This window comes from Pristiophorus japonicus, chromosome 15 (assembly GCF_044704955.1).
Source record: "Pristiophorus japonicus isolate sPriJap1 chromosome 15, sPriJap1.hap1, whole genome shotgun sequence".
Lineage (NCBI taxonomy): Eukaryota > Metazoa > Chordata > Chondrichthyes > Pristiophoridae > Pristiophorus > Pristiophorus japonicus.
In genome coordinates, this window is record NC_091991.1 from 130,433,810 (window position 1) to 130,577,988 (window position 144,179).

Below are 144,179 nucleotides of genomic sequence, written 5' to 3' on the forward strand. Positions count from 1 at the left end.
GAAGCGTGTTTCACAGATGAGCCCTATACTGGGATGTGTTTCACAAACCGGATGAAACCTTTATAGCCTCAGATGGCGGGAAGCTTGTTGAAGCACTTTTTGACATACATTAACACATTCCACATCCAAGAAAATTAGATTGGCAGCTTAACTGTTGGCTCAAGGTCCCCAAAAAAAGTCAGTAGTAAAATATCTAGGGGAAGCTGCAAGGACGGTCTTTTATTTGAAGGAAAATTATGATCTTTCATAGGTACAGCAAGTAATCAGGAAGGCAAATGGAATATTGGCCTTTATTGCAAGGGGGATAGAGTATAAAAGCAGAGAAGTCCTGCTACAACTGTACAGGGTATTGGTGAGGCCACACCTGGAGTACTGCATACGGTTCTTGTGTCTGTATTTAAGGAAGGATACATTTGCATTGAAGGCAGTTCTGAGAAGCTTCACTAGATTGATTCCGGAGATGAGGGGGTTGACTTATAAAGGTAGGTTGGGCCTATACTCATTGGAGTTCAGAAGAATGAGAGGTGATAACGAAACAGAAGATAATGAGGGGGCTCGACAAGGTGGATGCAGAGGATATTTCCACTCATAGGGGAAACTCAAACTAGGGGACATAGTCTCAGAATAAAGGACTGCCCATTTAAAACTGAGATGAGGAATTTCTTCTCTGAGGGTTGTAAATCTGTGGAACACTCTGCCCTAGAGAGCTGTGGAGGCTGGGACATTGAATATATTTAAGGTGGAGATAGACGGACTTTTGAGCGATAAGGGAATAAAGGGTTATGGGGAGCGGGTAGGGAAGTGGAACTGAGTCCATGATCAGATCAGCCATGATCTTATTAAATGGCAGAGCAGGCTCGAGAGGCCAAATGGCCTACTCCTGCTCCTATGTCTTATGTTCTTATGAAGCAAAGAGGTTAGAAATATTGGGGATTAGATAGAAAACCAAGTAAGGTGACCTATAGTTATACCAATGTAACTAAACCAATCTCATCATAACTACAAGTTATATAGTGGGATAAAGTACCAATGATTTGAAGCAAGTTTTGCCACCTCTAGTATTGGCTCAGTCTGTGTTCAAAGAGATTAAAGAAGTACATGCAAATGACCAATCTGGTTCGCATCATCAGGGGGTTTCAATGCTACACTGTCTCTTCTGACTACTTGTAGTGCTACTGTACAAGTAGTCAAAAAGCAGCAGAGCTCTACAGGCGCAGATGGTGCCACTGAACCCCAGGAGGTATCTAAGGCAGACCCAATTCATAATTGCTTATTACTACGTCAGCAATCGAGTGTGCGACCATTCCTATATTCGCTCGGGCCTGCTGCTTAGTTGGTTGGGGAATCCAGAATAAGAGAGCGTAATCTTATAATTAGAGCTAGACCATTTAGAATTGGGAAGCAATTTTTCCTCGCAGGCTAATGGAAATTTGGAATTCTCTCTCCCAAAAGCCTGTGGATGCTGGGTCAACTGAAATTTTCAAGACTGATTGATGGATTTTCATTAGGTAAAGGTATCAAGTGGCATAGAACAATGGCAAGTAAATGGAGTTGAGGTACAAATCAGCCATGATCTAACTGAATAGCAGAACCAGGCTCGATGGGCTAACTAGCCTACCCCCTGTTCCTATGTTTTGATGTAAAACCTGTCCACAGTCAAATCTGGCCCATTAAGTGAAAAGAGCAAATAGAATCTGGTGGAACACCTGGCCATTCATGTTACGGATTCAAAGGAAATTCAAAGAAAACAAGTGATATTCGGAATCCAAAGATCAACAGATGTGGACATACAGATAAACTGACAATACATCAGATTTTTCTACTTAAAATCTGGGTTAGGGAGCACTGGTAAAGTACAGAAAATATAAGAAATTGTGCAGCATAGGAGTGTTGTATTGTCAGAGGTGGCATCTTTCTGCTGGGATGTTAAATTGTGGCCTTGTCTGCCTACTCGGGGACTTATAGCCTTAGAGTACTATTCAAAGAACATGAGTTGTCCTTCAATCTCGGCCAATATTTCTCTCTACCAGCACTGCCAGAAAACTTATTTATCATCTGTTTGTGATGCAGTGCTCTACAAATTGACTGCCACATTTTCCTACATAAGTGACTATTTCAAAACGTCCATTGGTTGTAAAGCACTTTGACACAATAAGATGCTATATAAATGCCAAGTTCTTTCTTTAGATTGATCTTAATGAGAAAAGTAGCTGATGGTTGAGGTAAGACTTGGAAGAATGGAATGTCTTGCAGAATTAAAAAGACAACTAGAAGCTATGATGCAGCCAGTAGCTCTCTATGGACACAAAGCATAAAATATTGAAAGAGCAATTAAGAAATGTTGGAAGCCTTTGAGAAGTGGGGAGAGTTCCGTGGAGCACAAAAAAGAACTGTTGTTTAAAAGACTAAAAGAAAGAATGACACTTATAAAGAACAGTTAGAAAGATTTATAATGAACTTTTTTACCAACATCAGAAACTATGCTGCTGCATACAAGTCCTGTTCTGGACTGGTGGGAAAAGTCCAACCCTACTTTAACCTGTTGATAACAGAACTTGCTTCTTTTTCATTCTACAATTAGTGCAATCAACATTGACCACTGTCAGCAAATCACCTCTCGTTACCAACTGGGATCAGTGTTTTAACAAGTTCTTGAGTTGAGGTGGAAAAAGAAAACCATTCATCATTCTGTGGCTTCATCAATGACTTTCCATCATAAGATCAGGAATGGGCTGTTCGGCATTCAGCAGGACTTGGATTAACATCCAAGTTTGGGCTGACAAATGGCAGAAAATGACCATCTCAAACAAAAGATAGGTCAGCGAGCTCCCTGACTTTCAACAGCACCACAACTGACTAGAAGCTTAACTGGACCAGCCGTGTCAACACTGGATACAGCAGCAGAGCATCACCCTCTAATAAGATTATGCTCCTTTGTTCTGGGCTCCCCACCAGAGGAAATAGTTTCTATCTACCTTGTCAAATCCTTTAAATATCTCAATTAGATCAGCCCTTAATCTGCTATACTCAAGGGAATGCAATTGTCTGTTTATCCCTTTTCGCCCCAGTATTATTCTGGTGAATCTTTGCTGCACCCCCTCCACGGCCAATATATCCTTCCTGAGGTGTGGTGCCCAGAACTGAGCACAGTGCTCCAATGAGTCAAATATTGTCAATCTTCAGTGTTTCTGGATCTATAATCCTGGAATTCCTGATCTAGTACCACCAGATTTCAGCAGTTCAAGAAGGCGCTGCCTCAGGACAACTAGAGATGGCCAATAAATGTGGCCTTGCCAACTTCCCCCACATGTTGAGACCAAATAAAAATACTAAATGCTGGAAGCACACAAATAAGTGAATAGAGATGGGTGATGTTTGGAGTGTTCTGCCTTTATTTTAGAATCAAGGTTTGGAACTAAATTCTCCAGGATGCTTAACTTTTAGAAGAGATAGGCAAAATGGAAAAGGAGAAGGGGTAGCCCTGATAAAGGATGGGTGAAAGACAGTAGAGAGAAAAGGGTCTTGGCTCCAAAATTCAAGTAGTAGAATCAATTTGGGTGGAGCTAAGAAACAGCAAGGGCAGAAAACATTGGTGGGAGTTGTTTATAGGCCCCCAAACAGTAGTTGTAATGTAGGGCAGAGCATAAATCAGGAAATTAAAAATGCATGCAATAAGGGTAATACAGTATCTGTAATCTACATATAGTCTGGGCAAACCAAATTTGTAGTAATAGTGCAGAGGACGAATTCATGGAATGTATACAAGATAGTTTGCTAGATCAGTATGTTGAGGAACCAACTAGGGAACAGGCCATTTTTGATCTAGTATTGTGCAATGAGAAAAGGTTAATTAATAAGCTTTAATAAAGGGGCATTTAGGGAAGAGTGACCATAATATGAAAGAATTTTATATTGAGTTTGAAAGTAATTTAGTTAAATCTGAAATTAGGGTCTTAAATCTAAACAAGACAAACTATGTAGGTATGAGGGGCGAGTTGGCTAAGGTAGATTGGGAAACTACATTAAAAGATATGATAGGCGATGGCAAGCATTTAAAGAATTAATAAATAAGTTACAACAAATATACATTCATTTAAGGCACAAAACCCCCACAGGAAAAGTGGTCTAGCTGTGTCAAAAGAGAAGTTAAAATATTATTAGATCAAAGTAAGAGGCTTATAATGTTGCCAAAAAGAGTAGTAAGCCTCAGGATCGGGAGGATTTTAGAATTCAGCAAAGGAGGACCAAGAAATTGATAAAGAAAAGGAGAATAGAATATGAGAGTAAACTAGCGAGAGACATAATAACAGACTGTAAAGGCTTCAATAGGTATGTAAAATGGAAAAGATTCACAAAAGTAAATGTGGGTCCCTTACAGGCTGAGACATGAGAAATTATAATGGGGAATAAGGAAATGGCAGAGGAATTAAACAAATATTGTGTGTGTCTTCATGGCACAAGAAACAAAAAACTTGCCGGAAATAGTGGAGAACCAAGGGTCGAGCAAGAATGAGGAACGGAAAGAAATTAGTATTAGTAAAAAATATGGTACTGGCGAAATTAATGGGACTGAAAGCCGATAAATCCCCTGGACCTGATGGCCAATATCCTAAGGTTTTGAAAGAGGTGTCTATAGTGGATGCATTGGTTGTCATCTTTCAAAATTCCATAAATTCTAGAATGTAACCCCACTGTTTAAGAAAGGAGGGAGAGAGAAAACAGTGAACTACAGACCAGTTAGCCTGCCATCAGTAGTAGGGAAAATGCTAGAATCTATTATTAAGGATGTGGTAACAGGGCACTTAGAAAATAATAGGATTGGGTAGAATCAACACGGATTTATGAAAGGGAAATCATGTTTAACAAATTCAAACACGATTCAAATTCCTGGGGCATTGGAACAGGTTCTGGGGGAGGTGGGACCAGTACAAACCGGACGGTCTGCACTTGGGCAGGACCGGAACCAATGTCCTAGGGGGAGTGTTTGCTAGTGCTGTTGGGGAGGAGTTAAACTAATATGGCAGGGGGTTGGGAACCAATGCAGGGAGACAGAGGGAAACAAAAAGGAGACAAAAGCAAAAGACAGAAAGGAGATGAGTAAAAGTGGAGGGCAGAGAAACCCAAGGCAAAAAACAAAAAAGGCCACTGAATATAAAGGGGCTGCAGGAGGGGTAAAAGCTAAAAATCATGGTTTAAAAACTAGGATTAAAACACTCTACCTAAACGCACGCAGCATTCGAAATAAAGTAAATGAGTTGACGGCACAAATCATTACAAATGGGTATGATTTGGTGGCCATTACAGAAACATGGTTGCAGGGTGGCCAAGACTGGGAATTAAACATACAGGGGTATCTGACGATTCGGAGAGATAGACAAGAAGGGAAAGGAGGTGGGGTAGCTCTGTTGTTAAAGGATATCAGGGCAGTTGTGAGAGACGATATTGGCTCTAATGAACAAAATGTTGAATCATTGTGGGTGGAGATTAGAGATAGTAAGGGGAAAAAGTCACTGGTGGGCATAGTTTATAGGCCCCCAAATAATAACTTCACAGTGGGACGGGCAATAATCAAGGGAATAATGGAGGCATGTGAAAAAGGAACGGCAGTAGTCATGGGGGATTTTAACCTACATATCGATTGGTCAACTCAAATCGCACGGGGTAGCCTGGAGGAGGAATTCATAGAATGCATATGGGATTGTTTCTTAGAACAGTATGTTACAGAACCTACAAGGGAGCAAGCTATCTTAGATCTGGTCCTGTGTAATAAGACAGGAAAAATAAATGATCTCCTAGTAAAAGATCCTCTTGGAATGAGTGATCACAGTATGGTTGAATTTGTAATACAGATTGAGGGTGAGGAAGTTGTGTCAGAAACGAGCGTAATATGCTTAAACAAAGGGGACTACAGTGGGTTGGCTAAAGTAGACTGGAAACACAGACTAAACGGTGGCACAATTGAGGAACAGTGGAGGACTTTTAAGGAGCTCTTTCATAGTGCGCAACAAAAATATATTCCAGTAAAAAAGAAGGGTGGTAAGAGAAGGGATAACTAGCTGTGGATAACCAAGGAAATAAAGGAGAGTATTAAATCAAAGACCAATGTGTATAAGGTGGCCAAGTTTAGTGGGAAACTAGAAGATTGGGAAAATTTTAAACAACAGCAAAGAATGACTAAAAAAGCAATAAAGAAAGGAAAAATAGATTACGAAGGTAAACTTGCGCAAAACATAAAAACAGATAGTAAAAGCTTTTACAGATATATAAAACGGAAAAGAGTGACTAAAGTAAATGTTGGTCCCCTAGAAGATTGGAAGGGGGATTTAATAATGGGAAATGTGAAAATGACTGAGACTTTAAACAATTATTTTGCTTCGGTCTTCACAGTGGAAGACACAAAAACCATGCCAAAAATTGCTGGTCACAGGAATGTGGGAAGGGAGGACCTTGAGACAATCACTATCACTAGGGGGGTAGTGCTGGACAGGCTAATGGGACTCAAGGTAGACAAGTCCCCTAGTCCTGATGAAATGCATCCCAGGGTATTAAAAGAGATGGCGGAAGTTATAGCAGATGCATTCATTATAATCTACCAAAATTCTCTGGACTCTGGGGAGGTACCAGCGGATTGGAAAGCAGCTAATGTAACGCCTCTGTTTAAAAAAGGGGGCAGACAAAAGGCAGGTAACTATAGGCCGGTTAGTTTAACATATGTAGTGGGGAAAATGCTTGAAACTATCATTAAGGAAGAAATAGCGGGACATCAAGATAGGAATAGTGCAATCAAGCAGACGCAGCATGGATTCATGAAGGGGAAATCATGTTTAACTAATTTACTGGAATTCTTTGAGGATATAATGAGCATGGTGGATAGAGGTGTACCGATGGATGTGGTGTATTTAGATTTCCAAAAGGCATTCGATAAGGTGCCACACAAAAGGTTACTGCAGAAGATAGAGGTACGCGGAGTCAGAGGAAATATATTAGCATGGATAGAGAATTGGCTGGCGAACAGAAAGCAGAGAGTCAGGATAAATGGGTTCTTTTCGGGTTGGAAATTGGTGGTTAGTGGTGTGCCACAGGGATCGGTGCTGGGACCACAACTGTTTACAATATACATAGATGACCTGGAAGAGGGGACAGAGTGTAGTGTAACAAAATTTGAAGATGACACAAAGATTAGTGGGAAAACGGGTTGTGTAGAGGACACAGAGAGGGTGCAAAGAGATTTAGATAGGTTAAGCAAATGGGCTAAGGTTTGGCAGATGGAATTCAATGTCGGAAAGTGTGAGGTCATCCACCTTGGGGGAAAAAAACAGTAAAAGGGAATATTATTTGAATGGGGAGAAATTACAACATGCTGAGGTGCAGAGGGACCTGGGGGTCCTTGTGCATGAATCCCAAAAAGTTAGTTTGCAGGTGCAGCAGGTAATCAGGAAGGCGAATGGAATGTTGGCCTTCATTGCGAGAGGGATGGAGTACAAAAGCAGGGAGGTCCTGCTGCAACTGTATAGGGTATTGGTAAGGCCGCACCTGGAGTACTGCGTGCAGTTTTGGTCACCTTACTTAAGGAAGGATATACTGGCTTTGGAGGGGGTACAGAGACGATTCACTAGGCTGATTCCAGAGATGAGGGGGTTACCTTATGATGATAGATTGAGTAGACTGGGTCTTTACTCGTTGGAGTTCAGAAGGATGAGGGGTGATCTTATAGAAACATTTAAAATAATGAAAGGGATAGACAAGATAGAGGCAGAGAGGTTGTTTCCACTGGTCGGGGAGACTAGAACTAGGGGGCACAGCCTCAAAATACGGGGGAGCCAATTTAAAACTGAGTTGAGAAGGAATTTCTTCTCCCAGAGGGTTGTGAATCTGTGGAATTCTCTGCCCAAGGAAGCAGTTGAGGCTAGCTCATTGAATGTATTCAAGTTACAGATAGATAGATTTTTAACCAATAAGGGAATTAAGGGTTACGGGGAGCGGGCGGGTAAGTGGAGCTGAGTCCACGGCCAGATCAGCCATGATCTTATTGAATGGCGGAGCAGGCTCGAGGGGCTAGATGGCCTACTCCTGTTCCTAATTCTTATTATTAATTAAATCTGTTCGAGTTTTTTGAGGTTGTACCTAGCAGAATCGATAAGGGGGGAACCATTGGATGTGGTATATTTGTATTTTCAGAAGGCATTGGATAAGATGCCACACAAGAGGATATTAAACAAAATTAGGGCTCATGGGATTGGGGGTAATATACTGGCATGCATTGGTTAATGGACAGAAAATAGAGTAGAAATAAACGGGTCATTTTCAGGTTGGCAGGCTGTAAGTAGTGGGGTGCTGCAAAGATCGGTGCTTAGGCCTCAGCTATACACAATATATATCAATGATTTGGATGAGGGGACCAAATATAATATATCCAAGTTTGCTGAAGATACAAAGCTAGGTGAGAATGTAAGTTGTGAGGAGGATTCAAAGAGGCTTCAAGGGAATATAGACAGGCTAAGTGATTGGGCAAGAACGTGGCAAATGAATATAACATGGAGAAATGTGGAGTTATCCACTTTGGTAGGTAAAATAGAAAAGCAGAATATTTTTTAAACGGTGAGAGACTGGGAAATGTTGGTGTTTAGAGGGACGTGGATGTCCTTGTACACACATCACTGAAAGTTAACATGCAGGTACAGCAAGCAATTAAGAGAGCAAATGATACGTTGGCCTTTATTACAAGAGAATTTGAGTATAAGAGTAAAGATGTCTTATTGCAATTATATAGGGCCCTGGTGAGACCACACCTGAAATATGGTCTCCTTACCCAAGGAAGGATATACTTGCCATTGAGGGAGTGCAACAAAGGTTCACCAGACTGATTCCTAGGATGGGGAGTTTGTCCAATGAGAAGAGAGTGAGTAGACTAGACCTATATTCTCTGGAGTTTAGAAAAATGAGAGGTGATCTCACTGAAACATACAAAATTCTTACAGGGCTTGTCAGGGTAGATGCAGGGAGATGTTTCTCCTGGCTGGGGAGTCTCGAACCAGGGGTCACACTCTCAGAATAAGGGATTAGCCATTTAGGACTGAGATGAGGAGAAATTTCATCATTCAGAGGGTGTTGGATCTTTGGAATTCTCTATCCCAGAGGGTTGCAGATGCTCAGTCTTTGAGTATATTCAAGACAGAAATCGATAGATTTTTAGATATTAAGGGAATCAACGGAGGTGGAAAGAGCAAAAGGGAAGGTGTGTGATCGGATAGGCAGAAGAGATTTGAGAGACAAAGGGGATGATGGTCCAAATTGAGATGGTAATAGCACAAGTTAGAAAACAAGATGAGTCAAATGGGGTATGAATGGCAGAATAATTACCAGCTGCCATGGGAAACAGAGAGAAACATTTTTTTAAGAGACGGTGGGGTGAGTTTTTATTTTTTTTAAGCGAGGAAAGGGAACTAAACGTGGACAGAGGTTATGGTTTGAAATTGTTGAACTTGATGTTGAGTCCAGAAGGCTATAAAGTTCCTAAACGAAAGATGAGATGCTGTTCCTCGAGCTTGTGTTGCGCTTCACTGGAACAGTGTAGGAGGCTGTCAGAGTGGGAATGGAGCGGAGAATTAAAGTTACAGACAACCAGTAGCTCGGAGTCACCCTTACGGACTGAACGGAGATGTTCCTCAAAGTGGTCACCCAATCTGCGTTTGGTCTCCCCAATGTAGAAGAGACCACATCGTGAGCAGCAAATACTAAATTGAAAGAAGTACAAGTAAATCGCTGTTTCACCTGGAAGGAGTGTTTGGGACCCTGGACAATGTGAAGGGAGAAGGTAAAAAGGGCAGGTGTTGCATCTCCTGCGCTTTCACGGGACTGCGGAATGGACCAGGGTGTCGCAGAGAGAGTGGTCCCTTTGGAATGCTGAGAGGGGAGGGGAGGGGAAGATGTGACTGGTGGTGGGATCACGTTGGAGGTGGCGGAAATGGCAGAGGATAATCCGTTGAACGTGGAAGCTGGTGGGGGTGAAAGGTGAGGACAAAGGCAACCCTGTTGTTCTGAGAGGGAGGGGGAAGGGGTGAAAGCAGAAGTGCGGGAAATAGAACGGTCACGGTTGAGGGCCATGTTAACCACAGCGGAGGGGAATCCTCGGTTGAGGAAAAAGCCTTGTCGGAGGCATTAGTGTGAAAGGTGGTGTCGTCAGAGCAGGTGCGACGGAGACGGAGGAACGAGGAGAATGGAATGGAGACCTTACAGGATATGCGGCGGAGGAAGTGTAGTCCAGGTAGCTGTGGGAGTCAGTGGGCTTATAGTGGATCTGATGTTCTTATTATGAGCGGCTGGCACTCTACCAACTTGATAGTATTTATAATATGAATTGAGGACAGGTTTACAACTAGTGTTGTAAGTACAGAGAACACCAACACACACGAAGGTGTCACACAGCACACCCCACCCTGCACCTACCGAAAACAACATAACAGCCAATCAGAAGCGGCCTGAGTGAACACAGAAAGGAGCCAATCACAAGCCAGAGTTGAGTAAATCGGCCAATGAGCAATGGGGAACGGCAGTGCGCATGGGATAGAGCCAATCTGAGAGCGGCAGAGCGAGGCGCGGAGCTGAGCCAATCAGCAGCAGCGAGCGGCGGAGCGAGGCGCGGAGCTGAGCCAATCAGCAGCAGCGAACGGCAGAGCGCGGCGCAGAGCTGAGCCAATGAGAGGCGGCAAAGCCGCGCAGCCGCAGTGAGAGGGTGGCGAGCCCAGCGATATAACGGCCGGCGGGAGGGCAGGCGGAGTGACCGGGATTCAGGCCGCGACACACTCGCTCATTCGGACAGCACCATGGCGAGCGGGGAAGGAGACAACAAAAGCACCAACCCGTTGGTGAGTCGGTGATTGTACAGCAGTTTCGCGGCGGCGATGATGACGATCGCCGGTTAAAGGTCGGGCCTGTGGGCGGCCACGCTCTCCCGGCCCCGGCCCCATTGGAACCGGCTCCTGCGTGCTGGGCTCGGCGGCCCTCCAGGCCCGGCCTGACTGCGGCCATTACTCCCTCCCTTCCCCCCGGCTCCAGCCCACAGGGCGTTCGATGGGGTCTCGGTGTGACTGCGTTAATCTCCGGGGGTTGTAAATCACCCCCCGCATAGTCTGCTCTAAGATTAGCTGCGGGTTAGACATGAAACAATGCGCGCTCTGTCTCAGGAAACGGCTTCCGCTTGCCTGTGTGCTCGGGGTGTTTAATCTGGGCTGGCCACTGCAGTAGGATGTTTCACACAAGGGCGCTGCTCAGAAGGGAAACGGGGGGGGGGGGGGGAGAAAGAGAGTGGATCTGTGAGTGAGGAGCCTCTCTTGCTGAATCATGCTGTGGGAGGCTAGCCAGAGAGTGACGACAGGCTGGGTTGGGGGCAACATTCAAAGCTGGGCTCATGCTGTTCACAACTGCCATTCGTGCCATACTTTCTGGTAGGGTGGAGTGACCAGCGATGACAATATTAGCTTTCTCCTTTTTTGTGTCTTTTTTCTCGTTCCTAACTTGGGATGGGGGGCTGAAAACACTTGTGGAACCCTCTCCCCAGCACCAAAGTGTAATCGGCACAGACTTGTAATGGTGCCTGGATGTCTTTAAAGCTCTTCCCAGCCAGTGAAGTTCGCTTGAAGCCGAGCCAGTTATGAAGACAAATGTGGTACACTCATTTGGGAACGACAAGGTCCCACAAACAGCAAATGAAATAAATGTCCAGTTGGAGGAACAGACTTTAAACTGGGATGGCCGATAGAAGAGTGTTTTTAAAAGGCCAATGAGATTGAATATTAAACATAGTTCATTGAATATAAAAGCAGCAGCATTGCGTTTGTACAAAACATTGGTTGGAATATTCTATGCAGTTCTTGGCACCCCTTTTTATAGTGAAGGTATTGGAACCATGGCTAGGATACAGTAAAAATCTTTAGTCCAGAAGATTTTTTAAATTTTGATGATCACATGACCTCCATTACTTCAGTCAGCTGATTTCTAACACTAACCAAAAACTGCTGACCCAGCATATTCTGTTCTGTGGGTGATTTCATTTTTTTTTTTAAATTAGTATTTCAGTAACTTAGAATGAGTAATAGATGATGCACAGTCTAGTGTTGCAAGATTGAATACACAAAGGGGATCTGATGATGTCATAAACAGCAAGAGTAAATCTCAGGCAATGTGTTGGTCATCTCAAGCCCATGTTTATATATTACTCAATATATAAACATGTCAAACTTTTCTAAATTAGCAGGAACAATATGGTGGGCAACAGATTGCTTCTGATTTTGTATCATGATTTAGGGCTAAAATGAAATGGAATACCTTATGCAAAATTAGTACATTTGAAAGAATCATAGGGGATTACAAACAGGTAAAGTCCAATTATATATTAATGTGTCATGGGCTTGCTTAAAAGCCAAAATTATAAATTTATCTTCAGTAGTTAGTTTTAATTAATCATGAAGGGTTCCATAGACTGTGCCATATCCTGGATATATGCCCAGGTGATGCAAATGTGTTGTAATGGTGGTAGCAGTGCTGTTCTCTCCAGACATTTTTTCCCAAAAGTGATGTTTCCAAACTGTCACTTAAAGGTTTTTTTTGCCATTTTTTAACAAAGCTTCTAATAACTTAATATTTGAGACCTATTTTTTTCTAAAGGTATAAACATTTTTTAAATATCTATAACTAACTAAATATGTTGGCATTAGATTTAGACTTAAAAAAAAAATTATAATGGCATGTTTACCAGCAGTTATGTGGATGGCTGCCTAACGTTTGATATGTGTCCAAACTGAGATCTGGTGTGTTCTATCCAGACCTAAATAGCTGGCTGTTCCAATCTGCTATCTTTGTGATTGTGTCCTGTTTTAAGTTTAACTTCCAGCCTGCTATCATGAATCTTTTAGTTATTCCATCCTGGGAGAGAAAAGCACTTTATTGGTTTGCCTTGATTTGGATAGACTTTTTCTTCTTTCTCTCCTGCCCTGTCTTTCCAGAAGGTGTTAACCCTTGATGGGTGCAATTCCACAGGCAGGAGGCATCCTTCAGTACTTCGCCCAGAGGGTCTTTATTAATGTTGGAGCCTTGATGATGATTAGTGGCAGTCTGTCTGGGTTAGTTATAGCCAAACATGATCCTGTCTTCGCCCAATTTCTTGCACACTTACAGTTTGAACTGGGTTGTTGGACAGTAATCAGGAGCAGGAACCCTGGTAATCAACCCATCAAAAACTTGGGATGCTGAGGCCAACTGTGATCAGCTGATTAAGCACAGCCTGTGTAGTACAGTTCAGATTTTCATTATGGCTCAGTTACTCACAGGATAAACTCTCAAGCCTTCAGATAGATGGATTTTCTTTTCAATACTCAAATTTACCAAGAGGTGTGTTGTGATCCAAATGTCACCTAGCAGCAAAACTACAATCACTTAAGGTTGTGTAAAGACTGCTATAAGCTTATTTTCCACCCCATTCCCTTGTAAAGGTTTGCATTCTTATTTTTACCACCCATAATTAACATTCTTGTGAGCTTAGAATGCACTTGGAGAATTGAGGGTGATGGGAAGCTGCTTCATGTACAAAGGAATCTATTCTCTGGGTTTAGATGTTGTAAATTAAGTGATAGGTGACGTTGCAGCCTTGAAAGCTAGCTAAGATATTTGGCCAGTATGCTTCAGTATTGTCTGATTGTACAGTACAATCAACAATTATGATGATTACACATCAAATATTCAGTTTTTTTTCCCCCACTTTGCAGCATAGTTTTGAGGGGATGAGCAAATGTTTTTAGATGAGTTATGCATGTTGTTTTAATACTGACTAGGAACATTACTATATCCCAAACTGTTGCTTGTTTCATCTACCTCTTGTTACAAATAATATAAATCACAATGACGTTTGATTTTTGCAGGCTGCAGAAACTGCTCATCTTGAAGAGCATTTGGAGGGTTGGGGAGAAGTGATGCTCGCTGCAGATCGTGTCTTGCATTGGGAGAAGCCCTGGTTTCCTGCTATAATGATGCTTGATGTGTCAGTGGTGTTTTTGTGAGTATTAAAGAACAAGTTGTATTTATATAGTGCCTTTTAATGTGGAAAAATGCCCCAAAGTGCTTTACATGGGTGTAATCAGACAAAAATGGTCACAGAGCCAAAGAAAGAGATATTGGGAGGGATGACCAAAAGCTTGGTCAAAAAGGTGGGCTTTAGGAAAGCTCTTTTTTTTTTTAAAAAAGGAGACACAGATGGGGAGAGCCAAAGGACATTTGAGTGTGGAGTCTGAAGCACCTCTGAAGGCACGCCTGCCACAATAACAGTTAGAAGAATGCAGAGTTCTGTAGGGCTTGAGGTTCAAGATATCTCAAAACTTGTATGTTATATAATGGAGTTGCTGAAGTCAGTGTTGTGAAGGTGTATTATATGGTTGCAATTCAATTCTCTGGTTAGCAACCAGTAACTAGTGGGGTGCAGCAGGGCTCCTTGCTGGGACCCCAACTATTTACAATCTATATTAATGACTTGGAAGAAGGGACTGAGTGTATCGTCAGCAAACTTGGCTACGTTACAAAGATGGGAGGAAAAGCAATGTGTGAGGAGGATACAAAAAATCTGCAAAAGGGCATAGACAGGCTAAGTGGGCAAAAATTTGGCAGATGGAGTATAATGTCAAAGTGTGAGGTCATGCACTTGGGCAGAAGAAAAAAAATCAAAGAGCAAGTTATTATTTAAATGGAGAAAGATTGCAAAGTGCTGCAGTAGAGTGAGACCTGGAGATGCTTGTGCATGAAACACAAAAGGATAGTATGCAGGTACAGCAAGTGATCAGGAAGGTCAATGGTATCTTGGCCTTTATTGCAAAGAGGATGGAGTATAAAAGCAGGGAAGTCTTGTTACAGCTATATAAGGTATTGGTGAGGCCACACTTGGAATACTGCGTGCAGTTTTGGTTTCCAGATTTACGAAAGGATATACTTGCTTTGGAGGCAGTTCAGAGAAGGTTCACTAGGTTGATTCTGGAGATGAGAGGGTTGACTTATGAGGAAAGGTTGAGTAGGTTGGACCTCTACTCATTGGAATTCAGAAGAATGAGATGATCTTATCGAAATGTATAAGATTATGAGGGGGCTTGACAAGGTGGATGCAGAGAGGATGTTCCCACTGATGGGGGAGACTAGAACTAGAGGGCATGATCTTAAAATAAGGGGCCGCCCATTTAAAGCAGAGATGAGGAGAAATTTCTTCTCCGAGGGTTGTAAATCTGTGAAATTCGCTGCCTTAGAGAGCTGTGGAAGCTGAGACATTGAATAAATTTAAGACAGAAATAGACAGTTTCTTAAACGATAGGGAGTGGGCGGGGAAGTGGAGTTGAGGCCAAGATCAGATCCGCCATGATCTTATTGAATGGCGGAGCAGGCTTGAGGGACTGTATGGCCTACTCCTGTTCCTATTTCTTATGTTCTTATGTTATGTTCACTTGTGATGCCTTGCTGTGACCAAAACCAATGACACCATAGTGTGGCAAAGTACTACTGTTTTGTAGTTTGTTAGAATAATGATTGGTGGTCTATTTTTTAAATTGACCCTGTATCGGGGTTTGCTAAGTTTCCTCCTTGTCCCTACCCCCTTGGATCAACATCCAGAACATTAAATTGTAATGTGGAAGTACCTTTTTTTTGTGCCACTTGTCGGCAGATGTCCTGCATCTGACTAGCATTTTCTTTTTCTGTGTCCGCAGTGGATCTGTGGAGCCACATCTGTTTTTATGCCCAAACTACTCAAAGCTTCTGCTGATGTCCTGACATCTTTACGGTGCTGTGTACTTCCAATTTAAAAAGAAATAGCTTGGATCAGTTTGTGGTTGTTTCCAGTTTTCTTCCCTCACCATTTGTGTCCTGAAAAAAGACAATTAATGCTTGGGTACTTGTACTACATGGTGGTTGTGACCTTTCAATACCTTGAAGTGCCTCGTTGATGTGACTTGAGCCAGAATAGTGAATTTTTGCAGGCAAAGCCGTTCAGTGATGCAGCTTGTCAAATCTTTTCACGTGTGTATATTTTAGCACTGGTCGTGAGGTAGGATCAAGATCAGAAACCTGTGTTGCTATTTTCCTTTTCTTTTGAGGGAAAATGAAGCCCCCTGCCCCAATGCATCCTTGGCTGAGATTGACAAACTAGATACAGACCATGGTATTTTCCTAATCTATATGGCGTGCATTGTGAGTGTCTGCAGATAGATACACAATGCCAATAGTTGATTTGAGCACAAATACAGAAAGTTATACAGCTGCATTACTTGTCTCAATAATTTCATCATATTTATTTTTAACAAACCAGCTAAGAAAACCATTACAGCAGTAGTGATTGTGATCAAAATAGGCTATGACCTCTAGTTGAGAAGCCATTAGTTTGCAGAATGTTCTGCCATCCTGTGGAAATAAAACGTTGCCTGTTGGATTGTCCTTCTGTGAGTTAATGTACTGCACAGTTATGGATTTCCTACTCATTAGCTGTTGGAACTCGTCCTAGCATAACCCTTACAGCAACACTCGACTGTACCTACCAATTGGTTTAATTTTGGCCCAGAAAAAGCAGAAAACCTAAGCCCAGAGTTCTTAAAAGCTGATGTTGTGTGAAGTATTGTGCCACAAGGTGCTAGAATTTTGGTTTAAATCAGCAGTTCGCCACAGTTCTAATTCCCAAGTTTAGCTGTAGTTTTGACAGTTAGACTTTTTTACATGAAGGATTTACTTTTTGGCCAATTTTAGTAATAAAGACTTGGTTAGTGGTGGGGAGTTCATTTTAAAATGAGTAGCATCTACATTGTAAGAAGGATCCCTCTTGAAGATATCTTTAATCAGTAAATGGGTCATGTGCCAACCAACTGCTGTACTTTTTTTTTTATACTGCTCAAGCATGATCAGTGAACCACCAAATGATCTGTCTTTTGATTCTGTAGATAGTTATCTCTTCACATGACTACTGCAGGGTAACACTAGATGGTGTGAATGTTGTTTTTGTTTTGTGGTAACCAAGTTCGCTGCTAGTTTCTCAGCTGTGTTCATGTGTGTTGACAGCACCAGATGTCTGCAGTCAGTAACCAGCTTTACAATGAAATATCTGGACCCGTTGTTCAAATTTAGCAGTTTAAGGATGGGGCAAATCTCCAGAAACCAGACCGAACAGCTATTTTATCCCAAACGTTTGCATTTATAACAGCAAAGTCAAATACAACAAGAGTACTGTACAGGTCAAACAATGCTGGAAAATAACCGTGTTAATGACACATGCTGTTGTTAATGCGCAAATCGGCCAAGTTCAGGGGATTGAGATACGGTGCGTGGTGAATCTCCAGAACTTGCTAGTTAATTTATGCCGCTCCGACATTTGCTTTGCACAAACTGCATCTTGCCCTGAGCCTCCCTGTTTGTTTTTAAGAACTTGCTGGATTTGCACATTAATTACCCATTAAGCTCTCCACAGAAGGTTATGGTTGAAGAGTGCAAGCCACCCTTTTAACAATGACGATTGTTAATGTGACGCCAATCAACCATTCTAGCAATTAAGAATTCTGAATGCAAGAAGTACTGAATTACTTGAGCTTTGTGGGACAGATTTTTTTGGGGGGGGGGGGGGTGGGAGGGATGGGAGGGAGAGAGATGTGCATGGCCCATAGTTCCAACATCCCAGATGTAATCCTGAATATAATTGCAGTGCAAAAACTTGAGCTTTAAAATCTAGTTTTTACATTAATCTTTCCATTTTATGTAGCATCTCAACATCCTGCATAATGTCTTAAGAACATGGGACTAGAATTTCCACTTCATTTTTTTGGCAGTTTTCTCGGCGGTACTGCTTGTTTTCAGCCGAAAATTTCCACTCCCTTTTTTTTGAGTTCCGCTGGTGTTTTCAAAATATCGCTGGGGTGTGGACTGTTGCTGTGCACCAACAAAAAACCCACTACCATCCAAGTTTGGGCTCGGTGACCCATAGGTAAAATTGCTGGAGGGAGGGGAGGGAGAGAAATGTCCACGAAAAGCAGCCGGATCAGGGCGGCAGGTAAGTACCCCTGCAAAGAAAGGTAAGTTATAGGGTTTTTTAATTAATAAATTATTTTACAGCAATGACGTTAAAAAGGGTCTTAATGTTTTCTGATTTTTTTTTTTGTGGGGGGGGGGGAATATATATATTTTTTTCCCCTCCCTATGCCCAACTGCAGCCTTGGTCTAAATTTGAGTAATTACTACCCATTTTGGTTAAGAACTGCCCGATTTGCCCAGGATCATGTTTAATCGCTGAGAATCTACGTGCAAGATTCATTTTCTTGACTGGCAGTATTTTTTCTTTTTTTTAATGCAATTTTTCACAGGCATTAATTGAAAGATTTTCACAATCTTTTTGGGCTGCAATCCGGTGATGGTGGCTTTTAGGGAAAGTCTAACCCATAAGAATTGGCGGGAGTAGGCCATTTGACCCCTCGAGCCTGCTCCGCCACTTAATAATATCATGGCTGATCTGATCATGGACTCTGCTCCACTTCCCTGCCCGCTCCCCATACCCTTTCTTCCCTTATCGCTCAAAGGTCTGTCTGTCTCTGCCTTTGAATATATTCAATGACCCAGCCTCCAGAGCTCTGGGGTAAAGAATTCCACAGATTTACAACCCTCTGAGAAGAAATTCCTCCTCATCTCAGTTTTAAATGGATGGTCCCTTATTGTGAGACTATGCCCCCTAGTTTTAGTTTCCCCTGAGTGGAAATATTCTCTCTGCATCCACCTTGTCGAGCCCCCTCATTATCTTGTATGTTTCGATGACATCACCTCTTTTTTTTATAAGTACTGTGACTTATGTAGGCAAACATGGACAGCCATTCTGTGTTCACATCTGAAATGACTGGTCAGAAAAGACCTGTGGCCAATTCTGGGAAATTCCTCCAACTTCCTATGGCAATCAAACAAGACTCCAGGCGATCACAGTAGCCCATAACTCCTAATTGCAACAGTCAAAGGGTCCTTTTCTCAGGAACTTGTCAAAGGGCTGTAGCAGATCTGTGTTTTTGTATTCTGTAACTTGTTGGCATCTAACAACATACTTTGTCAAAACCAGTTTCTTTCTCCGATTCACTTTAAACACCTGAAACCTACCATTGTAAATGAATATTGATTATTCTAACGTACTTGGGTACTGAAACTTAAAAAAACATCTTTTATATGTAAATTCTGCAATCTTCCCCTCTCCCTCCTCCATCCACAAGATTGAATTAGATTGTATGAAATAAACATACACACTTAATAATGTGGTTTGCCTTCACAGACTAATCTACTGGCTGGATCCTTCAGTGCTGACTGGTGTTTCGTGTGCTATTATGATGATCTGTTTGGCAGATTACCTTGTTCCAACTATTGCTTCCAGAATGTTTGGCTCCAATAAATGGTGAGCAGTTTTTTTTTTGGTTCATGGGATGTGGGCTTCACCTGGCAAGGCCAGCAATTATTGCCCATTCCTAATTGCCCTTGAGTCACTTTCTTGAACCTCTGCAGTCTGTGGTGAAGGTACTCACAGTACTGTTGGGTAGGGAGTTCCAGGATTTTGACCCACCGACGATTAAGGAATGGCAATATATTTCCAAGTTAGGATGGTGTGTGTCTTGTAGGAGAACTTGGAAGTGATGGTGTTCCCATGCACCTGCTGCCCTTGTGCTTCTAGGTGGTAGAGGTCGTGGCTTTGGGAGGTGCTGTCGAAGAAGCCTTGGCAGTGCATCTTGTAGCTCGTACACTGCAGCCAGAGTGTGCCACTGGTGAAGGGAGTAAATGTTTAAGGTAATAGATGGGGTGCCAATCAAATGGGCTGCTTTGTCCTGGATGGTGTTGAGTTTCTTGAATGTTGTTGGAGCTGCACTCGTCCAGGCAAATGGAGCGTATTCCATCACATTCCTGGTTTGTGCCTTGTAGATGGTGGAAAGGCTTTGAGGAATCAGTAGGTGAGTCACTTGCCACAGAATATCCAGCCTCTGACTGGCTGTTGTACCCACAGTATTTATGACTGGCCTAGTTAAATTTATTGTCAATGGTGACCCCCAGGATGTTGATGGTGGGGGATTCGGTGCTTTAAAACTTTCAGTAAATTGGATTGCTCTCATTAGTTTGAATTCCATCATCAACCCCCTCAACTAAATTTGCAAGACGTTCTATTTATTTGCACAATTAAGCACTGGTACTCGGTTATAGATCTCTTCCTCACCAGTAGGGCCAAATTTGAATTCAGTTCAGAGTGATGGAAACTCTGTCTTGAGACGATTTTTCCTTTCCTCCCCAGCTCCCAGTCCTCTGCTCCTGCAGATACTCCCTTTTGCTGGGGGAGGGCAGTTCCACAGGTGGCAGCCTAAGTAGCCCATCTTTAGCAGTATCACTCCAGCCTGATTTGTCCTTGCTAAATGTTCATGTTTCAGCAGTCTTGAGTGGGAATTGTGGCTGACTTTTAATTTAAAAAAAAAATCATTTATAGGAAAGCTAGCAAATCTAACAATAAATGGTCCTGATATAAACTTTTTTTTAATTTAAAATGTTCTAAACCTTTCTGAGAAAAATTGTGCATTGTTTATTTTACAAACCATCTTCCTTGTCCAGGGATGTTGAACATGAACTACCACTACCAACATCCCACCCGGGATTAGTTACCTCAGCATGGACTAGGAATTGAATTTGTGGCTTGCTAATCTGTATGAATCATTATAAGAAATAGGAGCAGGAGTAGGCCATACGCCCCTCAAGCCTGCTCTGCCATTTAATACGATCATGGCTGATCTGATCATGGACTTGGGTCCACTTACCTGCCTGCTCCCCATAACCCCTTATTCCCTTATCGGTTAAGAAACTGTGTGTGTCTCAAATTTATTCAATGACCCAGCTGAGACAGCAATTTACAACCCTCAGAAGAAATTTCTTCTCATCTCTGTTTTAAATGGGTGGCCCCTTAGTCTAAGATCATGCCCTCTAGTTCTAGTCTCCCCCCCGCAGTGGAAACATCCTCTCTGCATCCACCTTGTCAAGCCCCCTCAATCTTTTGTTTTGATAAGATCACCTCTCATTCTTTTGAATTCCAATGAGTAGCGGCTCCACCTACTCAACCTTTCCTCATAAGTCAACCCCCTCATCCCTGGAATCAACCTAATGAACCTTCTCTGAACTGCCTCCAAAGCAAGTATATCCTTTCTTAAATATGGAAACCAAAACTGTATGCAGTATTCCAGGTGTGGCCTCACCAATACCCTGTATAACTAGCAAGACTTCCCTGCTTTTATACTCCATCCCCTTTGCAGTAAAGGCCAAGATTCCATTGGCCTTCCTGATCACTTGCTGTACCTGCATACAATCAGTTTGTGTTTTATGCACCAGGACCCCCAGGTCCCGCTGTACTGCAGCACTTTGCAATTTTTCTCCATTTAAAATAATAACTTGCTTCGATTTGATTGATCAGAGATTCTAAAGCTGTAATTTTGCTAATCCAGCAGGTGTATCACCCAATATCTGGGTGTTTGAGAAGCCTGAAATTTGAAAGTACAGATAAAAGGAGGGGGGGGGGATATCCATTAATGATGGGCCATTAAGATAACACAACATGCAGACTTTTACCAAACCATTTTTCGAAGTGTGTTTTGGAAGCAAACTACTTTTAAATGTGAACTGGAGCATGCTATAAAACTGAAGTTGCACATCTACCTGCCTTTTGTTTTTGTAACCACCTAAATTTGGAGGTGTTTTTTTTAATGTGTTAATATGGTAGTTGCCACGTGAATATTTGCACAGTGCTGAAATGCTTAGTTATCGTACTTCTATCAACAGGACTACAGAGCAGCAGCAACGATTCCATGAAATCTGCAGTAACCTCGTAAAGACCCAGCGTAGGATTGTGGGGTGGTGGCGGCGTCTTTTTGCCCTGAAGGAAGAAAAACCCAAAATGGTATGTATTGTTCCTCCATCGACTAATGAACAAATTGTACTTTGTCTACAATATATTCCTGTTGGAAAAGCTGGTTTAATTCCCCATTGCTTTGTATGCATGTGATCATCTTCCCTTTTTTTTTAAAGGCGAATAGGATGGTCTGCATCATAAATCATGGTTGTGATTCATATTAATAACTGGTATACCCATTAAAGGGTTCACTTTACTAATGCTGGAAAAGCCCCATTCCCACATGTGTATATATAAAATTCCATTGTTTGTATAGGAAATCTGAATGCAATGATCAAATATAAGGATTTAAACTGGGTACAAACTATACTGCGATAGCTACTGGAAGCAACCTTTTTATTTAATAAAAAAAAAAATCTTTAATTACAAGCCTTTTGTCCCTCTTTTACTTGCATATAATAAGAATCTTTTTGCATTTGTTTCTGTGGGAGTCATTTGGCCTTTACTTTGTCTTCCTACATCAGGAGTTGACAGAATCTGAATACAACCTGGCTTGATTTGCTGTACTGATGCAGTGTCCAATGCTTCTCCTTTTGCCAAATAACCTGCTTTTCCTACTAGCCTCTGCAGTCGTCCAGGGTCACTGATCAACTTGCCTTGGGTTTTTTTTAAATTCTGTCTACGTTTGAAATCTTGAGATACATTACTTGTTTCTAGGAGCTATATTGGAGGAAATTGTACCAGTGTAATGTAATTTCTACATTCTTTACTCTAGTATTTCATGACTGTGATTAGTGTTCTCTCTGCGGTGGCTTGGATTGGACAACAGGTTCACAACCTCTTCCTCACCTACTTGATTGGTAAGTTGTCCTATGAGTTTACACTGGGTAATTTATTTTGGAATCCAAGGGATCAGCGCTGAGATAATAATTATGGACCAAGAGGTAACCATTGGCATACCTTGTTGCACATTTTCCGTGTCCAAAACTGGCGCCAGTGTTGTATTCTGCAGCGTGTAGTTCCACTTCTGAAGTGGTGGTGGTGACCTATTGGAATGGGAGCTCGATGGGTGTTTCTGGTAAGCCACCTGACACAAGCATGGGTATTATTGAAATGTTACTAAGGATCCTGCGCCTTTTGTAAAATTCACCTCCGTGTGTGCTTAACCAGCCCAGCAAATCGTGCACAATCTATTAGCAGCTTTCACAAGTGATATTTAAAGGAATTTCTCCTCCATTAAGTCTCTGGTTGGTAATTTTTGGCTTATTGCGAGGCTAAGTAGCGAGTAATGATTGATATGAATTAGGAGGCTATCCTCGTGAGGTCATTGCAGCCATGACCTGGGGGTTGATACTTTTGGCACTGACCTGCTCTGCCCACTTGTGCCTTGCAGTCTGCCATGATATCTTCCTGCCACCTGCTGAACAGAAGATGTTCCTCCTGCTGACCTCCACCATAAAAATGGGGAACCCTTGGTGCTTCTCCTGTGCCTGCCATTGTTCATAATCCTCAGGTTATGGTTGCCTGCAGCCAAAGTGTACCCATCTAAGAGATTTAGGCAGCCTCGAAGTGGTATCAGTAATGTGCAGTATTGACCAGCCCTCTTTCCTTTTTCCCCCCCACCCCACTCTTCAAACATTAGATGAACTGCCAGTGAACAGTGATTCTGTCAGCCCACCTATTTTATTTTAATCAGGACAGGCAATTTGAGGCCTTAGTTGCATCCCTGTGCTGGCTAGCACACTGAGCCTGGCACCCAGTCTGCCTGTAAAACTTACGTGGACCAATTTCTGCCTGCAGGTTCATTGTGCTGGAAAAAGTTTTTTCTTTGGCTATGGGAGGGTCTCAGAGTTTCGCCAGTTGCATTAATCTACTGGAAAGTTGACTACTTTGGTACATAGGTTCCATAATTAATGAAAACTATTTTTGCTTTCAGTGGCAGTCAATCGTAAAACTTGTTTTTGTTTATTTGGGGTTTCATCTTTGAGGTGTGAATTGTAGCTCAAAGCAACATAATGTTATAAAACCTGAATTTGGTAAGGGGGGGAAAATAAGTCTACTGACATTAAGTGTATTTGTGAAAATCTAGCTAGAATTTGTGTTTATTTGGATTTTTGAGGGGGGTGGGGTGCACTTGTGTTTCTGTCCATGTATCTGTCATAACCTGATTGCTTTTTTTTGCTCACTTTTTTTCTCCTCCAACCCCATTAATGTAACTTGTCAATGAAGGAAGTTCTTATCTTCCAGATTCATGCATTTATTTGGTTCCTTCCCTTTTTTATGATGTAAAATAATCTCTTGTTTTCAGTGAGTTTCATACTGTTGCTGCCTGGTCTGAATCGGCATCGACTGATCACAAAATATGTGGGAATGGCCAAGCGGGAAATTAACAAGCTACTGAAGCAAAAGGAGAAGAAAAATGAGTAATGGAAACTGGAATTGTCACAGTTAAAAATGATTTAATTACTGGTGACTTTTAGGAGCTGGCAGTCTTCTTCTTGGATCAAAAAAAAATGTAAAGCTCTCCGTATGTGCTCTGCTATAATGTCTGGATGTGGAGGGGGAAGCAAAGGCAATTTGTGTATATAGTAAATGGGCATGATGTTACAAAATATTAACTAAGTTTTGCTTCTTGTTACTTCAAGGATGGTAATCTTTTCAGATCAGGAATTGCTATTTAGTTTTAGAAATCTGTTCTCAACTGATGATTTTCACCCTTTTTTGTGTATTTGTGATTTTTTGTTGAAGTTTTTTTTTAAAAAAGCCATGACTGCACTGGAAGTTTAATTTAGAAACTATTCTTTGTTACATGGAATTATTGAATTGCTTGATATCTGTGCAATGACCTGCATTGCTGATTTTTGCTAGAGCACTCGCATGTAAATGGAAACCTGTTATCAGCACCACAAATTGTATCTGATCTGACTACTGTGTATTGTATGTTTTACTTCACATGTAAATAGGACTATCTTTCACTCTGTATAAATGTTTTTGTGTATATTTGTAGTGAAAGTACATTTAGTTGTGTTTTAAAACTGTGTATCCTCTTGAAGCTCCTCACTAAATAAAACCCCAAATAGGTGATTTGAAGTAAACATAAATTGGACTTCTTTCATCCATCTAGTGTGAATCAAAAGCCACCCTAGCCCATATGAAATATTCAGCCTGTCTAGCCTCTTTTGTACATACTGTTACCCTATTCCTATGCAGTCATGTCATTAACTGGTTCTTTTGTGTGGCATCCAAGTAATTTGCATTGCAATTAAATAAGAGCAAGCCATGTGTTCAAGAATTTTGCCTTGTAAAAATGTGTAAGAAAAGCCTTTTTTTTTTATGCCTGTTACTCAGCTGGAATATTCACTAGTCTCTCCTAGTCCCCTTTTTTTTGTTACTTTTACTGATGCACCATCACGGACTCTAGGAAGGTGAGTTGCAACAGGAAGTCTAGGCGGGAACTCTGTTTTGAGAGTGTAGTGACCTCTTTCAATCTATATTCTTTAGGCCTACTGATATTGCACAGATGACAGTGCAGCACCTTAATTTTCCTACACTTACCTCACCAATAAGAGATTTGTCCAATACTGCTCTTTTCTATTTATTAAAAAAAAATGGTTAGTTCACAGCTTTATTATCTTTGCCCTCTTCCTTCCTGGGAAGGATAACTAACCAGGTTTTTAGTAATTCAATATGAAGTGCTATTTGAGAAATTAATATGCTACATGAAAGTTTTTATTTAGTAGATAGATGTACCTTGGGTCAAGAGACTAGTTGACCTAGACCTGGAAGATCCCAAGTTTGATGCCTGCTCTCCTGAAATTAGCCACTTTTAATAAGTGGTGTTATAAATTCTGATTGGCTCTTTCCTGTTTTTGAAGGAATTTGGTAGTTTGACAGTGAGATTACTTTTGAGTCTTTGAAATGAAGCCACTTACCTACTTCTGTTAAGATTTTTTTTTTAAACTCCATATTAAAATTTAAGGGTAGAAGTTACAAATTATATATGCTATTATGAAGAGGCAGCTAAAATTAATGATTAAAGTGTTGCATTACTCTTGTACTGTTTGGGAGTTAAAGCCTAAAACAAGATCTAATAGTGTTCTACCATCTTTATGAACTGAGATAAGTTCACAAGCCATGAAAACACCAAGTAATTAATAACTCTAATGTGTTACTGTATTTAAGCACGCTTGAGACTGCTTATGTGTTTTTTTTTAAACCAGGGAGGTGTCTTGTCTGGATGGCTTTTATACTAAAACTATATAATGAACAAATAATAATGCTGCCTACACCTGAATAATCTCCAGCATTTTCTGCTTTTATTTCAGATTGTCAGCATCTGCAGTATTTTGCTTTTGTAGTGAACAAATATCATACAGTTTGAATAGGGGTATTGTGATTTATTAATTGCATGATTTAAGGGAATATATTTTGCACATGAGGTTTCACACCATAAAGATGTCATTGAAATACATTCACATTTTCACTGAAACATCAATGTTCTTATCAGAGCATATAAAATATAATTGGGTTCTGAAATGGTAGTTGTATAAATATCCATTATAGACACAGGTTGTGTATAATTACCAGCAGCAGATAGTTTCAAAAGTGTGTGAATTCAAAATACAAACCGCTTCTGATGTATGTGATGGCTTCAGCAGTACATGTTTGGGCTGCACTATATGGTATAGGATGGTTTGTTATAAGTCACTGCTTCAAAGAAAAGTGCTGAAAATGGGCTGGAATTCTGCTGACATAGGTGCATCACATCTCTGTTGCTTCTATTTGTCCTGTACAAGGCAAATGCTGTCCAAGGTGGCAGCTTGTGCTCCGTTAGTTCAGTGGAGGCCAGTATGGGTGAGGAGCACAGACCTCCCCTTTGCCTGGACCTCGCTGGTGGGACTCATGCTAATTGGGTGCCCTCTCACTGACCCTGCAAACTCTGATGGGGTCAGCACTAGATAGCACCAGTGGGATCATGCCCAGAGGATATCTGGCCCGAAACAAACCATCGTATACCATATAGTGCAGCCCAAACATGTACTGCTGAAGCCATCACATACATCAGAAGCTGCTTGTATTTTGAATACTGAGGGCAGGGGATAAAACTGATTGAGAATGACAGTGGTAATGAGGAATATGGATCCATTAAAGACAGATGGAGGTGAGACTAATGGACAATAAGAAATGAACTTTTAAATGAATACTTTTACCAGTTTTACAGTAGAAGAAGAGAACACAATACGAGCTGTACATGGGAACCTAAGAAGTCAAGGAGAGGAACTTAGTTTTAATATAACATTTTAAAATGTTAATGGGACTAAAGATACAGTGGGAGTAGCATCGATGAGGCGAGCGTGGGGAGGCCCAACGTCGGCGGCAGTGCGAGCAGCGTCGGTGAGGCGAGCGTGGGGAGACCTATAAAGGCCCAACGTCGGTGGGAGGCGGCAGTGCGAGCAGCGTCGGTGAGGCGAGCGTGGGGAGACCTATAAAGGCCCAACGTTGGCGGGAGGCGACAGTGCGAGCAGCGTCGGTGAGGCGAGCGTGGGGAGACCTATAAAGGCCCAGCTTGTGCAGCTGCAGCAGGGAGGCTAAAAAGAAATTGAAAGGTGACATCACAGCCAAGGGTAAATGATTGGTAAGTAGCTTTTTTTTCACTTTCTATATCGGTAAGTAACCTTCAGCATTGTTGCCAATTTAAGTTTATCTAGGGGTTAAGTCATGGCAGGACAGCTCAGGCACGTGTTATGTTCCTCCTGTACCATGGGGACGACTCCAGTGTTCCTGCCGACTACGTGGGCGGGAAGTGTATCCGCCTCCAGCTCCTGACGGTCCGCATTGCGGAACTGGAGCTGGGGGTGGATTCACTCTGGAGCATGCATGATGCTGAGAATGATGTGAATAGCACATTTAGTGAGTTAGTCTTACCGCAGGTAAAGGGTACACAGCCAGATAGGGAATGAAAGACCAACAGGAAGAGCAGTGCAAGGAAGGTAGTGCAGGGATCCCCTGCGGTCATCCTGCAAAACAGATACACCGCTTTGGGTACTGTTGAGGGGGATGACAGCTGCAGCCAAGTTCATGGCACCGTGGCGGGCTCTGCTACACAGGAGGGCAGGAAAAAGTGGGAGAGCAATAGTGATAGGGGATTCAATTGTAAGGGGAATAGATAGGCGTTTCTGTGGCCGCAACCGAGACTCCAGGATGGTATGTTGCCTCCCTGGTGCAAGGGTCAAGGATGTCTCGGAGCGGGTGCAGGACATTCTGAAAAGGGAGGGTGAACAGCCAGATGTCGTGCATATAGGTACCAACAATATCGGTAAAAAACGGGATGAGGTCCTACGAGACGAATTTAGGGAGCTAGCAGTTAAATAAAAATTAGGACCTCAAAAGTAGTAATCTCAAGATTGCTACCAGTGCCACGTGCTAGTCAGAGTAGGAATTGCAGGATAGCTCAGATGAATACGTGGCTTGAGCAGTGGTGCAAAAGGGAGGGATTCAAATTCCTGGGGTATTGGAACCGGTTCTGGGGGAGATGGGGCCAGTAGAAACCGGACAGTCTGCACCTGGGCAGGACCGGAACCAATGTCCTAGGGCGAGTGCTTGCTAGTGCTGTTGGGGAGGAGTTAAACTAATATGGCAGGGGGATGGGAACCTATGCAGGGAGTCAGAGGGAAATAAAATGGAGTCAGAAGCAAAAGATAGAAAGGAGAATAGTAAAAGTGGAGGGCAGAGAAACCCAAGGCAAAAAACAAAAAGGGCCACATTACAGCAAAATTCTAAAGGGGCAAAGTGTGTTAAAAAGACAAGCCTGAAGGCTCTGTGCCTCAATGCGAGGAGTATTCAGAATAAGGTGGACGAATTAACTGCGCAGATAGCAGTTAATGGGTAAGATGTAATTGGCATTACGGAGACATGGCTCCAGGGTGACCAAGGCTGGGAACTCAACATCCAAGGGTATTCAGCATTTAGGAAGGATAGACAGAAAGGAAAAGGAGGCAGGGTGGCGTTGCTGGTTAAAGAGGAAATTAATGGAATAGTAAGGAGGGACACTAGCCTGGATGATGTGGAATCGGTATGGGTGGAGCTGCGGAATTCCAAAGGGCAGAAAACGCTAGTGGGAGTTGTGTACAGACCACCAAACAGCAGTAGTGAGGTTGGGGACAGCATCAAACAAGAAATAAGGGATGTGTGCGATAAAGGTATAACAGTTATCATAGGCAACTTTAATCGACATATTGATTGGGCTAACCAAACTGTAGCAATGCGGTGGAGAATTTCCTGGAGTGTATTAGGGATGGTTTTCTAGACCAGTATGTCGAGGAACCAAGTAGAGGGCTGGCCATCCTAGACTGGGTGATGAGAAGGGACTAATTAGCAATCTTCTTGTGCGAGGCCCCTTGGGGAAGAGTGACCATAATATGGTAGAATTCTTTATTAAGATGGAGTGTGACACAGTTAACTCAGAAACTAGAGTCCTGAACTTAAGGAAAGGTAACTTCGACGGTATGAGGCGTGAATTGGCTCAAATAGACTGGCAAAGGATGCTTAAAGGTTTGACGGTGGATAAGCAATGGCAAACATTTAAAGTTCACATGGATGAACTTCAGCAATTGTACATCCCTGTCTGGAGTAAAAATAAAACGGGGAAGGTGGCTCAACCATGGCTAACAAGGGAAATTAAGGATAGTGTTAAAGCCAAGGAAGAGGCATATAATTTGGCTAGAAAAAGCAACAAACCTGAGGACTGGGAGAAATTTAGAATTCAACAGAGGAAGACTAAGGGTTTAATTAAGAGGGGGAAAATAGAGTACGAGAGGAAGCTTGCAGGGAATATAAAAGCTGACTGCAAAAGCTTCTTTTAATAGGTGAAGAGAAAAAGATTAGTAAAGACAAACGTAGGTCCCTTGCAGTCGGATTCGGGTGAATTTATAATGGGGAATAAAGAAATGGCAGACCTATTGAATAAACACTTTGGTTCTGTCTTCACGAAGGAAGACACAAATAACCTTCCGATTGTACTAGGGGACAGTAGGTCTAGTGAGAAGGAGGAACTGAAGGATATCCTTATTAGGCGGGAAATTGTGTTAGGGAAACTGAGGGGATTGAAGGCCGATAAATCCCCGGGGCCTGATAGTCTGCATCCCAGAGTGCTTAAGGAAGTGGCCCTAGAAATAGTGGATGCATTGGTGATCATTTTCCAACAGTCTATCGACTCTGGATCAGTTCCCATGGACTGGAGGGTAGCTAATGTAACACCACTTTTTAAAAAGGGAGGGAGAAAGCGGGTAATTATAGACCGGTTAGCCTGACATCAGTAATGGGGAAAAGGTTGGAATCAATCATTAAGGATGAAATAGCAGCTCATTTGGATAGCAGTGACAGGATCGGTCCAAGTCAGCATGGATTTACGAAAGGGAAATCATGCTTGACGAATCTTCTGGAATTTTTTGAGGATGTAACTAGCAGAGTGGACAAGGGAAAACCAGTGGATAAGGTGTATTTAGACTTTCAAAAGGCTTTTGACAAGGTCCCGCACAAGAGATTGGTGTGCAAAATCAAAGCGCATGGTATTGGGGGTAATGTACTGACGTGGATAGAGAACTGGTTGGCAGACAGGAAGCAGAGAATCGGGATAAACGGGTCCTTTTCAGAATGGTAGGCAGTGACTAGTGGAGTGCCACAGGGCTCAGTGCTGGGACCCCAGCTCTTTACAATATACATTAACGATTTAGATGAAGGAATTGAGTGTAATATCTCCAAGTTTGCGGATGACACTAAACTGGATGGCGGTGTGAGCAGTGAGGAGGACGCTTAAGAGGCTGCAGGGTGACTTGGACAGGTTAGGTGAGTAGGCAAATGCATGGCAAATGCAGTATAATGTGGATAAATGTGAGGTTATCCATTTTGGGGGCAAAAACAGGAAGGCAGAATATTATCTGGATGGCGGCAGATTAGGAAAAGGGGAGGTGCAACGAGACCTGGGTGTCATGGTTCATCAGTCACTGAAAGTGGGCATGCAGGTACAGCAGGCGGTGAAGAAGGCAAATGGTATGTTGGCCTTCATAGCTCGGGGATTTGTGTTTTGGAGCAGGGAGGTCTTGCTGCAGTTGTTCAGGGCCTTAGTGAGGCCTCACCTGGAATATTGTGTACAGTTTTGGTCTCCTAATCTGAGGAAGGACGTTCTTGCTATTGAGGGAGTGCAGCGAAGATTCACCAGACTGATTCCAGGGATGGCGGGACTATCCTATGGGGAGAGACTGGATCAACTGGGCCTTTATTCACTGGGGTTTAGAAGGATGAGAGGGGATCTCATAGAAACGTTTAAGATTCTGACGGGACTGGACAGGTTAGATGTGTGAAGAATGTTCCCGATGTTGGGGAAGTCCAGAACCAGGGGACATAGTCTTAGGATAAGGGGTAGGCCATTTACGACTAAGATGAAGAGAAACTTCTTCACTCAGAGAGAGTTGTTAACCTATGGAATTTCCTGCCGCAGAAAGTTGTTGATGCCAGTTCGTTGGATATATTCAAGAGAGAATTGGATATGGCCCTTACGGCTAAGGGGATCAAGGGATATGGGGAGAAAGCAGGAAAGGGGTACTGAGGAAATGATCAGCCATGATCTTATTGAATGGTGGTGCAGGTTCGAAGGGCCGAATGGCCAACTCCTGCACCTATTTTCTATGTTTCTATAAATCTCCAGAACGTGATGATTTTTACTACAGGTTAGAAAAATAATAAAGGACGAAACTGCAGATGCATTAGTCGTAATTTTACAAATCTCTAGATTTGGGAGTTTGCCTTTGGATTGGAAAATTGCAGTTGTTACTCCGTCATTTAAGAGAGGGTAAAACCAGGTAATTGCAGACCTGTCAGTTGTGGAGAGGTTGCTGGTGGGGAACAGTGACTGAGCACTTGGACAAGTATGAGGCAATCGGAGAGTCAGCTTAAATTTGTCATGTATGACTAATTTAATGGATTTTTTTTGAAGAAGTCACTACCATAGTATCCATTAATGTTGTCTGTATGGACTTCCAGAGGCATTTGATAAGATTCTACACACAGGATTATAGTAAAAATGAAAATGCACAGAAGTTGAGGTAACCTTATGACATGCTTTGGTATTTGGTTGGGAGATAGGAGACAAAAGAAATCTCTGATTGGAGGCATGTGCCAAGTGGTGCTCCCTGGGGATTTATACTGGGTTCTCAGCTTTTCACTATATATATTAATGACTTGAATGAAGGAATAGAGAGTTTTATGTGTCCCATGTTTGCAGATGGGCGCAGGAAGTTACAAGGGACATAGACAGACTAAGAGAATGGGCAAAATGGAGTTTAATTTGGGGAAGTGTAAAGCATCCACTTTGTTTCTGAGAAAGACAAATCAGGATATTAGCTTTAATGGAAAAAAAACAGCTACCAATTTGCTATTCCATGTTTTGCGCTACCTCATTATTTCCTCTGGTGGGGGAAGCCAGAACAAGGACGCATCATAAAATTAGAGCTAAGCCATTCAGAAGTAAAATCAGCAAGCATTTTGTCACACAAAGGGTAGTGGATATCTGGTACTCTTCAACAACAATTTAGATTTATACAGCGCCTTTAATGTAGTAAAACATCTCAAAGAGCTTCACAGGAGTGTTATCAAACAAAATTTGACACCGAGCCACATGAGATATTAGGACAGGTAACCAAAAGCTAGATCAAACGTAGGTTTTAAGGAGTGGCTTAAAGGATAGCGAGGTTTAGGGAGGGTATTCCAGTGGTCTCTGCCTCAACCATCCCCTGTGGCAAAACATCCTATGCTCTAACAACCCTCTATAAACAAATTTCTCATCGCCCTTTCCTCAGTTATAGTTTTGAATTAATTACCTCATCAGCCAGAGGAAATAGTTTTCTCTATTCACTCAATTATGAACATATAAAAATGACAACCAGGAAAGGTTGGTCCATTAAGCCTGCCCAACAGTCATGATGACAAATAGGAGATTTGAGAAAGGTGTTTAAAATTATGAATGGTTTAAATAGAGTAAATCAGCATAGGCAGTCCTTCGAAATCGAGAAAGACTTGCTTCCACTCTAAACGTGAGTTCTCAGGTGGCTGTACAGTCCAATGTGGGAATTGCAGTCTCTGTCACAGGTGGGACAGACAGTGGTTGAAGGAAAGGGTGGGTGGGGAGCCTGGTTCGCTGCACGCTCCTTCCGCTGTCTGCGCTTGATTTCTGCATGCTCTCAGCAACGAGACTCGAGGTGCTCAGTGCCCTCCCAGATGCTCTTCCTCCACTTTGGGCGGTCTTGGGCCAAGGATGGGGATGTTACACTTTATCAAGGAGGCTTTGACGGTATCGTCAGAGTAAATAAAGAGAAACTGTTTCCAATGGCTGATGGGTCAATAAGAGAGCACAGATTTAAGGTGATTGACAAATGAACCAGAGACGACATGAGGAAAATCTTGTTCACACAACGAGTGGTTAGGATTTGGAATGCACTGCCTGATAGAGTGGTGGATATAAATTCAATAGTAGTCTTTGAAATGGAATTGCATAAAAATTTGAAGGAGAAAAAATTGCAGGAACATAGGGAAAGAGCGGGGGAGTGGGACTAACTGGATTGCTCTTCGAAAGAGCTGGCAGGGACTTGATCGGCCAAATGGCCTCCTTTCGGTGCTGTAACATCATGACTAGAAGTTTTTTTACCACACCCCCTTCTGCAGCCATGTAATGTGGGAGTGGCCAAAAAGACTAGGGCCAGTAAAGGGGGGGTGCGGGGGAGGCGCTTGAAAATTCCTCTCCGACCCCCTCAGGTAACCGAAAACAGTTCAGGAGGTTTTCAGAATCTTAAAAACCTCTATTAACTCTCCCTTGGACTTCTCAACAAGTTTATTGTAAGTGAATCTAATTGTGAAACTTGACCACGTCAGCTGAGGCCAATTTACTGATAATGAGAGTGTCTCGTCAAGCGAAATGTTCCCCACAAAGTATAAAGTCAAAATATTTAATACATTTTAAAAACATTATAAATGTGCACAAAATGATCAAGGCACTTAAGCATACTTTGTGAGATCAACACAGCATAAACTTTTTTTTGAGTCTGTAAAACTTGCTGTGCAGTTTCTACCCTCATTCAGTTGAGTTAAATGTTATCCAGTCTATTAACAAGCTACTGTTTCAGAGTGTTTGGCTCCTCCTGTGTGAGTCTGCTTGTGAACATCCAGCCCACATGCTTTCCACTGAGTGTAATGGCTCTCGCTGAAAATATCTTGTGGAATGCTTTCATGTAGACGAGGGATTAAGCCGAGAGTCGGCACTGGAGAAAGAAGTGGATGGAATAAGCGAGCAGGCGGTTCTGTACCAGCATGTTGCAGCTGCAATTTGAAGGATAGTTTTTTTTTAAAAAAGAGAGGGGGAAAAAAGGTTAGAAATCAGTTTAGGGTCAGGAGACTCCCAGTTAACATAAGAAATAGGAGCAGGAGTAGGCCATTTGGCCCCTCGAGCCTGCTCCGCCATTCAATAAGATCATGGCTGATCTGATCTTGGCCTCAACTCCAATTCCCTGCCCGCTCCCCATAACCCTTTATCCCTTATCGTTCAAAAATCTGTCTATCTCCACCTTAAATATGTTCAATTACCCAACCTCCACAGCCCATTTGCCTTCCTAATTACTTGCTGTACCTGCATGCTAACTTTTTGTGTTTCATGTACAAGGACCCCCAGATCCCTCTGTACCGCAGCATTTTGTAATCTCTCCCCATTTAACCTTTAAACTAAATAGCACAGTTTTTAGCTGTACAACATGTGTAGTAATCCCTAGTTCGCAATTATTCCTCTTCTACCTTCCCTGTTATAATGGTCTTTACCCAGAGAGTGGTTAGAATGTGGAACTCACTACCATGTGGAGTAGATGCATTTAAGGGGAAGCTAGATAAACACATGAAGGAGAAAGAAATAGGATATGCTGATAGGATTAGATGAAGGAGAGTGGGAGGCGGCTTGTGTACAGCATAAATGCTGGCATAGACCATGTGGGCTGAATGACCTGTTTCTGTGCTGTACATTCTTTGTAATTCTATGTACATAAATACAAGTTGTTGTATTATTAGAGGACTTGCTGATTGCAAAAGTCTATCACAGAAATAAATATTTTCTACTACTGAGGCTCTTTAAAATATTTTTCACCTGGCCTTCACATTTTCTTATTCTAAAATTATACAAATTGAACATTTACGTCATACCAGTCCAATGTCACTTATGTACCAATTTACAAAGCACATTCAAAGCTACATGGTAGTATTCATGATTTTTCAATGCTTTACTCAGTCAATTTAAAGATTTATAATGTACATTATATCTCACTATACTTAATTGGTGATAACATATGGTTGTAGTAACAATGTTATTGCACACATATATACATAACAATCATTCCGATTACTTAACTATTATTTCTGGTTACAAATTAATCAATAACATTTCCAATTTGAGCTTGATCTGTTACTCGGTAGAAAATCTAACAAATTGTGAAATTTGAAAAAAAAAAACTGGTACAATAAACTATAGTCAAGTTTATTTTGGAATTGTAAATATAGTGATTAATCTAGCATACTGCCCATCAGTACAGAAACAGGCGATCATAAAAGCATGCACGTTGCCTTGAATATTGTTGAAACCAGTCTCCGGACTTTCTCTTGTAGTTTGTTAGCTGAATATCAGGCTGTTCTTCACCTGTAGACAAGAAGGAATAATGGCAATAAATCATCTAATGAGGGAAATTATGCCAAACCTTTTATCTGTACCAAAAGTCCATTAATAAGAATTTGAAGTAGTTTGGCATGCAAGTAAAGTGCCAAAGGAAGTCACCTTTGCTGTTAAAATTAAGGTCAAAATTTTTTCAGTGGTCATCATCGGTGGCATCAGAGTGGAATGGGTGCTGGGGATAGGAAATCAAGAACAGATCAATTTTGTTGGATCTCTGTCTGCTCTGCACCATGTGCAACCCCCAGATGGGCTGTGAGGTGAGCCTTAGGAGCCCACACTGAAACCAGGTGAGAAAATCATTATCAAAACACTAAAGGTATCTTGAAACAGCATTTCAGTTCCCTGGAGAGATCAGCAGGCGTTGTATGATACAGCCCACCAAGGTCTCCTTGGTCATTATAACTTGCTGCATGCTCCATAACCTTGCTAAGCAAAGTGGCGGAAACATGGAGCAGGTGGGGAAGGAGGATACCCAACTTCAGCCAAAAGCAGAACAAGACTAAAAAGAACCACAAGAGATTCCTATTGAACCATCTTTGCAGATAGCAAGAGCCATAGAACAGACTCTTAAGCTCAATTCTAAACTGCCCAATGCCTTAATAGTCCTCTCTACATGTGCACCACACAGTGGCTAAATCCACCCTGTCTGTGCCACCTCAACTACTTTCATCCTCGATTATATTATTTTATATCATCCAAGAAAAATCTGACACAGTTGAGATAAAACACAAATAAATGTAAGTAATTTGTTATGTACCTGCGTTTCTTGCCCTGAACTTGTTGCCATGATGACAGTGTAGCCCTGAAACTCTACAAGGGTTCTCCTGCTCTCCCACATTAATTTTAGTATCCTGCAACTGTCCCCACCACATTAGATGTTACAGTGGCTGCCCCACCTTGCACACTTCCGCTACATGTTCTGTCATTTGAGCAGGCTGTCTGGAGGGGGCAGATGTGGCATCTGCTTGAGAGGCAACAGCCTCATGTATGCCTACTCCAGCCATGCATCTACTGCTGACCACTGCCTCACCACACTGATCTGTGCAAAGAGACTCTGAGCAGCAATGAAGAGCAGTGAAGCCTGCATAATGTTTCCTCCAGTCTGTTAAAACCATAAAAAATTGGAACCCAGCAGTCTGAGAATTCATGAGAGATACTCCGGCTGAACTTGGAACCCCTTACTGGAGGCTCTCGATAGATGGTTATTGAGTTGGCATGTGCTCCATCTTGGCCTGGAGTTCTGATAACCACTGACCAATAACTGCACAGATTTGGCTAGTGGATTCCTCTATACTTGCCCTCAGACCTTGTACATCCTCCAAGATTGATACTCAAAGAGTGTCATTCCATTAAAAGTATGAAGTCTGAATCCTAAGGGATTTGCAGCTGAGGAAGGACATGAGCTGGTCTGCAGGTTCCAGCTCCTCTACTTCCACCACCTGCACTTGCTCATTTGTGCTCTGTGCTTTACTCAACATATCCACCTCAAACAGACTGCCTAAATCTCCTGAGGTTGATATATCAATGCTGATGCTTGTGTTAGCCTTGGTTCATTGGCAGCACTTTCACCTTAGAGTCAGAAAAGTTTGGGTTCAAGACCCAACACCATGGACTTGAGCACATAATCTAGTCTGTCCACCGAGAATTGGAGGTGTCTTTCAGATGAGATGTTACAGAATGCCCTTTACTACCAATTTTATCACTACTGCTGTTCCTCTCCTGAAGGGACTGATTCCTGGCTAGTGTACAATTTTAGTCACCCAAGTGGCCCTCATCTGCCTGTTCAAGTGGATATAAAATATCCCTGGGACTATTCGAAGAACAGAAGGGGAGTTCTCCCAGTATCCTCGGCGGGAGCTCGGAGCAGCGCGAGTCCGGGGTCGGCGAGAGGCCTATAAAGGCCAGCGGGAGCTCGGAGCAGTCAGTCGAGGAGGCGGGAGCTCGGAGCAGCGCGAGTCCGGGGTCGGTGAGAGGCCTATAAAGGCCAGCGGGAGCTCGGAGCAGCGCGAGTCCGGGGTCGGTGAGAGGCGTACCGGTGCAGCTACAGGGAGAAGGCAAAAAAACAAAGGTGACGTCACAGCCTAGGGGGTAAGTGATTGGCTGGTGATTGGTGAGTAGTTTTTCTTTTTCTTCTTATATTGGTCAGTAACTTTTAACATTGTTATTACCAGTTTAAGTGTATCTAAGGGTTAAGTCATGGCAGGAGAGCTCGGTCGGGTGTTATGCTCCTCCTGTACCATGTGGGAACTCAGGGACGCTTCCGGTGTCCCTGACGACTATGTGTGCGGGAAGTGTATCCGCCTCCAGCTCCTGACGGTCCGCGTTACGGAATTGGAGCTGAGGGTGGATTTACTCTGGAGCATCCACGATGCTGAGAATGACGTGAGTATCACGTGTAGTGAGTTGGTCTTACCGCAGGGAAAGGGTCCACAGCCAGATAGGGAATGGAAGACCAGCAGGAAGAGTAGAGCAAGGAAGGTAGTGCAGGGGTCCCCTGCGGTCATCCCCCTGCAAAACAGATACACCGCTTTGGGTACTGTTGAGGGGAATGACTCATCAGGGGAGGGCAGCAGCAGCCAAGTTCATGGCACCGTGGCTGGCTCTGCTGCACAGGAGGGCAAGAAAAAGAGTGGGAGAGCGATAGTGATAGGGGATTCAATTGTGAGGGGAATAGATAGGCGTTTCTGCGGCCGCAACCGAGACTCCAGGATGGTATGTTGCCTCCCTGGTGCAAGGGTCAAGGATGTCTCGGAGCGGGTGCAGGACATTCTAAAATGGGAGGGAGAACAGCCAGTTGTCGTGGTGCACATTGGTACCAACGACATAGGCAAAAAAAGGGATGAGGTCCTACGAAACGAATTTAAGGAGCTAGGAGCTAAATTAAAAAGTAGGACCTCAAAAGTAGTAATCTCGGGATTGCTACCAGTGCCACGTGATAGTCAGAGTAGGAATCGCAGGATAGCGCAGATGAATACGTGGCTTGAGCAGTGGTGCAGCAGGGAGGGATTCAAATTCCTGGGGCATTGGGACCGGTTCTGGGGGAGGTGGGACCAGTACAAACCGGACGGTCTGCACCTGGGCAGGACTGGAACCAATGTCCTAGGGGGAGTGTTTGCTAGTGCTGTTGGGGAGGATTTAAACTAATATGGCAGGGGGATGGGAACCAATGCAGGGAGACAGAGGGAAACAAAAAGGAGCCAAAAGCAAAAGACAGAAAGGAGATGAGGAAAAGTGTAGGGCAGAGAAACCCAAGGCAAAGAACAAAAAGGGCCACTGTACAGCAAAATTCTAAAAGGACAAAGGGTGTTAATAAAACAAGCCTGAAGGCTTTGTGTCTTAATGCAAGGAGTATCCGCAATAAGGTGGATGAATTAATTGTGCAAATAGATGTTAACAAATATGATGTGATTGGGATTACGGAGACGTGGCTCCAGGATGATCAGGGCTGGGAACTCAACATTCAGGGGTATTCAACATTCAGGAAGGATAGAATAAAAGGAAAAGGAGGTGGGGTAGCATTGCTGGTTAAAGAGGAGATTAATGCAATAGTTAGGAAAGACATTAGCTTGGATGATGTGGAATCTATATGGGTAGAGCTGCAGAACACCAAAGGACAAAAAACGTTAGTAGGAGTTGTGTACAGACCTCCAAACAGTAATAGGGATGTTGGGGAGGGCATCAAACAGGAAATTAGGGGTGCATGCAATAAAGGTGTAGCAGTTATAATGGGTGACTTTAATATGCACATAGATTGGGCTAGCCAAACTGGAAGCAATACGGTGGAGGAGGATTTCCTGGAGTGCATAAGGGATGGTTTTCTAGACCAATATGTTGAGGAACCAACTAGGGGGGAGGCCATCTTAGACTGGGTGTTGTGTAATGAGAGAGGATTAATTAGCAATCTCATTGTGCGAGGCCCCTTGGGGAAGAGTGACCATAATATGGTGGAATTCTGCATTAGGATGGAGAATGAAACAGTAATTTCAGAGACCATGGTCCAGAACTTAAAGAAGGGTAACTTTGAAGGTATGAGGCGTGAATTGGCTAGGATAGATTGGCGAATGATACTTAGGGGGTTGACTGTGGATGGGCAATGGCAGACATTTAGAGACCGCATGGATGAAGTACAACAATTGTACATTCCTGTCTGGCGTAAAAATAAAAAGGGGAAGGTGGCTCAACCGTGGCTATCTAGGGAAATCAGGGATAGTATTAAAGCCAAGGAAGTGGCATACAAATTGGCCAGAAATAGCAGCGAACCTGGGGACTGGGAGAAATTTAGAACTCAGCAGAGGAGGACAAAGGGTTTGATTAGGACAGGGAAAATGGAGTATGAGAAGAAGCTTGCAGGGAACATTAAGGCGGATTGCAAAAGTTTCTATAGGTATGTAAAGAGAAAAAGGTTGGTGAAGACAAACGTAGGTCCCCTGCAGTCAGAATCAGGGGAAGTCATAACGGGGAGCAAAGAAATGGCGGATCAATTGAACAAGTACTTTGGTTCGGTATTCACTAAGGAGGATACAAACAACCTTCCGGATATAAAAGGGGTCAGAGGGTCTAGTAAGGAAGAGGAACTGAGGGAAATCTTTATTAGTCGGGAAATTGTGTTGGGGAAATTGATGGGATTGAAGGCAGATAAATCCCCAGGGCCTGATGGCCTGCATCCTAGAGTACTTAAGGAGGTGGCCTTGGAAATAGCGGATGCATTGACAGTCATTTTCCAACATTCCATTGACTCTGGATCAGTTCCTATGGAGTGGAGGGTAGCCAATGTAACCCCACTTTTTAAAAAAGGAGGGAGAGAGAAAACAGGGAATTATAGACCGGTCAGCCTGACCTCAGTAGTGGGTAAAATGATGGAATCAATTATTAAGGATGTCATAGCAGTGCATCTGGAAAATGGTGACATGATAGGTCCAAGTCAGCATGGATTTGTGAAAGGGAAATCATGCTTGACAAATCTTCTGGAATTTTTTGAGGATGTTTCCAGTAAAGTGGACAAAGGAGAACCAGTTGATGTGGTATATTTGGACTTTCAGAAGGCTTTCGACAAGGTCCCACACAAGAGATTAATGTGCAAAGTTAAAGCACATGGGATTGGGGGTAGTGTGCTGACGTGGATTGAGAACTGGTTGTCAGACAGGAAGCAAAGAGTAGGAGTAAACGGGTACTTTTCAGAATGGCAGGCAGTGACTAGTGGAGTGCCGCAAGGTTCTGTGCTGGGGCCCCAGCTGTTTACATTGTACATTAATGATTTAGACGAGGGGATTAAATGCAGTATCTCCAAATTTGCGGATGATACTAAGTTGGGTGGCAGTGTGAGCTGCGAGGAGGATGCTATTAGGCTGCAGAGTGACTTGGATAGGTTAGGTGAGTGGGCAAATGCATGGCAGATGAAGTATAATGTGGATAAATGTGAGGTTATCCACTTTGGTGGTAAAAACAGAGAGACAGACTATTATCTGAATGGTGACAGATTAGGAAAAGGGAAGGTGCAACGAGACCTGGGTGTCATGGTACATCAGTCATTGAAGGTTGGCATGCAGGTACAGCAGGCGGTTAAGAAAGCAAATGGCATGTTGGCCTTCATAGCGAGGGGATTTGAATACAGGGGCAGGGAGGTGTTGCTACAGTTGTACAGGGCCTTGGTGAGGCCACACCTGGAGTATTGTGTACAGTTTTGGTCTCCTAACTTGAGGAAGGACATTCTTGCTATTGAGGGAGTGCAGCGAAGGTTCACCAGACTGATTCCCGGGATGGCGGGACTGACCTATCAAGAAAGATTGGATCAATTGGGCTTGTATTCACTGGAGTTCAGAAGAATGAGAGGGGACCTCATAGAAACGTTTAAAATTCTGACGGGTTTAGACAGGTTAGATGCAGAAAGAATGTTCCCAATGTTGGGGAAGTCCATAACCAGGGGTCACAGTCTGAGGATAAGGGGTAAGCCATTTAGGACCGAGATGAGGAGAAACTTCTTCACCCAGAGAGTGGTGAACCTGTGGAATTCTCTACCACAGAAAGTAGTTGAGGCCAATTCACTAAATATATTCAAAAGGGAGTTAGATGAAGTCCTTACTACTCGGGGGATCAAGGGTTATGGCGAGAAAGCAGGAAGGGGGTACTGAAGTTTCATGTTCAGCCATGAACTCATTGAATGGCGGTGCAGGCTAGAAGGGCTGAATGGCCTGCTCCTGCACCTATTTTCTATGTTTCTATGTTTCTATCCTGGCTAACATTTATCCAGGATAAAACCGCCAAAAACAGAGTATCTGGTCCTCTATCTCATTACTGTTTGTGGATACTTACCTTGCTGCGTACATATTGGTTACTGTGTCTGCCTACAAAACAAGAGTAAGCATACTTCAAAAGTAATTCATTAGAGCGAAGCTCTTTGGGACATTCTAAAGAAGTGAAACATACTCTATAAATTCTCTTTCTTTCTTTGCTATAGATGGAGTGACTAACACTGAGTGTTCTGGGATGTTGTCTAATGGAGCCTGCGGCTTGTTCTTTGGGGGATGCCAATAGAAAAAGATGAGCATATGCTGCAATGGTTACAGTGGAGCACCCCCTGAAAACAGAGCTAACATACCCAAAAGTGTAGGGCATCTTGGTTTGCTTTAACATGTAAATCAATAATTAGAGTAAGAATGCAAAACATGGGGAGGGTAGTAACCTTGAATGTATGCACCCTCCAGATTCAATATAACCCACTCTCTCAATGACCTCAAGCATCACTATGTCCAGCATGGCTGTTCATACTGACTGAGGTATCTAAACTGAAGGAGAACTTCACCAGTTTGGGTCTGTTCCCTCCTGTTATGTGCTCCATTGTCCTACAAGCAGAGATGTAGTGCTGAGGTGCTGAAAAATTGAAGTGAGAATCAAGAGGCCACCCTGCTCCCCAACTTAGAATGACATAGAATTTACAGCACAGAAACAAGCCATTTGGTCTAACAGGTCTATGCCGGTGCTTAAGCTCCACACGGGCCTCCTACTACCTTACTGCATCTCACCCTATCAACATTTCCTTCCATTCCTTTCACCCTCACGTACTTATCTAATTTCCCCTCAAATGCATCTCTGCTATTTGCCTCAACTAATCCATGTGGTAGCAAGTTCCTCATTCTAACTGCTCTCTGAGTAAAGAAGTTTCTCCTGAATTCCTTTTTGGACTTATTAGTGTCTATCTTATATTTATGGCCCCTAGTTTTGGACACATCCACGAGTGGAAACATCTTATCTACGTCTACCCTATCGAGCCCCTACATAGTTTTAAAGACCTCCATCAAGTCACCTCTCAGCCTTCTCTTTTCTTGAAAAAAAGACCTCAGACTGTTCAGTCTTTCCTGATAGTTGTACCATCTCAGTTCTGGTATCATCCCGGTAAATCCTTTTTGTACCTTTGCCAGTACCTCTATATTCCTTATGGAGACCAGAATTGTGCACAGTACTCCAAGGTGCTATATAAATTTAACATAACTTCTCTGTTTTTCAATTCTATTGCATTTTTTATGAATGTTAACCTGCGCTGCTACTTTTAATGATTTGTAAATCTGTACTCAGATCCCTTTGCACCTCTACCCCATTTACTCTTATTTCTAAACAATAGGTGTCCTCTTTATTCTCCCTACCAAATCATCACCTTGCACTTATCTTTATTGAAAATAATTTGCTATTCACACGCCTATTCTGCAAGTTTTTAAGTGTCTTCCTGTATTTTGTCAGTCTTTCTAAGTATTAACCATACCCCCCAATTTGGTGTCATCTGAAAATTTTGATATTGTACTTTCGATTCCAGAGTCCAAATCATTTATATAAATGGTGAACAACAATCGTCCAGCACCGATCCCTGTGGAACACCACTTCCCACCTTCAGCCAGTCTAAGTAACTATCTTCAACCCCTACTCTGTTTTCTGTTTTGTAGCCAGTTTGCTATCTATACTGCTACTTGCTCTGACTTTTGTCATTAATCTACCTTATCAAAGGCTTTTTGAAAAGCCAAGTGTGAAAATCCAACTTGTGATGCAGTGCATTCATGAGAATGCCTAATGGAGGCTAATTGTGTGCTAAGCTTCCTTTGTAAGGGTCATCTTTCCAAATGCAACAGATGTAGTTTGAAGTGACAATAATCAAGTGTTCCCTGCTGCAGTATGGCCGTGCATGTGGAGCTTTTAAAGGACTGTTTTGTGAGGCCTTAGCGGATAGGTTCAGTCAGAGTGAGAGAATTGTTAGTGGTCTGTATACTCTGTCCATCGACTGTATGTTGTGTAATGTTAGCTAGCCTTACCTTGGCAGACTTCCTGAGGCTATCACCTGTCTCCAAGTCCTCTGGATGTTGGAGCATTTACCTTTACAGACATCTTCTACCAAGCAGCCTGCACATTTCCTCTGAAAGAACAGTACCCTAAGATGTCAAAGAGAATAACCCTAACTTTGTCACACTTCTAAAAGCACGTCTAATCATGCCCTGAAAATGGAGGAGATCTGCTCCTTCCTGCAGCCATTTCACAATTTATATGTTGGGAGTGTGCTGTGCACAAATAATTAGTTCAACTGTGGAAAATCCCATGAAGATGGCCTGAGAAGCTCAAAGCTTGCCACTTGTAGGATCTGTTCCCCCCCACCCAACTGTAACATTTATGGAATATAAAAACCCCAAACCCACGGACATGATTGGACTGTGAAATATAAAAAGCCAAACCTCAGTACAACATACAGAGGTGGACTATACAGCAAGAGGTTAATTCACACATTGCAATGAAATTGTGGCTCACTAAGAGACTGGAAGGACATCACATACAATGATACAGGACAACTGCCATCGATTTAATCAGCACAGACAATAGCACCAGACGACAGCCATTACCATCATGAATGATTCCTGCCAAGAAGAAAGAGGGACATTCACACATTCATTAACTTTGGAGCCAGGTATCTTTTACCATGGAAGATTTGCATTGTTCTTCACAGCATGCCGAGAGCATGCAGAAACCAAGTGCAGGCAGCGGAAGGAGCATGCGGTAAACCAGACTCTCCACCCACCCTTTCCTTCAATGACTGTCTGTCCCACCCAATTCCCGTATTGGACTGTTCAGTCACCTGAGAACTCACTTTTAGAGTGGAAGCAAGTCTTCCTCGATTTTGAGGGACTGCCTATGACGGTGATGACACAGCATGAGAACTGATCCGGTCTGCTCGGTCCTATCTGGATCGGGGTGTGGAATAAACTGATAATCAAAAACTGTTAACCATCGGACGAGTCAACAGGAGAACAGGAAATATGTTTGAGATATTGTGATATGAAACCTTATAAAAGAGGACAACTTCGGAGACTGGGGCACTGCAGTCGGGAAGAAGGACAGAGGTTGGTCACCATGTCCAGGCCTGCAATCAACACCAGAACAACCAGCTGTGTGGGTGATTGTAAGTTTCAGCCAAATCGTAGAGGAATTTGTCTGAGTAATTTTGTAAGTTGCAGTCGAATTGCAGAAGGGTTTAAACTGTGATATTTCGGGTCAATTTTCAGGTAACGTTATGTAGGGGTTTTGTATTGTGGGTTTTGTGTTATTCCGGTCAAATCAGAGGGATTTGTACTGGGGGAAATTTTGAGAGTTCAATAAACGAACAAATCTAAAGTTGAGCCAAACCTTTTGCTGTGTGTATTTTGTTCTTATAAATCCTGAAGTCTAAGAACTGTTTGTAAGGGGGGACGGGAACGGAATCTCTTACACACTCTATTACAGCACCGGGTTTCTCTCGCAAAACTAACAAAAATCTACTATTAAGTCCAGATTCAAATTGTTTAAGGCAGTAAGCAGCTGAGCCATACAGCTTAGGAAGGACCCAGCTTCAATACCACTGTGTGCTGATCTCAGCTGGGCTGCTTCAGTGACCTAAGTTAAGGAGAGAAAAATCAGCCAGTTTTCTGCTCCTGGCTGCTATCCAGTGACCCCTGCTGTAAATTCAATTGTATGGGCATGAGGTAAGGACAGAATTCTGCAATGCACTGCCTGAAAGAGTGGTGAAACTTGAAGGTTAAAATATTGCAGGGTGATGGGGAAAGAGCAAGGGAGGGGGACGAATTAGAGAGCTCTACCAAAATGGGCCGAATGGCTTCCTTCTGTGAGGTATGATTCTATGAATTGGGATTGATTGCGATGCTCCACATGATCCACTTGTCTGATGACATTCAGACCCTGAAATTCTGTGAAGGTTGTCCCGGTCTCCTACAACAGGAGAACCCCTGCAGAATTTCCAGCCCCACTGACTAGATTTTCAAATAAAGAATGGCAGTCGGGTAGATCAGGAACTAGAGGGCGACGGGCACCTCACAGGGAGTCAGTGCCTCCAGGAGGGGAGAACATTGGCAGTAAAAGAAGGAACAGGGAAAAGGATATTCTTTCTCTTCTCTTGTAAGGCTGTGCTCCGAGTGAGCAGCTTCGTTTGACTGCAGGTCAGATTAGAGAATCAGTCACACACCTCATCTTTCAGTTTTTCATGACAATCACCAGAAAATTCAGAAGCCCCATGAATCGAGCCACTGGTCCACTCTCCCATCGAGTGAGGTTCTGCACCGGCAACACGGCTGTGCAGATTTATTCTCATACGCCCAAAGCTTCTGGGAGAGAATTCTAGAACAGTATGTGCTGCTGCTATCTGTTTATCGATTTAATGTGTGGTTTAATTTACATTCTTACATGTGTCAACTATCTACATCTATACTTACATACTTTTCATAGCTGTAGACTAAAAATACTGTTTTCATTCCTTAATGGTGGAGACTCTATTTACCATATCGATGTGTCTATGTGTCTGCATAGAGATCACCCCACAGTATTGGCTGCAAGCTTTGAGCCATCCGTCCAATATAAAGTAATCATTATAGCAGGCACGTTCATGCAAATGTGATTTGCCCACTATAAGCGTTGGATGGTAAAACCAAAGTTAGCCCCAAAATATCATATGGGGTATATTGTCCTCCTTTTGCTTATGCTAGTGAGAAAGTTACTAGACTTGCACTGATATTGTCGTTAACATTTGTGGACGTAAGGAGATACAAGCCCATAGTTCTGCAGACTTCTGTGATTGAGAAAGCAAGATGCTCATGCTACATATGCCAGAGCTGGCTAGTTCAGATTGGACTATTGTAAATTAATATTTCATATTTAGAGAGCAGTTTATGTAATTTAGTGCAGGGGGTGTGGTAGTGTTGCGTTTATGTTACTGGACTAGTAATTCAGAGAACATGAGTTCAAATCACATTGTGGCAGTTTGAAAATTTGCATTGAGTTTTTTTTTAAAAAGCTAGAAATAAAAAACTGGTATCAGTAAAAGTGACCAAGAAGGTCTTGGATTGTTGTAAAAACAATTGGTTCACTAATGTCCTTTAATGAAGGAAACCTCCGGTTGCATGCCAACATGGTTGACTCTGAAGTGCAAGCCACACAGTTGGCCCATCACTACCTTTTCAGGACAACTGGGGATGGGCAATAAATGCTGGCCTTACCAGCGACGCCCACATCCTGAGAATAAAAGGATGCTGTTACACCCCTTGTGGAGTGGTAAACCGCTGTATTGTGATTCCTCAAAAAGCAAGTCTTCAAGGTCAGTGTTATATTTGCTAAAATATTTCTATTTTTTTCAGTGATTGTAATGAGATTATTTACACAATACTGCTCAAGTCACATGAGTTGCTGTGGACCATCAATAGCAGAACAATCTATAACGTCATGGCCCAACACATTCCTCACCCCTCAATCACCATCAAGCTGGGAGAAAAACCCTGCTTCACTGCGCAGTATGGAAGAATGTGCCTGGCATCCCTTAGAATGAGGTACGACTCTAGTGAAGCTATTACAGAGGTATCTGCATGCTAAAGGCCACAATTAGCAGGCTTTAGACAGAACTAAGCAGTGTCATAACCAACAGATGAGCAAAATGTTATAGCCCTACCACATGCCCTGCACATGAGTGTAAGAGACAAGTTTGCAAGTATCTTCAGCTACGTGCCAGGTGGACAATCCCACTTCATCTCAAAATCCACATCATGATAGAATCCAATGTCCAGGCAATCAATTCATTCTGCACGAGATTAAGAAGTGACTGAGTGCATTGGACAAAAGAAAGGCTATGGGCCCTGATAACATCCTGACTGTAGTGTTGAACACATATGATCCAGAAATAGTCACTCTCTTAGTCAAGCTGTTCCAGTATAGCAATGACTCTGCCATCTACCCGATAATGTGTGCCCAGATATATTCTATCCACAAAAAACATGATAAAGCTAACCTGGCCGATTCCACCCTATCACCTTCCTCCCAAAAACCATAAAGTAATGGAAAAAGTCAGCAATAGTTCCAACAAACAACACCTATTTACGAATAATCTGCTCAATGATGCTCAGAAATCACAGCTTTGATCTAGACATGGAAGAAAGAGCTGAGTGCCAAAGGAGTGGTGAGAGTAATTGTCCCTGATATTGAGGTAGTACTCCACTGAGTATGGCTCCAAGGAGCCCTAGCCAGTGTGGACCAAGTGGGTCAAAGAAAAAACCCTCCAGTGGCTGGAGTCAAATTTAACACAAGGGAAGGTGGCTGTGGTTATTGGAGGCTAATCAACGCAGCCAAAGGAATAGGAGTTCCTCAGGGAAGCGACTTTAGTCTACCTACCTTCAGCTGCTTAATCAATGACCTTTCATCTATCATAATATCAACTGTGGGGCTGTTTGCTGAAGGTTCCACACTACTCGGCTCCATCCACAACTTTTATGATAATGAAGCAGCCTTTCCCAGCTTAAAGCAGGACCTGAAAGACATCCAGACCTGGGCTGGCAAGTGGCAGTTAACATTCGCACCACATAAATGCCAGGTAATGAGCTTCTCAAACAAGAGAAAACCCAACCATCTCCTGTTGACTTTCACCATTATTGAGTCTTCTACGATGAAAATCTTGGGAGTCACTAGTGACCAGAAGCTTAATTGGACCAGTCAAAGCAACAGATGGGCAGATTAGTGACTCACCTCATGAATACAAGAGATGGGCAGATTAGTGACTCACCTCATGAATTCCCAAAGCCTCTCCACCATCTACAAGGCTCAAATCTGAAATGTGATGGAAGAATTACTTAACTGGATGGGTGCAGGCACAATAACATCAAGAAGCTCAGCAGCACCCAGCACAGAGCAGTTTGCTTGATTAGCGTCCTGGCAATATCCACCCCCAGCACCACTGGCAGAGCGGCTGCTGCATATATAGGGCCAGAACTTGATCAGAGTTCCACCCACAGCCGCCGAGGTTCCGCCTGAAAAATGTTTTATTCACAGATTCCTCACGTGCTGCCCAGGTCCCATCCGGCAGGAGATTCCTCGGTGAAGTACCACCGGTGCAACTTCCTGCCGCCCGCCCATGCCGGAGACTCAAATATAGGGATTTTCCTCGTGCACGATCCTCTAAGATTGTGCTCCCCACCGCCAGAAGGACCGCTGGCAAAAAGGTGGTGTGAGCTGGCTGTGAATTGGGCGGCAGGGAGAATCGCTCAGAGTGCTGCACATCCTGGGGAGCGTCTATATGCTGCACCATTATCACAGGCTCAGAAATAATTATCTGATCGACCTTAATCTGCACAGAATGAGTTCAGACATGTAAATGAAAAGTACTCCGTTGAAGGGAAGGTGTGGTAGAGGAAGCAGCAATGAGTTCCAAAAGATGGTAAAGGCTCCATTCTGAGCCTAAGAAAAAGTGGATTGAAGTGCAAGCCTTAATATGTGCCCTGCAAGTAGTCTCTCATTGAATGGCAGCCTTTCTGCATTGATGACCCTTACTTGTTGTGTCGCAATCGCCTGATGACATGATGCGACTGTTTAATGGGTCCTATGTGGAGGGCAAGAGATTCCTCATACAGCAATACACCTGAAGGAGATTTGTCTTTTTCTCAGAACGCACCCCAGATAATGTAAAAATGAGACACTGACCAAGAGTGGGTGAATAATGTGACTGTACTGAATAGTGCAGCATGCCAAAGTGAGACAACATGCAAACAATTCAATCCAACACATGTACAGTTGTTCCGAGACCAGTCAAGTGTCATTGACAACGACCCATGTGAAACAACAGCCACAACTTAATGAGGAGTAAAGAACATCTCTGTCATGTATCTTACATTATTATATATAACTGTATCCCAACATGCTATACATGACTAATAAGATATGACCTGTAACCACCAGCATACCTTACCACCAGGGGTGCACTTGCAAGAGACAGGTATATAAGCACAGGTCTCAGGCAAGTGCAGCATTCCAGAGCTGTGAAATAAAAGGTGCAGGTCCAGAGTGACCTTGACTTCACGACATGCCTCGTGTGAATCTGTACTGAGGGGACAGGACTTTACAGTGGCGACGGGTTACGGGATTACAGAATCCACAGAACGGCGAACAACGGATCAGATGAAAAGTACAATGCGGGAGACAATTGGGAGGACTTTATAGAAAGGCTCCAAGCAAAGCTTTGTAACCAAAGACTGGTTAGGCGACGATACGGCAGACAAGAGAAGAGCCCATCTCTTGACCAGCTGTGGCTCGAAAACATATGCTTTAATAAAGGATCTGTTGGCACCTGAGAAACCAGCAAGCAAGTCGTTTGAAGAATTGAGCACACTGGTAAGAGAACCACCTGAAGCCAGCGAGCAGCCTACACATGGCCAGACTCAGGTTCTACAACTAGACGCTGTGTGGGCCAGAGCATACCCGACTTTGTGGCGGAACTTCGGAGGTTGGCTAGTTTATGTGAGTTCTCCGATGAACTGAGGAGAGAAATGCTGAGAGACTTTTTCATTGAAGGAATAGGCCACGCAGGCATATTCCGAAAGCTCATAGAGACCAAGAACCTGACCTTAGAGGCAGCAGCACTGGTTGCACGGACATTCTTGGTAGGGGAAGAAGAAACGAGGTTGATTTACAATGCAGATACGACATCTAACGAAATAATGGAACAAGGAGTTCACAGCATTAGAAAAGCTGCTACCCCCACACACAGACAAAACCGGCAGAACAGGCTTACGACAGCAAGCAGTGGCAACAGAAGCCATCAAGGGCCACAGGAATGGCCGTTCACACCTCATCAACCCACAATGCGAGCAACCAACTACAAACTGAGAGAAGCTCAAGTGAGATCAGCCAGACGCAGCTCATTCTTTGCAAGCAGTCTGTGTGGAGGTGTGGGGGTGGGCACTCGTCAAAGGAATGTCGATTTCAGCAGGCTGTTTGCAGGAACTGTGAATATACAGAGCATTTGGCCCGCATGTGCAATAAAACGGCAGCTCAGCTAGTATACGAATCGGATGGGTCGGAAAGCGGACCAGAAGACGGTGGGGACAGTACCCGGGACACCGATGTACAGCGGGTCAACACGATCAATGGCCGCTGCTCCTACGACAGGACGCCTCCTATAAATGGTGAGGGTCCTACTCAACGGGATATCTGTCAACATGAAGCTGGATACAGGAGCGAGTCAATCTTTCATGGGCGCTCAACAATTTGAACAACTGTGGCCGCATAAAAGAGACAGACCAAAACTCACAAGGGTCGACACCAAACTAAGGACCTATACCAAAGAAATCGTACCAGTCCTCGGCAGCGCCATGCTCTCTGTCACACACAAAAGGGACAGTGAACCGACTTCCCCTGTGGATTGTCCGCGGATACCCCCCAGCACTGCTGGGGAAAAGCTGGCTGGCAAAACTAAACTGGAAATGGAATGATGTCCATGCCATGCCATTAGAGGAACGGACCTCCTGCTCAACAGTTATAAAGCGATTTGAACATCTCTTTCAGCCAGGTGTGGGCACTTTCAAAGGGGCCAAAGTCAAAATCTACATCACACAGGATGCTACACCGGTACATCACAAGGCCAGAGCTGTACCTTATGTGATGAGGGAAAAGATTGAACACGAACTAGACAGGCTTCTGCGGGAAGGCATTATCTCACCTGTGGAATTTAGCGACTGGGCAAGTCCCATCGTCCCAGTCATGAAGCCTGATGGATCCGTACGAATCTGTGGGGACTACAAATCTACCATAAACGGAGTCTCCCTACAGGACCAGTACCCGCTGCCCAAAGCGGAGGACTTATTTGCCACATTGGCTGGAGGTAAACTTTTTTCAAAATGAGACCTCACATCTGCGTATATGACGCAAGAATTGACCGAGGAATCCAAGCTACTCACCACCATCAACACACATCGAGGCCTTTTCATGTACAATTGATGCCCATTCGGCATCAGGTCGGCAGCTGCCATATTCCAGCGCAACATGGAGAGTCTGCTCAAGTCCATCCCGGGGATGGTTGTATTTCAAGACGACATACTTATCACAGGCAGGGACACCGACTCCCATCTCCGTAATTTGGAGGAAGTATTAAAGCAGTTGGATCGGGTAGGCCTACGAGTCAAGAAATCCAAGTGCCTATTTCTCGCACCCGAGGTTGAATTTTTGGGCAGAAGGATTGCCGCTGATGGAATCCGCCCAACAGAGTCCAAAACAGAAGCAATTCACCTGGCACCCAGGCCCCGGAATGTCTCAGAACTGCGCGCCTTTCTTGGGCTACTCAATTACTTTGGGAACTTTATGCAGAACTTAAGCACGCTGCTGGAGCCTCTCCACGTGCTACTCAGGAAGGGGTGCGATTGGTTTTGGGGGGACGCCCAGGAATGCACCTTCAATAAGGCATGCAACCTTCTGTGTTCCAACAGTGTTTTGACTTTCTTTGACCCAGGTAAAAAGCTAGTTCTCACATGCGATGCGTCAGCGTATGGGGTCGGGTGCGTTTTGCAACATGTCAATAGTGCGGGCAAATTACAACCCATAGCTTATGCCTCCAGGTCACTTTCGCAGGCGTGTACAGTGTCAAAAAGATGCACCAATACCTTTTTGGGGCCAAGTTCGCATTAGAAACCGACCACAAGCCCCTCATGTCCCTCCTATCCGAGAGCAAGGCAATAAACGGCAACGCCTCGGCGCGAATTCACCGGTGGGCACTCATGCAGGCATCCTACGACTATACCATAAGGCACAGACAACTGCGGCGACGTGCTCAGCAGGCTACCCCTGGCGACCACGGAAGGGTCTGACGAACAGGACTGTGAGATAGTCATGGCAATCAATGCCTTTGAGTCCACAGGTTCACCCATGACGGCTTTCCAAATCAGAGCTTGGACGGCCAGTGACCCCACGTTATCCTTAGTAAAAAGATGTGTCCTAACCGGTGACTGGGCAGAGGCTCACGATGCCTGCCCCGAGGAATTAAAACACTTTATCACTACAAGCAGACTGCCTGATGTGGGGCAGCCGAGTAGTCATGCCTCTGCGAGGCAGAGAGGCATTTGTCCGGGAGCTCCACCGCGAGCACCCGGGGATCGTTCTCATGAAGGCCATAGCCAGATCCCACGTCTGGTGGCCTGGTATTGACGCGGACTTGGAGCTCTGCGTCCGAAGGTGCACCATTTGTGCCCAACTCAGCAATGCCCCCAGGGAGGTTCCACTGAGCCCCTGGCCTACCAAACCGTGGTCGTGGGTGCACGTAGACTATGCGGGCCCATTCATGGGCAAAATGTTCCTCGTAGTTGTAGATGCATTTTCAAAGTGGATCGAATGCACCATTTTAAACTCGAGCACAACCTCCACCACTGTGGAGAGCCTCGCAACCATGGTTGCAACGTACGGAATCCCTGACATATTGGTCAGTGACAATGGTCCGTGCTTCACCAGCGCAGAATTCCAAGACTTTATAATTGACCACGGCATAAATCACGTCAAGACGGCACTGTTCAAGCTGGTCTCCAACGGCCAGGCGGAGAGAGCAGTGCAAATCATTAAACAAGGCATGCTTAAAATCCAAGGTCCCACACTGCAGGGTCGCATGTCGCGACTGCTGCTGGCATACAGATCTCGTGCGCACTCACTGACTGGTATCCCCCCCCGCGCAACTGTTGATGAAAAGGACTTTAAAAACAAGGCTCTCATTAATCCTCCCAGACATGCACGAAATCGTTGAGGCAAAGCGCCGTAAGCTGACTGAGTACCATGACAGAAATTCGAGGGGGAGATGGAATGAGATAGGGGACAAAGTGTTTGTACTAAACTATGGCAGGGGTCCCAAATGGCTTGCAGGGGCAGTAACGAGCAAGGAAGGAAACAGGCTACTGGTAGTACAAATGGACAATGGCAAAACCTGCCAGAGGCATGTAGACCAAGTCAAAAGCTGATTTACCAACAGCACTGTGGAACCAGAGGCAGACTACAATGTGGAACTCGCACCACACCTGGTGGACAGACAGAGGGAACAACCTGAGGAAAGGGCAATCCCAACAGACAGCCCAGGCGAGTCAACAACAATCACACCAATCGAAACAGACAGCCCAGGCAAGATACCAGCAACCATACCCAAAGAAAAACAGACACCAAGGCAAACAACTGAACCACAACTCAGACGCTCCACGCGAGAGCGTAGACCACTTGAGAGACTGAACTTATAAAGACAGTAAGACCTTGGGGGAGGGTGATGTCATGTATCTTACATTATTATATATAACTGTATCCCAACATGCTATACATGACTAATAAGATATGACCTGTAACCACCAGCATACCTTACCACCAGGGGTGCACTGGCAAGAGACAGGTATATAAGCACAGGTCTCAGGCTTGTGCAGCATTCCAGAGCAGTGAAATAAAAGGTGCAGGTCCAGAGTGACTTTGACTTCACTACATGCCTCGTGTGAATCTGTACTGAGGGGACAGGACTTTACAATCTCCACCAACAACACCCAACTCTCTACCCACTACCACCACCTCTCTTCTCCCCCCGCTCGATGTGAGGCTCATCGCCCTCTTCATGGGTCCGCCTTCATCACGGCGAGCCGGACCCCTGCCCTTCACTGCCTCTACTCCATCACGTTGTGCAGGAGGGCAGCCGGAGCGCTGCTGACGTGTTCGTCTTGGAGAGAAGGTAGGGGCCGTGATTGAAGGCGCCGGCATCTCCGGCTCCTCAGGATCTGTCAGCCTCGATGGTGTCACCTCGGGGGGTTACATGACATGTCCTGAAAGCATTGCTTGTCTCATCGCCTCAACAGATTCCGCGTTGCGCTCCACTGCACTAATGAGCCGCTCCATACCGGCAGTATGCTGCTCAGCAAAGGTGGCGATGCTGGCAGCTATCCCAGCCATGATCTGCGTCCTCGACAGCTGGACCATTTTTTAAATTGTTGCGAGCCATCCTCCATCGTCATCGGATTGTTGCATCATCCTGGGAGCTTGCTGGACATTCTGGCACAGCCTCTGCGCCTCCCACCACTTGTTCCTGCTTCGTCCGACATGAATCCTAAGAAGTCGGACCCCGGCACCAATGTTGGCCGGACAGGTGGCACACATGTCAGGAAGCTGGAGTCCTCCTCTTCCACCTCCTCGGCCTCAAGTGATTCGAAGACTGGTACTTCTCCCTCCTGGTCTTTGTGACTCTGGGTGGCGAAGGTGGGTGCAGTGGATATTGGTGATCATGGTGCGGGGCGGGGGGGGGAAGAGGAAGGAAGGAGCTGGTGTGTTGGGCTGGCGACAACGTCGGGGTGGGAGATGTTGGTGTCACACTCGGCCTTTATGTCCCAGAGATGGATGGGGTGCATTGCTCCTTGCTGTCCGAATCAACATCTGTAGGTAGAGGACAACATTTCAGTGTATAGCTGGGGGATGGGTTTGGTCAAGCTGACATGTGAGCCGTAACATTTCTCATTCTTACTTCAAGAAGTTCCATTGCTACATGAGCACACCATTAATGGCCGATACATTGTGTGTTAAAAGGCATTTGACTTAACATTGCATGACCTTGCATGACATGAGCGTGATGCAGGCTGGAGTTTAGTATAAGCTTGCCATGCTCTAGCATGGGATCTGCATCACCTTTTGTGGTGGCACAGCAGTTGTCACCCACCAATGCCAAGGCACGCTCCTCAACTCGATGACATCTGCTGGGCCCACTCCTGTGGCACTCAGGCTTGAAGCCTTGAATATTCTTTTCTTCTGCAGAAAGAAACGTTGCAGTCTTTGTCCCTTTTGCTCATGCAGCACACACACTCACACACACACAACCACACACTCACTCACATACTCACACACACACACATACTTACACACTCACAGACACAGACACAACTGGCACAGAACCTTTTGGAGTTGCACGGGAGTGGTCCAATAAATGTTTACTCATTCTTGCTGATGACACCACATCGTTCCTTCATTCCGACACTGGTCTCCATCCTGTACAATGTTGCCCACTGAAGACACTGCCTCACCAAACACCCATCATATGCGTCTATATTGGGGTGGTGGAGGCTTGCCACGACCATCCCGGGTGAGGTCTTTATACTGGTGCTCCACCTCACATACAAGCTCCACCAGCTCATCATCATTAAACCAGGGAGCTCTGGGCTTGGCTCCATCAGACATCTTGGAAGCTTCTTTTGCATTCACTATTACTTTCCTTGATGGCTGATGATGAATTTGTATCTCTCCAAAACTGCCCCTCTCCAACTGGTCGGTGCAAGTGAATGCACAGCTTTTATGAGCATGCGCAGCTGTGCCATCAGCCCCAATCGCAGCAAAAGTGATGTCAGCGCCCAGAGGAAACTACAAAAAAAACCAAGTCTCGCGCATGTGCGTGTACAGCTTCAGATGTGTGCCGAGTCGAGAGGACTGCACCTAGCGCCCACTGCTGCCGCCGTCCGCTCCCAGCCACCGACTCGCGCTGCCTGCCACTGCCATCAACACAACCGCGGCGAAACTCGTTCCCGACTGGCCCCAGCGGCAGCGGTACCTCCCACCCGGGGACCACTGAGAAATGGGCGGGCCTTTGCACTGATCAAGTTCGGGCCCATAACCTTTAGCTGCACCCTGCACTGCAGCAACTCGCCAAGATTACTTTAATAGCACCTCCATCATTCATGAGCTCTACTACCAAAAGATTAGAAACATAGAAAATAGATGCAGGAGCAGACCATTCGGCCCTTCGAGCCTGCACCGCCATTCAATATGATCATGGCTGATCATGCAACTTCAGTACCCCATTCCCGCCTTCTCTCCATACTCCCTGATTCGTAAGGGCCACATCTAACTCCCTCTTGAATATATCCAACGAACTGGACTCAACAACATTCTGTGGTTGAGAATTCCACAGGTTCACAATTCTCTGGGTGAAAAAGTTTCTCCTCATCTCAGTCCTATATGGCTTACCTCTTATCCTTAGACTGTGACCCTTAGTTCTGGACTTCCCCAACATTGGGAACATTCTTCCTGCATCTAACCTGTCCAGTCCCATCATAATTTTATATGTTTCTAGGAGATCCCCTCTCATTCTTCTAAATTCCAGTGAGTATAAGCCTAGCCGATCCAGTCTTTCTTCATATGTCAGTCCTGCCATTCCGGGAATTAGTTTGATGAACCTTCGCTGCACTCCCTCAATAGCAAGAATGTCCTTCCTCAGATTAGGAGACCAAAACTGCACACAATACTCAAGATGTGGTCTCACCAAGGCCCTGTACAACTGCAGTAAGACCTGCCTGCTCCTATACTCAAATCCTCTCGCTATGAAGGCCAGCATGCCATTTGCTTTCTTTAGTGCCTGCTATACCTGAATGCCTACTTTCAGTGACTGATGTACCATGACACCCAGGTCTCGTTGCACCTCCCCTTTTACTAATCTGTCACCATTCAGATAATAATCTGTCTTCCTGTTTTTGCCACCAAAGTGGATAACCTCACATTTATCCACATTATATTGCATCTGCCATGCATTTGCTCATTGACCTAACCTGTCCAAGTCACCCTGCAGCCTCTTGGCATCCTCCTCACAGCTCACACTGCCACCCAGCTTAGTGTTATCTGCAAACTTGGAGATATTACATTCAATTTCTTCGTCTAAATCATTAATGTATATTGTAAATAGCTGGGGTCCCAGCACTGAACCCTGCCGCACCCCACTAGTCACTGCCTGCCATTCTGAAAAGGACCCGTTTATTCCCACTCTTTGTTTCCTGTCTGCCTACCAGTTCTCTATCCACATCAATACATTACCCCCAATACCATGTGCCTTGATTTTGCAAGAGCAGCAAAGTTGTGGGAACTCCATCACCTCCAAATTACACACCATCCAGACTTGGACACACTCAGCAGATCAGGCAGCATCTGTAGAAAGAGAAACAGAGTTAACGTTTCAGGTCGTCATAACTCTGTTTCCCCCTCCACAGATGCTGCCTGACCTGCTGAGTATTTCCAGTATTTTGTGTTCTTATTTCAGATTTCCAGAATCCGCAGCATTTTGCTTTTGGACGTATATTGCTGTTCCTTCAGAGTTACTGGGTCAATATCCTGGAATTCCCAACCTAACGCTGTCAAAGGAGCACCATCAGCACAAAGACAGCAGCAGTTCGAGGGAAAAGCCCACCACCACCTTCTCAAGGCAAGGGATTGCCAGCATTGCCCAGATCCCGAGGAAAAAAAAAAAGAAAACTTTTGTTATAAATCACCGAATGATAGATTATTCCAACACAAAAACAGGCCACTCAGCCCATCAGTATATTTTTTTACATGAGCCACTTCGATTCACCCCACTCATGCTCTCTCCTCATATTCCTTTAATAGTCCTCTTTTTCGAGCAACTTTCTAATTCCCTTTTAAAAGATTTTATGCCACTTTCCTATCCAGGAGTTAAAATTCCCACCGATGGGCCAAATGGTTTCCTTCTTTGCTGTAAACTTCTATGGTTCTATGTGGCATATGTACGTTATAAATACCAACATGGTCTGCTTACTGACCGTGAATTCAAGACACTTGTATAATGGTTTGATGTCAATCTTACAAAATAAACAAATTTGTTAAAAGAAAATTAACAGCTTAATCAAAGGGATAAATTTTGAATTGCTTTCTATGAAAAATCCTGATCATTAAACACAATTTAATTTAGCTTCCCAAATAATAGCATAGAAATGGTTACGATATCAACTTATGAACACATTGCTATGACATTGGTCTGCCTGTTACTTTGAGGAATATTAACTATTTATTTTAAACAAGTTAGTAGCTCCGCTAAAATTACATGTTCATATACTAAAATCACAAACAGTAATTTCTAGGCTAATATTTAAATTGGTATATTATTTGTCTGTGTAGTTAGTCAGTCTGTAGATTGCAAAGACTGAATTCACAAATCAGAGGAGAGCACATACATACCAGTAATTATGTTGTGAGTGTGCCTCTTTGGATGAAATTCAGGAATATGAGCACTGGGGTGCTGGTATCTGATATTATGTATTGAAGAATAAGAAGTGTTGTAATTTTGACTGGATCTTGTAGGGTTGGTTATTTCTTTCATTGCTAGGCCCCGAGTACTTTTTGTTCGATTTTCAGCAACTGCTTTGTTCAGAATGCTGTGCTTTTAGAAGTAAAACAAAGGTTAAAAATTGTTTGAAAGTTGCATTTCTCCCAGGATACACTAACGTTAGCAAATAAATCTTAAAGAAATGTATAAAAGATATATTTAAAATTAAACATAATATTGGGTTTAACCAATAAAACTTAATAGTAACCTACTGGAGGCAAAACATTAAAATTGGTGGTTATGTTGAAAACATCAAAAATTAGAGAGAAAAGGAATGAAAAACTATTCCTCCCAGGAACTCACCGTAAGTACATCAATTTGATTTTAAAAATCCTGCCTGCATTACTGTACCAGGAAACCTGTGATCACAAAATTCATCTTATTTCCTTTTTCTAGGTGATTGACATGGGGACAGGAATCGGCAATTTGGCCAATCAAGTCTACTCTATCTTTTTAATCCTTTTTTAAAATCCTTTACTAACCTAACTTTCCAAGCAGGTTAGTTATCTATCTTTAAAGCACCTTATTTGGCTTTGTATCTATGGCCTTCTGGGGCAGTGTGTTAAACAGTTTCACAATCTTTTCAATTATTTTTTCCCTTGATTCATTTTAACCGGTATCCAAAATGTAGGATTCCTCATCTCATGTACTGCTTTTACAACAATTTTTAATTTATCTAATGAAAAAAATTCAAACCAGTGAAGAAACAGAATTTTATAAAACCAATGTTTCTCAGAATAACACTTCTCCCCACCAAAGCAGAATGTTATTAGATGGTTCCATTTAAAGAATTGTTTATTCATTTCCTGGGTATGCTGAGTGTAACAGACTCGGAGGGATACAGCAATTCCTTATAGCATTGTTATTATAAAATAAATGTACTGCACGACTCACAGAAAGGAACAGTACGGTTATATTTTGAATTAGAGAATGGGGTTATATGATCTCCAATGGCGTTGCTCACGGGGAATCAAGACCGAGTGCAATTTTTCCACAATCCCATCCCAGCAGTTATCCATGTGCTACTTGCACAGCCATTCTTGGCCATTTGCTGGTCGTACTTCCCAATCCCGGTGTAGCTCATCGGTTTGTTGCCCTTTACAGCACAGCACTACTCCCAATAGGCCTTTTTGCACCTCCTCTGGGCCTTTCTCACCTCTGCTACGCTGCCCCAAAAACATTTTCTGGATGTTCCCAAGGCTTCACAGCCAGGTCAGGTACTGTTTTCAATGTCAGTTTCTCTGCTCCCATTGAAGTTTTGGCCTCCTCCATTTATATAAAATTGTATAACATATATCGTAATTTAAAGCCAAGAAATACTAGGCTATAAATATATCAGTTCAGACATATTCATTGTCATATGTTAACTAGACACAGCAAAGGTTGTAAAATATACACTTTCAAATTTTAGAATTTAAAAGAAATCAAACTCCCTCCCTTTTCCCACTTCCTCCCACCTCCACTCTCTCCTGCTCCAGCATTCTCTAACCCTCCCTTTCCACTATTCCTTTTCCCCTATGTCTCTGTACTCCCCTCCCCCTCTCCTTCCCCCTTCACTCCTCTCCCCTTCTCTCCCAATCCGCTCATCCCCCTCAGCCCAACCCTTCTACGCCTTCTTTACCCTCCAATCCTCTCTCCTTCCTCCCACCCCTTCGTACTATCTGGTCTCCCTCCCCTTTCTTCTCCACCCTCACTCCCCCTCATCTCTCACTGTCCTGCTCCCCATCTTCCTTCTCCAACTCCTCTACCAACTTATTCTTCTTCCGCTCTCCTCTTCCGCCTCTCCGACCCCATCTCTCCCCTTTTCCTCTCTGCATCATGCTTTCTTCTCTCTCCCTTTTCCTATCTTCCTCTTTCATTCTTTTCTCTCCTCTTTCCCAACTACCCCTTATCTTCCCTCGTCTCTTCTCTACCCTTCTCTCCAAAATGTTGTTATGTCTGTAATGTACTTATGAATGACTCCACGAGGCAATGTGTTGTACTCAAACTGTAGTGACCTTGGTCCTTTATTCGTAACTCCAGAGTGAGGCACAAGCATGGTGGGCAGCCTTTTATACTTGGCCCTGCACACTTATGCAGGTGACCCTCAGGTCTCCCACCAGTCCCTCTGGTGGGCAGCCTCTGCCATAGGGGCAGGAAACCCCGGTCTCCACCAGTTGCACCCTCTAGTGGTGCCAGCATAATATATACACAGTGTAAACCTTATTGATAGTACATCAGGTAACAGTCTCCATCTTATGCAACTATACAGTGACTACACAGAGAGTATATCTATAGTCTGCATATATAACAAATGTCCTCCCTATGCTCGCTCCTCCCCCCTTTCTGCTCTACTCCTCTTTCCATCTTCTCCTCTCCACTCCTCTTGCCCTCCTTTCCCCCTTCTCTTTTTGCCTACTTCCCCACCCATCTCTTCCACGTCCTTCTCCTCTCGGCCCTTCCTTTCCCATCCTCTTCTACTCTTCCACTCCACACCTGTTCCACTCGCTCCTACCATTTCTCTTCCTGTCCATTACCCTTCCTCCCATCCCCCCTCCCGCCTTTCGCCCCCCTCCCTTCCCTGTTCTTCCTCCTCTGCCCATGCTCTTTTCTCCCCATTCTGCAAACTTTTCCCCATCATCTCCCTCTTCTATTTCCCTCCTGTCCTCTCCCCTCTGCTCTGCCCTTTCCACTTCCCTTTTCCTTCTTGTCAACCCTCTTCTCCCCTTGTTCTCCTTTCTTCTCTCCTCCCTTTATTAGCTCCTCTTCTGTTTAACTCACTACCCTGCTTTCCCCACCCTCCCATTCCTTATCTTTCTTCAAATCATCCTCTCTCCCAACCTTCTTCGCCCCATTCCTTACTCTGCTCTACCCTCCTCCATCTCTTGCTCTCCTCACCCTTCCTCTTCCCTTCTTTCCTCTACAACCTGCTATTATCACTCTTTCTCCCTCTCTCCTCACCTTCCTTTCTCTCCTCTCGTTCTTCCTCATCTCTCACTACCATCCTGCTTTTCACCTTCCTGCCCTCCTTTTCCTCTCTCCTCTTTTCCCTTTTCTCCTCTCATCTCTTCCCCTCCTCTTCCTCCATTGCCCCTTCATCCTCTCTGACCCATCCTCTTTCTTCTCCCGTCCCCATTCCTCTTTTCCTCTTTCCTCCCCCTCGCTCAACCCATTCTCTCTCCCTCCCCTTCCTTTCGTGCTTTCTTTCCCTCTTCCCCTCCTCTGCCTGGGGCGAAAAGGAGGTGCGTAGTGGGCGATCTATTGCACCAAGGATTGTGGTGATCTGGGAACTAAGAATTAAATTGATTTACAATTAGTCCATTTTATTATTGTACATTACTATTGTTTTTGTGCCAGGGATTTCAGAACCTCACTTGTGAACAGACCACTTATTGTACAGACACTACAAAGACAAGATTATTGATAGGCAAAAGGAAAAGCCCAAATTCACTTTTAAATTAAAAGGAGGGAGAGAACAGACTGTAGGCTAAAATACTACATATAAGGAAGAAAATACCAGAATTTCAAACTGAACTATTAAAAAAAAATTGAGAAAATAAACCTAAAACTTATGGCCTAAGCTTACATGAAGATAAAATAAAATGATGGGCAGAAACCATGACATTTTTGTGAGAGGCTCCATGAACATGTTCACAGACAGGGCACTAAGCAACCAAGTAACCAGATCATGTAATTAGTATATGACAAGTTTACACAGGCAAAATATAAATGTGGACGTCGGAAATTATAACAGGGAAAAACTTGGCACAAAAAGTGCTACAAACATTTGACACACTAAGTCAAGTGACAGCAGATGCATACAGATGAAGATTTTTTAATAAAATGGATTATGAACGGAACGACGAGATAATGTTCTGTGTACTAATTTTGGAAAGCTTTGGTCCATATTTAGATTAACAAAGCAGTTTAAGATTGCACAGTACATTTATATAGGCTGGACTTTATAGTGTTTCTATTAATATTTTAATGCATAATATTTGGGTAGGAATCAGAAAAAGAATGCATAATTAATAAAGCAGCTTATACAGAAATTAATATATTTATTTTAAAAAAGAATTGAAGGGCGAATCCAATTATAAAGTAAAGTTTTCACAATTTGAAATCAACAAGTGATTTCAAATTGTGAAATATACAATATTAGGACAACCATCTCTTTATTGATCAAGTATTAGAACTTACTGGTATAAGTTCCCTTTGATAAAAGGTTTCTTTGTGTGTAGTTCGATGTTCATTCCAATCCATATTCATACCCAGATGTTTTATCTCACCAGGGTAACCACAATATTTGATTATAGGTTGAATTCTCTGACTAGTGTAAAACTATTGAAAGAAATAAAATATATCAGTCAAAAATGCAAAATCTAAAACAGCATTCAGTATAAGCACTTTAAGTGCTTTTAAAATATTAAAAACCTGTTTCCCAGATCAGAATTTTAGTTTTTTTTAAAAAAAGGTTCGGAGAGGAGAGTAATGGAGACAAATGATGAGAGGGCACAGGGGAAATTAGATTTGTTCACAAAAATAGCCCAGACCATTGGGAGAGACTGGGGCACAAGCAGAAAGGGGCAGGGGATAAAGGGAAGGGGAGAGCATAATTAATCATGATGGGAGACAAAGCAATGGGATGGAGGGAAAGGGAGCGAGGGATAATGAAGGAGGCACAAGTGGAGATAGAAATACAACTCATGGAGATGTGACACAGCAATGATCACGAGTTGAAGGGTGTGATAGGTGGCAGCAAGGAGGATGGGCAAACTCTAAATTCATTCTAAGTGCTTAGCTTAACCACCTACCAACGACCTACTGCCCAAAATAAAAGAGAAGCAACAGATAGAGTAAGATCACACACAGTGAAACAGATCAGGAGATCGAGAGAGTGAGAAGCAGAAAAAGGTATAAAGAGATGCAGAAAAGACCCAATACAAAAACAGCAGAGACAGTCAAGAGCAACATTGGTCTGAATCACTTGAGCAGCACCACAGGAGATCTACCAGCAGTAATGCTAGTATTAAAATGTATAAAGGTAAAATGTTTCACTGTCGTGTGCCAGTTGCCCAGGCACAGGGGTAATGGTAAACTGACAGCAGAGGCCTTGTGCCCAATAATAACTGTCAACATGTTGTCCAGGCTTTCCTCCCTGAACAGTGCTGGTGAAGCAGGAGGTTTACATTACACCATGACATGAGTCTCATTAAAGATCTTAATTTCATGTATTTGTAAGCAAGTCTGCCCAGCCCCACAAATCTTGTTCATTTCTGCACTTTCCCAGTGTTACTGCTGCAAGCCTGTATGAACAGCACACACTACACGGCAGGTGCACAGACAGGAGAAGCCATTTTCTATGATTCTTAAAGCAGTGCTGCTAGACTTATTAGACTCCACTTTCAGAATGAGGAGCCGATTTTTGTCTGCCTATTGCCCCATGTTGCAGCATCAACAAATTAGTGTGCAGGAAAAGTCACTAACTTACCACCAGCTGTCGGCCTGTTACGATTTTCGGTGGGTCTCGATTTACGCGACCAGTGCTCCCGCACAAAACTGATGGAAGCCCAATTAATATATTTAAATGAGGGTCCTATAATGTTGTTAGGACCCAAACACCATTTTCATGTCAACCAGCACTGCCATTTTCTCAACTCACCCACAAACTATTGGGTGATATAGATCGAGAGGTGGCCATTTGCAGCGCTGCCACTGTAGTGGTCACCTGAGCCTGCCTGCATGGCTCAATTGAGTGCGGCAGCGGGGGCACATAGAATGCTAAGCTGCCTTGAGGCACAGCTCCCTCATCCATCTCTAATTCTGCCACAGGTCTGCAGCAAGAATGGAAGCTGTGTATGTTGATGTGCACAGAAAAGGGTCTGTAGATGATGGCACATTGGTGGTGAGGAAGGTGAAGATATAAACAGACTGTTCTTGCAGTGGCCAGCTGTGATAGTGAAGAGAGTCTCCCGTACCGGACTGGCAGTGGAAGCGGGCTACCCTACACTTCTTTACGACTCCACTCCTCTTGTTGATGCCCTTGCTCCTTATGTGCATCATGCAGAACACCATGCTGATCTTTAAGATCCCATGCCATACTCAGGATTCCCCAGGTTGATCCAAGCACTTTCAGCTTGCCTATAGTGTGTTCAATGATGATTCTAGTGGATGAATGGATCTCATTATAGTTCAGTTCACCTGGGATTAAAGAAACCGCACCAATCTCATCAGCTAATACTGTAGAGGATAGCCCTTTAGCTCTGACGAGTCACCCAGAGACTTGCCTTGCTGAAGAGTGGTGGTACTGCAGAGTTCATTAAAATAAAGGCATGATGGCAGCTTCCAAGGAACTTGCATGTTTGTTGGTTGCTGGTCACAAACAAGCTTCCCACAAAGACAGTGGTATTTGAGTTACCAATTCTGGTTGGACCGTATTATGGAGGTTTCATCACATGACCTCCCACCTCCAACCAGCCCTCACCCACACACCTGCCATTGGCTGCCCGACACGTCAATCCTCACGGTAATCGGTTAATAATGGTGGCTACAATATCTACAATGATCCGCGCATCACAAAACACTCTATCGCATGGTTTTACTGGTAAGAGCACATGCACCAGGGCTGCATTGCATCTTGGGGGTGTTGTATCTCTGTTGTTCGTTGTGAGTTCAGCTGGAGCAAAATGTGAGAAGAAAATGCCTCTCTGATATTTCCCTAGGTTGCTCGTAAGAGTGTCCCGAAGATTAATCTTTAATTCCAGGAGACACCAGGGCAATCCGAGAAGATTATCAACCACAAATGGCATCCTTTCTTGCTAACGTACATCAGATCATTGATGTAGAGAATACTATGGCCATGTGGGTACCATCTATGACTCTTTGGGCCTTGTGAAATCCCTCTTCTTGTAAAATGGCAGTACTCTGTAATATTGGTGCTGATTATCCATGGAGAAGTTAATTAAATTGGTAGCTCTTGAAAACAATGCATCAATGACTTGTTTGATGAATCTGTGCATAGATATTTGACTTACATTACAAATATTCCCATGACAGCCAGGACTTACCCTATGGCACAGCAATTAAGGGCAGTGGTAATCCTAATTTCCACTGGAAGAGCAATTTATATAGATGTGGGCTGCAGATCTGCCTGCAGCTTGTGGCACAACACTGTGATAGTTTTCTTTATAAATCTAAGCTACCATAGGCACTGCTCCTCATTCAAATACAAATAGGAGTGCCTCGGTTTGTATACTCTGATTTGGGGGTAAGTGGGTGCCATTCTGCTGTTGTGCAGTCCAACCAGCCTGGCCTTCTTCCACTGCTCTTCTTCTTCTTCCAAAAAGCATAAGAAAGAAAGGAATTGCCCAATGAAAAACCTATTGTGTCCTGTCTGAAGAAGGTGGCTGTCCCACAGCAAATGGTAGAATGGCAGATAATAAGGCGGTTGAACTATATGTGTTTAGCTCTCCAAATTTCCCTCAATCTTTTCTCCAGTGCCAAGAAACTTGAATGCTTGTTTTATATGGGTGTGATAACAATTGCAAATGAGGTGGGAATGACCGAGAATAGAACAGATGACTTCACCATGTCCTTAGCACTGCATGTGAATGCCGCCATCTAAAAAAAATAGGCTGGGCAATTTCACCTTCAGCTGGAAATGATAGTGGAATTAAAATGAGTGAAGCCCCTGCCCAATTTTACACCCTCTCCCTCTCCACCTGTTTAGAGCTGGGATTGCAGTGGAAATCTGGTTCCATATATATATCTACTAGATTAACCTCACCCCAGATAAGGCCAGTCATAAGCACTGAATAAAAAATTGTATCCAACAGGTCCCAATTTGTTTTTATGTAGTGATATAAACAAACAAATAACATTAATACAAATTTAATAAAATTGAGAATCATTTACCTCAGAATAAAGTGCTGTAGAAAATATTGACATCATTTATCAAAGTAACACCAACATAAAAAAGAGTTTTGTGATTATTATCATGGATTTATAAATAGGTTAATTTTAGTCTGCTATTCATTAGCGGCAGTGTGACTGCTTGGGGATTGCTTGTGTTTACATAAGAACAGAAGAATTTGGAGCATGAGTAGGCCAGTTGGCCCCTCGAACCTGCTCCGCCATTTAATAAGATCATAGCTGATCTGATCTTGGGCTCAGCTCCATTTCTCTGCTGTAGGATTATCTGTAGAGTGTGGCTGAAGGAAAAATAGCTGCTAAGCTTTAAACAGTGAGTACATTTTTGAGTGTTCACTTATGGGGCCCAAGTTTCCACATGATTTGCACCTGATTTTTAGGAGCAACTGGTGGAGAACGGACTATCTTAGAAATCACAATTGTCCACATTTTTTTTTTCTGCAGTTCTAGTCAGGTAGAACAGTTCTACTTTGGAACAGAATTTTTTCTTCAAAAGGGGGCGTGTCCGGCCACTGACGCCTGATTTGAAAGTTTCCACAGTGAAAACGTACTCCAAACTAAAGTAGAATGGAGCAAGTGAAGATTTTTGTAGAACTGAAAAAACCTGTTCTACACATTAAAAAATCAGGCACAGGTTACAAATTAGGCGTCCAGAACGAGGTGGGGGAAGGGAACTCATTAAATTCTACAATAAATCCTTATTTATACTTCTACAAATATTATACAAATAAATCCAACCTGAATAAACATATATAAGCAAAGAAAAGATTAAATAAACCATCTTCCTACCTGTGTGAAAGTGCTTCAGCCACGGAGAATTCTGCAGCCGTTCGTTGCCGCTGATGGGGGGGGGGGGGGGGGGGGTGAGAAAGCCGTTCGTGCCGCTGAGCGGGAGGGGGGGGGGGGAGGAGAAAGCGGTTTGTTGTTGTGGAGGGGAGGGAGGGAAAGGAAACAGCCGTTTGTTGCCGCGGAGGGAAGGGAGGGGAAGGAGACAGCGGGTTGTTGTTGTGGAGGGGAGGGAGGGGAAGGAGACAGCCGTTTGTTGCCGCGGAGGGAAGGGAGGGGAAGGAGACAGCGGGTTGTTGTTGTGGAGGGGAGGGAGGGGAAGGAGACAGCGGGTTGTTGCCGCGGAGGGGAGGGAGGGGAAGCAGACAGTGAGAAGGGTAGCCTCGGTGCTGATGGCAATGTGATTTTATTAAAAAATGTTCAAAAATTAAACAGCTACAAAGAACTACAAAAATGGCCGAGTGCCAATGTTTTTTTCACAGAGCATGCGCGAATGCTCCAACGCGCACGCGCAGCGTTGCCGGCAGGAAAAAAACTAATTTAAATAGTACCCGCCCCCTCCCACTTACAAAATCGGCGCGAGTGTAGGCTCCGCCCCCCTGGGCGCCGCGCCAAACAGACAAGGAGCTGCAAAGCGCTCGAGAATAGCGCGTTTTTTTTCTGTCGCCGTTTTAGGCGCAAAAAACGGGCGCCCAGCTCGGAGGGGCGCCCGTTTTTTATCCTGTGGAAACTTGGGCCCATGGAAAGGGACTGGTACTGTAAAAATGATCAATGTTGCAATCTCAAGGGTTGAACAATACAACTCATTAAAGTCGTGTTCACAATTCTGATGCCGGTGGGCTGATGTGAGGAGAAAATTGGAGGGGGGAAAAAAAAGGATTGGACAAAAGTGATTTGAACTGAAAAGAAAACATGTTTTTAAGCAGAAACGGTTTTGACCAAGAACAGTCAATGCTACGTTAATTATAGACTTAACCGCAATCACAATTTACTTCTGTAAACTCTTAAAATGGCTACCAGGGAGCTTACTTGGTTATAGGAGCTTGTATAATCTGTGCCAACAGGTGTCTTTTCCAGTATCAAGGTACTTTTATGCATAGGTCGGGCACCAAGACGGCTCACAGGCACTAATTCCTTCGCAACATTTGTCTTGTAAGGTTGGTCCCTGAGCACTGCGATATCCTTGGCCTGGTCAGTGAGAATTGTGTTGGTGCTGCAGCCTTTGCCAAAGCCAACTAATATCTGTGAACATCCTTGATTTGACATGTTGTAAAATAAATACTGCAATGATACATAAAAAGCAAACGTTATTTGAATAAACCATATTTATATTATTTCCTATACTGAATTAATATCTTACTGCCAACATGTTCAAATTGAGCAATACACTATTTTTGAAAAGCTTTTTTCTTTGCAAACAGCATCTTGTCTGTATTGCATAATTTGTTGAAAGCATTATAAATTGTTTATGAAAAGAATTATAGATGGTTGAGTAACAAGGTTGGAATTTAATGAAATAGCTTATTTAATATCTTAAACTACTAATGTGGAGCTCAAGTGGTGCTAACAGCTCCAAAGAATTCTGTGTCCGTGGCTGGCCATTACGTTTAACTCACGCAATAAAATGCTAAAAAGAAAAATCACAAATATCTCAATGATAACGATATATATCTACAATTCTTGTATCTAATATACTTCTGCCATCATTTGTAAGCGTTGGAGTATAACAAATAGAAGGCAGTCATTTCATGCTGGTTTCTGCTGACCTGGAGCTAGAAATTTACCAACAGCTCTCAATCTTCAAACATTCCTCTAGCGATGATTCCCTAATTGACCTCTGGATTTACAGACTTTGTGGCCTTAAGGACACAGGCCAAGTGGACCACAACAGTACCTTAGCAGTAGAAGACATAGCGCACTAGATAGCAAATCACTCCAGTCATTATGAAACAGTGGCCCGGATTTTGCGGAAGAAATAATGGTGAGGCTATCAGCGTTACCGCTATTAAGAGTAAATCGGACAGCAACTTCCAGCGACTGCACATGCGCAGTTAGAGGCGGAAATCCGAGTTGCCCTGCACCTCCACAAGCTGCACTATAAAGTATCTCGCTGAGAGATTCGCCATCGAATCATCCAATTTACCAAGAGCAATACTATAGAAGGTCTGCAAACTTCAAAGACTTTTTTTAAAAACTTACTTTGCTGTACTTTTCTTTCCATGTTATTTCAATATATACTGTATTTAAATTTACTTTGTTTCCGACTTATTTATTCTAAGTTTAAATAGCATTCGTGTATTTCCAATTCCTCGCTCTTTCCTGCCGGAACCTGCAGTAGTTTAAATCTACCCATGATTAGTTAAAGACAGCTCCAAATATCAATCAGAGCATAAACTTTAGTGGGTCGGAGTATGCTGGAGCAGGGCACCTCATGTGTTCGGTTAGTTAGACTTTTTCCGTCATCCGTCAGCTCAAAATTGTTTTGTCCAGAATTGCTGGAAGTGCGAACCGATAACGGTGCGACAAAGGAAACAGGGTAATAGGGACCTTGGTGAACAACGGGACCAACAGTCTATCTCCTTAACCATTGAGATTTAACGATGGAGAAATAAACAGCGGAAGGACTGAGAAGGAGGGTGAATTAAAGAGGGCGAATTCAATGTCAATTCAGGTACAGAAAGAGAAATAAAGGGAGGGAAAGAAAGATTGGGTTAAGAGAGAGCGAGAAAAGAGACTCGATTTGACTCAACACGGGAAACCTCACCCTGCCCAGACAGAAAAGTAAGAAAAAAACATTTAATTTGACATTTTTTAAATCTCCAACAATTGACGACCTGAAGGAATAAGACTCCACACTTTCAATTGTTCACTTTCTGGGCCAGAGGGGCTGATTAGCAGTCATTAACAATGATCACATCGTTAAAAGGGTATTTATGCTATTAATTACTAAACTTAACTTTCTGTGGCAAGTTTAATAGAAAACTAATGTACAAGTGCAGCAATTCAAGGGAAGGTTAAGGGCGAGATGCCGTTTTCACAAAGCTATCAGCGGAGCGGCTCAAATTGTCCAGCAACTGTGGCGATTTGCAATTCATGGGGAAACCCTTCCTCACCACACGGATATGATGTAATTGGGATTACGGAGACATGGCTCCAGGGTAACCAAGACTGGGAACTCAACATCCAGGGGTTTTCAATATTCAGGAAGGATAGACAGGAAGGAAAAGGAGGTGGGGTAGCGCTAATGATTAAAGAGGAGGTTAACGCAATAGTAAGGAAGGACAGTAGCTTGGATAATGTGGAATCTATATAGGTAGAGCTGCGAAATACCAAAGGGCAGAAAACGTTAGTGGGAATTGTGTACAGCCCACCGAACAGTAGTAGGGAGGTTGGGGATGGCATCAAACAGGAAATAAGGGACGCGTGCAATAAAGGTATAGCAGTTATCATGGGTGACTTTAATCTACATATTGATTGGGCTAACCAAACTGGTAGCAATTCTGTGGAGGAGGATTTCCTGGAGTGTATAAGGGATGGTTTTCTGGACCAATACGTCAAGAAACCAACTAGAGAGTAGGCCATCCTAGACTGAGTCTTGTGTAACGAGAAAGGATTAATTAGCAATCTGGTCGTGCGAGGCCCCTTGGGGAAGTGTGACCATAATATGGTAGAATTCTTCATTAAGATGGAGAGTGACACAGTTAATTCAGAGACTAGGGTCCTGAACTTAAAGAAAGGAAACTTCGACGGTATGAGACGTGAATTGGCTAGGATAGATTGGTGAATGATACTTAAAGGGTTGACGGTGGATAGGCAATGGCAGACATTTAAAGATCACATGGATGAACTTCAACAATTGTACATCCCTGTGTGGTGTAAAAATAAAAAAGGGAAGGTGGCACAGCCATGGCTAACAAGGGAAATTAGGGAAAGTGTTAAATCCAAGGAAGAGGCATATAAATTGGCCAGAAAAAGTAGCAAACCTGAGGACTGGGAGAAATTTAGAATTCAGCAGAGGAGGACTAAGGGTTTAATTAGGAGGGGGAAAATAGAGTATGAGAGTAAGCTTGCAGGGAACATAAAAACTGACTGCAAAGGCTTCTATAGATATGTGAAGAGAAAAAGATTAATGAGACTAATGTAGGTCACTTGCAGTCAGAATCAGGTGAATTCATAATGGGGAACAAGGAAATGGCAGACTTTGGTTCTATCTTCACTAAGGAAGACACGAATAACCTCCTGAAAATACAAGAGGACCGAGGGTCTAGCGAGAAGAAGGAACTGAGGGAAATCCTAAATCCCCAGGGCCTGATAGTCTGCATCCCAGAGTACTTAAGGAAGTGGCCCTAGAAATAGTTGATGCATTGGTGATCATTTTCCAACATTCCATGGACTCGGGATCAGTTCCTATGGATTGGAGGGTAGTTAATGTAACACCACTTTCTAAAAAAGGAGGGAGAGAGAAGACAGGGAATTATAGACTGGTTAGCCTGACATCGGTGGTGGGGAAATGCTGGAATCTATTATTAAAGATGTAATAGCAGCGCATTTGGAAAGCAGTGACAGGATCGGTCCAAGTCAGCATGGACTTATGAAAGGGAAATCATACTTGACAAATCTTCTAGAATTTTTTGAGGATGTAATTAGTAGAGTGGATAAGGGACAACCAGTGGATGTGGTGTATTTGGACTTTTAAAAGGCTTTTGACAAGGTCCCACACAAGAGATTAGTGTGCAAAATTAAGGCACATGGTATTGGGGGTAATGTATTGACGTGGATAAAGAAATGGTTGGCAGACAGGAAGCAAAGAGTGGGAATAAACGGGTCCTTTTCAGAATGGCAGGCAGTGACTAGTGGGGTACCGCAGGGTTCAATGCTGGGATCCCAGCTATTTACAATATACATTAATGATTTAGACGAAGGACTTGAATGTAATATCTCCAAGTTTTCAGATGACACTAAGCTGGGTGGCAGCGCGAGCTGCAAGGAGGATGCTAAGAGACTGCAGGGGGACTTGGACAGGTTAGGTGAATGGGCAAATGCATGGCAGATGTAGTATAATGTGGATAAATGTGAGGTTATCCACTTTGGTGGCAAAAACAGGAAGGCAGATTATTATCTGAATGGTGACAGATTAGTAAAAGGGGAGGTGCAACGTGACCTGGGTGTCATGGTACATCAGTCATTGAAGGTAGGCATGCGGGCACTAAAGAAAGCAAATGGCATGCTGGCCTTCATAACGAGAGGATTTGAATGTAGGAGCAGATAGGTCTTGCTGCAGTTGTACAGGGCCTTGGTGAGACCACATCTTGAGTATTGTGTGCAGTTTTGGTCTCCTAATCTGAGGAAGAACGTGCTTGCTATTGAGGGAGTGCAGCGAAGATTCACCAGACTGATTCCCGGGATGGCAGGACTGGCATATGAGGAAAGACTGGATCGGCTAGGCTTATACTCACTGGAATTTAGAAGAATGAGAGGGGATCTCATAGAAACGTATAAAATTCTGATGGGATTGGACAGGTTAGATGCAGGAAGAATGTTCTCGATGTTGGGAAAGTCCAGAACCATGAGTCACAGTCTAAGGATAAGGGGTAAGACATTTGGAACCGAGATGAGGAGAAACTTTTTCACCTAGCGAGTTGTGAACCTGTGGAATTCTCTGCCAGAGAAAGTTGTGGAATCCAGTTCGTTGGACATATTCAAAAGGGAGTTAAATGTGGCCCTTATGGCTAAAGGGATCAAGGGTATGGAGAGAAGGCAGGGGTGGGGTACTGAGGTTGCATGATCTGCCATGATCATATTGAATGGCGGTGCAGGCTCGAAGGGCCGAATGGCCTGCTCCTGCACCTATTTTCTATGTTTCTATGTTTCTAAGTTGCTGGCCAATTTTCACATTAATAACGGTATGCCTCATTCACATGCTATAATATTTTCACAATTTCTGGCCCAATATGATTTGGTCATACCATTGGAGTGACCCAGGAAACTGTAATTCCATTTTCTGGTTGCTGTTCGGAATTCCAAACAGCCCTAAAGTCTGGCAAGATAACTCATCTGCACCAAAAGAAGCTAAACACCACTGAAATTAGTTTTCGTGTAGGACTTGAAGGATTAATATCACCTGAATCCGGAGATTAAATTGTTACCTTTTTACTCACTTTCTGCCGTTTATAATTTTTTTGTCACAAAGTGAAAACAATTTTGGTTAAAATTAAAAGTAGCCCTGAAATTATTTTAAGATTTTCGGGATGTGGGCGTCAATGCATCAACATCATAGGCAGTCCCTCGGAATCGAGGAAGACTTGCTTCCACTCCTAAAGTGAGTTCTTTGATGGCTGAACAGTCCAATACGAGCGCCACAGACTGTCACAGGTGGGACAGATAGTCGTTGAGGGAAGGGGTGGGTGGGACCGGTTTGCCGCATGCTCTTTCCGCTGTCTGCGCTTGATTTCTGCATGCTCTCGGCGTTGAGACTCGAGGTGCTCAGCACCTTCTCGGATGCACTTCCTCCACTTAGGGCGGTATTGGGCCAGGGACTCCCAGGTGTCAGTGGGGATATCGCACTTTATCAGGGAGGCTTTGAGGGTGTCCTTGTAACATTTCCGCTGCCCACCTTTGACTCGTTTGCCGTGAAGGAGCACCGAGTAGAGCACTTGCTTTGGGAGTCTCGTGTCTGGCATGCGAACTATGTGGCCTGTCCAGCGGAGCTGATCGAGTGTGGGCAGTGCTTCAATGCTGGGGATGTTGGCCTGGACGAGGACGCTGATGTTGGTGCGCCTGTCCTCCCAGGGGATTTGTCGGATCTTGCGGAGACATCGTTGGTGATATTTCTCCAGCGACTTGAGGTGTCTACTGTACATGGTACATGTCTCTGAACCAGTCAGGAAGGCGGGTATTACTACAGCCCTGTAGACCATGAGCTTGGTGGCAGTTTTGAGGGCCTAGTCTTCAAACACTCTTTTCCTCAGGTGGCCGAAGGCTGCACTGGAGGCGGTGTTGGATCTTGTTGTCAATGCCTGCTCTTGTTGACAGGAGGCTCCCGAGATATGGAAAATGGTCCATGGTGTCCAGGGCCGCGCCGTGGATCTTGATGACTTGGGGGCACTGCTGTGCGTTGAGGACAGGCTGGTGGAGGACCTTTGCCTTACAGATGTTTAGCGTAAGGCCCATGCTTTTGTACGCTTCAGTAAATACGTCGACTATGTCCTGGAGTTCAGTCTCTGTATTTGCGCAGACACAGGCGTCGTCCGCGTACTGTAGCTCGATGACAGAGGTTGGGGTGATCTTGGACCTGACCTGGAGACGGCGCAGGTTGAACAGGTTCCCACTGGTTCTGTAGTTTAGTTCCACTTCAGCGGGCAGCTTGCTGACTGTGAGGTGGAGCATGGTGGCGAGAAAGATTGAGAAGAGGGTTGGGGCGATGACGCAGCCCTATTTGACCCCGGTCCGGATGTGGATTGGGTCTGTGATGGATCCGTTGGTAAGGATCACGGCCTGCATGTTATCGTGGAGCAAGCGGAGGATGGTGACGAACTTTTGGGGACATCCGAAACGTAGGAGGATGCTCCATAGACCCTCGCGGTTGACAGTGTCAAAAGACCTTTGTAAGGTCGAAGAAGGCCATGTATAAGGGCTGGCGCTGCTCCCTGCATTTTCCCTGTAGCTGTCGCGCTGCAAAAATCATGTCTGTTGTTATTACCCATCCTTAATTGCTTTTGTAACGATCGTACTGGGCCCTGTTCTTGAATCACTACAGTCCGTGTGGTGAAGTCAGCAGTTCCAGGAATTTTGACCCAGTGACAATGAAGGAACCATGATAAAAGTCTAAGTCAGAATGGTGTGTGACTTGGAAGGGATTTGAATGTGGTCGTATTTCCTGTAAGATAGTGTGTAATATAACATATCGATGATATTGTCAATGATAAGGAAATGGTGGACATGTTGAATAATTACTTTGCGGCAGTATTTACAGTAGAAGAGCATGCCGGAAATCCCAAATGAATCAGCGTCAGGGACTCAACTTAAATAAAATAACAGTAATGAAGAAAATTCAGAAGAATGAAAGGTGATCTTACCGAAACGTATAAGATTATGAGGGGGCTTGACAAGGTGGATGCAGAGAGGATGGGCCCAAGTTTTGGCCTCAGTTGCTCCTGATTTTTTGGAGAACTGGTGTAGAACGGAGTATCTTAGAAATTCAAATTCTTGGCATTTAGTTTGCTCCAGTTCTAGTCAGTTAGAACAGTTTCACTTTGGAACAGAATTTTTTTTCAAAAGGGGGCGTGTCCGGCCACTTACACCTGTTTTCAAAGTTTCGGCAGTGAAAACTTACTCCAAACTAACTTAGAATGGAGTAAATGAAGATTTTTGTACGCTCAAAAAAACCTTGTCTACACGTCAGAAAATCAGGCGTAGGTTACAAATCAGGCGTAGGGAATGGGGGGGGGGGGGGTTTAAAGGTAAGTTTACAAACATTAAACACTTCAGTTTTACAAATAAAGAGCCATCATCAATAATAAATGATAAAAACATCAATAAATCAACCAATAAATCAATCAAAAAAAATTAATAAGAAATAATTTTTTTTTTAAATCAATAAATAAAACATTTTCTACTTACCGACTGCAGCACCGGGAGCCCTCCAACAGCATGCTGGGATGCCCCCCCCCTCCCCCCTCAGTGTGTCTCTGTCAGTGTCTCTATCTCTCTATCTCTCTGTCTGTCTGTGTGTGTCTCTCACTCTCTGTCTGTCAGTGTCTGTGTTTCTGACAGCGAGAGGAGGGGGGTAGAGGGAGATGGGGGGGGCAGGGGGAGGGATGGGGGGGAGGAGGAAAAGGGGGGGGAGGAGGAAAAGGGGTGGGAGGAGAAGGGAAAGGGGGGAGAGGAGAAGGAGGAAGGGGGGAAAAGGAGAAGGGGGAAGGGGGAAAAGGAGAAGGGGGGAAAGGGGGAAGGGGAGAGGAGAAAGGGGGAAGGGGAGAGGGGAAGGGGGGAGAGAAGGGGAGGGGGGAAAGGAGAAGGGGAGGGGGGGAAGGGAGAGGAGAAGAGGGAAGGGGGGAAAGGAGAAGGGGAGGGGGGGAAAGGAGAAGGGGAGGGGGGAAAGGAGAAGGGGAGGGGGGGAAGGGAGAGGGGGGAAAGGAGAAGGGAAGGGGGGAAGGGAAAGGGGGGGAAGGAGAAGGGGGGAAAGGAGAAGGGGGGAAAGGAGAAGGGGGGAAAGGAGAAGGGGAGGGGGGAAAGGAGAAGGGGAGGGGGGAAAGGAGAAGGGAAGGAGGGGGGAAGGAGAAGGGGAGGGGGGGAAGGAGAGGGGGGAAAGGAGAAGGAGAGGGGGGAAAGGGGAAGGAGGGGGGGAAGGAGAGGGGGGGGGAAGGTGAAGGGAGAAGGTGAAGGGGGGGGGGGGAAGGAGAAGGGGGGGGGAGAAGGCTGAACGGGCCGGGCCCGGCTGGCCCAAGACTTCGGGCAGGGCCCGCCCCCAGCACCAGATTTACAGGTAGGTGGCGTCGGGTCCGGGGTCGGGAGCGCGGGTCGGGTCGGTGGGAGCGCGGGTCGGGGTCGGGAGTGCAGGTCGGGTCGGGGGGGGTGGTGGTGGAGGGAGGTCGGTTCGTGTCGGGGGCGGGGGGAGGGAGGTCAGGTTGGGTCGGGTTGGGTCTGGGTAGGGGGGGTGGAGTCGGGAGCGCGGTTTGGGTCGGGGGGTGGTGGGAGGGAGGTCAGTTCGGGTCGGGGGTGGGGGGAGGGAGGTCAGGTCAGGTGGGGGGGCGGGGGGGGGCGCGGGTCGGGTCCAGTCCGGGGGGTCGGGTCGGGTCCGGGGGCGGTGGGGGGGGGGCGGAGCGGGAGTTGAGTTGGGTCGGGAGGAAGCAGGAACTGGGCGTGAGAGGCAGCCTTATGCACGCAGCCCCAGGGAGGCCATTCGGCCAGGGCTAGGGGCTGCGTGCTTTGGGCCCCTCCCACACAGTTTTGGGCGCCTGGAGCTACTGCACATGCACGCCCACTGTAGCGCGCATGTGCAGAGGTCCCGGCACTGTTTTCAGCGCAGGGACCTGGCTCCACCCCCTACAGCTTGTGCTGCGCTGCGCCTGACTCAAGAGGACCAGCAGGGAGCCGGAGAATTTAAGTTTTTTTTAGGCGCACTTTGTGGCGCGAAAAACGGGCATCCAGGTCGGGGCTGCGCCGTTCTAGGCGCGGCCCGAAACTTGGGCCCGATGTTTCCACTGATAGGGGAGACTAGAACTAGGGGGAATAATCTTAGAATAAGGGGCCGCCCATTTAAAACTGAGATGAGGAGAAATTTCTTCTCTCAGAGGGTTGTAAATCTGTGGAATTCGCTGCCTCAGAGAGCTGTGGAAGCTGTGTCATTGAATAAATTTAAGACAGAAATAGACAGTTTCTTAACCGATAAGGGGTTATGGAGAGCGGGCAGGGAAGTGGACCTGATTCCATGATCGGATCAGCCATGATCGCATTAAATGAAGGAGCAGGCTCGAGGGGCCGTATGGCCTACTCGTGCTCCTATTTCTTATGTTCTTAAAATAATGGCACTAAGGAATGGCAAATCCCCAGGGCCAGATGGTTTCCATCCCAGGATTTAAAAGGAAGTAAGTGAGCACATTGCAGATGCCCTAACTATAATCTTCCAAAGTTCTCTCGATTCAGGAACTGTTCCTTTCGATTGGAAAATTACACATGTCACTCCGCTATTTAAGAATGATGAGAGGAAAACCAGGGAATTATAGACCAGTCAGCCAACATCTGTTGTTGGAAAATTACTAGAGTCTATGGGGCTAAAATTCCAGCCTCGCCGGGTCTGTACGGAATATGTACGGATTCAGCGAGGCCCCGCAAAAGCCGGTTTTCGGCACACAAAGCACATGCGCCGAAAACCGGCTTTTCCGATCTGTCAAGTTTTGGCTTGACAGATCTTCCCATTCGCGCAGGCGAGATTGGGCTATTTGCCCAACTCTTGCCCAGCGAATGTCCTTAATACTCTTGCGCCTGGTAAGCAGGCGCATTGCCTACTGTTACTAGCGCAAGAGTTTTAAAACATATAAAAATAAAAATTAAAAACACACCTTTATGTTAAAAACCCTGCCCACTAAGGTAAGTTTATTTTAAACCTTATTAAAACAATATAAACAAAATTCCCCCCCCAAATTTTTTTTCTAAAACATTTAATGAATTTTAATTTCAATTAATTTTAATTATGTGAGGTGTGTTTTTTATTTTTTGTTGTGTTTAGTGTATTTGTTTTTTTTTCTCATTAATAGCAATAAGAACTCGTAGAATACTGTACCTGATTGGTTGTGCAGTCACACGTAACTGCACTTTCTGCGTCCAAACGTCGAGGACGGGAGTGCGCTCCGAGAATCGGGAAGAGAAGGTCTCCCCACTGGAATCCTAGGTGCCTCCGGGACCACCAGGTAAATTCGTAAAAAATTCTCAGGTCATAGGATTACATAGGATATAGGACACAGAAACAGGCCATTCGGCCAAGCCAGTTCATGCCGGCGTTTATACTCCACTCGAGCCTCCTCCCGTCTTTTCTCATCTAAGTCTATCAGCGTAACCCTCTATTCCTGTTCTCCCTCAGATGCTTGTCTAGGCTCCCCTTAAATACATCTATACTATTCGCTTCAACCACTCCCTGTGGTAGTAAGTTCCACATTCTCACCACTCTTTGGGTAAAGAAGTTTCTTCTGATTACCCTATTGGATTTCTTGGTGACTATCTTATATTGGGTCAAAAGAATGTAAGAAATAGGAGCAGGGGTAGGGCATTTGGCCCCTCGAGCCTGCTCCGCCATTTAATATGATCATGGCTGATCTGATCATGGACTCAGCTCCACTTCCCTGCCCGCTCCTCATAACCCTTTATTCCTGCATCATTCAAAAATCTGTCTATCCCCGCCTTAAATATATTCAATGACCCAGCCTCCGCAGCTCTCTGGGGCAGAGAATTCCATTGATTTACAACCCTCAGAGAAGAAATTTCTCCTCATCTCAGTTTTAAATGGGCGACCCCTTATTCTGAGACTATGTCCCCTAGTTTTAGTTTCCCCTCTGAGTGGAAATATCCTCTCTGCATCCACTTTGTTGAGCCCCCTCATTACCTTATATGTTTCGATAAGATCACCTCTCATTCTTCTGAACTCCAATGAGTATAGGCCCAGCCTACTCAACCTACCTTCATAAGTCAACCCCCTCATCTCCGGAATCAGCCTAGTGAACCTTCTCTGAACAGTCTCGAATGCAAGTATATATTTCCTTAAATATGGAAACCAAAACTGTACGCAGTACTCTAGGTGTGGAGGGTCGGAGGCGTTCGTCCGAAGGAAGCCTCCGACCCGAATTTCAGGCCCATTAATTAAGGATAGGGTGACTGAACACCTTGAAAATTTTCAGCTGATCAGAGAGAACCAGCATGGATTTGTGAAAGGTGGGTCATGCCTGAAATATCTAATTGAATTTTTTGAGGTGACTAAAGTAGTAGACAGGGGAATGTCTATGGATGTTATTTATATAGACTTCCAGAAGGCATTTGATAAAGTCCCTCATAAGAGTCTGATAACTAAGGTTGAAGCCCATGGAATTGAAGGCAAATTATTGATCTAGTTAGGAAATTGTCTGAGCGGCAGGGGAAGAGAGTAGGGATAATTCGCAGGTACTCAAATTGGTAGGATGTGACTACTGGTGTCCTGCAGCGATCTGTGTTGGGACCGCAACTATTCACCGTATTTATTAACGACTTAGATGATGCCATAGACAGCCACATATCCACATTTTCTGATGACACAAAGATAGGCGGCATTGTAGACAGTGTAGATGAAAGCATAAAATTACAAAGGGATATCGATAGATTAAGTGAATGGGTAAAACTGTGGCAAATGGATTTCAATGTAGGCAAATGTGAGGCCATCCATTTTGGACCTAAAAAGGATAGGACAGGATACTTTCTAAATGATGAAGAGCTAAAAACAGTGGATGTCCAAAGAGACTTAGGGGTCCAAGTACATAGATCATTAAAAATGTCATAAACAGGTACAGAAAATAATCAAAAAGGCTAATGGAATGCTGGCCATTATATCTAGAGAACTAGAATACAAAGGGGTAGAAGTTATGCTGCAGCTGTACAAAACCCTGGTTAGCCTGGAGTACTGTGAGTATGCACCACATCTCAGGAAAGATATATTGGCCTTGGAGGGAGAGCAGCGTACATTTATTAGAAAAATACCCAGATTCCAAGCGTTAAATTACGAGGAGCGATTACATAAACTAGGGTTGTATTCCCTGGAATTTTAAGTTAAGGGGTGATTTGATCAAAGTTTTCAAGATATTAAGGGGAACAGATAGGGTAGAGAGAAACTATTTCCGCTTGTTGGGGATTCTAGGACTAGGGGCATAGTCTAAAAATTAATGCCAGACCTTTCAGGAGTAAAATTAGGAAACACTTCTACGCACAAAGGGTGGTGGAAGTTTGGAAATCTCTTCTGCAAACAGCAATTGAAGCTAGATCAATTGTTAATTTTTGTTAACCAAAGCTATTAAGGGACAAGGCCCATATCCCTTAATAGCTTTGGTTAACAAAAATTAACAAAAATATGGAGTTAGGTCGCAGATCAGCCACAATCTCATTGAATGGCGGAACAGGCTCGAGGGACTAAATGGTCTACTCCTGTTCCTATGTTCCTATAACAGGTTAACAGCTTGGTATAGATAAGAGCAATTTGGGTTAACTAGTATAGGGAGCTACAAAGAGAGAGAATACACCAGGTGTACACTCTGTGTAGAACAGACAGCTTGAGCAAGATAAGGCAGTTGGTGTAGAGGTAATGAATGAATTGTATTCCTGTAAAACTGGGTTTAGACAATAGAATCTCAGATGAAACTTATATCACACTTATATCACACAACTTTAGGAATGTATGTTAAAATAGTTAAGGGGGGAGGGTTTACCATGAAATAGACAAGTCTAAGTATAATGGAAAAGTACTGAAATAAGAAGCATAAGATAAAGTAACCTTGAGTAAGAGACTAGCCAAGTGGTGTCTTGCAGAGCTGAACAAATCTGGTTTGAGTCAATTTTCACACAAAGGGATAGCACATGGCACTAGGGTTACATCATATCTTATTAGCAAAAGCAGATGTGTTATGAAAAGGTATAAATGTAGAATTAAATACATCTTCGTGGGGAATGGGAGGGGGGTACGACTGACCAAGAACAACCTAGATGATGACGCTTTTGGTCCATAATGGATATTCTACTTATGAATATAACAGTCATATTTGCTTGCTTGTGATCACGTATATGTTCAACAAATCTTGAACATTAATTTGTTTCTAGAGTCCAAGCTTTTCTGCAGAATAGGTGTGAAAGTCCTATGTGGTACTAAACCAACATTCTCTTGCACCTGACACTCTTGTCCTTCAAAGTGGTGGAGGTCACGAGTTTTGGAGCCGCTCTTGAAGATGCCTTGTTTAGTTGCTGCAGAACATACTGCAGTTATGATATACTGGTGTGAATGTTTAGGCTAGTAGATTAAGTGCTGATCAAGAGAATTGCTTTGTCTGGATGGCGTTGAGCTTCTTGAATGTTGATGCAGCTTCATCCATCCAGGCAAGTGGACAGTATTCCATCACACTTCTAACCTGTGCCTTGTAGGTGGTGAAGAGGCTTTGGGGAATCAGGAGGTGAGCCATTTTCTGCAGAATACCCCGCCTCTGAACTGCTCTAATAGCCATAGTATTAATGTAGCTGGTCCAGTTGAGTTTCTAGTCAATCGTGAACCCCAAGATGTCAATGGTAGGGGACTCAGCGATGGCAATGCCATTGAATGTCAAGAGGAAGTGGTTAAACTCTCTCTTGTTGTAGATGGTCATTGCCAGGTACTTGTGTGACATGTTTATTACTGGTCATTTATCAGCCCAAGCCTTAATGTTGTCCAGGTCTTGCTGCATGGCAGCATGCGTTGCTTCATTATCTGAGGAATTGGGAATGGAGCTGAGCACTGTGTAATTGTCAGTGAACAGCCCCACTTCTGACCTTATGATGGAGGGAAGGTCATTGATAAAGTAGCTGAAGATTGTTTGGCCTAGGACACTGCCCTGAGGAACTCCTGCAGCAGAATGTCCTGGGGCTGAAGTGATTGGTCTTCTTTCATTCCATTTTGAACCAAGGGACAAAAGAGCAGTGTGCTTGCCTACAGCGCTTTCTAGTGTTGCAATAAAATAAACATTTTCAGATTAAAATCAGACTTGGTTTAGATTAAAAGCAAAATTATACAAATAATGAAACCATGGAAGAATACCCAGGCAGCAAACTGACTAAAAGATTCAATATCACAAGTCTCATCAAACTAAAGATGAGATTACAGGCTGATTCCATGACCTGGTGCTCCAAGTGGAAGCACATCTCTAAACTGCAGGCAGGCAGCCTAAAATGCCCCAACATTAACTTTAATGAATAGATTTCCTGGGAAGGACTACCTGCGAGTGTCACTTCCAATTGGAAATTTCCAGTTGCAGAGTCGCCCTTTATATTCTTAGGATCACTTCTAGGGCATCAAATGTTTTATAATACAATGAGCTCCACTTACAGCATATGCAATTTGTCCAGACAAATGTAGGACATTAAAAAAATACCCATTTTCTTGGTTCATTCAGGCAGGATTTTTGGTTTGTCTGCATATACTGATGACACGCTGATTATTTTTCTCAATGATCCCCCCAGTTTCCAACTCTTTAGCAGCTGGCCTACCCTGGCTTTCAATGCACCAGCTTTCCACACGCAGTACAGAAGTTTAACAGGTGCCTGTCCCTAACTTTCAACATCCAGCTCCAACTCCACAACCAATCTGAGATACGGCAGCATTACTCATGATAGCAGCGACAGACAGGGCTGCACCAACTAATAGTCTGTTATAAATAACTTGCATTAGAACATAAGAACATAAGAAATAGGAACAGGAGTAGGCCATACGGCCCCTCGAGCCTGCTCCGCCATTCAATAAGATCATTTCTGATCTGATCGTGGATTTAGCTCCACTTCCCTGCCCGCTCCCCATAACCCCTTATCGGTTAAGAAACTGTCTAGTTCTGTCTATGTCCCCGCTTCCACTGAGGCAGTGAATTCCACAGATCTACAACCCTCTAGAGAGAAGAAATTTCTCCTCATCGCTGTCTTATTCTAAGATCATGCCCTCTAGTTCCCCATCAGTGGAAACATCCTCTCTGCATCCACCTTGTCAAGCCCCCTCATAATCTTATACGTTTCTATAAGATCACCCCTCATTCTTCTGAACTCCAATGAGTAGAAGCCCAACCCACTCAATCTTTTCTCATAAGTCAAACCCCTCATACCCGGAATCAACCCAATGAACCTTCTCTGAACTGCCTCCAAAACAAGTATATCCTTTCGTAAATATGAAAAACAAAAATGCACGCAGTATTCCAGGTGTGGCCTCACCAAAACCTGGTATAGCTGTAGCAAGACTCCCCTGCTTTTATACTCCATCCCCTTTGCAATAAAGGCCAAGATACCCCCAGGTCCCGCTGTACTGCAGCACTTTGCAATCTTTCTCCATTTAAATAATAATTTGCTCTTTGATTTTTTTCTGCCAAAGTGCATGACCTCACACTTTCCAACATTATACTCCATCTGCCAAATTTATGCCCACTCACTTAGCCTATGTCTTTCCTCCTCACACATTGCATGTACTGTGAACGTAATACGCTGTATAATGCTTTAATGTATCAATCATTGCCTTGAATGTAAATATTGATTGTCAGTACACCCCCCAATGTAATGATCACTGTAAGTTTCTCATAAACTAATTGCAAATGAGTACTGGGAAATAATATGGCCCAAATACATTATGAAACAACTGAGACCCTCATATATATCACACAGAAAATTAAGCAAAGGTGTAAGCACAGGAGAGGATGAGGATGACCACTACTTCCACACTTTTTATTATGGGTTATGTCTTTCTCTTTGCTCCCCCCGGCACCGCCACCCCCACCCCGCACCTGGTGGTGTAATTAGCTGTATTCCTGTAGAAAATAGACCCTTGGGTGGGAATTGTATCACATGACTTTAGGAGTATATACATTTAAAATCGTTACGCAAAGTTGCTATGGATACAGAAATATAATGAAAGAAGTGCTGAACAGAGAAATCCTGAAGAGACAAGGGATGAGAACTACTGTCTGTAGTTGCAGAATTGGGCAAAACCAGTTTCCAGCATGCTGTAGTTACAGCATACCCTGTGACCAAAAGTAGGTGTGTTGTGGGAGAGGTATAAAGGTTGTTATACTCAAGTGGCCGGGTGGGTGCAGCTTGGACTTAGGATACTATAGCTCAACTTCAGGGTGTCTAAAGTTCCGTCCAGCGAGCCAACTGAAGTAAGTAATATGAATAGAGGGTCGCGTGTTTGTTATGATTGATATAGCAGTACAAGATAAGGTAGAAGCTAACTCCTGTATTTCTTAACGAAGTGTTATGGTTGCTGCAATTAGATTCTTGGATCTATTAATTAATAAGACTAGCTGGAGTGACTATAATCTGACAGATGACATTAAGTTAAACAGTGAGTGGGCAAAACTGTGGCAGATGGAGTTCAATGTAGCGAAATGTGAGGTCATCCACTCTGCATCCAACAAAGACAAATTGGAATATTTTTTTGATGACGAGATACTAGGAGCTATGGAGGAGCAAAGGGATTTAGGTGTCCATGTACACACATCACTGAAAGCTAGTGCACAGGTATAAAAAAACAATCAAAAAAACGAATGGAATGCTGCCGTTTATTTGAAGAGGGTTGGAACACAAAAGTGAGGAAGTGATGCTTCAGCTGTACCGAGCCTTGTCCAGATCCCATCTGGAGTACTGCGTTCAGTTTTGCACTGCGAACCTCAGAAAGGATATATTGGCCTTGGAGGGGGTATCACACAGATTAACCAGAACAGCAGGGCTTAAAACATTTGAACTTGGTTTGTATTCACTTGAGTTTAGAATGTTGAGTGGTGATCTAATCAAAGTATTTAAGATTATAATGAGATTCGATAGGATAGATACACAGGGTTGGATTTTAGGCTTTTCTATTTTCAGGGCAAAAACGGAGGTGGGCCGGGAAAGTTACCCGCTGGGAACAGTTTGCATTTTAGTATGTAAATATAGGCAGCTGGGCCCTGTGTCAGGGGCCACAGTGCTAAAGGAGACGCTGTGCACCTCTTGTGGCGCAAGGAAGGGAAACTCCCGAGCTAAAGAGCCGGGCCGTGTGCGCTCCGAGAAACATCTGGGGGACGTGGGGGGAAGGGGAGGGGACCTAACAAAACCCAGCAAAACATTCCTAAAATATTGCTCACGCCACTGCAACACAAATCACACAAAAATTACAATCAAAAAACACTCGCACTTACTTTTACAGCACATTACCTTCCTCCCCGCCAGCAGCATGGCTGGACCACTCTAATTTCCCAGGCGATCATTGTGGGCGCACTTCTGGGCGGACGGATGGGGCAGGAGCTCAAACTCTTCAGGGGCTTTGCACACCTGGTGCACACCGGTGCAGTTCTTCCCGGTGGTGCTGCTGAGCGCCGCTGCAAAACCCGACCGGAGGATCGCAACGGGGCGCAGGAGACCTCACCGCCGCCTTTCACACCGCTCCGGGGTGAAACCCGGAATGCAAAGGGCCGGAAAATCCAGCCCAGAGAAACGATTTCCTCTGGTGGAGTAATCCAAAACCTAGTGCCCTGTTTGGGGCGATAATTTTTGAAATCTCGGAAAAGTATCGGCAGGCGATAATGATTTTCTACTCCTGGGAAATTCAGCTTTAGCGGTCCATGAAGGAAGTGGTGTGCTAAATTAAGTGCTAACCACTTCTCTTGGGGCGTTAAAATGCGAGAGTGGGGCAGTAGCTGCAGAGCGCTGAACAATGTGGAGTGTCATGATACTGGCATCAGAGGCTGCTTCCCTCGCTGAAAGAGACAGGTGACCTGCGCGACTGCCATTACTCAGAGAGCGGAGGGCTTGGGCATCTTGCAGCAATGAAGCACGGAAAACTTTCAGCAGGCACCAGAATGGTGCAAAGAATAAAGTTTGGCCCACCTGAAAACCATTCCCTTTAATTAGCGCTCCCCAAGCGGTGAGCTGAGGTGACAACACCTCCTCTTCCTGCCCGGTGATACAGCAGAGGGTGGGAGGCAATTTCACATCCGGGGCAGTAACAGGGCGATGCGCACTTTATGACGTCACGATCTGCGAGGTGCTAGAGGCCCAGGCCATAAGAGTCAGCACCAGCGCCAAACCAGCAGTGAAGTTCATGAACGTCGCTGAATTCGCCATGCCCGGTTGGTAACCCCGTAGTGCCCCGTTACCGTCCCTTCCCCAACCGCCCAGGCACTAATGGGAGATGCAAAGCAGACAAATTGCTCCCCCGTAATCTTTAAATTAGAGCCATGGTTAACAAAAATCTAACATTTAGAAGTGAAATCAGGAAGCACTTTTTCACATAAAGGATAGTGGAAATTTAGAACTCTCTCCCAAAAAGGCTGTAGATGCTGAGTCAATTAAAAAATTCATGATTGAGATTGCTAGATTTTTGTTGGGTAAGGGTATCAAGGGATATGGAGCAATGGTAAAGCGAGTTGAGGAACAGATCTGCTGTGATTTAATTGAATGTCTCAACGGGCTGAACAAACTATTCCTGTTCCTAGGATTACACTTTAAAAGTAATCCATTGGCTGAGAAGTACGTTCGGACATCCTGAGGTCATGAATGGCGCTATATAAATGGAAATTATTTTCTTCTCTAAACATGTTAGCCTTTGCCCAGCTGTTGGGGGTGGGATGCTAAAATAAGTGAAAAGAATTCCGAAGTGGAGGAAAGAAACAAGTTCTGTGGGCAAGTGATAGAATGGTACAGCCGTTCATTCAATTTAATGGCTGGAAAATGGACATGGAGCTGCACACAATGGGTGAGAACGTTGGCATTCCAACAAACGCTTTCTAGAGGACAACACTGCACCATTCACTAGGTTGTAACCAGGCTCAAAGCCGAGTACATGGCCCGACATTAACTACAGGTGCAGAAGAGAAAACATCATTTTAAGGAAACTGGCAAAGTAAGACTCCCCAATAGTACCATGTATCTGGTAGATGGCCCAAGATAGCACACTGCAAAGTGTTGCCTGTTAACTTGTTTCATATTTACTACTGACTCATGCCAGACACTATCAACTTTTTCATTATATTTCATGCATACTCATACCTCAGCTGAATACAACTTCAAAATGTAATATACAATTGAAAGCCTTGCCATACTCACATCTTCCAACACCTAACGCCTCAAGTTATTGTAAAACAACCCAGCTGCATGATACATAGTTCCTTACTGACATCCTGGTTAGTCTGCAAGTTTTGAACTTTATGGGACTGCGTTCCTTCAACTTCCAGCATCTCAAAATGACGTTTCTGCTTGTACATCAAGAACCCAATGCCAACCTGCAGAAAGGTCTCACAGCTGAGGCATAGGTGCCAAAGGCAGTTTCCGTTAATATTGCCAAGACACTCTGACGGAATCTGTGGACACGCATAATTGGGCAACAGGAGGTCTGCACAGCTCACCTCAGGTGGAGGTAGAACCCGCCTCCCATCCCCACAATTCACCTGAAAACTATCCTCATCCTCAAGTTCCCAGAAATCAAGAGGAATTGCCAAAGGAATATCAATTATGTCAAGCAGGGGCTGTCTTCATTCAGAGGATAATTCTCCTCAACTGTGGACGGTAACAAAAATAAACAAGAAATAAAAATAAAATCATCAATAAACCAAACAAGGCAGCAAAACCAAACAAAAAGACCAAAACATACAATTCCACTGCAACTTGCAAAACCAGAAGACTTTAAAACCCCAAGTTCTGAAGACTGGATGTTCAGGTTGCAACTGCACCACAAGCGCACAACAATAGTATTGCATTTCGGGTGATACCATCGGAAAACACGGATCGGAACACAGGGGAGGAAAACCGTTTACATAATTCCTCTATTTACATAATTTTATGATCTTTAGTGAGCTTTGTGCACCCTTGAGTCCCATACTCCCTTAGTCCGCAGCGCTGCTTCGTCAGAAAATAGCAGCATCTCAAAACTACTTTTGTGCTTGCACAACAAGATGCTTCCAGCATATTTTTTGGCACTCCCAGTCTGTCCCGAATTTTCTGCTTCCCCGCGTCCGGCACGTTAAAACAGAAATTCTCCTCTAACATTCTTTGCATATACTATGAAGAAATAATGCTAGAACAGCCAGAACCACTTTTCAACCTTGCCCCAACCCAGCGAAGTGGTCAACGGGACTCGAAAACAGTGCAATAAATTAAACTGTCGACACGGAAAAGAACAACCTCGCAGTACTGCATCTTCAATCTAGGTTGCAGAAGTATAGCTGAACAGACACACTGACTGCTACACTATCTCCTTTTATCTCACTAATAATCTGACCATTGATTTAAAGGAAAATAATTCAAGGGTAAGGGGAGTTTAATAATGAGAGAAAATAATTTAAAAAAGCAATCGGAAAATAATCCAATTTTCCAGTTAATGTTTTTTGGGGAGGGGAGGTAAATCTGGACAGACCTATCAGGTCTCCTCTTAGACTTCTCTTTTCAAGACAAAAGAGCTCCGACTTGCTCAATCCCTCCTGATCATTGCATCCTCCCAATTCTAGTAACATCCTTGTAAATCTTTTCTGTACTTCATTCAGTGGTCCATCATCTTTTTTTGCAGTATGGAAACTAGAACTGCACACAGTACTCCACATGTGGTCTAACCAAGACTCAATATGAATTTAACAATATCTCTCTGTTTTTGTATTCTATTCTTCTAGAAATGAACTCCAATACTTTTTTTCATAAAATACAACCATAGAAATTTACAGCACGGAAGGAGGCTATTTCGGCCCATCATGTCGGTGCGGCTGAATCCCACTTTCCAGCTCCTGGTCCGTAGCCTTGTAGGTTATAGCACTTCCAAGTGCATATATAGATACTTTTTAAATACGATGAGGGTTTCTGCCACTACCACCTTTCAGGCAGTGAGTTCCGGACCCCCACTACCATCTGGATGAAAAAAAATTGCCCTCAAATCCCCTCTAAACTTCCTACCAATTAAATTTATGCTCCCCGGTTGTTGACCTCTCTGCTAAGGGAAATAGGTCCTTCCTATCCATCCTATCTAGGCCCCTCATAATTTTATATGCCTCAATAAGGTCGCCCCTCAGCCTCCTCTATTCCAAAGAAAACAACCCCAGACTATCCAATCTTTCCTCATAGCTAAAATTCTCCAGTCCAGGCAACATCCTCGTAAATCTCCTCTGTACCCTCTCTAATGCAATCATATATTTTCTGTAATGTGGTGACCAGAACTGCACGCATTGCTCTAGCTGTGGCCTAACTAGTGTTTTATATAGTTCAAGCATAACCTTCCTACTCTTGTATTCTATACCTTGGCTAATAAAGGCAAGTATTCCTATGCCGCCTTAACCACCTTATCTATCTGGCCTGCTATCTTACATAGAAACATAGAAAATAGGTGCAGGAGTAGGCTATTCGGCCCTTCAAGCCTGCACCACCATTCAATATGATCATGGCCGATCATGCAACTTCAGTACCCCATTCTTGCTTTCTCTCCATAACCCTTGATCCCTTTAGTCGTAAGGGCCACATCTAACTCCCTTTTGAATATATCTAACGAACTGGCCTCACCAACTTTCTGTGGTAGAGAATTCCACAGGTTCACAATTCTCTGAGTGAAGAAGTTTCTCCTCATCTCGGTCCTAAATGGCTTACTCCTTATCCTTAGACTGTGACCCCTGGTTCTGGACTTCCCCAACATCGGGAACATTCCTGCATCTAACCTGTCCAATCCCGTCAGAATTTTAAATGTTTCTATGAAATCCCCCTCATTCTTCTAAATTCTAGTGAATATAAGCCTAGTCGATCCAGTCTTTCTTCATATGTCAGTCCTGCCATCCTGGGAATCAGTCTGGTGAACCTTCGCTGCACTCCCTCAATAGCAAGAATGTCCTTCCTCAGATTAGGAGACCAAAACTGTACACAATATTCCAGGTGTGGCCTCACCAAGGCCCTGTACAACTGCAGTAAGACCTCCCTGCTCCTATACTAAAGTCCTCTCGCTATGAAGGCCAACATGCCATTTGTCTTCTTCACTGCCTGCTGTACCTGCATGCCAACTTTCAATGACTGATGTAGCATGACACCCAGGTCTCGTTGCACCTCCCCTTTTCCTAATCTGTCACCATTTAGATAATATTCTGCCTTCCTGTTTTTGCCACCAAAGTGGATAACCTCACATTTATCCACATTATACTGCATCTGCCATGCATTTGCCCACTCACCTAACCTGTCCAAGTCACCCTGCAGCCTCTTAGCATCCTCCTCACAGCTCACACTACCACCCAGCTTAGTGTCATCTGCAAACTTGGAGATATTACATTCAATTCCTTCATCTAAATCATTAATGGATATTGTAAATAGCTGGGGTCCCAGCACTGAACCTTGCGGTACCCCACTAGTCACTGCCTGTCATTCTGAAAAGGACCCGTTTATTCCTACTCTTTGCTTCCTGTCTCCCAACCAGTTCTCTACCCACGTCAATACATTACCCCCAATACCATGTGCTTTAATTTTGCACACTAATCTCTTGTGTGGGACCTTGTCAAAAGCCTTTTGAAAGTCCTAATACACCACATCCACTAATTCTCCCTTGTCCACTCTATTAGCTACATCCTTAAAAAATTCTAGAAGATTTAGTCTACGATTTCCCTTTCATAAATCCATGCTGACTTGGACCGATCCTGTCATTGCTTTCCAAATGCGCTGCTATTACATCTTTAATAATTGATTCCAACATTTTCCCCACTACCGATGTCAGGCTAAATGGTCTATAATTCCGTGTTTTCTCTTTTTTTAAAAGTGGGGTTACATTAGCTACCCGCCAATCCATAGGAACTGATCCAGATCCCTTTGTTGCTCTGCACTTCTCAGTGTCCTAACAGTTAATGTGTATTCTCTTACCTTGTTAGCCCTCCCCAAATGCATTACCTCACACTTCTCAGGGTTTAATTCCATTTGCTACTGTTCTGCCCACCTGACCAGTTTATTGATTATCTTCAGCAGCTTTCTTCATTAGCAACCTTGGCAGCAGCTTCACTGGTGGTCTAGTGTTTAGGATTCGGCGCTCTCAATGCCGTGGCCCGGGTTCGATTCCTGGTCAGGGAACATTGTATTTGCGGTGCTTCGAAATGCAATGCTCCTCCTGAACAAGCTTGCAGCTCCCCTCGCTGTTGTTGCCACAATTATCAGCAGCGCGTCGTGATACAACAGACACTTCTGTTTTACACAAAAAAAAACACGGCCAATTTTTGTATCATCTGCAAACATTGTAATCATACCCACTACATTCAAGTCTAAATCATTGATACATAACCACAAAAAGCAAGGGACCGAGTACTGAGCCCTCTTTATACCCTTATCAAACTGTGTTGCTACTTTTAGTGATTTATGTAACGTCATTCCCAGATCTATTTGTACCTCTACTGCATTTAGTTTCTTACCTTCCCAGGAGTAAGTGATTTCCTTATTCCTCCTAGAAAAATGAAGCACCTCACACTTCACTATATTGCAATTCATTTGCCGTTTTATCCGCCCACTCGGCAAACCATTCAATTTCAATGTACCTTTGACCAATAATCAGAAAAAGTCATCTACAATTATCGAGTGTTTCAGAACTGCCTTTAAAGCGAATCAGGAGATGCTGATTTGGGGGAGTGTGTTCGCTGTATAAATGGAAACAGTTCAGATAGTGAAAATAGGAAGGGTTTGACCTGCAGCTGGCTGCAGCGACTTTGCATTTATTCTTCAGACACTGTGAATGAATTCCTTTCCGTCCCATGAACGGTGAAGGGTTTGATACCAGCCTGTGACGGGCGCACGCTGCCCGCGAGTCCCTGGTCGGCCCGAGGCCGGAGTCAGCGCCGCCGCCGCCGTTGCTAAGTTACCAGGTGTGATGAGCCGCACAGGATAGCCCGGAGCTGGCGATCGCGGAGTGAATCAGTTCGGGGCGGACAGCGATAATCGATTACGCAGCCTGGAGACTGCCGTGAATCACGCGGAGTGACGTAACCTCGCGAGGGTTAGAAATGGCCCCATAATGCGCCGCGGGCCTAACTTCCTCCTCTTTCCCCCATATTGACGAACTGGTAAGATGGCCGGAGAGGTCGGCTCGGTGCAATCCGGTTGATATCGGCGCCATCTTAAGGAGTCGCGTTATTTGATTCCGTTTATTTTGAAGTATGTGTTGTGAGGATTTATCCGATAGGACTTTGGACTAGCGATTTGTGTGATGTTGATGTAAATATTGTGTCGGACTGTCGCCCCCCCCTGTCTCTTGTGTACTCTTTCATGCGGCTTATTGGGAGGAGGAGGCGCCGGCGCCTATGCAAATGGGTGCAGAGCGCCCCGGATCCGCCGCCCTGACTGGGACGTGCATCCGAGCCATGTCCGAGCAGTGTCTGGAGGCCCGCGGGAAGTTTGGGGCGGGTGTGTGATTGAGCGGGACTGTCGGGGGTGGGGCCGGGATGATGCCTTCACTCTAGTGCCATACTCTCATCCACTTGGACATGTATTTTTGGCCTCAGTTCCAAGTGCTGTGGCGCGGTTTAATAATGTAGATTAACTTGGCTTGTGGGTTGGGAGAGAATAATGTATTTGTGTATTTTCTTAATAAAAATCCGTTGGGATTTCATCCCTCCTCACCCCACTTTTGCTTTGCTTTCAGTGAAAGGCCAGAGTATATCTGTAACCGGTTTCCTTTTCTTAGGCATTATGGTGCGCATGAATGTTCTTGCCGATGCCCTTACAAGCATCAACAATGCCGAGAAACGCGGAAAACGCCAAGTTCTCATCCGGCCATGCTCCAAAGTGATTGTGAGATTCCTGACTGTAATGATGAAGCATGGTGAGATGATATTTCGTACAATACTCTGCTGAATGCTGAACATTACAAGACTCTGGGACATGCACTTTAGGTACAAGAAAAACTGACCTCACAAGAGCTCTTGGAGCCCAGCAACAGGTCATCGCATTGCTAAACATGAAATGGTCTTGATAGGCTAGTAAAGGGGAAAAGTCCTTGTGCTTTGGTCTGTTAGTCATTAAATGCCAGCTCTATTTTGATATTCCACACTAATTATGCATTACTGATTTGTATGTTACAACTTGGGAAATGTTTTTATGCCTTGGATCAGAACTGCCATTTGGCAAATTTTGTGCAATGTTAATAGAACATTAGGTGATTTATTCTAAGGCCTCAAACCATTTTTTTTAAATTGCAGGCTACATTGGAGAGTTTGAGATTATCGATGACCACAGGGGTGGGAAAATTGTTGTTAATCTCACAGGCAGACTGAACAAGGTAAAGAATAGATATTTCATGTGTATTTACCAAGTAATGGAATCATGTCCTTTTTCTATAACTTAATCCTTTTCTAATGTGAATATTAACTACTTTTGTGCTTGTCCTGGGAAGCACCTCTGGTCACTTTGGCACAATCTAGTTTCCCCCCCCCCCCCCCCCTCCTCCTTCCTAGGCCTTTAAAAGATTCTTTTGTTTTTAAACATTCCTTTAGAAGTAAACTTTCTTGCCATCTCTAATATGTCACTTCTTTCACTGTTTTGTTGCAAATATATAATTCTTTTGTGGATTACAAGTTGTGTAGGTATTTAAAGCATACATTTTCACTGGTTTGATTCAAGCACTTGTTGCAAAACAATTTGTTACTTGATGCTTTGTCTGGAACTGGTGTATAACTTAAGCAGTTAACTCACTTTAACTAGTGTCCTGGCCAATATTTATTCCTCAGACAACATCTCTCAGATTATTTGGTCATTATCACATTGCTGTTTGTGAGGGTTTGCTGTGTACAAATTGGGTGGTGCATTTCCTAAATTACCAGTGGTTTATTAGCATGGATAGAGGGTTGGCTAACTGAAAACAGTCGGGATAAGTGGTTCATTCTCTGGTTGGAAACCAGTAATTAGTGGGGTGCTGCAGGAATCCGTGCTGTGACCCCAACTATTTGCAATCTACATTAACGACTTAGAAGAAGGGACTGAGCCAAGTTTGCTGATGATGCAAAGATGGGAGGAAAAGTTATTTGTGAGGAGGACATATACCTGCAAAAGGACAGACAGGCTAAATGAGTGGGCAAAAATTTGGCAGATGGAGTATAATGTTGGAAAGTGTGAGGTCATGCACTTTCGCAGAAAAAAAATCAGAGCAAGTTATTATTTAAATGGAGAAAGATTGCACAAAGTGCTGCAGTACAGTGGGACCTGGGGTTACTTGTGCATGAAATGCAAAAGGATAGTATGCAGGTACAGCAAGTGATCAGGAAGGCCAATGGTATCTTGGCCTTTATTGCAAAGGGAATGGAGTATAAAAGTAGGGAAGTCTTGCTACAGCTTTAAGGTATTGGTGAGGCCACACCTGGAATACTGTGTGCAGTTTTGGTTTCCATATTTACAAAAGGATATACTTGCTTTGGAGGCAGTTCAGAGAAGGTGTTCACTAGGTTGATTCCAGGGATGAGGGGGTTGATTATGTGGAAAGGTTGGGCCTCTACTCAATGGAATTCAGAAGAATGAGAGGTGATCTTATTGAAATGTATAAGATTGAGGGAATTTGACAAGGTGGCTGCAGAGAGGATGTTTCCACTGATGGAGACTAGAGGGCATAATTTTAAAATGAGCTGCCCATTAAAAACAGATGAGAAATTTCTTCTGGGGGTTGTAAATCTGTGGAATTTGCTGCCTTAGAGAGCTGTGGAAGCTGGGACATTGAATAAATTTAAGACAGAAATGGACAGTTTCTTAAACAATAAGGTGTTATTTGGAGGTGAGACCATGATCAGATCAGCCATGATTTTATTGAATGACGGAGCAGGCTTGAGGGGCCGTATGGCCTACTCCTGTTCCTATTATGTTATTACACTCCAAACGTACGTAAAGTGCTTTGGGATGTCGGCTGTGAAATGTGCTATATAAGTCTTCTGGTTTTTCAAAAAAGTAGACCCTTTGAGCCTGTTCTGCCATTCAATAAGAGCAAGGCTGATCTACCTCCACTTCACCTTCCTGCACTAACTCCATATCCTTTGGTTCCCTTGGTATCACCAAAATCTCTGTTTTTGAATACATTTGGCTGAGCATCCTCAGCCCTCTAGGGTAGAGAATTCCAAAGATTCCCAACCCTCTGAGTGAAGAAATATTGCCTCATCTCAATCCGAAAATGCTCACCCCTTATTTTGAGACTCTGACCCCTGGTTCTAGACTCTCCAGTCAGGGGAAACATCCTCCCTGTATCTGCCCTGTCAAGCCCTTTGAAACATACAAAAATGTTAATGAGATATGTCTTCTAAACTCGAGGGAATATAGGCCTAGTCTACTCAATGTCTCTTCATAGGACAATCTCCCCCACTGCCATCCCTGAAATCAATCTAGTGAACCTTTTGTTGCACTCCCTCTAAGGCAAGTATATCCTTGGGTAAGGAGACCAAAACTGTACACAGCTCCCAAGTGTGGTCTCACCAAGGCCCTATATAATTGCCGTAAGATTTCTTTGCTTTTGTACGCCAATCCTTTTGTAATAAAGGCTAACCTACCACTTGCTTAATTGCTTGCTGTACCTGCATGTTAACCTGTGATTTGTATACAGACACTTGGGTCCTTCTGAATACCAACCTTTCCCAATCTCCAAATACACTGGTTTCCCAATCTCCATTCTGCTTTTCTATTTTTCCTACTTTGCATTTCTCCATTATATTCCATCTGCCATGATCTTACCCACTCAATTAACCTGTCTATATTCCTTTGCATCATCTTTGTGTCCTCGTAACTTTCCCACCTAGCTTTGTATTGTCATCGCACTTGGATACATTATACTCAGTCCTTTCATCTAAGTCATTGCTAATGATTGTAAATACAGGTTGGACCTCTGGTCAGGCACCCTCGGGACCTGGCCGGTGCCAGAACAGATAATTTTCCAAACTACAGGAGGTCACATTTAGCACCTGGGTTCCTGTGGGCAGCTACCTCAGCCAATCGTGACTCACTCACACTCACACTCACTCACTGACAGTCGCTCCAACCAATTGCTGAACACACCCACTGACAGCCTTTCCACCGAATCAATTTTTTTTAATAAACCCTCTTCTCCCTCAGGCCCAACTAATGCTGAACAGCAGATGTCTCTGGATTGGAGCCCTGGACTGGACAAGTACAGCCTGTACCTGAGGCCCAAGCACTGATGAACCACAAGGTTCATTCACAGCCTGGCAATCTGAAAATGATTTGTTTATATTCCTACTGTGTTCTAAGTTAACTCTCCAATCCATGCTGATATATTGCCCCCAATCTCGAGGCTTAATTTTGTGTAGTAACCTTGGGTGGCACCTTAACGGGTGCCTTTTGAAAATCCAAATGCACAGCTTCCACTCCTGTCTGCCCTGCTAGTTACAACCTCAAAACTTAACAGATTTGTTGAACGTGATTTCCCTTTTGTAAATCCATGATTTTCTAAGTGCCCTGTTATATCCCTAATACATTCTAGCATTTTCTGTACTATGGATGTTGGGCTAACTTGGTCTACAGTTTGCTGTTTTCTCTTCCTCCTTCCAATCCACTGGGACTGTTCTAGATTTTGGGGATCAATACCAATGCAAACATTATCTCTATAGCCACCTCCTTTTTAAAACTAGGTTTTAGGCCATCTGGTCCTGTGGATTTTTTTGACTTGGTCCCATTAATTTCTGTAGCACTTTTACGAATAGTTTCTTCAAGTTCCTCATTCTCACTAGACCCTTGATTCCTCACTATTCCTGGAATGTTTTGTGTGTTTCATGAAGACAGATACCAAGTATTTAGTATCTCTACCATTTCCTTATTCCCCATTATAATTTTCCTGTCTGCTGTAAGGGACCCATGTTTACTTTTGCTAATCTTTTTTTAAATATACCTATAGAAGCTGTTTCAATCTGTTTTTATGTCTCTTGCTAGTTTACACATTCTATTTTCTCTACTCATCAGTTTCTTGGTTATCCTTTACTGAATTCTAAAATCCTCTGCCACAGTTGGACCATTTTCCTTGTGGGTTTTTATTCCTTAAGGGAATGTATATTTGCAAATTACAAATTGTTTCTTTAAATGTTTGCCATTGCTTATGTACAGTCATCTCTTAATCTAGTTTCCCAATCTACTGTAGCCAACTCGTCCCTCATACCCACGTAGTTTGCTTTGCTCAGATTTAAGGCCCTAGTTTTGTATTTAACTAAATCATTCTCAAACTCTCTCAAATTCATCATGTGATCACTCTTGTGCAGAAATTCCTGACTACAGTTATTTGATTGATCCTGTCTCATTGTACAATACTAGGTCTAAAATAACCTGTTCCCTAGTTGGTTCCTCGACATACTGATGTAGAAAACTATCTTAAATGCATTCCATGAACTCGTCCTTCTCACTATTGCTACAAATTTGGTTTGTCCAGTCTATAAAGATAAAACCCCCATGTTTACTGTATTACCCTTGTTACATACACCTCTAATTTCCTGATTTGTGTCCAACACGGACTGCTGTTAGGGGCCTATAAACTACTCCCACCAATGTTTCCTGCCCTTGTTTCTTGCTTCCACCCAAACTGATTCTACATCTTGATTTTGAGCTAAAATCCTTTCTCTTGTCTTTATCCCATCCTTATCAGATATTATGGTACTAAAAGTGAAAATGGCATAGAGCACTTGCTTTTGATGTACTGTGTTAACTCAGATATTTAAATTAGATTTTTTTGTGTGCCAGCTTTACTTTTTGGCTGAGTACTTCAGATTGTATTATCTATCTAGCCTGACTTAGCTTCTTTCTTCCCCAATAGTGCGGTGTCATTAGCCCCAGATTTGATGTTCAAGTAAAGGAACTCGAAAGGTGGCAAAATGGTCTCCTGCCTTCCCGTCAGTTTGGGTAAGTTTATTACTATGGCCTCTTGAATACAATAACATCTAGGCAGTCATTCCTATGAAATTCTGACTTGTGTATATAAGCTTTTACAAACTGTATCAACCAATGTTCACTTAGCTGCACTTTGTTCTGTGTGGCATGTTTCTTTTATTGTGTGGTCCCATCAAATTTCTGCATATGTGCAGTACAATGAAAAAGCTGATGAGCAGCCTGCATGTTACCTGTCCCATTACCGTGCAACATAGAAACCATCGTGATCAATTGATTCTGGTCTTTGCATCTCCCCTACCTTCAGCTGCCTAGGTTTGGAATTGCCTCTACTTTTAAGACCCATCTTAAACCTCATCTTTTGGTATCTCCTCTAGCTCTGTACTCACTTTGTTCCTTGTGCCTCTGAAGCATTGTGGGATCTTTTTTCTATTGCTGTTTCAGTGCAAGTTATTTGAGTGCATTGAAAGTTTCATTGGCCATCTTTTGGTTTCTGTGGGTTATGTTGCTCACAATTCAAGAGGTCTCTGCTGTCCACCTAGCATATGCTTGTTGGATGTCCAGTGATTAATGAGTATCCCTGGGGTGGTAAGCAGGGGCTTGAGTTGTGTTGCCTCCATTTTGACTTGCTGGCCAGCCAGCACCTAAGATCTATGGACTTTACTGCTTGGTTTGGAGACTAGAATGGTGATTGATTTAATCACCTGGCTAACTTAATTTTTTTAAAACATAGCATAAATGACAAGTCTCTTGGAGGTTATTTGAAGTATGTGAACTGAAAGTTGTGCTCACTTGCTCAATTGTGGTTTCATGGATACGAGTAGCCCTCTTGTACCTCATCTCAGTTAGTGTTGGATCAACTGACCCATCCAACCTGTAGAGACAATCTATGTGGGAAGAGGTCATAAACATGCAAATTGGTGGCGGCATGGAGAGCTCTTCCAAATTCCTCCGCGATCACTGCCCTCAAGATGCTTGTACAAACTCGCAGACTGAAGTAACTGATAGTTAGTTACCCCTTGCCTTCTATAAACTTGACTCTGGTACCCTGCTCCATTTTGAAGGGTTTCAGTGACTCAATACTTTCCACATGTTTTAGTGATAATTCCAGAGGTACTTGACTCGATAACCTAACTTCTGTTTGTATTTTGTACTGATGCTTCCTAGTTCTCCCTTTTCTAGATTGAATTAGCTTTCTGTCTGAGAATCTATTCTTTCCATTTATTTTTGATTTTTCACCTTGATTATGCTGCTTCAAGGGGGAAAAAATACTAGTTCCGAGCCAATCCTGATGTTTGAGCCTCGACTAGATATCATTCTGATGATCCTTCTGGACATTCTCTACTCTCTCCATAAGGGACTAAAATTGGAGCATTCTAGATGTGACCACACCAGGGCCTGTATAAAATAATTAAATTTTATTTTGACTTAACCCAATTTATGGACCCCAATATCCTGTGTTCCCTATGGCCTTGCAATAGATACACCTTCAATGATAAACTATGGCCCCTGCTCCATTGTCTTAAGCGTGTATCCCTGCATGGTGTACACATCCCTGGAATTCCACAGACCTAAATGCATCTGCACATTCATTCACTTTGGGCATCTGCAACACATTGGACCCACTCCCTAACTTCTTTACATCAGTCTACAGTCTACATTATTTCATCCACAATCTTGATTCTCTCATGCCTGTGCCATCAAACTTAATGCTTAGACTGGGAATTTCATTGGCACTGCTCCCAGTGGAAGTATTGTGACAACCCTGGCCTGGATTTTCCCTGCAACGAGATTGGTAAACTATGCTGGTTTTCAGTTTGGCATATGCTGCGATGAGCATAGTAGCACATCAAGCACCCAACACCAATATCCCCTCTAAGCTGTGCGCAGCAATCGGGAAGGTACCGTGCAGGCTGGTCACTTTCTCTAAGGTGCTGCAACTTACTGTGCACAAAAACATTTTTCAGTTACCAGGTGCAGGATGTGGATATTCAAAGATCCTACTTGATCTAATCTTTGCAACAATAATACACTTAACAACTGAGTTTGGATCTTGAGCAGTAAATCACACCACTGCCAGGCCACTTGGATCATTATTAAGTCTTGAGTGGCAGTGGCATGAAAACTGACTCAAATACTGACCATTCCCAATTGCATTGATTTTAATTGGGTTAGTGCTATGATTAGTCTAACACTTTGGTAACAGTGGTGTGGCACAAGTCACTCCTGTTGTTCAAGGGTCCCTCTACAACATTGTACATGGCACATGGGTTCACATTTACACGTGTGATTGGGGTTTGTCACACTTCCAGCAAAGTTAGCTGATTTGAATTTCTTGGTCCTGATCAGGTGATATATTTCAAATTGTTGCTCTGCATCTTATCACTTGTCCCAACACTGCTACTTTCATTAATTGGAACCAATTTGCTAGCCAGCATAAAATCTACCTGTTGATTCCATAGGGCAAAACCTTGCATTAGCCGCCTTTGCAGCATATTTATGAAGGGCTTTCTTGAAATCACAATGCACAAATTCTACCAGCAGCCACCAACTTGATTTATCATGTCAAAAATTCCAACCAAGTTAGAGACAGGAACTCCATTTCCATAAGCCCTGTGGGGATTCCCTGATTGCTGCTCTTTCCAAGTGTTTAGAAATGAACTGTACAATACCTTTCATCAACTGAGATCCAGCTGACTTATTACTCCCAGGTTCTGACTTTGCTTAAACACTGACACTCCATGGGCCTTCCAGTCCATGGGTGTAATCCCAGACCGTGGCAAATTGTTGGATATGAGACTGGGGTTAGTGCAACAACCTTAATCATGGTAAATTTCTGCATTGACTTCCAAGGATTTAGCTTGAATGTTTGATGTCTTTCTCTCCCTTCTGTGTACCCCCCCCCCCCCCCCCCCCCTGGGCTGAGGTCCATTGCCTTGAGAACTGAGCCTGGGGCTTTCTGATCTATAGTGTTACCCCACCCAGACAAGAAGGAGCTTGACTGGCACATTTTTGACCTTTTTGACTCCAGCTTGGGCTGATGAGCTGCATTCAATCAGGTTTTGTAGGAATCTAAAACCTGGAAGAGCACATAACCCAGAAACATTTCTGTAATCTGACTTGCGAAGGGAAATGCAATTTGAAAAGTGCTAATCAAGGGCATTTGTGTCTTATGCAGTCTTTATGTGGGAAGCCTAAGCACATGTACATATAAATATTTATATCACATTGACACTCCACTCCCATGCACTGGCCTGGAAGGAACATTGACCCATCGGGCTACTCCAGCTTGGAGTAAAGCTGTTTGTATGATCATGGGTTCTGGGGATTAAGCTTTGGGGTCAGTTGGAAAGGGGTGGGGAGGAAACTATACAACCAAGGGAGCTCTACATCTCATGTGCATGTACAGGCAGTAGGTGTAAAGTGGGAAATGTAATCCATCAGAGATGTGCATTGTTCAGCTTCCAGCGTGTTTGGCTTTCACTTATTCAAACTAAGCTCTTGAACAGTAAAATCCAGGTCAATTTGCTAATTAGAAATCTGTCTGTGGAAAGGATTAACTTATCAGAGCTGTTCTTTGTTCAGATACAGCTTTAACATTCCTGCTGATGGTGTGAAAATTTCAGTCTACGACTTTAGCATTTATGTAATGTGCTAACCCTGTCTCGTTCTCATTTTTAATTCAAATTGTGTTGACCTACAGGGACATGCATAGTTCCTTGATCTGAATAGTGTGCCTGTCCAAGTAATATTTTCTTCTCGAACCCTTTGGGGCTTCTCTACTGTAACCTCCGACCTGAGGAAATTGACCCAACATTCTCTGCCCATATTTTTTTGTTTGGGTATAATTGCCATAAGTTGAGAAATGAGTACACTATTTTAATAAACATAATTCTTTGTTTCAGTTGTGCATAGTCATTAGTTCGAGATCTTGATTGGGTCGAGTAAGGCTTATGGGTTACAGCTTCATTTTGTATTAGTTATTTAAATCTCCATGGTTAAACAGATCTAAGTCGATTGAACAATTTGTTCTTGAGCATCAAGCAGCGCTGGCTAGGTTGGGGTGAGTTCATTCAGTGCTGGCAAGGAAGTATGCATAAAGCAAAGTTTTTTGTTTATTCAGAGTTTTAATCCTCCAAATAAGGAAGTACTTGCAAATCGGGCTGACTGGATATTCAGTATACAGCTCTTGAGCTCAAGCTGTCCTCTGTCAAATCCAAAGTCCCATTACAATTTGTCACCTTTTACTGCTTTTGAGCTAAATATCACAAATCTAAATGTCTTTTGTAAAGCATGCAACCACCTCTTTAAACTAGATGTGTGCATATATTTCAAGGTAGACAGACCCACATCAAGTCTCAGTGCCATGTAAAGGCTCTTTAATACTAGATGATGAGCATGCAGGTTATCTTCCCTTAAGGCCTGGCTTTTCTATTCCAGCAGGGAAAGTAAAAGCATGATATTCTATGTTCAACTTCTGTACTTGTAGAAAATTAATCCTTTTCCTGTCTGTCTGCTAACAGTGCCCAAAAATTAATATGGAAGTTTCATCTTTTAATGGTTTGTTGGCTGTGTTCTACCTACAGCAATGTTTTGTACGATTTGCAGTTCAGAATTCATTGCATATATCCTTGAGGGATTGACTGTCAAATTTAATGGAATATATTGGAACTAAGGCAGGAAAGCAAGCACTGCAGGCAGTAATTCTAAAGTAACATTTTAGTAATGAGTAAGATTCTAATTGTGTATGAATCTACTTGGGTCCCTGAGTATTTTGTATCTTTCAATTTACATGAGACCAAGAGGTTTGAGCATTGAACTGATTCTTTGATTTTATTATTGCTAGGACTGAACTTTATGCACGAATTGCTGAAGGTTGTGGAAGTGGGTAGGAAGGCGATGTCCATTTTATAGCTAAGTTGTATAGATCAGATCAGGAAGGTTCTGTGCTCAACCTGGTCTTTGCTGGGGTGCTGGCAGGGTCACTAAAATGACTTCATATCTGGCTTAAGAAACCCTGTTGGCAGACCTTCTGACAGCAGTGTAGTTACTTCCCCCTTTCCCCCCCCCCCCCCCCCCAATGCAAGAGCATGTCTTAAGCAAGGTCTGACTTGGCTCACGTTTCCCCTATAGTCTGATAACTTGCCAACACTCATGTGGGTGTACATGACTGATAATACCCAGGGAGGAAATGTACTCTTTTTTAAAAAAAAAAAGACTTGTGAAATTGAGTAGCTTTTAATTGGTGAAACCTCAAGGACTTGTCAAAGACCTGCCAGTGAATAATAGAGCTGTAATTAGTGGGAGTAAAATGACCATCTGAAGTATTTTTGGTCTGCAGTATTTCAAATAGACGGAGTAAAATTAATGCTATCTGCAGAGCAAGATTGACTTGAGGTGTAGTTTTAAACTCCATTTCTTGGGAGCAAATCCAGATTCCATTGTAAATTGAACAGGAAAGCAGCAGAGCAGTTTCTAATGCAATTGGGAATGCACAGGATTTTGGGTTCATTTGATTGATTTTAGTTTGATCTTTTCCTCCTGAACACATTGGAATGTTTTTGATTATTGGATTGTGAATGGCAGTATTTGGTTCATTACTGCCTTTGGGGAAAGGTGTTTGGGGTCTAGTGTAGATATCTGAAATGCCGATGTGTAATCCAATATCTAGTTCAAGATTGAGTAATGGTAAAATGTTGGTACTAGTTACATTTTTAAACAGGAATTCTGGATGTTCAAGAACCCTGTTTCCTAGGACAGTGACAAATTGCTTTCTATTATGTTGAACATGCCAATTGAAATGCTTAAGATTTCAGCTGGAAGCCAGTAAAATAAAACTTTTTTAAATTCTAGGTACCTCGTCCTAACGACCTCAGCTGGCATCATGGACCATGAAGAGGCCAAGCGAAAACATACAGGAGGAAAAATCCTAGGATTCTTTTTCTAAAATGTGAAACCAGCCTATAATAAAACATTCAAACTATTTGTTTGTCGGTTTTTTTTCATGAAGTTGTGGATTGGTCTTGAGAAAAAGTAAGAAAAGTTGGTTGTTTTAAATGTGCAAATTTGAGCACATTCCTGTCAGCTTGGTTGGTGCCTGTGTCTTAATGTAAAATCTGTTGATTCTAAACCTGCTGAGAACTGTGTTTTAGATTTACATTCCAATCCAGTTGTAGCCAGAGAATTGTCTAATGGTTTCTCTTCCTGCTCCCCTGTTACCTCAAGTCCCAAGGGTCTATTTTGGCCTCCTACATTGTACTCTGCAAATTTGAGCTCATCTAAAACTCTGCTGCCTGTGTCTGAAATCAGCAAGCCCCATCATTACTGACCAACATCTGCAACACCTTGATTTAAAAAAAAAAATCTCATCCTTGTTTAAAAATCCTCCATTACTGTGCTCTGATTCTGATCTTGTGCATTGCTGGCTTTAATTTTCCCCATTGGTGGCACTGCCTTCAGCTGCTTAGGCCTTGAGCTCTGGAATTTCCACCCTTAAACCTCTCTGCTTCTACCTCCTTTAAAACCTGCCCTTCTAGTCACTATTATAATATCTACTTTTGCAGTTGGGTGTCAAATGTTGTTAACACTCTTGTGAAGTGCCTTAGAATGTTTGACAGCATTAAAGCTGCTTGTATAAATGCAAGTTGTACATTCTCAATGTAAATAGAGAAGTCCTTTTTGAATTTTTTTCTTTTTTGCTTTCATGCCCAGAAAGAGATCGTTGTGACTTGCTCTTCCCTGCAGTAGAGATCCAATTCCTTAAGTTATTAGTGTATCTCATCTGCTTCTATCACCCTTTCAGGCTGTTTCAGATCATAATGCACAGAGTTCCCTTTTTCTTTTCCCCCTGGCTTTTTTTGCAGTTAACTTAAATATGTCCTCTGGATACTGAAGCTATTGCTAGTGGGAACAGTTTCTCTCAATCATCAAAATACCTCATTTGGAACACCTCTTGTGCTATAGAGCTGAAGTGTACCGAGGATGATGGATGGTTGGAATAGTTGATGCTAGAGGGTTTCGGTGTCAGATGGGCTACAGTACGAGTGGTTGTTGTCATGGAGAGGACATGGGATTGAATAAGACATTAAAGTTGTGAACCATCTGACAGCTGGGGAAGGGGGTGGAGATTGTGGTGAAGGCTGAAAATGATGGCTGTGGTCTTAATGTTTAGCTCATCCAATCAGAAGTCGGCACTGAAGCAGTGTAGGGGTGTTGGAAGTGATAGAGAAGGGTGTCTTCTGCATACGTATGTAAGCTGCCCCTTAATGACACTGCCTAGTAGACATGTGGTCCATGTGTAGATGAGGAAGCGGATGGGGTGATAGATCCCTGGGCCTTCTAGAACTCCAAGTAATGGGGCAAAAAGCGAAACTGGGAGATGTTCTAGACACGATTGGTGAGTGGAGATGGACAGATTTTTGAGGGAATAAAGTTATGGGGAGTGGGCATGGAAGTGGAGCTGAGTCCATAATCCAATCAGCCATGATCTTACTGGCTTGAGGGGCAAGGTGGTCTACTCATTTTGTATGTTCTGAACCCAGTAACGGTAATCTCTCCAAGCTGGATAGTGGAGGAGAAAGGACAGTGTGGTTGACATACAAAAAAGTCAAGTTATAATGCACCATGGTCATAGTCAGTGCTCGTAACTTGCTTCAGGTAGTTTGTATCGCGTAAGGAGTGAAAACTTGATTTGGAGAGTTTCAAATGGTGTGACAGAGATGGGCATGGATTTGGAAGGTGATACCATGTTCAAGGATGTTGGAGGGGAAAGGGATGTTGGAGATGGGGAGTTAGTTTGTAGAATGATTGATTGTGGGATTTTTGAGGGATGATGCTGTTATGACAGGGTGCATTTACAGCACTGTTTAGAAGAAAAAAGGGGTGGGGGTTGAAGCAGGGAGGTATCTGCTCTCCAGGATGGTCCTAGAGTAGTGATTTTGGAAGAGCAAAGTGAAGTTGGCTGAACATGTGTTCCAGCCAGATTTGATAATGGATGGCTAAGTGCATCAGACATGCTCATATCTGCATCTCTTGGACTGGATGAGGTGTGTTTGGGGGGGGGGGGGGAGCGGGGAATGTTTGAGGTTTTGCTGGTGACAAGACCATTAACAAATTGGGAGGGGAGGGGGTGTGTGCTGGTAGAGCATGTCTGGAAATGACCATTAACGATGGGGAGGGGGGCTGCTAGAGCAAGTCAATGGGTGCAAAGGTGTGAATTAAAGGATAAAGGCAGTTGGGAATTTAAATGCATTTATAAATAACTTGGGAGTTAGTTTCCAGGAGAGGTTGGTAGGAGATAAGGGATGTGAGGGATATAAGGAAGTGTTTTAACATGGCCTAGTCAGTGATCAAGACCATAGGAGTAAAGTTACCATGTGAGATTGAAGGTGTTCATGAATATGGGGTGGGGGAGTTTGTATGGACAGAGATGCTTCAGGAGGTGAAGGCAAGGGGATGCGAGGTGAAAATCGAAGGAGATGGCGCTAACACCACTTGGATGAGGGAGGACATTGTGGGAACTAATGCTGGACAAGAGAGGGCCTTTAGACAATGAGGATTTTAAAAGGCAGTAGGGCTCAACAGGTTTGAGATGCTTAAGAGATGGCAGAAGAATAGTGCGGGAGACCAAGGTGTGACCTGGTGATGGCATTTAATGGTAACAAGATGGGGATGGAGCTTGACAATTTAAAAAAAATTATTTTGGTCTAGAGGAAATGGCTAACCTCTTAGGCCTGATCAATTCTTGGTGCATGCACTAAACTTGGATCAGTTGCACTTATTATTGGTCACAATGCTCAAACTAAATACTTGGGTCCTTTCTTGATAAATTTATCAAGAAAAGATTATGTACCATATATTCTCTGATTTGGAGATTCATTCCTTTGGTGGTATTTCTGTATTGCCACTTATGAGTATCCATTATTTTCTATATACAGTAGAGCCTTGCATTTTGCCTGTCTTTAAAGGGGATTTCTGGTGTCCTGGCCAACAATTACCCATCAACCAACACCTAAAGTAGATGGGCCCAGAATGGCTAACTGGTCTCCTAAATCTCCAAAATGGTGAACGGGGAGCACATGCTCATTGAGCTGGAAGTTTGCCATATTGGTAAAAGCCAAAAAAAATTGGCATGCAGTGTCCATGCAGTAATTAATAGAAGTAGGTCATTCGGCTTTTCGAGGTGCTCTGCCATTCAATAAGATCATGGCTGATCTATCTCAACTCTACCTTCTGCAGCATCTCAACCTGTTTAAGGCGCCCTCTGCAATATTGGTTTGCCCTGAGGTAGCTGGTGCTGGCCTTTGAGAAAAATTATCCACTTAGTCCCATTCCCCATGCACTTTACTACCTCCCTTTACAAATATTTATACATTTCCCTTTTTAAAATTTTGGCCATTTTGTTTCTACCAGTTTCTTGTGCATTCTATGTTCTAATAACCCACACTCCATTCTTTTGAAGATATAAATTTATATTCTCTAGTTACTGACTCACCAGCGAATGGAAATAGTTTTTCCTGATTTTACTCTTTAGATGTGCTCAAAATTATGAGGGGTTTCTACAGAACCCCACGTAAAACTTGTTCTGATTAAAAAGCCCCAAGTTCTCTTGTCTCTGCAACTAATGCCTTTCATACTTGATTAACATTGTAAATTTCTTCTGCACCCTTCTGGTGCCTTAATGTCTTTAAAGTAAGGCACCCAAAATTAGGCACAATATTCTAACTAGCCTAACCAATGATTTGTATTATACTAGCAATACCCTTCTGTTTTTGAGCTTGTATTCCTATTTATAAAACCTAGCATCTCGCACACTTTTTTTTATTTTTATCAACTTGGGTCACCTTTCAAGATTTGTGTCTCTAAACCCTTAAGTCTCTCCTCCACTACCCCTTTCAAAGTGTTACTATCTAGTTTATATATTCTTTCTCCTAAAATGTATCACTAAATTTTCCAAAATTAAATTTAATCTGACATCTATCTTCCCAATCTACTAACTTGTCTATGTACTCCCTGAAGTTGCTTTTAGTCTTTGAACATAAGCAATAGGAGCAGGAGTAGGCCATTTGGCCCCTCGAGCCCTGCTCTGCCATTCAATAAGATCATGGACTTCGCTCCATTTCCCTGCCTGCTCCCCATAACTCTTTATTCCCTTATTGCTCAAAAATTTGTCTACCTCTGCCGTCAATATATTCAATGACCCAGCCTCCACAGCTCTGGGGCAGAGAATTCCATAGATTTACAACCTGAAGAAATTTCTCATCTCAGTTTTAAATGGGCGGCTCATTATTCTAAGACAATGTCCCCTAGTTTTAGTTTTTCCCTGAGTGGTAATATCCTCCCTGCATACACCTTGTCGAGACCCCTCACGTTTCGATAAGATCACCTCTCATTCTTCTGAACTCCAATGTGTATAGACTCATTGGAGTTCAGAATAAGTCAATCTCCCATCTCTGGAATCAACTTACTGAACCTTCTCTGAAAAGCCTCCAATGTGTATATCCTTCCTTAAATACAGAGACCAAAACTATGCAGTACTCCAGGTGTGGCCTTATAGCAGGACTTCTCTGCTTTTATATTCTATTCCCCCTTGCAATTCTATTTGCCTTCCTGATTACTTGCTGTACCTGCATATTAACTTAATGCACAAGGATCCCCAGTCTCTACTGCAGCACTTTGCAATTTTTCTCTCTTTAAATTATAATTTGCTTTTCTATTTCTGCCAAAGTGGATAACCTCACACTTTCCCACATTATATTCCATTTGCCAAATTTTTGCCCACTCACTTAGCCTGTCCATAATCCCTGTTTTTCAACCAAAATTGTTAGACAAACCAAAATTCTGCTGCAATAGCTATTCCCAAATCCACATCACTTTATAATATGTGCAATGGCCATACTCTAATCCCTGAGGGGGCATCATTGTTTACAACCCTGATGTCTGAAAAACATCCATTAACCAGCCTATCCATTTTGCCACATTCCCTTCAACACTGCCTTAATTTTATCCAAAACTTTTGAAATAGCATTCACTTAATTTCCTTTTTCAATCCACTGTTACTTAAAGAACTCTTGCATTTGCAAAAGCAAGTTGCGTCAAATTTAAGACTGAATTCCTTAATTAACCCAAGTGTTTGAAGGTAAGTTTATTCTGCGTTTTGGCTACTATAGTTACTTGGTCTATCCCTTTGCCCTTTTTTGAACATAGATGTTAAATTAGCAACCCTCCAAGAGTACACTGACACAACTTCCATATCTAAGAAAGATTGTGGTGTGAGCTTTTGCTGTTGCCTCTGACTTCCCCCAGCATTCTAGGATGGATGCCATCAGAGTCTAGTTCCTATTATACTTTGACCTCCATCAATTCTCTTTATATAATCATTGCCGAGATGTACTGTAACCACAAAGGCTAACACTCCTTTTACTGTGCAGTTGGTGTGTGACCACACCCAGCACATCATGATGAATGCCTGGTATCCAGGCAACAGTCATGATGCCTGTCATCCTGCACCAGTCTACTGTGCCAGCAATCTTCCAACCACCATTTCGAACCGGAGGGTGGCTGCTAAGTGACGAGGGCTATCTGCTCTACACTTGATTGATGACTACGCTCCTCAACCCCATCACTCATGGCAAGCAATTATATAATGACAGCGATGCTGCTGCGAGAGACAGCAGCGAGCAGACCATCAGGGTGCTTAAGCAACGGTTCTGCTGCCTTGACCACTTGGGAGGAGCTCTCCCGTACTCACTGGAGTGGGTGGCCTAATTCGTGGTGGTCTGCTGCATCTTCCACAACATGGCCCTTGGCCATTATGGGACCACCTCAGGAGGAGGGAGGAGACAGCCTGCAAATGCCCGTTCTCGATGGACTGTCTGACTGCATCTTCAGATTCTGGATCCCTTGAATAAAACTCCAGATCCCCACTGCTCAACACTTCCCCACGTTACCATCCCTCTGTCACAGAACATCACTATCCGCTTGGCCACAATGCTGAAATGCAAGCCAACACAGAACAAACATTCCAAACATAATTTGTAAATTATTAATTCCAAAACACCTAGTCACCCTTGTGCATTCCCTTAGCGCCTGTCTTCCATGTGCCTTTGCCTGTCCTAGTGCTCCTACACAGTGCTACCCGAATGGCTGCAGCATGGCTGGTGGGAGGTTGCTGACTTTTCGTGGGGGAGACTGCAGATGGACTTGAAGGAGGACTTTGAGTAGCTCTGGGCCTAGAAGGCCCAGCTGTAGACTGCACCACCTCGGCATGGGCGGCAACTGGCTGACTGACAGGCAATACCATGGTCCCTGGTGGAGTGGCAGTGGTGGAAGTATGAATGCTGTCATCCTGAGAGAGGACAGCAGGTTCGAGCTCCACGAAGCCACTGTCACTCCCCTGGGGCAGCGCCTCAGCATTCCTAGTAATCTGTTGGGAGGACAGATTGCTGGACCGCTGTGTGACCCAGCAAGCCCCTATCTACACTTGTAAACACAGCCACGATGGAAGCAAACTGAGCCTGCATGACTGAAGTCTGAGCTTCCACTGCAGCACTCCGATGTTGGATCGCTTCCATCTGTGCTGCAATGAAAACTGAGATATCGCCCATCATGGTTGGGCCCACAAGTGCTCTAGTGGAGTTGCCCATCACTTCCACACGGAAATCATGGACTCCAAGCTCTGCACAAATTCTCCTTGATATTAACAACAGGCGCTCTGGTAGACCTGTCGTTACAGCAAGCATTTCTGTGTGCATCCCCATCAACCGTCTTCTGAAGGCCGCCCCATCGAAGTCCTCATCTGAGTCCTCTGCAGCAGGACTCATGTACGACTTCACCCTCCGGGGAGCTGGCACCTGCGCTGCTCTATCCCCTTGCCCACTTGTGCCCATTGACTTTACCCTCTAAAGTTCGCTCAGTGCCATTTTCTGAGCTGGTGCTTGGAAGTGATAGACTGAGTTACAGTTTCTCTTCTCTATCCTCCTCCTCTTGTTCTTCATGCATAGTCTGGGCTAGTTGGCATTCTTGGGTATCTGAAAGGAGAAAGGCACAAGGGTTGGGTTGTAATGAGGGGAAGGGGGGAAAGCAAGATGTGCATGCTTACACTATCAACAGCGTGTCAGTGAGAAGAAATTGAGGGATGAGGGGGAAGTGGGATGTAAGAAGAAGGATTAGGTATGAACATACTGTCACCATCAATGCTTTCAGCCTCATCAATCGCCAAGGCCTCAGTGACGTCCCCTCCAATTATATCCAGAACTATCTCCTCCAACTGGGTCAGGTTCTGCGGCCGTGTCTGCCCCACCACCCCCGCTTGTTAGTTGCTGCTGGCACTGGTTATGCGCCACCTTGGCCTGCAAGAGAAAGGGAAGTGAGTGAGTGAGTGTGATGCAATGTGTTTGGGTGCTATGTGCAAGCTGTGAGCTGTGGGTGTGAGGCTTGCACCAGTGGTAAGCATGTGGGAGTGAGGTGAAGCTATGAATGTTAGGTATGAGTTATGATTGCTAGAGATTGTTGGTAGGTGAGTCATGGGGTTGTGGTGCATGGTGCATCCTCCATAAAAGGAGCGGCGAGCGGTGGCCATGAACAGCATGGCTGTATCACTGCAAGGTACAGCGCGAGCCGGTTCAGGAAGGCAACGACTTGGAGGAGGGTGACTGGATTGGACGTCACCAAAATCCAGGTCGCTGATTGGCAGGTACAGCAGGAGCGACGAGGTCGGGGCGAAGGAGCAGCGTGAGATTGCAGAGCGATGTGATTGGGGCACAGGAGAGGCGTGAGTTCGGAGCCCAGTAGAGGTGAGGGCCCAGGGACAGCACGGGCTAACCCACACTACAATATGTGTGCGCACTAGCTGGTCTCCAATCGTCTTAGTTAATCCTTGCCACTGGACCAAGACCTAGCTCTGTCAAGCCCATGTGGTGCCTGGTGTGCAACGGCCACCACACGTTTAAAAAATCCTCACATAGGGATCTTCTACCCTTCAAGATGTAGTTCGAGATCTGGAATATTAGGTCCTTCATTGAAACACCTGTGAACTCATCCCTTTTTGGCATAGAAGCAAGTCATCCTCGATATGAGGGATCACCTAAGAGAGAGTGGTGCATTGAGCAGTGTGTGAGGCTAGTGGTGCAGATGGTAGAATTTGGCATTTAAAGATGCATTCACTAACCTTGACCACACGTGTGAGATCATTAAACTTCATCTGGCACTGGATCCATGTCCTGGGGAAAGACTGGTGGCACTGACCTCTTCAGAAATCTCCACCCACTGCCTTTGAACCCTGTGTCTGGAAGGCCCCCTGCCCCCCTGTGGGTAGAGGGCCCGTCTCTTTGTATCGACCCCCTGTACCAAGCCCTTCATTGCTGCATTGGAGAACCGAGGTGTCCTTTCTCTGTCCCGTTGTGCCATTGGTTCGAGCTCCAGTCAGAATGAGGTACATCTCTCACAAAGCACCTCCCCTTTTAGAAGTGCAGACAGCCTTTCACTCTGCAGGCAACCTCTAAGTACAGATCACACTTCCCATGAAATTGTGCCCCCTGCTGTGCACTGAGCCAACCAGCAGTGCGTTCAGCACTGGATATAGCGCTTCAACCATGTTAATGAGCAGGCAGCATGACTTTCAACAGCCATGGCAGATCGCGCATCGCAATCCCCGTGCCCATTTTCGGGCGTTATCGAATTTAGCCCCCCTACTAATCTTGTGGATCTTGTTCTCAGGATTGTTGTCTATTGTTATTATGTGCCTTACATTACAACAGTGATTACAATTCAAAAGTACTTGATTGGCTGTAAAGAGCTTTTGGACATCCTGAAGTTGTGAAAGGTGCTATATAAATGCAAGTCCTTTCTTCTTTCCTGATAGAACTGCAGACAATTCTAAGACTAATATCTATTACAGCATGCCTCTCTAAGTAAAGACTACAGCTGAGAATTTCCTTGAGGATTCTCCTAATTGGTTGTTGTAACTTTGAAAAATTGGAAATCCAGTTTTTGCAGTTTATCTAGGGTTTCTGTTTACTTTACAATGGCTGATCAGGGCAACTCCTCCGAGAACATTCCTAGTGCATGATTTGAAATTCAACAGGAAAGGAAGAAATTCATCTTAGAAATCTAATGTCATTGTGATAAAGACATAGTAGATATTGTCCATTGTACTCTAGTGAAGGTTTTTCAGCATTGATGGATAGAGGGGTAACTTAATCTACCAAACAAACCGGAGAGAGAATCATTTAAAAATGTGTATAATACACGAGAGGAGAAATGTAAACCGAGGGAGAAGAAAGTGCAGAGGATAGCATACACCACTAGGTGGTGCTCTGCACCATGTTTATGAAAAGTCCATAGGTGCCAGCAATTGTGCTTTTGGGCTATGAATCAAAATTCTGCTTTAATTCATGACCTAGAAGATCCCAAAGTATTAATCCCCCCAGGAAATGTGTTCATTTTAGGAAACTGCAAGCAGCGCCACTATTAAGATCTTTCGGGCTGGATTTTCGGGTCGTTTGCGGCCCAGTTTTGACCCTCCGCAACGAAAAATGCGATGCTCACTTGTTTTTCGCCTGTCGCGATCCTCGGGTCGGATTTTGTGGCAGCGCTTAGAAGCACTGCCGGGGAGAGCTGCGCCTGGGTGTAACGGCTCACATTGCAACACCACTGCAAGTTTCGGCAAGCACCCGACCCTTACGCTGCGGCGGTGAGTTGGATAAACTGGAAAAAAGGCAAGTTAAAGTTTTCATTTTTTAATATTTTTGCAGCGATTTGTGAGGTAATGTTTTTTGAATGTTTTAAAAAAATTTTGTTTTACCACTCTCTTGGAACACTAAAGTTGGGGAGGATCCCGTTTTTGCGCCACGAAAATAGTTCAACACCTCCCTTTGTGCTGCACCCCTGGCGCAGAGCATAAATAACGAAAGTTAGGCAATTAATCGCTAATGCTAGTTGGGCGGTAATTTTCCTGCCCCGCCTCTGTTTTCACCGAAAATCCAGCCCAAGTAATAGACTTTGACTTACTTATGTGTAAAGAAGTTTGACTTTCATGGCCCCAGTATTCCTCCTCCCCCAGTCAGTGGAGTGTAACCAAATGTGCACTTGGCCTCACCTGATCTGAACCCACCTGTATTTTTTGCTTCTGATCAGAGGTTCCCAAACTGGGTGGGGGACGGGGGTTGCATCGTGGTTATTTTGCCGGCACAAGCAGGCCAGACTGGGTTAAGAGCAAAGTGCTGATGCACCCACTCCACCTCCTCCAGCAGCACATCCGGGTGCCCTTCACCTTATCGATGTTATGAGCAGCCCATTGCCCAGCCAGCACTGTCTGAGCAAAGCAGCCAGCTCCGTTCAAAATGAGGCAGCGTTATTAACACAGGAACTGCTGGATAAGATGCAAATGGTAGAAATGCCTGATAAATCTATGTCGTGCATTATACTTTAAATGTAGGGGGAGAAATACAGCTGCTTAGCGCCCCCCCCTTATAGCCTAGGGGGGGGCCACTAACGGGGCGCTAAGGGGCTAGCGACTGTGTGCGGCGAATTTAAGCAACCCCCGCAAACTGCTGGCGGTAACTCTTACCGCCTCGGCCTCTAGCGCCCCACAGATCGTGATGTCATAAAGTGCGCCGCGACCTGTTACCGCCCCGGATGTGAAATTGCCTCCTGCCCCCTGCTGTATCGCCGAGTGTCAACAACGGCAGGAAGAAGAGGCGTTGTCACCTCGGCTCGCCGCTTGGGGAGCGCTAATTAAAGGCAGTGGTTTTCAGGTGGGCCAAACTTCATTATTTGTACCAGTCTGGTGCCTGCTCAGAGTTTTCGATGTTTCATTGCTGCGAGATGTCCGAGCCCTCCAATCTATGAGAGTGTTTGAGGCTGTAATGGCAGTCACGCAGGTCACCTGGCAACGCAGAAATGCCGAGAAGTAGGTTGTGCACTTAATTCCACGGAGAGCTTGCTGGAAGATAATATTTTAAAACAACTTTTAGATTTTGTGCGCGTAGTTTGGCACAACATACTGGATTTTAGTTGATACTCTGAAAGGCATTCAAACCATGAGAGTTGGACAACAACAATGTTTGTACACAAAGAGCTACAGTATTTTTTTTAAAAGAAACGAAATATGTTTACAAAGTAACATGCCAGTAAATTAAAACTGAAGATCCTATAAATTCGGCCATGCAATGCCCATTTATTGGTATTACCGAGCCTACTAAGGCCCCAACACGACGGGCAGGAAGCGAGCACATATTTCCAGCTGGAATTTATGGAAATTTACTTTTAGAAGTTACACTTTCTGTTAAATGTACCCTTTTTTAATAAAACAAAATAGAGTCTCGGTTCTCCCAGAAGCCCCTGCAGCAGACAGCCTGTTGCTGCATAAACATACTAACCTTGACTGATAGCCGACTAATTTAGAAACACAGGAGCCATCTGTGTGAGTGAGAGAACCTTGAATTTACCCTCCCTAACAGAAAGAATGTCCTGTTGGAATTATACTCCCTACTAATAACTGTAGCTATGCTTAACCTTAGAAATACTAGATAAAGGTTGTATAGATATAGAGCAAAACAAGGATGTGGTGTTAATTAATTGATTGAAGAACTCCTTATCTGTATTTGCAGACCACAAGGGCAGAACTGATACACGTGATGGAACCATAATTTCTTTGTTCTTCTGTATAAAGATAATGTGATTTTGTACCTCTGAAGAAGTCTTCGCTGAGCCTTTGACTTAGCAAGGCTTTTCCTTGCAGCAAGTAAAACTATTAAAGGGACATCTACCGGAGCTGTTTGTGTTAGAGTTTCATATTTTTTTTAGTTAAATTGAGAGTCAAGATTTCGACAGTTACTTCTTGGAGGCTCCACCGAGATCGCTTACCCTCTATTCTGTGAGTGAACGGATGTGGACATAGTGTCTCTTCAGTGAAGGGCTTAACTGGCCAGAATAAGGTGAGCCTTTTGCTCGCAAAGGGTCTCTTTACTGTTGAATCGCATATGTAATCTGTTGTCCACAGTGAAGGTACTGCAATCTACGACTCTTGACATTTAAGAGCTAAAGTTATTTTATAATCATTTCCTTCTCAGCTTGTAGGCAGAAGGGATCTGATCCTGAAAATATCTGATCTGGAAACAGCCCAGGGAGATTTTCATTAGTATAAGGTAAAAAGAGCGCTATCGGTCAAGAAAGGTGATCCTTGAAAGATAGGATCAGGGTCCTTGCGAGATAGGACCAGAAGTTAAGAGGGTCCTTGTGAGATAGAACCATTTTAGATAAGTTAAGGACTCAGTCTGTAGTGGCTACAACGCAGATTAAGAATTGACTATATGTTTAGAGAGAGTTTAAGGCTATGCTTTGTATACCCGCGTGAACATTGTTTGTTTTAGTTGTCCTTGTTATACTGTTGTGTTCAGTACTTTTGTGCGATATTGCAATTAACGAAACGGGAAGAGTCACTAGGGAAGATTGTGATTCGGAAAAACAAAAATGGATTGAGAAAAGAAACAGTAACTGATTGATCAACTACGGTTGGTTCGTGTCAATATATCTCACACACCCAGACTGAGTCCGAATTAAGAGCCTTTTTAGGCCACGTAATGGCCAGGAGAAGTGGACGTAGGAAACTCGTTGACCGAAAGGATTGTGAGATCAGAAACTGTGAAAAATCTTAATCATCCAGAATGGGTGCCGGAGCAAATAAAACATCACCAAAGGGCACACCAGCCTATTTTATGCTCCAGAATTGTGGTCAGTCTTCAATTGATCACTTTAAAAATTGGGTAAAGTGGACTAAGGGTGAAAACAGGCCATTTCCACCCGATGGTTTATTTAATTTGGAAAGAATAAGATGTCTAGAGGAGTGCCTTATGGACAGAGACCCAGGTAGAAGAGGTAAAAAGAAAGTAAATTGGTCGGCATTTGGAGATTGGAAAAGGAAAGCTGAAAAGTGACATGAAAGGAGCCTGAGGATTAGCAAGCAGTGTAACAGAGGGAGAAAGCAGGTGGATGAACAAATAGAGCAGGAGAATCGACCCAAACATGGTAAAAATCCATCTGTTATGGTTGCTAGGGAAACCAAGGAATACCCACCAAATGCCCCTAAAAGATGAGGATGAGAATTGGGACACGGATTGGGCTCCCTACGGCCGTCGACCACCGCCATATGCTGCTGCACCCCAACCGGGTGCTCTGAGCCAACAGGAAGGAGACAATCCTCTGGCTGGAGCACCGGGAGACGGGGTAGCACCCACTCCCAGCAATGCAGTGCAGCTACCGGAGAGGTAGATCTGTCACAAGCAATTCAATTCCGTGACGGCCCTGCAGGGAATACACGAAGTCAAACTCATGAACAAGGGGCCAGTGCCCCAGCATTGTCCCCACCAACTACGGCAACTGCATTCCCATTAAGACAGTAACCCAATCCAACTCCTGAAGGAGCCCCAATTCCTATTTATCGACCATGGTCACCAAATGAGTTAAGAACAATTGTGGAAGGATTAGCAGACCCTAAAACCAGCATCGAAAAGGCCATAAACCAATTGAAAGTGATCATCTTGTGCCATGAACCCAGTACATTAGAAGGTCAAATTTTGCTAAAAGCATGGTTAAAGGACACTAAATTTGCCGAATTGGAGCCAAAATTTATAGATCCCATCAAGAAACTCCCAATGCAGATCCCGGCACAACGCCAGAAGAGGGGTTCTGGGGGAGATGCTGGAAGACCTTACATCAAATGTTCCCAAAGAAAACGAATTGGTCCAAAATTATGGAAACTACACAAAGAAAGGATGAGGATGTTGAGGATTACATTGAAAGAATGCGAGAGATTATGATCCAATGTTCAGGCATGAAAGTAGAAGAATTAGACTCTCCCATGATTAGCGCCGTTGTAAACAGACTACGACCCGAACTTAGAGATCCCCTTAAATTAGTTTGTCTTGGATGGCGCCAGGAAAAGCTATCCAAGGTTGTGTCTATGTTAAAAGACATGCAAGATCGAAATAGAGAATCTAAAGGCAAGGTCACGGTGTTTATGGAGCAAGCAGTTCCAACAACAACCACCCCAGTGACACCTACCTACTGCCTCCCACAGGGTAGAGGACGAGGCAGGGGAGGAAATTTTAGGGGAAGAGGGAGAGGAGGTGTAGGGCGAGGGTAATATGACACCTGTTATAATTGTGGTCAGGCTGGACACTGGGTTAGAAACAGCAACAACCGAATTATGATTGGACTCAACAGGCTGGTAGTAGTCCACCCCCTCCCCCTCCAGGACCTAACCCGTATGCAACCCAAGCCCAGGTGCATGCTAGGCCTCAGACTAATTTCTCTGTTCAAAATCCATTTGGATCACAGAATCAAAATCAATTCGGCCAACGATCAAATCATCCGTATAATAACCAATGACGCCCCATTCCAGATCCAAGTGCTACAAGTAAACAACTACTCGTCGTTTCTTTAAATGCCATGGGAGAACCTGAAGTAAAAATAAAAATACAGGGAAAGGATATTCCATTCCTAGTGGATACTGGTGCCACCTATTCGGTCCTTTCGAGAGAAGATACACAGGGAATCCCCATTTCCATTAATCAAACCTCAATGACTGGGCTATCTGGACACGTTCATCAAATGTTTTTCTCCAACCCTGTCAATATACGATTTGAAGATTATGAAGATAATCATTCATTCCTACTCTCGAATGAGGTTCCAGTAAATCTGTGTGGACGTGACCTATTATGCAAAATGAATGCCACTATCCTCTGTGCTCCATCCCATAGATAAATGTGGTGCATACCCATTACTTCAACCCACAACACCCATATTGTATGCCTGGAAAAGTTTGGACCCTACACTGAGCAAAACCCTATCCTATTTTGTTGGCTCATATTGGTGTGTGACAAGGTTAATCACAGACTACCTCAAATCTCAAAACTTGGGAAATTGGCACAAAACACTATACTGTACGACGCATTATGATAACACTGGATCAGACGCTGCAACACAAATCTTTTATCAACCATTCCTGCACCGTAAATATCGATTGATGATCGAACACATTTTTATCGGACCCGAAGGAATAGCAACAGGGGTAGAATTATCCTCCTACAATCAGACCTTGTTTAAAGTTAAAAGTAGGGTTCCGCACTGCACTCTTGTGGTTGCAGACACATATAAACCCCAGGATTTAGGGCGAATGGTTAAGAGAATGCAAGGAACTCCAGTACAAGAGAAATGGCACACACTTAATGGAACTCTGGGGCAGCACGAAGGAAGGGAAGGCTATTCTGTCAAGTTGAAGAGTAAAATATATTTCGATGCTATCTTAGAAGAAAAGATACTTCCGATTACTAGCTTTCCTTGCAACAAGAAACGGCAGACCTTCTCGCTAAAGTCCCCGGGCACCTATGGGCTACACACTCTAATGAAGTGGGAAAGATGCTTACCGCACAGCCATATAAGGTAGCGATCAATTTGACCGTACCGCTTCCTAAGAAACCCCAGTATCCCTTGCCTCCAGCCGCAGAACAAGGTATCGAGCCAGTCATTACATCTCTGCTGGCCCAGGGAATAATAGTTCCAACTAGAAGTCCTTGTAACACACCGATTTTTCCGGTTCAAAAGTCCAATAACGACAAATGGAGGTTTGTCCAAGACTTCTGAGCTGTGAATAAATCTGTATTCCCAACTTATCCGGTGGTGCCTAATCCTGCGACTATACTTACCAGTATTCTGGCAACCTCAACGTATTATACAGTGATTGATCTATGTTCAGCATTTTTCTCAATACCCATTCACCCAGAATCCCAATTCCTGTTTGCCTTCATGTATAAAGGATGCCAGTATACGTGGACAAGACTTCCACAGGGATTTACCAAAAGCCCTACCATATTTTCACAATGTTTAAAGAAGGATCTGGAAGATGTAATTTTACCGGCAAGTTCTATACTTGTACAGTATGTTGATGACTTATTGCTCGCCTCACCCTCCAAATTAGCCTGCGAAACAGACTCTCTTGTATTATTAAAAGCCTTAGCCTCAAAAGGACACAAGATGTCAAAGGCGAAGTTACAATTTGTCTCAGAAAGGGTTCGGTAGCTAGGACACGAATTGCTCAGAAATACAAGACGATTAACACAAGACAGAGTAAAAGCAATCTACTCTGCTCCGCTGCCATTAACCACGAGAGAAATTAAACATTTCCTCGGCATGTCAGGATATTGCAGGCAATGGATTATGAATTATTCCGATATCGTTAGACCATTGTGAGACATGTCCATGCTCTCACTACCGGAGAAGTTGATTTGGAATGAAGTATCCCATAATGCTTTCCAGAATCTTAAACAGTCCCTCACTTCAGCACCAGCCTTGGGATTACCGGATTACACTAAGCCATTCAACTTATTTGTCCATCACAAGTCGGGTTTTGCACAATCTGTTCTGACTCAGTTACATGGAGACAGACAGCGATCGATAGCGTATTCTAGTACCCAACTAGATCCAGTGGCACGCGGACTACCAGGATGTGTTTCCTCTTTGGCAGCAGCTTATTATGTGGTACAACAGGCTCAGACAATAACTCTAAATCATCAGACTATTTTGTATATCCCACATTCTGTCGAGATTTTACTTACTAAATGTGCCACTCAACACCTAACTTCTGCAAGAACCACTAAATATGAAGTTGAACTATCATCAAATCCGAACCTTATCATTAAAAGATGTAATACCTTAAATCCAGCCATATTACTCCCCACGGCAGAAGACGGCGAACCCCATTCATGTGAAATGGTAACCGAATTAGTAACTAAACCACGTATCGATTTAACAGATATACTAATATGTAACCCTGATCTAGTGTACTATGTTGACGGATCAGCCTTACGAAATGATAAGGGCCAACCTAAAGCGGCTTATGCAGTTGTAACCCAGTTTAATGTTGTCGAAACAGCCTCTCTTCCAGATTCGTTTTCAGCCCAACAAGCCGAATTATTTGCATTCACTCGAGCCTGTATTCTGGCTGAAGGACAAACGGTTAATATCTACACTGACTCCAGGTATGCCTTTGAGGTAACGCATGACTATGGACAAATTTGGAAAATTCGCGGACACCTAACTTCTTCAGGAACCACCATTAAAAATGCAGAACAAGTAGAAAATCTTCTGTGAGCCATTCAATGCCCCTTAAAACTTGCCATTATCAAATGCCAAGCACATACAGGCCAGTTGAATGAAATAGCACTTGGAAATGCCAGAGCTGATAATGCAGCTAAGTCAGCAGCTCTGTCAGAAAGGGGGGATGCAGGTGTCATTGTTTCCACTAAGGAAAAATAATTGCTCAGATCCGCCACCTACTATTAATGATGTGCTGGCCTTTCAGTCACAAGCCAGTACGGAGGAGGTGTTGACCTGGACACAGGATCAATGTTATCAAAATTCAAACGGGATATGGGTTTACCATGATGGCCGCATGGTGGTACCCAAATCCTTACTCCCATGGATTGCCCGATGTGTTCATACATTCACACTTGCGGGCAAAGGGGGGATGGCAGATTATATTTTAGCAACTTGGTATGCACCAGGTATTTCGGCAATTGCAAAACAAATCTGTGAAAATTGTGTTACCTGTCAGACAATGAACCCGGGTAAAACGGAAAAGGTAGAATCTGCCTCCCACCCAAATCCATTGGGGCCTTTTGTACATTTACGAATGGATTTTATTGAATTAACTATGTGCATGGGATTTAAGTATGTATTAGTTATTGTAGATGTGTTCTCTAGATGGATTGAAGCCTTTCCATGTAAAAAGGCCGATGCCACTACTGTTGCTAAATTTTTGTTAAAAGAAATCGTAACGCGAATTCCTGCAAAGCTTTCTAGCGATAATGGGTCACATTTTACGGGAACTGTTATAAAAGAAATGTGTAAAGCATTACAGATCAACCAACGTTTTCATTGCAGTTATCATCCACAATCAGCCGGACTTGTTGAAAGATATAATGGAATGCTTAAAAATAAGCTGGCAAATTATGCAATAACACTGGACTAAAATGGATAAAACTGCTGCCCTTAGCTTTGATGATAATGCGATCTGCAACTAACAGAACAACAGGCCTGTCACCACATGAGATAGTTATGGGACGTCCCCAACGAATGCCTTTTACTGCACCGTTTACGGCAAAACAAATGGACATCCATAAAATGGAAGAAAATATGTTGAATTATTGTATTGCACTAACCAAATGTATTTCCAGCTTTCATTCACAGGTAAAAGAAGCCCAAGTCGAACCAGCAGAAGGGAAGTGTCATAATCTGGAGCCTGGACATTTCGTTTACGTTAAAATTTTTAAAAGAAAAAGCAGCCTACAACCAAGATTTGAAGAACCATACCAGGTATTGTTGACAACTAATACTGCAATCAAGATAAAAGAAAGACCAACATGGATCCATGCGTCCCATTGCAAAAGGGCACCCGACAAGGAGGAACGAATAAGAAACTGTATGGACTATGGGGACTGATAGTGCTGTGCTCAACAGAGTTGTGCCTTGTGTCATTGACAGAACCAGGGGTATGGAAACACGAACAAAGGGAACTATAGGAAAATGTTTTTATGGCACTGAGTCATAAGTATGCTCAAGAAAGGAACTTGTCTGACTGTTGGATATGTTCCCATGGACCTGTCCACTCCGGAGGGGGTATTCCCCTAAGATCCGTCCCCTTTAATGAATCAGAAATAGCAGAATGGTTAATAGTGCAAAATAGGACAAACCTAACCAAGGTGTCAGAAACGAAGGATCTAACAGAATGGAGGTCAGCAGGATATAATCTTACAACCTTCCAGGGATGGTATCAGCCAAATTATAGTAATAGCCGTCAGCCACCCTTCCTAAGTATTATTCCCGGAAAAGGAAATCCTGAAGGTATAATATGCTTAGTAAGTGATGAAACTAAAGGACCAGAAGTGGGACACAGCAAGTGTTCCCAAATGACTAAATGGCAAGCCACGCCAAATCACACTGACGGGAGAAAGATAGCAATCTTTAACTGGACTATGGTCCATAATAAAACCTCAGGTAAAAGGTGGGACGGGGAGACCACTCGAGTATGGATGGCACGGAAGGACCAGAGACTGACGTCCTATAATTGCACTTACTTTATTTGTGGCCATAAAGCCTACCCATGGTTACCAGCCAACTGGACGGGGTCCTGTTATTTAGGATATGTGATACCCTTTATTAGGACAACAAAGACTCTAAGGGATGCCTATGGAAGCCATAGACCTAAACGGGATTTGACATGGTTAAATGAAATAGTCGAGGTAATGATACCACCCTATGGAATAGCATCGAACGAATGGCAATTACAGGAACTGGCTAATTTAGTAGAATCAGTAGCCAACACAACTTCCCAGTTCTTCGAAAGGGTAAATGATGAAATGGTAGCCATTCGAACGTTGGCCCTCCAAAATCGTAAGGCTCTAGAATATCTCCTAGCCAAAGAGGGAGGGACATGTGCATTAATTGAAGAATGCTGTACGTATATCCCAGATAATTCAGAAGAGATCAGCAATCTAGCTGAATATATTAGGAAGAGGGTGAGAGAATACAAACAAACTATTGGCCAGGGAGCTGCCACCTTGTGGAATTCGGTATCCAGATGGCTGGGATCCCTGGGAAAATCCTTGGTACAGGGTTTGATCATATTCTTGCTGATAATCTTTGCCTTATACCTTTTGTTTGTATTAGTTAAGTGTTGCTGCGCCAGGTTGGGTGAAACAATATTACCAACCGAGACCACTGTAGGGTCATGGTAGCAACAACTACTGAAGGTTCTTGTTTGGAAATGGAAATAGAAAGACTGTGCAAGATTAGAATGGATTAAGTTGCCCTTGTAAAGGACAAAAGGGGGGAATGTGGAAATTTACTTTTAGAAGTTACACTTTCTGTTAAATGTACCCTTTTTTAATAAAACAAAATGGAGTCTCGGTTCTCCCAGAAGCCCCTGCAGCAGACAGCCTGTTTCTGCATAAACATACTAACCTTGACTGATAGCCGACTAATTTAGAAATGCAGGAGCCATCTGTGTGAGTGAGGGAACCTTGAATTTACCCTCCCTAACAGAAAGAATGTCCTGTTAGAATTATACTCCCTACTAATAATTGTTGCTATGCTAAACCTTAGGAATAGTAGTTAAAGGTTGTATAGATATAGAGCAAAACAATGATGTGGTGTTAATTAAGTGATTGAAGAACTCCTTATCTGTATTTGCTGACCTCAAGGGCAGAACTGATACACGTGATGGAACCATCATTTCTTTGTTTGTTCTTCTGTATAAAGATAATGTGATTTTCTACCTCTGAAGAAGTCTTCGCTGAGCCTTTGACTTAGCAAGGCTTTTCCTTGCAACAAGTAAAACTATAAAAGGGACATCTACCGGAGCTGTTTGTGTCAGAGTTTCATATTTTTTTTAGTTAAATTAAGAGTCGAGATTTCGACAAATTGCGCTGCCCGCCATATTGGTGAAGGAAAAAATGTTGGTGACCAGGGCCAATGCCTGAAAAAGGCATTAGGCCCCTTACTTGCAAATAGCAAAGGGCCTAGCGCTAGCCCTGAGACACCTGGTGCCATCGCCGGCTGCACTCAGCGAAAGACGACCCTGGCATCGCCTGTTACCTACAAATCAGCTACTTACCAGAATGTGGAGCTGGGAGCTGTAGAAGTGCTCAATGCAGCATCATATTAAAGAACGCAGGCCGTCACACCACCCGCACCCCCACCAATTGTTGCCACTCCCCCCACCCCCGACCCAGCTGCCTATCTCCCTAACCCAGGCCTCTGATCCTTTCCCCTGGACACCTATCTCTCGCCTGCTGGCCAATTACCTCCCAACCCCCTGTAACCTATCTCCGATCCCCGCCCCACCCCTCCCCACCATCCCCAGGCCTCCTATCTCCCAATAATTTTAGCCTAAACATAATTATCTGACTGGATATTATTTACCACCTTCCAAAGGTAGGAAGCTCACATATTACCCAATGTTCAATCCCAGGTAAAACGTTAATTGTTTGTCCAATGATACATGCTAGCCCTTCTTGAAATGCATAAAATTTCAGTTCATAAAAACCGCCTTTTTTCTGTGAACCAAGTTAGATATTGGGACAGCTGGAATTGTACCGTTTGCTGCTCCAATGTGTTCAAGATTCTAATAGAAAGGGAGAATCTAATAGAGCTTTCAAAATAATTAAATGGTTTGTAGGGCTTTATCTTGAAACACTTATTTCCACTGCTGAACGGACTGATAATGAAGGTGCATCAATTCAGGATTTCTACTAGAAGCCTAAAGGGAGAGGTTGGAAGAAATTTCCTCTATCTTTTTTGGCAGACTGGCCAGATTTGAGGGAGTCTGACTGTTAGACTGAGGGTCCTTGAGACTGGATGATCCAAAGAGGCTAGACAGCAAGTTAAGGGAGACATGACAAAGCAACAGCAGCCAGTCCTGAAGTTGTAGGCCTCTGAGCGAGCTTTCAACCGGGCCATGCTGACGACCCAGTCCTTCAAATGTGAAGCGTGGGCAGATGCAGCACACTGTGCCTGGGCAAAGTGGGAGGAAGGAGGAATATTGGGACTCCTTTGTTTTAGCCTGAAAATGAAATGAACTATCTTGTGATTGTTGAAGTGTGCTGCAAGTTGCAATGTGGATAATTTGAATGACTGCACTATTTTAAAAGTAACTTAAAAAAAAATTGAGTGTAGGTGTTAATGCAGCTTACACACTACCTCCTGACCGGTCTGAATACGCAATATATTTAGAAGGATAGCGCGCTGCTTAACGCATTCACATAAACTAGTGTACAATGGTCTTTTAACACAGCCATTAATCTGTATAAAGTAGCATACAGGTGCAGCGTTGAGAATCCGGAACCCTCGGGACCGAGGCCATTCCGGATTCCGGGCTTTTCCGTACTTTCGATTGTCTTTCTGATGTCACAAATCCGGAAATACCTGAGACCAGGTTTGGGTATTTCCGGACTTTGGAACGTCAGAAAGGAGGGGGAGGAGGGGTCCCCGCCAAGGAGCAGTTCAGGCAGAGCCCATCGCCAAGGAGCTGCTTGGACGGGTCCCACTGTGGAGGAGCTGTTCGGACGGGTCCTACTGTGGAGGAGCTGTTCGGTCGGGCTGGCAAGGAGGCCCCGAAGTAAGGTCAGCGGAGGGGCGGTGAGGTGAGGCCCGAGGTCGGGCAGCGGTGGGACCCCGAAGTTGGCAGGATTGGCAGGTCTGGATTCCGGAACATTTTACGGATTCCAGACGATCCTGCCACCGATCGGTCCGGAGTCCGGATTCTGGAACATGCTGGATTCCGGAACTCCGGATTTTCAATGCTGCACTTGTACAAAGGAATTTTACACACATGTGTTCAGCATACCGCACTTTTACTCACTGTGTGTGCCGTACATGCACAGGAGCTGACACTGAGACACACACGGGCCGTACAATAGCAGAGGGGAATGAATCACTCCTTTTAAGGAGATTTTTTCATTCCAATGTTATTTTTTATTTTTAAAAAAACAATTCAATTTCACAACAATCCGAGGTGAGATTTGAACTCTTGCTTTCTGGATCACTAGTCTCGGTTTTTGATCACAAGTAACATCACCACCACACCTGATAACGACTATGAACAAACAGATACAGAACCAGAATGTGGGTTCACACCTTCCTTCTGACCTGCTTTTACCTCCTTCTGCTGTTGTCTGGGGCCTCAGATTTTCACGGTGCGGCCCTGGACACCGTGGACCACTTTCCATACCTCGGGAGCCTACTATCAGCAAGGGCAGACATTGATGACGAGGTTCAACACCGCCTCCAGTGTGCCAGCGCAGTCTTTGGCCGCCTGAGGAAGAGAGTGTTTGAAGATCGGGCACTAAGCTTATGGTCTACAGGGCTGTAGTGATACCCACCCTCCTGTATGGTTCAGAGATGTGGACCATATACAGTAGACACTTCAAATCGCTGCAGAAATATCAACAACGATGCCTCCGCAAGATCCTGCAAATCCACTGGAAGGATAGACACATCAACATCAGTGTTCTCGATCAGGCCAACATCCCCAGCATCGAAGCACTTGACCACACTCGGCCAGCTCCATTGGGTGGGCCATATTGTCCACATGCCGGACACAAGACTCCCAAAGCAGGCGCTTTACTCAGAACTCCTACACGGCAAGCGAGCCCCAGGTGGGCAGAGGAAACGTTTCAAGGACACCCTCAAAGCCTCCTTGATAAAGTACAACATCCCCACTGACACCTGGGAGTCCCTGGCCAAAGACCGCCCTCATTGGAGGAAGACCATCCAGGAGGGCGCTGAGCACTTCGAGTCTCGTCGCCGAGAACATGCAGAAATCAAGCGCAGGCAGCGGAACGAGCGTGCGGCAAACCAGGCTCCCCACCCACCCTTTCCTCCAATCACTGTCTGTCCCACCTGTGACAGAGACTGTAATTCCCGTATTGGACACTTCAGTCACCTGAGAACTCACTTTTGGAGTGGAAGCAAGTCTTCCTCGATTTCGAGGGACTGCCTACGATTGATGAATTCCACCCTATCTTGTTCTTTCAGATATGTGGACCATATACAGTATACAGTACAGTGTTTGAAGACTTTGCAGTTGGGCAGACATTGTTTAACCACTTCATTCTCTCCGGGCATTTACTGTAAACTGTTTCAATCCTGTGTAGGTGCGGGGGACATAATCTAATTCTCACTCTATTGAAATAAACACATCCTCTATCTCCATTCAATAATTTCATCTCAAGTCACTGCAAAGATATCACGACGTTACACAATGCAGGAAGGTCTGAAAGAGCTTCATCCCATATCCAAGCTCAATTTTAAACACTCAAATCTTTCAGATTGAGAAATTAGATTTACCCGTTAGATTCCGAGCCCCAAATTGAATCTTTTAAAATATAAAAATGCCATAGAAATGTGATTTGTTGTTTCATTTTAAACTGAGACCAAAATATTTCAGAGTACTTTTCAATCAAGAAAAAAAATCAAAGCGGCAACAGAGAGAGAGGGAGAGAGAAAAAAAGAGAGGTGAACAGAGATAGGGTAAGGGAGAAGGTGAGAGAGAAGTAGGGAGAGAGAGAGAATGTTGGCAGAAGAGAGGATGAAATAGAGAGAGATGGGGAGAGGGACAGCGGCAGAGAGAGCGAGAGAGAGAGAAAAGCGAAAGAGAGAGACAGATGGAAAGACATTGATAGAAATGGAGAGCAAGAGAGTGTCAGCTCTTGTACATGTAGAGTACACACTGGGTAAAACCCCAGGTCTCTCTGTTCCTGCACCCCCTTTAACATTGTACCATTTAGTTTATATTGCATCTCCTCATTCTTCCTTCCAAAATGCATCGTTTCACACTTTTCAGTATTGAAGTTAATCTGCCATATTATATGTCTGTCCATTTCACCACTCTGTCTACACCCTCCCGAAGTCTACACTATTCTCCTCACTGCTTTCTACATTTCCAAGTCTCCTGACATCTGCAAACTTTGGAATTGTGACCTGTATACCCAAGTCTAGGTTATTAATATATATATCGAATAGAGCAATACCTGGGGAATACCACTGAATACCTCTCTCCAGTCTGCTAAACAACCGTTCACCACTATTTTCTGCCTTTTGTCTCTTGATTAATGACATATCCACTCTGCCACTACCCCTTTAACCCCATGGGCTTCAGTTTTGCTAACAAGTCTATTATGAGGCACCATTATGTCCTCCCCATGAGCAGGGTCGGATTAAGGGCCTGATGGGCCTGGGGCAAACTGATCCAAATTGGGCGATAGTTATGTTTGTTCATGTTTATTACATTATGTATATGATTCTGATTCTGAGAATGAAAACATAGGCCAGTATATTCAACAATGAAAGCACATATTTTGTATCAAGTAGGTATTGAGGGCTCAATTTTCCTCTTTGCCAACTTTTAGCACCCAGGATGATTAACGGCTGATTTTTTTTGTGCCCAATTGCACCGAAAAATAAAGTTGAAACTTTCGCCAAAGTAAAATTTCATTTTGGTGCTGCGGTACTCGAAGTTAAATCTGGGGGTGGAGCTTCAAGTCTGCGCCAAAAGCTGAGGTTGCCAGGGTAACGAGAGACACACTGAGGGAGGTTGCCAGGGTAACGAGAGACACACTGAGGGAGGTTGCCAGGGTAACGAGAGAAACACTGAGGGAGGTTGCCAGGGTAACGAGAGACACACAGGGCTGAAGCTCCCCCTGCGAGTTGAAGTTCCACGGCCAGGGCTTGCAGCGGCTGGGGAGCGAGAGAGGTGAGGGGGCGATTGCCTGGGATTGCAGCAAGACCGGGAAAGGGGGGCCAACACCAAAACAAGTAACCTTTAATGTAAAGAGATGAAAAAGGAAGGTACTTTAACATGATCATTATAAACTATCTTTATGAGCAAGACTAAACTGCAAAGAAACAGGTCCGATACAGACCTGAGCGCGATTTTCTTAAATTCACTTAGGGATTTTTTGATCGGTACTTAAAGCCACTCTGAGCCCTCCTTAAAAAAAAATCGGAGTTGGGAAAAATCGATTAAACGGCCAAAAACGTCACGGAAAACAGTTTTCACCTAGACCTGCGCCAAATAATCTGGCGTACAAAAAATCCGGTGCTGACAGTTGCCGTCGGCGTACAAACTTTGAGGAAAGTTGCAAAATCAAGATTGTTCAAAAAAAATCAGTGGACGCCAAAAAAAACGGCACCCACTGGTGGTGAAAATTGAGCCCATATTCTGGTAACATTGCAATACTAGATTCCTATACATGTATGCTCATTTCTCTCAATAACATGTGAAATAAAACTCGTTTTTCCTCTCATTATCTATTCTGTTCAGCCTATTTGGGAGGCCTTATATTTTTTCTTACATTTATTTGGTGGGCTTATGTTCTTTGGTGGGTCTGGGGATGCAGTACCATCTGCCCCATGCTTAATCTGCCCCTGCCCATGAGGACATTGGTCCCAGACACACAGAGTAAATATCCTGATACATTGTCCCATCAAACATTCCTAGGGCAGGTAAAGTATGGGTTAGACACAGGTTAGAGCTCTCACTGTGTCCTATGCTGTCGCTCTCTCTCTGTGACTCTTTCCCCCTAACTCTTTGTCTCCGTGGCTCTGTTAGGTCAGGTACAGCATGGGTTAGATACAGAGTAAAGCACCCGCTACACTGTCCCATCAATCACTCGCTCTGTCCCTTGTCCCTCTCTCCGTCTGTCCCTCTCTCTCTCTCTCTCTGTCTTTCCTGTCTCTGTCTCTCTACCTCTCAGACTCAGTCCCTCTCTTAGAGGGGTATTTTCTAGGGGGTCAGCCGGCACAATCGGTGGTGAGTCGGGTGAGAAAGTGTTTTTTTTTTGATAGTGGGTCGGGACCCTGCTGTCAACCCACCACCATGAACCTTTACCGAATGTCGGGTCTGCCAACGCTGAGCAGGCCCAACACACAGCTTCGGGGGTGGCAATTAAAGTAATTAGTGGCTTGTTTACAGCCATTTAACAATGCTTTTTTCCCAGCTTTTTGAATTTGTCAGGTTGCCCACCGGTTTCCCACTGTGCCTGGACCTCGTCAGTGAAGCTGAGGCGGGAGGTCACAGGCCATTGTTTCAGCTGATGAGTTGACAGCTTAAAATGTCAAGTCACAGCTCCCAGCTGATTGAGAAATGTTTCTTTCGGCACTAATTTGTCTACACTGCAGTTCCACTACAGATTCACAATGCTGCAAGTCTTTACACAAGTCTCCCTCCAGTCTGACCTCATTACCTCTCCCACCAGTGACAGATCACTTCTGTCATCTCTACTTCACCTGCATCTATTCCATCAGCGTTGGTGCACTTTATACTGTCTCACCTTGGTCCTTAGAATCCCACCACAATCAGCACCAACACCAGCATCACCTGGCACACCAGCAGCACCAACAACACCAACCTTCTCCGCAATCAACCGATGTTACACAGCACACAGGGCATCAGCACACGACTACATTGCTGCCCGGGACGCCAGGGATGGCCTTACCATGGACAAATTTACTTCACTTGACGGTGTCCACCCTGGCTGCCACATGATGCGCCAGGTTGACACCACCCTACAGCAACACAATAAAGCATCCCTATAATGCCCAAGCCATTTCTTTCACACTCATCACCACTGCGGGGGTAACGTTATGACTCACCATTCGCTGCAAATCACTAAGCCATTTCTAAAGGTGCACACAAATCTGTCGTAATGGACATTGAAGTCCCTCACCAAGAGTAAATTCTGTGCACTTGCTACCCTTAGTGCTGCTTGGTGCACTGATTCATCAGCTGATGGTAATCAGCTGGAGGTTTCCTTGCCCATGCTTTACCTGAAGCCATGAGATTTCATGAGGTCCAGAATCAACATTGAGGACTCCCAGGGCCACTCCACCCCTCCCGTGTACTACTGTGCTGCCACCTCTTGCGAGTCTGTCCTGCCGCTAGGACAGGACATACCCAGGGATGGTGAAGGACGATTTGGGGACATGGCTGAAAGGTATGATTCTGTGAGTATGACTATATCAGGCTGTTCCTTGATTAGAGTGTGAGAGATCTCTCCCAATTTTGGCACTAGTCACCAACGTTAGTGAGGAGGACTTTGCAGGGTCGACTGGGCTGGCTGTGCTATTTTCATGTCCGAAGTCGGTGCCGAGATCGATGCCAGGTTGTAAAGTCCAATAACATAACCACTATGCCATTCCATATGATGACATCAATGAAAAGTGAGATCGGGCAGGGTGCAAAACCAGCATTGCACCAAATCTCATCAGGTTCCCGACGGGCGACTTAGATTAAAATTGCCTCCGGTGTATCTCAGGTCTGTGCTTAAACCCAGCTCGCCTGAAACAGCTTGCAGTCCTTATATGGGCTCTGAACTGAGAGCCTGCATCACCGCTCCACATTGTAACTGAGGAGGTTATGTCACATGACATCACAGTGAAAACCATGGCAACACAGAGGGAAGTGGGTTTTACCAGTAGCTGAAGTGCAGATGCTGAAAAGCTCTCGACAAGTAAGGGGCACGTTTGTTTAAACTTTACCAGAGTCTGTGGAGATCAAAATTGTTTTTTTGCAATTCAGTTTTTAAACTCATGAGGAACTGTGGTGCTCAAAACCATTTGTTTCCAGAATTCAGTTTGTAAATTGAGCCGAATCTGTTGTGATCAAAAATTGTTTGTTTACAGAATTCAGTTCTTAAATTAATCAAATTTTAGCTGAAGAGGTAATTCTTCACAATATTAGGGAAAAGTCATCGAGGAGACAAAGAGTGACTTCAGACTGTGAGTAAACCAAAGAAGGAATGCTTAGTTGAGAATTATCCCAAGAATTAAAATGGCTTAACAGTGAGATGTCCCTTCAGATTGAACAGGCATAGTCACAGCAAATAAAACAAAACTGATTATCTGCACGAACATCTTTGCGGTCTTCTGCGTATGGGTGCGGTATCCCGGAGTTGTGTATATGGACTTTCAAAAGGCGTTGGACAAAATGTCACATCATAGACTTGTTAGCAAAATTAAAAGGTACAGAATTAAATGGATAGTGACAGCATGGATACAAAATTGGCTAAGGGACAGAAAACAGAGAGTAGTGGTGAAGATTTATTTTCAAACTTGAGGGAAGCACACAGTGGTGTTCCCCAGGTCTCGGTATTAAGACCACTGCTCTTTTTGATATATATTAATGACCTGCATTTGGCTATACAGGGCATAATTTCAAAGTCTGCAGATGATACAAAACTCAGAAATGTAGTAAACAATGAGGAGGCTAGTAACAGACTTCAGGAGGACACAGACAGACTGGTGAAATGGACAGACACATGGCAGATTAAATTTAACGCAGAGAAGTGGGAAGTGAAGGGTCTTTATAGGACGAATGAGGAGAGACAATATGAACTAAATGGTACTATTTTAAAGGGACTGCAGGAACAGAGAGACCTGGGGGTGAATGTACACAAATCTTTGAAGGTGACAGGGCAAGTTGAGAAGGCTGTTAAAAAAGCATATGGGATCTATAGCTTTATTAATAGAGGAATAGAGTATAAATGCAAGGAAGTTAAGATAAACATTTATAAAAACACTGGTTAGGCCTCAGCTGGAGTATTGTGTTCAATTCTGAACACTGCGCCTTAGGGAGGATGTCAAAACCTTGGAGAATTTGCAGAAGAGATTTACCAGAATGGTACCAGGGATGAGGGACTTCAGTTATGTGGAGAGACTGGAGAAGCTGGGGTTGTTCACCTTTAGAGCAGAGACGGTTAAGAGGATATTTGATAGAGTTGTTCAAATGATTTTGATAGAGTAGCTAAGGAGAAACTGTTTCCAGTCACAGAAGGGTCGGTAACCAGAGGGCACAGATTTAAGGTGATTGGCAAAAGAACCAGAGGCCACCTGAGGAAACATGTTTTTCCGCAGTGAGTTATTATGACCCAGAATACACTGCCTGAAAGAGACTGCAGACCTCATTACAGCCTTGGTCCAAACATGAACAAAAGAGCTGAATTCCAGAGGTGAGGTGGGAGTGACTGCCCTTGACATCAAGGCAGCATTTGACCGAGTGTGGCATCAAGGAGCCCTAGTAAAACTGAAGTCAATGGGAATCGGGGGGAAAACTCTCTCCACTGGCTGAAGTCATACCTAGCACAAAGGAAAATAGTTGTGGTTGTTGGAGGCCAATCATCACAGCCCCAGGACATGAAGATGATCATTAAAGATAATCTCAGCTTCATCTGACACCATGTGGCTGACTCTCTCATCATTATGGCTTCTCTTAGAGTGACCACACTTCCTGGTTACCATTGGCTTAGGTTTTTTAAGAAAGAAAGAAAGACTTACATTTATATAGCGCTTTTCACGACCACCGGATGTCTTAAAGCGCGTTATAGCCAATTAAGTACTTTTGGAGTGCAGTCACTGTTGTAATGTGGGAAACGCGAGCGGCCTTGGGAGCGGCATGGAGGCCCCGACCTGTGTGAGAACACCAGCGGCAGGTCGGGGCCATAAAAGGAGCAGAGGTGCGGCGGCCTGGGAGCAGCGTGGAGGCATGTAACTCCAGAGAGCAGCACGAGCTGGTGCAGGAGGGTGACAGCAGCGAAGAGTGACGTCATCAAGGTCCAGGTGATTGGAGCGTGGGCAGATACAGCAGGAGCGGTGAGAGACTGTGGAGGGATGTGATCGGGGCCCAGGAGAGACGTGAGTTCGAGGCCAAGGGCCCAGGGGCAGCACGAGCCAGCCCACACTGCGATATGTGAGCGCACTAGGTCCGTGCAGCAGAGCTGGTCTCCAGTCGTCTTGGGTAATCCTTGCCACTGGACCAAGACCTAGCTCTGACAAGCCCGTGTGGTGGCTGGCGTGCAACGGCCACCACACGTTAAAAAAATCCACGCACAGGTATCTTCTACCCTTCACGATGTAGTTCGAAACACTCATCCTTTTTTGGTGTGGAAGCAAGTCACCCTCGTTTTGAGGGATCGCCTATGATGGTGGGAAACGCAGCAGCCAATTTGCGCACAGCATGCTGCCACACAGAGCAATATGATAATGACCAGATAATCTGTTTTTTGGTTATGTTGATTGAAGGGTGAATATTGGCCAGGACACCAGGGATAACTCCCCATGCTCTTCTTCAAAATAGTGCCATGGGATCTTTTATGTTCACCTGAGAGCAGATGGCACCTTGGTTTAATGTCTCATCTGAAAGAGAGCACCTCCAACAGTGTAGCACTCTCAATACTGCACTGGAGTATCAGCCTAGATTTATGTGCTCAAGTCCCTGGAGTGGAACTTGAACCCACAACATTCTGACTCAGAGGCAAGAGTGCTACCCACTGAACCACAGCTGATACTTTTACAAGAAGTGCTGGTGGTTACATTGGTAGATATGAAGAAAGGGTATCCATTCCATGTTTATATGGTAAAAACATTGATAAGGCTATCATCAGCCCATGTCCACGATAAGGATTATAGCTCAGAAATTGGCCTCCTTAGCGCCTCCCATTATCACCTCCAGGGGGCGATAACAGGACGCTAAATGGGTTCCGACCAGGCGTGGTGATAACATCGACTCCCACTATATTCGGCAGGGGGTTTGTGGTGGCAGTACCCAACCGGAACTTGGGTTCCGCCCCATGCAGCATCACCGGACGAAAACACCGACCTCTGCAGGAGGCCTCCATCGGGAGGCCGGGAGCTTCGGAGACAATACTTAAAGGCAAGGCGGCCGAGGTAAGTAAAACAAAAATTATCTGCTCTCTTTCAGGTTTCTGGCCGGTCTTCTTTCCCCGCGATCGATCAGCCCGATACTCTGCTTGAGTGCGACAGGCTGATTGGGCGGGATCGCTGCTGCTGTCGGGGAGAGGTACATTTTTATTTTGCAGAGCCTGCAGCAATGGCCTTTCCCTTTAAGGGAGAGAAAAAACCTTTCAATGCGTCAGCATTCTCAGCATTGCTGGCTGTGCAGCTGCCCCAGCGAGGAGAAGCACAACAAGGAGAAGGCGCCGGAGGACTGAAGCAGGCGTGCTCATGGCAGATCCACCTCAGTCGGGTGGTCAGGGTGAGTGAATGCTTCAACAAATGCTACATACCACCAACTGTATCACAATCATCACACATTATGCAAAGCATCAGACTGCCAGCACTCACCCACCAACAATCTTTATCTACCAACATTCACACCCACATCTCACACCTTGCACACTATTCAACTACGGCAGGCACAAGTTCATTAGTTATTAGAATGAGGCCTAGAAATTGGCCTTCTTAGTGTCTCCTGTTATCCCAGGGCGCCAACCACTTACCGACCGGGAAGACTCCTGCTAACCTTGGCAGAAGATTTACAGCAGTGGTAGGGTGTTGCGCCCTGATCTCCTTCGCCCGGAGATCATGACGTCATTGCCGTGCACATCGCCCTGGTAGCGTCCCGGACCCAAACTTCGGTTCCGCCCCCTGCAGCATCGTCGGCCGAAAACATCGACAGCTGCAGGAGGCATTGATCGGGAGGCCAGGCGCTTCAGGGGCGACTGTTAAAGGGGAGGTTGCCGAGGTAAGTACAAACATTTCAGAAATAGTGTTTCTTATTTTTTTTAGATTCCTCTTCAGCCCGACACTCTGCTGCCGTGCATGGGGATGATCGGGCCAGGATCGCAGCTGCCGTTGGGGACCATCTCACTGGTCCCAATGCAGAGCCTGCAGCGATGGCCCTTCCCTTTAAGGGAGGGAAGGAGCCTTGGATCGTGACAGCGATTGACCACCAACCTAGCTATTCCAATACAGCACCGCTACCGCCCCGCCTGTGTCCTGTCGCGCTCCAGGAAAGAAGTGGAGAGTTTGATTTAGCGCTCCACTTGCTTCCTGGAACGCAAACACCGAATTTTTAAAAAGCCTGGCGCTAATGAATCCCAGCTTTCAAACGGGGCGCTCCGAATTTCTCCCCCCATGACTCTGATAGCCAGAGCAGTGCAGTTCAGTCATGGGCCGCCCCCTTGAATTTCAGCAGGAAAAGTGAGCTACTGAAGTACATAGAAACATAGAAACATAGAAAATAGGTGCAGGAGCAGGCCATTCAGCCCTTCTAGCCTGCACCGCCATTCAACGAGTTCATGGCTGAACATGAAACTTCAGTACCCACTTCCTGCTTTCGCGCCATACCCCTTGATCCCCCGAGTACTAAGGACTTCATCTAACTCCCTTTTGAATATATTTAGTGAATTGGCCTCAACTACTTCCTGTGGTAGAGAATTCCACAGGTTCACCACTCTCTGGGTGAAGAAGTTTCTCCTTATCTCGGTCCTAAATGGCTTACCCCTTATCCTTAGACTGTGACCCCTGGTTCTGGACTTCCCCAACATTGGGAACATTCTTCCTGCATCCAACCTGTCCAAACCCGTCAGAATTTTAAACGTTTCTATGAGGTCCCCTCTCACTCTTCTGAACTCCAGTGAATACAAGCCCAGTTGATTCAGTCTTTCTTGATAGGTCAGTCCCACCATCCCGGGAATCAGTCTGGTGAATCTTCGCTGCACTCCCTCAACAGCAAGTATGTCCTTCCTCAAGTTAGGAGACCAAAACTGTACACAATACTCCAGGTGTGGCCTCACCAAGGCCCTGTACAACTGTAGCAACACCTCCCTGCCCCTGTACTCAAATCCCCTCGCTATGAAGGCCAACATGCCATTTGCTTTCTTAACCGCCTGCTGTACCTGCATGCCAACCTTCAATGACTGATGTACCATGACACCCAGGTCTCGTTGCACCTTCCCTTTTCCTAATCTGTCACCATTCAGATAATAGTCTGTCTCTCTGTTTTTACCACCAAAGTGGATAACCTCACATTTATCCACATTATACTTCATCTGCCACGCATTTGCCCACTCACCTAACCTATCCAAGTCACTCTGTAGCCTCATAGCATCCTCCTCGCAGCTCACACTGCCACCCAACTTAGTGTCATCCGCAAATTTGGAGATACTACATTTAATCCCTTCGTCTAAATCATTAATGTATAATGTAAACAGCTGGGGCCCCAGCACAGAACCCTGCGGTACCCCACTAGTCACTGCCTGCCATTCCGAAAAGTACCCATTTACTCCTACTCTTTGCTTCCTGTCTGACAACCAGTTCTCAATCCACGTCAGCACACTACCCCCAATCCCATGTGCTTTAACTTTGCACATTAATCTCCTGTGTGGGACCTTGTCGAAAGCCTTCTGAAAGTCCAAATATACCACATCAACTGGTACTCCTTTGTCCACTTTATTGGAAACATCCTCAAAAAATTCCAGAAGATTTGTCAAGCATGATCTCCCTTTTACAAATCCATGCTGACTTGGACCTATCATGTCACCATTTTCCAAATGCGCTGCTATGACATCCTTAATAATTGATTCCATCATTTTACCCACTACTGAGGTCAGGCTGACCGGTCTATAATTCCCTGCTTTCTCTCTCCCTCCTTTTTTAAAAAGTGGGGTTACATTGGCTACCCTCCACTCGATAGGAACTGATCCAGAGTCAATGGAATGTTGGAAAATGACTGTCAATGCATCCGCTATTTCCAAGGCCACCTCCTTAAGTACTCTGGGATGCAGTCCATCAGGCCCTGGGGATTTATCGGCCTTCAATCCCATCAATTTCCCCAACACAATTTCCCGACTAATAAAGATTTCCCTCAGTTCCTCCTCTTTAATAGACCCTCTGACCACTTTTATATCCGGAAGGTTGTTTGTGTCCTCCTTAGTGAATACTGAACCAAAGTACTTGTTCAATTGGTCTGCCATTTCTTTGTTCCCCGTTATGACTTCCCCTGATTCTGACTGCAGGGGACCTACGTTTGTCTTTACTAACCTCTTTCTCTTTACATACCTATAGAAACTTTTGCAATCCGCCTTAATGTTCCCTGCAAGCTTCTTCTCGTACTCCATTTTCCCTGCCCTAATCAAACCCTTTGTCCTCCTCTGCTGAGTTCTAAATTTCTCCCAGTCCTCAGGTTCGCTGCTATTTCTGGCCAATTTGTATGCCACTTCCTTGGCTTTAATACTATCCCTGATTTCCCTAGATAGCCACGGTTGAGCCACCTTCCCTTTTTTATTTTTACGCCAGACAGGAATGTACAATTGTTGTAATTCATCCATGCGTTCTCTAAATGTCTGCCATTGCCCATCCACAGTCAACCCCTTAAGTATCATTAGCCAATCTATCTTAGCCAATTCATGCCTCATACCTTCAAAGTTACCCTTCTTTAAGTTCTGGACCATGGTCTCTGAATTAACTGTTTCATTCTCCATCCTAATGCAGAATTCCACCATATTATGGTCACTCTTCCCCAAGGGGCCTCGCACAATGAGATTGCTAATTAATCCTCTCTTATTACACAACACCCAGTCTAAGATGGCCTCCCCCCTAGTTGTTTCCTCGACATATTGGTCTAGAAAACCATCCCTTATGCATTCCAGGAAATCCTCCTCCACCGTATTGCTTCCAGTTTGGCTAGCCCAATCTATGTGCATATTAAAGTCACCCATTATAACTGCTGCACCTTTATTGCATGCACTCCTAATTTCCTGTTTGATGCCCTCCCCAACATCACTACTACTGTTTGGAGGTCTGTACACAACTCCCACTAACGATTTTTGCCCTTTAGTGTTCTGCAGCTCCACCCATATAGATTCCACATCATCCAAGCTAATGTCTTTCCTAACTATTGCATTAATCTCCTCTTTAACCAGTAATGCTACCCCACCTCCTTTTCCTTTTATTCTATCCTTCCTGAATGTTGAATACCCCTGGATGTTGAGTTCCCAGCCCTGATCAGCCTGGAGCCACGTCTCCGTAATCCCAATCACATCATATTTGTTAACATCTATTTGCACAATTAATTCATCCACCTTATTGCGGATACTCCTTGCATTAAGACACAAAGCCTTCAGGCTTGTTTTTTTAACACCCTTTGTCCTTTTAGAATTTTGCTGTACAGTGGCCCTTTTTGTTCTTTGCCTTGGGTTTCTCTGCCCTCCACTTTTCCTCATCTCCTTTCTGTCTTTTGCTTTTGCCTCCTTTTTGTCTCCCTCTGTCTCCCTGTATAGGTTCCCATCCCCCTGCAATATTAGTTTAACTCCTCCCCAACAGCACTAGCAAACACTCCCCCTAGGACATTGGTTCCGGACCTGCCCAGGTGCAGACCGTCCGGTTTGTACTGGTCCCACCTCCCCCAGAACCGGTTCCAATGCCCCAAGAATTTGAATCCCTCCCTGCTGCACCACTGCTCAAGCCATGTATTCATCTGCGCTATCCTGCGATTCCTACTCTGACTAGCACGTGGCACTGGTAGCAATCCCGAGATTACTACATCAACAGACTTATCGAGGCTGAGCCAACAGAGCTGCCGCAGACTCCTATTTGGCTGTTGGCGATGATTGCCTGCCTGCATCTTGTCCAACTGAACCCATCGTTAAATGCCTGTTAAATAAAAGCTGCTTGAGGAGTATTTTCAGTTTGGTTCCTGTGGACCCCAACCAGGACCAGGAGAGGACACCTTTTAACCCTGGAGTAGGAGATGTGTACACTGAAAGTATGGCTGCTCTATACAGTCGACTCCTTGCATCCCACATGGCAGAGGGCAATGGACAGTTTGCACATCCTACTACAGATCCAAGTGTGTTATGAAGGTTTGAATCCAGATGAACGAAATGAGCAGGAAGAGATTCTGTAAAGAATTGGGCATTGATTGGCAGCAAGACGGGCCAATTGGTAGCGAGTCAGCGAAAACAACAAAATGATGGCGCGCAGCGCATCTCCCCTTTAACTTGCGCCCAGGAGCGAAGGTCGGCCCGGTTCGCGAACCGTGAGGCTGACACTGATATTGCTCGCAGGCCGCTGGCCAATTTCTGCCGCGGGGCATAAAGGGGTCGCTGCGGGACACTAAGGGGTCACCGAGTGCGGCGATGACATCATTGGCGGTTACGTGTCAGCACCTCCACTAACTCCCGCGCAATTTCACGAAAGCCAGTAGCGCCCGCCGGAGAAAACAGGTTTATGCCCCGTTAACGCCCCCCAGAGGTGTTAACAGGAGGTGCACAACAGGGCAATTTCACCCCCTAGAATTCTGACTTTTATTCAGTGCTCTGTTAATTCATCTCAGCTTCTCTATTTATTTCAAGTTGCCTTATGACTTTATTTCTTGCTGTGATGTAGAACTGTCAGAAAAAGCGATCACCGACACCAGTGTGAAAAAGCCGAGAGTGTTGCCTGTCCTCAGTAAAGACTCTCAGGGCTGTGCTGAATTGAACGCACAATGAAGTGGTGGTAGAGTCTGTCCAGGAGAAGAGAGGCTGGGATTTGATGTTGTACCTGCACTCTGTCACAAGGGGATCGCTCTGCTGGTTAGAGCGATGAGCTTAGTCAATGAGCACCAGCTGATTGGGATTGTGGTGGATCTCACACCTGTCCTGTCAGCTACACAGGGGTGCCAGAAAGCCACTTTTGGCTCCCTTCTTTGCTGAACTTTTTAAAGTTCATTCATCTCCCATGCGCAGCTCACTAATACCCGGTGAATAGTTTTTTCATGGGTCTACTTGATTTGATTCAGGTTGCTCTATTGCCTGTGGAATATTCCAATGGGAGTGCCTGGAGTGATGGAGAGACACGCTTTCGAGCAGTTGGCTGCATGATTAATATACTGCAGAGCAAGGAGCACCCCGAGGAGGAATTCATGATTGAAGTGACAGCAACGGGGAGAAATTCATTATAGTCTAGGAATGGGAAGTAACTTTAGAAAAGTTTGAGGTTTAGTGTCAGGCGCTAATGAATTATGCTGCAGGCAAAATGAAGTCTCATTGATTAAAGAAAGGATTGGAGCGCCAAAGCAAGTACTAATGGCCTAGCTCAGTGGCGTTACACGCATAGCGCCAAGCAATATCAGGTGCAATCTAATCGCAAGTTATCATTCCCACAGGCTCTTTCCAGTTCTTAAAGGGGAGGTTCATTGATGCTGCAGAACCTCATTCTCAGCATTGCTGGCTGGGTTTGAAACTGTGTCAGCAAGCAGGAGCAGGCCAAGCTCAAGGAGCCGGATGACTCAAGCAGGTGTCATGATGGCAGATTCACGGTTGGTGTTCGCTGCGGAGAGACGGAGGGCGATGCTCTACCCGAGGTGGTCTTCGCCGCAAGTCTTCTGCACCATGAGGAGGGAGGTAGCGCAGCATGTCTCGGGCAGTACTGTGGTCTACAGGACCCATACACAGTGCAGGAAAAAATTTAATGACCTCACTCGGGTGGCCAGGGTGAGTCAATGCCTCAACAAATGCTACATACCACCATCTGTACCACAGTCTTCACACACTGCCCAAAGCACCACACCCCCAGCACTCACCCACCAACCATCTCTACCTACCAGCACTCACACCCACATCTCACACCTTGCACACAATGACAGCTATTCAACTATGATAGGCACATCACCCAAACACATTGCTCCACACTCACTCGCACACTTTGCTTTCTCTTGCAGGCCAAAGTGGTTCACAACAGAAGGGAGCAGGTGTGCCCAAGCCGTGGACAAGCCAACACTCAACCACTGTCTGAGCTGGAGAACGAGTGCTGCAAATCATTGGGTGTCACGTGGTGGACGCCGTGGCCACCGGTGACGTTGACCCCCTTGAGGACAACAATGGTATGTTCATCCCTACTCCTTCTTCTCGTATTCCACTTCCCACTCACCCCACAAGCCTTTCGCACTTTCCAGCTAATCATGCTGTATGAATGCATTTCTCCCTTCCTGCCCCCCTCCTCTCACCTTAACCCGACCCTTGTGCCTTTAAGCTTTTAGATAATGAGCAGCCTGACCCTGAGGGCATGATAGAGAGCGAGGCGGGAGAAGAGGAGGAGGAAGAACACAACGCATCACTGCATGTCTCACCCGCAGGCACCAGCTCAGATACTGGCACTACGCGTTCTTCAGAGGCTGCTGTAGTAGCGGGATCTGCACAGGGTGAGGCATCGGGGACAAGTGGGCTGCAGCAAGGCCAGGGAGAAAGGGTAGCTCGGGGGCCAGCTCCCTGGAGGGCGAGTTCACGTGTGAGTTCTACTACACAGGACTCAGATGAGGACCTCGATGGCGAGGCCTTTAGAAGAAGGGTGACGGGCCTGTACACAGAGAGGATACGTGCAATGGCAAGGGTGCCCAAGAGCCTCTCGCCAATGATAGAGCGTGGAGGAATCCACCTCCAACATTGCACAGAGCTCTGCGCACATCACGGACCCCATTATTTCCAGTCTGCAAAGGATGGTAGACTCCCAGAGAGACTGTGGTGACCCAGGCCTGTTGCCACATGTGATGGGTGATCTGACAGCTTCCATTGCAGCACAGGCGGAAGCGACGCAATGTCTTAGTGCTGTAATGCCGTCTATGCTTGGTGGCATCCAATCTCAGATTGTTCTCATGCCGTCTCAGCTTAATGCCATGCAAGCTCTGACTGCTGCCATTGTGGCTGGGTCTAGAAACATAGAAATTAGGTGCAGGAGCAGGCCATTCGGCCCTTCGAGCCTGCACAGCCATTCAATAAGATCATGGCTGATCATTCAACCTCAGTACCCCATTCCTGCTTTCTCTCCATACCTCTTGATCCCTTTGGCCATAAGGGCCATATCTAACTCCCTTTTGAATATATCGAACGAACTGGCCTCAACAACTTTCTGCGGTAGAGAATTCCACAGGTTAACCACTCTCTGAGTGAAGAAGTTTCTCCTCATCTCAGTCCTAAATGGCTTACCCCTTATTCTTAGACTGTGACCCCTGG

General features: G+C 44.2%; 3 protein-coding genes across 8 annotated transcripts; 2 read left to right on the forward strand and 1 right to left on the reverse strand.

The window, feature by feature from the left end:
* Nucleotides 1-10,714: 10,714 nt before the first annotated feature.
* On the forward strand, nucleotides 10,715-25,215 carry arl6ip1 (ARL6 interacting reticulophagy regulator 1). The gene is made up of 6 exons (XM_070900935.1): nucleotides 10,715-10,865; nucleotides 13,914-14,047; nucleotides 19,310-19,429; nucleotides 21,838-21,955; nucleotides 22,683-22,767; nucleotides 24,216-25,215. Exons 1-6 carry the CDS (start codon nucleotides 10,824-10,826, stop codon nucleotides 24,332-24,334), a joined length of 618 nt encoding a protein of 205 aa, XP_070757036.1. The 5' UTR covers nucleotides 10,715-10,823; the 3' UTR covers nucleotides 24,335-25,215.
* Nucleotides 25,216-33,889: 8,674 nt separating this feature from the next.
* LOC139281043 (uncharacterized) lies at nucleotides 33,890-92,794 on the reverse strand. Of its 5 annotated transcripts, XR_011596813.1 has the most exons (7): nucleotides 91,858-92,041; nucleotides 68,812-69,063; nucleotides 63,268-63,408; nucleotides 58,941-59,142; nucleotides 43,958-44,058; nucleotides 35,766-35,835; nucleotides 35,573-35,630 (listed from the first exon to the last, which is right to left on the reverse strand). XR_011596813.1 is itself a non-coding variant. In XM_070900933.1 (5 exons), exons 2-5 carry the CDS (start codon nucleotides 69,046-69,048, stop codon nucleotides 35,518-35,520), a joined length of 693 nt encoding a protein of 230 aa, XP_070757034.1. In that variant the 5' UTR covers nucleotides 69,049-69,063; nucleotides 92,397-92,794; the 3' UTR covers nucleotides 33,890-35,517. The 5 variants fall into 5 exon arrangements, 3 of the variants coding, with proteins under 3 accessions (XP_070757034.1, XP_070757033.1, XP_070757035.1); XR_011596812.1 differs by lacking the exon at nucleotides 35,766-35,835 and having other exon boundaries at nucleotides 35,544-35,630; XM_070900933.1 differs by lacking the exons at nucleotides 35,766-35,835; nucleotides 43,958-44,058; nucleotides 91,858-92,041 and adding an exon at nucleotides 92,397-92,794 and having other exon boundaries at nucleotides 33,890-35,630.
* A 161-nt stretch (nucleotides 92,795-92,955) lies between these two features.
* Nucleotides 92,956-104,818, forward strand: LOC139281045 (small ribosomal subunit protein uS8). 2 transcript variants are annotated; one of them, XM_070900937.1, is made up of 5 exons: nucleotides 92,956-93,041; nucleotides 93,662-93,799; nucleotides 94,176-94,255; nucleotides 98,765-98,850; nucleotides 104,689-104,818. In XM_070900937.1, the coding sequence occupies exons 2-5, from the start codon at nucleotides 93,667-93,669 to the stop codon at nucleotides 104,780-104,782; spliced, it is 393 nt and encodes a 130-aa protein (XP_070757038.1). In that variant the 5' UTR covers nucleotides 92,956-93,041; nucleotides 93,662-93,666; the 3' UTR covers nucleotides 104,783-104,818. The 2 variants fall into 2 exon arrangements, with proteins under 2 accessions (XP_070757038.1, XP_070757037.1); XM_070900936.1 differs by having other exon boundaries at nucleotides 93,013-93,132.
* Nucleotides 104,819-144,179: the final 39,361 nt, after the last annotated feature.

What these genes read in the sequence shown, in the direction of transcription:
- arl6ip1 (XM_070900935.1), top strand. Translation starts at nt 10,824, where the DNA reads ATGGCGAGCGGGGAAGGAGACAACAAAAGCACCAACCCGTTG. An exon ending in ACAAAAGCACCAACCCGTTG is followed by an intron (nt 10,866 to 13,913) that starts GTGAGTCGGTGA and finishes TGATTTTTGCAG; the next exon opens with GCTGCAGAAACTGCTCATCT. An exon ending in GATGTGTCAGTGGTGTTTTT is followed by an intron (nt 14,048 to 19,309) that starts GTGAGTATTAAA and finishes TTGCCTTCACAG; the next exon opens with ACTAATCTACTGGCTGGATC.
- LOC139281043 (XM_070900932.1), bottom strand. Translation starts at nt 91,911, where the DNA reads ATGGAATTAAACCCTGAGAAGTGTGAGGTAATGCATTTGGGGAGGGCT. An exon ending in ATACAAGCTCCTATAACCAA is followed by an intron (nt 63,409 to 68,811) that starts GTAAGCTCCCTG and finishes TTCTTTCAATAG; the next exon opens with TTTTACACTAGTCAGAGAAT. An exon ending in ATCAAAGGGAACTTATACCA is followed by an intron (nt 59,143 to 63,267) that starts GTAAGTTCTAAT and finishes TACTTCTAAAAG; the next exon opens with CACAGCATTCTGAACAAAGC.
- LOC139281045 (XM_070900937.1), top strand. Translation starts at nt 93,667, where the DNA reads ATGGTGCGCATGAATGTTCTTGCCGATGCCCTTACAAGCATCAACAAT. An exon ending in GACTGTAATGATGAAGCATG is followed by an intron (nt 93,800 to 94,175) that starts GTGAGATGATAT and finishes TTTAAATTGCAG; the next exon opens with GCTACATTGGAGAGTTTGAG. An exon ending in TCACAGGCAGACTGAACAAG is followed by an intron (nt 94,256 to 98,764) that starts GTAAAGAATAGA and finishes CTTCCCCAATAG; the next exon opens with TGCGGTGTCATTAGCCCCAG.